This window comes from Rhinatrema bivittatum, chromosome 4 (genome assembly GCF_901001135.1).
Source record: "Rhinatrema bivittatum chromosome 4, aRhiBiv1.1, whole genome shotgun sequence".
In the NCBI taxonomy this organism is placed as follows: Eukaryota; Metazoa; Chordata; class Amphibia; order Gymnophiona; family Rhinatrematidae; genus Rhinatrema; species Rhinatrema bivittatum.
The window spans coordinates 25261393-25405571 of NC_042618.1; the positions used below are offsets into that span (position 1 = coordinate 25261393).

The following is a 144179-nucleotide window of genomic DNA, read 5'->3' on the forward strand; positions in this document are numbered from 1 at the left end:
ACAATCCTTCGAGGACTCGACCGTGGCCAATCCTACCTCCTGATACTCCTCGACATCTCCTCCGCATTTGACACCATCAACCACAAAACATTACTAAACAGATTCAAAGATATTGGACTATGCGACACCCCCATCAAGTGGTTCAAATCATACCTCACAGACAGAACATTTAAAATAAAAATAAATGCAACAGAATCCTCCCAGATATCACTTCCACACAGCATCCAGCAGGATCATCCCTCTCATCCACACTATTCAACCTATATCTCCTCCCCCTCTGCAAGTTCCTCTCCGAATCAGACCTCACATACTACGTCTATGCAAATGACCTACAAATCTTATTCCCCCTAAACAAAATTCCCTTGAAAACATATTAAAAACCTGGGACCAACTCCTGATGAAAATAACTCAGCTACTCTCACAACTGTTCCTCTCCCTCAACCAAAACAAGACTGAAATCCTATACATAACAAACAACCACACCCCACTCCTCCCCATCGACCCCACACCTAACTGCAAGGGGACCCAGCTCATACATGCTGTAAAAAACCTTGGAGTAACAATCGACAATGAACTAAACCTCAAACAATACATTTCCACAGTGATCAAAGACAGATTCTTTAAACTACAAATCCTGAAAAAGCTCAAACCCTTCCTCCACACCCAAGACTATCGAACCGTCATCCAAATGTTACTCCTCTCCAAGCTCGACTATTGCAACACTCTCTTCCTCGGCATCCCTGCTTCCACCCTCAGACCTCTGCAGGTACTACAAAACGCCGCCGCCAGATCCATCACAAACAACAAAAAAATGCGACCACATCACTCCCATCCTTAAAGACCTTCACTAGCTACCCACCATCTACAGAATCCAATACAAAACCCTAACCCTCATACATAAAAAAATGATCAACAATAAGATGGACTGGTTAAACACAGCACTCCTCTCCTACACCCCACAAAGAAGCCTCCGATCCACCGAATCTGGGCTCCTCGCCATCCCCCCTTCCAAAGCAGAACACCTTTCCTCAGTCAGAAAACCGGGAGGGAACTGGGATTCGGACCTATCATGTCGCTATGTATACTTACTAAAATTCCCCCCCTGTAAAGGAGTGAACTTCCTAAACCCTCTACCTAACCTCCCTCCCTTTTACCCTACCAGCTTCGACCCCTAAAGCCCCACTAACTACGCTAGAATTTTTTGTTCTTGGCACATTTTTCCTTTTCATCTTGAGATGCTTTCATGTGGTCCGAGTGTTAGAAATACGATGACAAGTTGCTCACCTGAGAAGAGGCTGTACATTAGCTTTCGATGTATTTAAGGGCAATATGTGCAATTTAAAATCTAAACCACTTCTTAGCTCAGCCATATTGCGAGCCTGGCAAAAGAAAATATTTGATTTTATTTGGCGGAAGCGACTCCCAAGGATATCACGATGGTTACTGTACCAACCCCGAGATTGAGGAGGCTTAGGAGTACCTAATTTAGAATGGTACTATGCAGCGGCTCAGCTTACAGTAATTCCCGACATGCATAGATGCACCACTGTTAAACAGTTATCCCTTGTTAACAATTTTCATTGTTATTAATGTTAAATGTATTTGACAAAGGTAACTTTTTTTCCTGCATCTCCTGTTTTAATATAAACCAGTATGATTTGTATATTATACAAGAATGTCGGTATATAAAAATTAAAAATAAATAAATAAATAAATAAATAACACATAGTAGGAGGTATGCCCTTGTGAGCCATGCCGTGACAACCTCGGGGCACATGGATTACCAGTGAAGACTTGCCCATCTCGCTAGAGACAACTATGAGTATCTGGTCTAAATGGAAAACATGCATGGTGGGAAACCAAGATTACTTCCATTCCACCCATCTCTTCTTTAACAAGCTTTTTAAGGCAGGGAATACTAACACCTCCTTTACGGCATGGCAAGGACGGGGTGTTGCTAGGGTTGAACATTTCTTGAAGGGAGGTTCCATTATGAGGTGGGATGAAATGCAAACTACTTACCAGTTACCTGATAGTGACTACCTGGCTGGCTACCACATACTGCATTTTTTTAGATCTTCGGTTATGGCCCCATCTATTAGTCCAGGGAAAACTCTATTTGAGCATCATTGTGAGGATATCGATAAGAAATGGGGCATGGTTTCTAAACTATATGCAATCTTACTTGATCTTGAGAAACAAACTTACCCCCATATCACAGCATGGGCAGTTGATGTGGGAAACTCCTTCACTTGGGAGATGTGGGATCAGATCTATGATGCAGCACGCAAATGCTCGATCTCCACATCCTTGCAAGAAAATTGCTATAAGATACTTACTAGATGGTATCTCACGTCTTATACCTTACACCGTAGATATACAACAGTTAGCAAACTATGCTGGAGGAATTGTGGGTATGTGGGAACTCAATTCAACATTTGGTGGAGTTGTGAGAAGATATATAGATTATGGGAGGTGATAATACAATGGGTGGAAGGGTTATTGGGATTGAACAAGTTACTGAATGCAAGTTTTGTATTGCTTAATGTTCCCAACCAGTCACTGAAGAAACAACAGAAACTGTTTTGTCAACAAGTCTTTATTGTAGCAAGGACAGAAATAGCAAGACACTAGAAATCGGCTAACAATCCAACACTTTAAACTGTACCGCAAAAAGTACACTTCTATTGTAGAATGGCAGCCATCTCAGCTGCTCTCTATGATGGGACGTCTAAATTTCATGATATATGGGACCCCTATTTACAATGGGAGAAAGCTACTCATGTTTAACTGTGCTGGATTCTCAACAATTCCACTACCCTTTTTCCATGAACAAATATTCTCTAAATGTTACTGGAATCTAACCCTTTGGAGCCTCATATCACAACCTTCATCATTATCATCATTTATTTATGACACACTTTTCCACCAAGAGTTTAAAGCGAGTTACAATTAGTTAAATAGTAATCAAGTACAATAAGATACAGATGTAAGAGAAAATGAAATAATATTGTTTGCTTGGTAGATTCACATACACACAGAGATGAGGATACAGTGTGTCTCAGTGGTAGGATGACAGACTATAACAGATTTGAGTTAATGATTTGCTTAGTAGCTTTGTTGATTCGAGTGTCTTGCTCAGGTTGAATGGGGCAATTCTGTCCAAAGAGGTACAAATGTCAAGGGTCTGAACAAAGTTTTTAAAGGTTTGGGCAAAGTGAATGCAGATGTTATTGGTTGCTGCCAATTACAACCACATTTTTAATAGTTTTCTGAAAGATAAGAAGTCAGAAACCAGTCTGATGAGGCAGAATATTCCAAAGGATGGAAGTAGAACCTGCAAGGGTTCTGTTCCTAGTGCTGGCAAGTTACATGGTTTTAAGGACTGGTGGTAAAAAAGCAAGCTTGTGTAGGGGGCAGGAGGGCTCACAGTGGGTAACGGCATTGCTGAGGTAGGATGAGGTAAGGTCTTGGATGTCTGTGTAAGTCAAAATTGAGATCTTGAATTTGGTGCAGTAGAACATTGGCAGCCAGTGTAAGCTTTTCAAGACTGAGGTGATGTGGTCAAATTTATGCACCTTCATTATCAGGTGGGCCGCAATATTCTGTATAAGCTGAAGTTGGTAGTTTAGGGTGGTGGGAAGACGTGCATAATGTGTGTTACATTAATTCAAACGAGAGATGATAGTTGTGCAAATAGCAGTTATGAAGGTGGCATTGTCCAGTAATGGTTGGAGGTAACGAAGATAGAAGAAAGCAGCTTTAGTTGCTGTGAGTGCCTGGGTTTTAATTGTCAGTTTGGAGTCTAGTATAAAGCCAAGACTCCATATTTGCAAGCTGAGAGTAAAAGTTGTTCTTCCAAGCATTACTTTTTGGGAATGGGAGCATCTCTATAAAATCAAGAGAGGACTAGAACAGGTTAAATGTGAATTTATTTACTCTTTCAGTAATAAAAGGTATAGAGGGCACTACATGAAGTTAGCAAGTAGCACATTTAAAACAAATTGGAGAAAATTCTTTTTCACTCAATGCACAATTAAGCTCTGGAATTCATTGCCAGAGGATGTGATTAAGAAAATTAGTGTAGCTGGGTTTAATAAAGGTTTGGACAAGTTCCTGGAGGAGAAGTCCATAAACTGTTATTAATCAGATTGACTTAGGGAATAGCAACTGCTTATTATTGGCATTAGCAGCATGGAATTTATTTACTGTTTGGGTATTTGCTAGGTACTTACATCATAGATTGGCCACTGTTGGAAACAGGATGCTGGGCTTGATGGACCCTCGGTCTGACCCAGTATGGCAACTATTTATGTTCTTATGTTCATTATGATATCCCTTTTTGTACCTGATGGGCTTGGGTAGTCCTCATAATTTATTGTTTGTGAGCTCATGGAGAGGAAGGGGGGATAGGAGGAAGGGAGACATGCTTTAAATTGAAAGTCAGGTTATCTGTATACTATTGTTATTACTATATACTGTTTGATGATCAATAAAAATCTTTAATTTAACAAAAAAAATCTAAACCACTATCTTTGCTTAAGAGAATTAAAAATAAATACTAATCAGTGACCTACAGCTGCTTTATACTTCAACTGATTGTTTATTTTTTTACATAATCTCCTTCTGCTTGGTGGAGATTATTGTCCTGCTTTGTAAAAAAAAAAATACCATCAGATACATCAGTGAAAGGAGAAAATTCCAAAGTGGTATAGTGAAATTGAAAGGTGAAAAGGATCAATGGGCAGAGACAGATGAAGAAATGGCAGAAATATTAAACAAATACCTCAGTTCGGTGCTCACTATAGAAGACCCTGGAGAAGGACCGACGCTAGTTAACAAGAAAGTGGAGGGGAGTGGAATGGATGAAACTCCAATTACGGGAGAGAATGTATGGGAATAGCTAGGAAAACTGAAAATAGACAAAGCCATGGGGCCTGATGAGGTTCAGCCCAGGATACTGAAAGAGCTCAGAGATGTGATGGCGGCTTCGCTGAGTGACCTGTTCAATAGATCTCTGGAAATGGGAGTGGTGCCGAGTGATTGGAAAAGAGCGGTGGTGGTTCCTCTTCACAAGAGTGGGAACAGAGAGGAAGCTGGAAACTACAGGCCGGTTAGCTTCACCTAGGTGGTGGGAAAAGTACTGGAGTCGCTGCTGAAGGAAAGAATAGTGAACTATCTACAAACAGAATTGCTGGACTAGAGGCAGCATGGTTTTACCAAGGAAAAGTCCTGTCAGATGAATCTAACTTTTTTGATTGGGTGACTAAGGAATTGGATCGTGGAAGAGCGCTAGATGTCATCTACTTGGATTTTAGCAAAGCTTTTGATACGATCCCGCACAGGAGGCTAGTGAATAAAACGAGAAGTTTGGGAATGAGTGCCAAGGTGGTGACCTGGAGAGCAAATTGGTTGAAGGACAGAAGACAATGTGTGATGGTAAATGGAACTTACTCGGAAGAGAGAGCGGTGATAGGCGGAGTGCCACAAGGATCGGTGTTGGGACCGGTCCTGTTCAATATCTTCAGGAGGGACCTAGCGGATGGGATAGAAGGTAAGGTTTGTCTATTTGTGGATGATATTAAGATCTGCAACAGAGTGGACACGTCGGAAGGAGTGGAGAGAATGAGACGGGATTTAAGGAAGCTGGAAGACTGGTCGAAGATATGGCAGCTGAGATTCAATGCCAAGAAGTGCAGAGTCATGCATATGGGGTGTGGAAATCCAAAAGAAATGTATTCGATGGGTGGTGAAGGGCTGATGTGCACGGAGCAGGAGAGAGACCTTGGGGTGATAGTGTCTAATGATCTGAAGTCGGCAAAACAATGTGACAAGGCGATAGCTAAAGTCAGAAGAATGCTGATCTGCATAGAGAGATAGGAATATTGAGTAAGAAAAGGGAAGTGATTATCCCCTTGTACAGGTCCTTGGTGAGGCCTCACCTGGAGTACTGTGCTCAGTTCTGGAGACTGTATCTCCGAAAGGACAGAGATAGGATGGAGGCGATCCAGAGAAGGGCTACCAAAAAGGTGGAGGATCTTCATCGAATGACTTATGAGGAGAGATTGAAGAATCTAAATATGTACACCCTGGAGGAAAGGAGGAGCAGGGAGGATATGATACAGACCTTCAGGTAATTGAAAGGTTTTAATGATCCAAAGTCAACGACAAACCTTTTCCGTTGCAAAAAAATCAGCAGAACCAGGGGTCACGATTTTAAACTCCAGGGAGGAAGACTCAGAACCAATGTCAGGAAGTATTTCTTCACGGAGACGCTGTTGGATGCCTGGAATGCCCTTCCGGAGGAAGTGGTGAAGACTAAAACTGTGAAGGATTTCAAAGGGGCATGGGATAAACACTGTGGATCCATAAAGTCTAGAGGATGTGAATGAAGAGAAGAGACATGGGGGTGGCTGCCGGAATGACGGCTACTACCTGGAGACAATACCTTTATTCAATAAACATACACATGGTTAATGCAATTCCAACATTGCTCTATGCTTCATCAGCAAGAGGAAATGTGGAAAATAGGAATTGCATTCACAAAAAAGCAGGGAGTAGCTTGCTTGTTACGGCAGTTACTACTCCAAACCAAATAATGCCTGATACTTCACTTTCACTGCATATCCAGCATAGCTCACTGCTTCAATGGCAGGGGGGAATGAAGTAAAGTGGAATTATATTCAGACAACCAACAAGGACTGAATTGCACAGGCTGGGTAAACAAATAAACATGGGAGTAGCTTGCTTATTGCGGCAGTTACTACCCCTAACCAATTAAGCTAGATACTTCACTTAGATGCAGCTCCAGCACTACTATCTACAGCAATGGCGGGGGTGGAAATGAAATAGAACCAAAAAGTTACTAAGGGCCAAGAGTATCAGATAAGTATGAGAAAAAAAAACAAGTGTGATGGGCCGTTTGGTCTTCTTCTGCCGTCATTTCTATGTTTCTATGTTATGAAATCCCAGAAAAATTGTTTTGGGTAACTGCCAGCCAGAGGAAGAAAAGACTTCAAATCTGTGAATATGTCAAATACAAATCATTTCGCAAAACTACCAAAACTGAGATGGAGGAAACAAGGGAGGGAGAATCTCTGATCTGCAGCTCACTTGATTCTGCTGCTCCCTTCTTTGTTGGGTTTGAAGGCACATCTTTTGCTTCGTGACATGATCTCTTTCTCCTGTATCTCAGAATTCATTCCTTTTTGCACACTTTGCTGTGCCATGATCAATATTTTGCAGCAAAATAGACCTCAAACAAACAACTTCTAACATCTAACTTTAGAGTGTTTTCTGAATACTGCCTTAGGTGATTCCGCTGAACCAGGAAGCAATTAACAAGAAATTTTAAATAAGGAAAATAAATGCGTAATGTGCTGTGTGAGGCTTGGTGAACCCTATGTGTGACCAAGTGCAACTAGAAACTCTCATATGAGTAAGCACTGAAAAAATATATGATCTAATTCAAGAAAGTTTATGTCCCAAGCTTTACGACAAAGCACATGCATTTGCATATGATGAGTGCTATGGCATTCACTCCGCGTTGGACGTGCATTAAATAGGCGCTAATCCCCCTATTGAATTAGGGAGTGGATTAGCGCCTATTTAACCCGTGTCCGAGTGCGGGTTATAGAGTGCGCTCAACTGAGTGCACTGTATTGCATCGGCTCCACTGTGTTAGTTAGTCTTAACACGCTTGTGTATCAGACTGCATTAATGTTAACATGGACTGATGTGATAGAAATGTTAATGAGCTGTGTCACAAGCAAATGCATGCAAAGCAACTCATAAATATTAAAATGGGGTTAACGTAAATCGTGTTAAGGAACATGATTTGCATTAAATCTCCAGTAATGCAAAAATGTATCTACACTTCTCAAAGATGTAGTTTTTGCATTAGAATCCTGGGGCTAAAGGAAAGTCTAATGCTGGCCACAATGTCCTCCCACCTCCTCTATGCACCCAAGTAGAAGCCCCATCATTTTCCTCACCCACCCCAGCAACCAAGGCAGATTCCCCCAGTGGGCTGCTCTTTGTGACCTATCCCATTACACATCAGCCCACGGCCAATGGGGATAGGAGGGAGTATTCCTCTCTGCTGCGCTGCTTGTACCAAAATCCAACATTGTGCCAGCTGACCTTTTGCAGGCTTTCCCTGCATCAGATGAAATCAAATGGTGCCATTTTGGATTATGGTAACAGTGGGGGCAACAGGAAAGACTCCGTCCTGCACCATCCAATCTGGGCTGACTTCAAATAAGGTAGGCCCAGGAGAGAGATCTGACGGAGCTGGGGGATGAGGCTGGGAGCTTGCCTTTGCTGCTGGGGGGTGTAGGATCTGCATCGGGGTACCAGGAAGGGCTAGAAAGGCTGATTTACTTTTTCAGGAGAGGTAAAAGGGAGATCACAACCTACATTGTTCTGTGTTATCACTATCGGGAATGCATCGAGCTATCTGTTCCAATACAGAGGGGTGTAATGCCCTTTAAGTGCATTGGGTGTTTGACATGAGTCTTGTGGAAGATACAGTCTGCCATAAAATCAGTTATTAATTCACTACTTAGTACATTGGCCCCTAAATTTGCACTTTAGAAGATTGGTCCCTAAGGGGGTCATTTTCAATAGCTTTCGCAAGCGAAAAGTCTCTTTTCGTGTGCGATAGGGTGATTGGAGCGGAGTCTGCCCCAGAAGAGGAGGAGTCAGGGCGGCACTGGGGCTGATGCTGCGGAGACATCGCTGGCAGCGAAAGGTAAGGACCCTTATCGCCGCCAGTTTCGCGCCGAATAACTACACCTTTTATGGTGTATTCGGTGCGAAAGCCGGCAGCCAGCGCACCGCAGTGATGCGATGGTTGCTGGCTTTCGCAGGCCTGCCCACCACTTGCCCCCCCCCCCCTAAATTTGATAGCTTGGGCCTTATATCAGTTGTAATAGCAGCCAGCTGTGGCCAAGTGTAGCCTCTTGGGATACAGGTGCAGATCATTTCATCTGAGTTGTTTTAGCACCTCAGTTTTGTTCATGCTTTCAGAACATGAGGTCTAAATTGTGAGAGTTTACAACAGCTCCAAAAGCCTGTACCTCTAATAATTCAGAGGAATGAGGACTCAAGAGGTATCTTTTTGCAGAGAGGTCAATAGGTTCCTGGCTACCTGGGCATCCATTCAGTGCTGAAAGTGCCCTATGATACCTTCTATGCAAACAAAATGCATGTAAATGGCTTTGCTATCTCTCTCATTAATGATTAGCAGCTATCATTTGTCAGCTTAAGAAAAGTCAAATATTTAAATAGTAGTTTTGAAACAAATGTAAACAGTAATCAGTAACTCATTTAACACAGTGGGCTAAAACAGCTGTGTCCTCAAATTAAATATTTTATATTTTATCACATTTTAATGGGTACAGTGAAAACTGATTTATTTTTAATTTTAGTTTCTTTTTTTGGGGGGTGCGTTTTAGATAAAGAGTATAAAAATGATGCAAAGAGCAGATAAATAAATCAAGCCACACTGAGATGGATTTAAATAACAATTTAAGGTCAAAGTCCACTAAGCATTAATTCCTTTAAAGTCCATGAATGTATTAAAGAAAATGGCAAAAATGAATACAGTTTTCAAATAACAACAAAAAAAAATGTCTTTCTACTGCAAGACATGTCTGGCTGCCTTCCAGAATTTGGGAATTTTCTCCATATGTTGCAAAAATATTTGTATTTTATTAATGATTTAGTCTTCTCCTAGCAGATCTGCAGTGTTCTGTGGAAGCTGTCAAGACTATACAAGAATCACTGGGGCAGTGAAATTATTTCTGAGCTTCTGAGCCACCAATGACATGTATCTGATGGTATCTGAGAATTTCACTGCTTGGTGGGGTCCAGTAGGAAGCATGATCTGGATTTAAGATATGAAAAAAAAAGGCATTATTATGGCTGAAATTAAGTACAAGCATATTACACACACACACGGAGCTGTCACAACTCACAGCTGATTTTTTTTAATGATACGACTGTGAATTTTTCAATTTTTCATTTTTAATTACACGTCAGAACAGATGGTGGCCTGAAGTGATGTTTCCATTGCACTAATTTATTCTGCTTAGCTTTCCGGATGACAGCTGAGTCGTTCCCTACACCAGAATTATTTCTGTACAGAAATAAAAAAAAAAAGACACCTCAGCACTGGCAGCGCTAACTGAGGCCAGAGAGATCTTATGATGTCGTTCTTCATAAGATTTTTCAGAAGGGGACAGATGATTAGCAAATGTCTGTAATTTCTTCATTTCTATTCCAAAAAAAAAGAATCTTCTCTGTAGCAGATTACCAGGGACCTTCATTTTTCAGTTTTTATTTTATTTTTTTCCCTGGAATATATCAGTGCTAAAGCACTGCTTATTATAATAAGAACAGAAATTATATTTACCTGAAAAAAAAAAGGAACATTATAGTTTTCCATAAAGATTGAATTTTTAAAAGCCCGGGGCGCACCAAAATCGAGAAATGCTCATGCATGCAGGGCCTACACGCGCCCGCTGTATTTTAAAAGCCGCCTACATTCGCCCGTATCTCCCGCTACACGCACATCTCACACAGTCAAAAAGGGGCATGGGCGTTCCAGGGCACAGCCAAGAGCTGTGCACGCCAATAATTGCGTGGTTGGGCACTCGCCCAGGTCTAGTGCCGTGTAACTTTAGTTTATTAAAGATGAGGTGTAATTGTAAAAAATAAAAAAAGCATTCCTGAGGGGTGGGGTGACCGGGGGGAGTGCAGGCTGTACACTGGGCCAACTGCTGAATGAACTGGTGAAACTGGGCTTGGTGTGGACACACACCATTTATAAAATTCCCTGACTTACATGGCCAAAACCCAATTTGCAAGGTTGAGCACACCTGCTTGCAAAATTAGGCGCATGCATCTGTGCGCCAAGGCTATTTTATAACGCATGCGCATATGTGTACGTATGTTATAAAATTGCCATGTCCTTGGGCGCGTGCCAACGCACAAGTGCGCCCCTTTGAAAGTTACTGTACCTGTGTGGTGAAGTACTGCCATTTTTTAAAAATGATATAAATGTGGACTGACATGGAAACATTTATTCAAATAATGTAGCTGGCAATATTTGGCAATTGTGGACATTTGTAGCTGCAAAATCAAATTTAAAAAAAAAAGTAATTGTGTATGAGATTTGTGAGGCAAATGATCAAGGTCAGGACATAGTGCTAAGAAAACTTTGGTTTATCTTAGCTACCCATTTGATGCTCCTTCATAAATTATAGGGGATATCAAGATATGAGTTGAAAGCAAACATGATTTTTTTGCATTTGAGTTCTTGTAATAAATCTCCCTCAGTTGGTTATCATGGAATTTCCATATGAGTGGCAGACGGGCTGCGTGTACAGCTACACAGAACCAATGCCCATAGTACTGGCACTCAGCACATTGCTGTGTTGTTGCCAGGTGCCTCTCTTGCTGCAGCTATTACAATGGCCTGCCTGCTCCCTGTGCCATGCCTCTCTCTTGGTTTTGTGCCTAGTGTTAGGATTTGTAGGTGTGTGGGTCCTGGGCCAAGGTGAGAGATGGTACCGCCCACAGGGAGGAGCCCTGTGAGCCTCACCGTTGGGAGGCAAGTTCTCAGCAGACGTCAGACACAGCTGTGGAGTAGAGTCTTTATTAGAGAGAGAGAGAAAGGCACTGCCCGAGGAGCGGGGAGTGTAGGAGAAAGTCACAGAGTCTGTGCGGTGGGGTACACCTAGAGGGGATACCTCAGTAGTGGAGATCCGGCAATGGTCCGCAGAGAAGGGAACACCGATGAGGTTCCTCTGTAGTGGCCTGCAGCACAGGGTACATCGAAGGGGTTCCTCACTTAGAGATGATACGGTAGATGTCATGCAACACGGGGTACACCAGTGAGGGTTTCCCACTAGAGAAGGTGGAGGTCCACAGTGCGAGGTACACCAACAAGGTTTCCCATTAGAGATGGTACGGTAGTGGCCCGCAGCGTGGGGTACACAGAAGAGGATTCCACGGTAGAGAATCCGTAGAGTCAAGGTACTCACAGTGACGAATGTTCCTGCAGAAGCCCCGGGGAACGGGGATAGGCAACAGTCCAAGGCAAGAAGGCCCTCCGAGGAGCAGATAGCCAGAGACGAGGAAGGGCCCCCGAGGAGCGGGTACCCAGAGCATCTCACACCAAAATGTGCAGGAACTGTCACGTAAACTGTCTGTAGTGAGCAAAGCAGATTCAGCAATGAGGGAACTCGTTGCCAATTCGTCAGTAGGCAGGGCCAGCCGGCTTCAGTATTGTGAAGACATCATCCGGAGGGGACGCCCCCGAGGTTCCCACCATGACGCGCACAAGTAATTCCAAAGGCAAGATTGGTTGGCAGTGCCCACGCCGTCCCGGGTACGGCAGGGCAGGCCGGCGGTAGCTGGCAGAGGCCGCCATTCTCCCCAACGGCGTCAATGCAGTAAAGAAAAAGGTGAGCATTAGTGGTCGCAGCCGTCTGCGACCGACGGGCGTAACACCTAGCTGATTTCTTTTACCACTCTTGGGTCCTAGCCTGGTTCTCCTGCTCTGTTTCTCTGTTGTTTATACTGGGGTGTTTTGTTCCCAAGAAGAAAAACTGTTAAAAAATAAAGAATTAAAAATTGAGAGTTTCTCCTTTTTCCTGATTATGTGCCTTGCTGTGTTAGTCTGCCACTGTTACTGTCCGGCCTGCTCCTGGTACTCTTATGATGCCTTAGAGAACTCCAGGCCACTATAGGTACTGTTTTGCCCCTTTTAATTGTCTTGGGACATTCTTGCCACTGTTGGTGCTGCTTTGCTATTCTTTTGATACTGTTGGTTCATACCAATATTGTTGGTGACCTTTGCTGGGGGGTTTTGATGCCACTCTGTTTTCCAAACCCTACTCCTGGGGGAATTCTGTGCAAAAAAAAATTTAAATTCTGTGCGTAAAAACTTAAATTCTGCAAAAGTCTGCAAACTTTATATTGGTCAAAATAATACATTTTACATGACAGTCTTAAGTAATTACATTTTAAATTAATAGAGAAAAAATGATTTACTTATAGATGCAGAATTGTAAATATTGGGGTAGATTTTCAAAGGGATACGTGCGTAACCCCCGAAAACCCACCCCTGCGCGCGTCGAGCCTATTTTGCATAGGCTCGACGCGCGCCTATTTTGCATAGGCGCGGGCAGGCGTAACTTTTGAAACAAAGGTAGAGAGGAGGGATTTAGTGAGGGCTGGGGGGTGGGTTAGATAGGGGAACGGAGGGGAAGGTGGGGGGGGGCCGAAAAAAAGTTCCCTCCAAGGCCATTCCGATTTCGGAGCGACCTTGGAGGGAACAGGGAAAGCCATTGGGGCTCCCCTCAGGGTACTGGAGTTTCAGAAATGAGTTCACAGTAGCAAGCGTCACCGATGGAGTGGAATTCAGCAGGAAGGAAGTCCTTGCTAACTCGTAGGAAGCTTAGGCTGGATGGCTTAAATACACTGGCAGGTGACGTCCTACAGAAAGGATGCCCCCAAGCTTCCCGCCATGACGTGTATTTGAGAGGGCCTGGCGCGCGCGCATGTGCCCCGATGCGAGATGGCGGATGAGATCGCCCACGCCGTCCCGGGGACGCTGAGGAAGGCGGCGTTTGAAGGCGGAGGCCTCCATTTGTCCAAGAATCGCTGGTGCAGGAAAAAAGGAGGTGAGCAACAAAGGTCACAGCCGTCTGCAACTGACAGGTGCAACATTCTGTTACACTCACACCAACTCAGCAAGATCTAATTTTACAACATCATCAGTTAAGTCAACCAACCAACTTCCCACCCACAATTATATTATACTAGGAAAATCATATGCACTTTAAAAAAACCTGTTCCTACTCTTACTCCACACAGAACACCAATTTCCACAGAATCAGCCACTGAAAAAAAGAGCCAGGTTTTTACCTTTTTATGATAGTCTTGAAACAAACTATTGGGCCTAATATCCATTGTGAGTGCTTTAATCAAAAAGACCCTAGCTCACATAAGAACTCACCCACTATTTTTAAACAATGGAACAAATAATGCACTTTGGCTGGATCTTAGCTATTGTCTTATTTATTTATTTATTTATTTTTAATTTTTATATACCGAAGTTCTTGTAGGGACTACAAATCACTCCGGTTTACATAAAACGAAGAACTGCTCAACAGAGAGCGGAGCTTTACATGGAACCGTAGAACATATGGAACAGTATAACTGGTTGACAATTTAACATAATACTAAATAAAGTGATAATAGTTTAACTGGAAATAAATAAAGAAATATAATATTTTATATATAAGAAGTATAACTATTTATTTATTTATCTTGGAGTATGCGAAGGCAGTTTGTTCTTGAGATAACCAGGACCATTTCCCCTTAAAGCCTGAAAAAACAAGAGAAGAATCTTAAATTGTATATGGGCCTTAATGGGTAGCCAGTGCTACTGCCTTTTTTTTTTTTTTTTGTAATCAGCTTTCCTGGTAAATACATCAATAGGGCACTAATATAACTTACTAAGGATCATAGGCATTGCTACAAATACACAGAAGGAGCAAGTTTTCTAAGTATTCATTTCTTGAGCGACTATAGCCATATAGTTTGACCAACTTCCCTCTCAAAGTCTCAAACTGTTGAAATCTGGCTGCAAAGATTTTATAATATGCACATATCACATACTAGCATTTTATAAAATACATGTATCTCTACTCCACAAAATATGTGTGTATATATCATTACGTGCAAATATAGGTAATGCATTGAAACCACTTATATCAATTAACATAAGAACATAAGAAATTGTCATGATGGATCAGACCAAGGGTCCATCAAGCAAGCCATCCTGTTTCCAACAGAGGCCAAACCAGGCAACAAGAACCTGGCAAGTAGCCAAACACTAAGAAGATCCCATGCTACTGATGCCAGTAATAGCAGAGGCCATTCCCTACATCAACTTGATTAATAGCAGTTAATGAAATTCTCCTTCAAAGAACCTATCAAAAACTTTTTAAAACCCAGCTACACTAACTGCACTAACCACATCCTCTGGCAACAAATTCCAGAGCTTAATTGTACATTGAGTGAAAAAGAATTTTCTCTGATTAGTCTTAAATGTGCTACTTGCTAACTTCATGAAGTATCTCCTACCTAGGCCTGTTGTTACCCGAAAGTGTAAATAACCGAGTCACATCTACTTGTTCAAGACCTGTCATGATTTTAAAGACCTCTATCATATCCCCCCCTCAGTCGTCTCTTCTCCAAGCTGAATAGCCCTAACCTCTTCAGCCTTTCCTCAAAGGGGAGCTGTTCCATCCCCTTTATCATTTTGGTCACCCTTCTCTGTACCTTCTCCATCGCAACTATATCGTTGAGATGCGGTGACCAGAATTGTACACAGTATTCAAGGTGCGGTCTCACCATAGAGCGATACAAGGCATTATGACATTTTCCGTTTTGTTAACCATTCCCTTCTTAATAATTCCTAACATTCTGTTTGCTTTTTTGACTGCTGCAGCACACTGAGCTGACGATTTCAAAGTATTATCCACTATGATGCCTAGATCTTTTTCCTGGGTGGTAGCTCCTAATATGGAACCTAACATTGTGTAACTATTGCAAGGGTTATTTTTCCTTATATTCAACATCTTGCACTTGTCCACATTAAATTTTATCTGCCATTTGGATGCCCAATCTTCCAGTCTCACAAGGTCCTCCTGTAATGTATCACAATCCGCTTGTGATTTAACTACTCTGAATAATTTTGTATCATCTGCAAATTTGATAACCTCACTCATATTCCTTCCCAGATCATTTATAAATATATTGAAAAGCACTGGTCCAAGTACAGATCCCTGAGGCACTCCACTGTTTACCCTTTTCCACTAAGAAAATTGACCATTTAATCCTACTGTCTGTTTCCTGTCTTTTAACCAGTTTGTAATCCACGAAAGGACATTGCCTCCTAACCCATGACTTTTTAGTTTTCTTAGAAGCCTCTCATGAGGGACTTTGTCAAATGCCTTCTGAAAATCCAAATACACTACATTTTCCGGTTCACCTTTATGCACATGTTTATTAACCTCTTCAAAAAAATGAAGATTTGTTAGGCAAGACTTCCCTTGAGTAAATCCATGTTGACTGTGTTTCATTAAACCATGTATTTTTTATATGCCTGTGATTTTGATTTTTAGAATAATTTCCACTATTTTTCCTGGCACTGAAGTCAGGCTCACTGGTCTATAGTTTCCCAGATTGCCCACTGAGCCCTTTTTAAATATTGGTATTACATTGGCCACCCTCCAGTCTTCAGGTACAATGGATGATTTTAATGATAGGTTACAAATTTTAACTAATAGATCTGAAATTTCATTTTTTAGTTCCTTCAGAACCCTAGGATGCATACCATCCAGTCCAGGAGATTTGCTACTCTTGTCTTTAGTGTGCCAATCTGGCCTACTACATCTTCCAGGTTCACAGTGATTTGGTTCAGTTCGTCTGACTCATCACCCCTAAAAACAATCTCCAGAACTGGTATCTCCCCAACATCCTCATTAGTAAACACAGAAGCAAAGTAGTAATTTAGTCTTTCTGCAATGGCCTTATCTTCCCTAAGAATCCCTTTATGTCCTCGGTCATCTAATGGTCCAACCGACTCCCTCACAGGTTTCTTGCTTTGGATATACTTTTAAAAGTTTTTATTATGAGTTTTTGCCTCTACAGCCAACTTCATTTCAAATTCTCTCTTCGCTTGTCTTATCAATGTTTTACACTTAACTTGACAATGCTTATGCTTTTTCCTATTTTCTTCAGATGGATCCTTCTTCCAATTTTTGAAGGATTTTTTTTTTTGGCTAAAATAGCCACTTTCACCTCACCTTTTAACCATGATGGTAATCTTTTTGCCTTCCTTCCACCTTTCTTAATGCATGGAATATGTTACATTTACCCAGTTAATACTGGGGTAATTGAAATATCCCGTTATTACTGCACTGCCAAATTGGTTAGCTTCCCTGATTTCTCTTAGCATTTCATCATCTGTCTGCTCATTTTGTCCAGATGGATGGTAGTATACTCCTATCACTATACTCTTACCCAACACACATGGGATTTCTACCCGTATAGATTCTACTGAGTATTTAGTCTCTTGTATGATCTTTATCCTGTTGGACTCTATACCAGGACTTCCCAAACTGTGGGTCAGGACCCCAAATGGGGGTCACAAAACATTAATTTGGTGTCACAACAGCCTCTAATGACAGCATATTTCAGGCAGCAGCACCATTAGTAGTGGAAGTCAGTGTGACGCTTATGAATCAGCATGTACTTACAGACTCTGCAGTGGTCCTGTCCTTACATGAGTTTCTGTGGTAACAAGAAACCTTGCATGAGGAGGGATCAGGGCTGCTGGCAGGGCCTGAGATCTTGCAGTGGTTCACAGGCTTCACACTGAATTAATGCTGCTGCGCTTGCAGATCCACCATCAAGCTTATGACCAGTAATGATGGGAGGGGAGGGCTGAGTGTGCATGGGCCAGTGAAGATTGCCACTGTTCCCTTCTTGCCCACTATTGAACCTACCTGAGAAAAAAAAAATTCCCTGTGGCCCAAAGGAAAATGTTGCTGCTGACCCTGGCCAGGGGGACGTTTGGAGGAGGGGCTGTTTGGAGGAAGGAATCGGATGCAGGAGGGAGAAGAATTGTCAGTCGAAGAAGAGAAAAGGTGAATGATAGAAAATTAACTGGGGGTTCAGCTAGGGGAAATGTGAGAGAAGAGTTGGAGGGGAGGATGGAGGATGGAGGATGAGACTGAACGGGAATGAGGAAGGGGGTGAGAGGGAAGGGATGACAGTCAGTTGGCAGATAAGGGCTTGGGGTGAGAGAGGGCCAGCTGGAGGGTGTAAGAAAGGATAAACTGAAAGGGCAGAGGTTAAGAGAGGAGCTCTGCTGGATGGGAGGAAGTTAAAAGAGGGGGTGCAGGTTGAGAGAGAGGATTGACTGGAAAGGATGGAGATTGAAAGAGGGAAACATCTGGAGTGTGGGGAGGGTGAGAGTGGAGTGATTGTTGGAGGGGATCATACCCCTGCTAATTTGTTTTGGTCATCCTCTGGGGTCATGTGAATTTTCAAATGCTAAAATGGGGTCATATCGGCTAAAGGTTTGGGAAACCCTGCTTTATACCCTCCTGGACATAAAGTGCCACACCGCCACCAAGTTGATCCTCCCTATCATTGCAATATAATTTGTACCCTGATATAGCACTGTCCCATTGGTTATCCTCCTTCCACCAATTCTCTGTGATGCCAATTATGTCAATCTCATCATTTGCTGCTGTACACTCTAACTCTCCCATCTTACTTCTTAGACTTCTGGCATTGGCATACAGACATTTCAAAGTGCATTTTTTGTTTGTATTAACAACGTGCTTTTCAGTTGTTAGGGATAATTTGGAAATCATTAGCTTCGGTGATTTTTTACATATAGACACATGGACTACATTTGCTTTTATTGGAACCTCTCTGTTGCGATGCCCTAACTCTCCTGTTTCATTAGTATCCTTCAAGGATACATTTCTCCGAACCATGCACTGCTGAGTGACTGTCGGCTTTCCCCCGTGTTCTAGTTTAAAAACTGCTCTATCTCCTTTTTGAAAGTTAGTGCCTGCAGCTTGGTTCCACACTGCTTAAGGTGGAGCCCATCCTTTCAGAAAGGTCTCCCCCTTCTCTAAAGGTTTCCCCAGTTCCTTACAAAACTGAATCCCTCTTCCCTGCACCATCGTCTCATTCACTGAATATTATGTACTTTTCCTACCTATTTTAAAAATATATGTGTGTATATTTTATGTGGAAATGTAAAGTAGGCCTTACTTGCATAAGTCCTGATTTACACTTGTAAGTTGGCCAGTTTTAAAACATATGTATATAAATGAAATTAACCAGTTTACCAATTAGTCCTCCTGTTCAACCAGTCTTTCTCCAGGCCATCAAGACCTTCCTGGGGCTTCAGCTTCAACGTTCCCCCAGTTTACCCAGACCTCCCACCCAGTCAGTGGTACACAATAAACACATTTAAATATCACTTATGCCATATAATTAGCAGGTGTAAAAATACACAAGTCGGCAAATATAGCAAATGTTGCTTACCTGTAACAGGTGTTCTCACAGGACAGCAGGATGTTAGTCCTCACATATGGGTGACATCATCAGGATGGAGCCCAATCACGGAACACTTTTGTCAAAGTTTCTAGAACTTTGACTGGCACCTACTGGGCATGCCCAGCACGGCACTAAACCTGCAGCCAGCAGGGGTCCCTCTTCAGTCTTGTTTAAAGTTACAGGAAGTGCCGAAAAATAAAATAAGAAAACGTAATGAGCCCAACACCGCGGGGTGGTGGGTGGGTTTCGTGAGGGCTAAAATCCTGCTGTCCTGTGAGAACACCTGTTACAGGTAAGCAACATTTGCTTTCTCACAGGACAAGCAGAAATGTAGTCTTCACATATGGGTGAGTACCGAGCTGAGGATGTCCGAGAAATGCACCAAATGTACCCAAGATGTGCAAAAGGCACAAGGCCTGGGGAGGAATTTGGTTGAGGGCATCCTGAACCCTAACGGGCAGGCAGAAGAGTATTAGTACGTCAAGTTGTAAAACGGTTGTGCAAGACAGATTGGCCGAAGATGGAATCTTGTCTTCAAGCCTTGTCTAAGCAATAATGGGCTATAAAGGTATGGAGAGACCTCCTGGTAGCAGCCCTGCAAATGTCAGGAAGCAGCACAGAGCGTAGGTGCGCTACTGAAGTCGCCATGGCCCTCACAGAGTGTGCTTTAACATGGTCTTGAAATGGAATGCCTGCTTGCTGATAGCAAAAGGATATGCAGTCCGCTAACCAGGAGGAGAGAGTCTGCTTATCCACAGGCTGCCCCAATTTGATGGAATGGAAAGAGACAAACAATTGAGTGCTTTTCCTGTGGGCAGCTGTATGGTCTAGATAGAAGGCTAGAGCCCGTTTGCTATCAAGGGTATGGCAGAGCCTGTTCTCCTGGATTGGAGTGGGGCCTGGGAAAGAAGGTAGGTAGTATAATGGATTGATTAATGTGAAACTCCGATACTACCTTAGGTAAGAACTTAGGGTGAGTGCAGAGTACTGTCCGGTCCTGCAGACATTTAGTGCAAGGCGGATACGGAACTAGGGCCTGTAACCCAGTAACTCTGCGAGCAGATGTGACTGCCAAAAGAAAAATCACTTTCCATGTGAGATAGCTAAGATCACAGGATTGGAGAGGCTCGAATGGTGGTTTCATGAGCCGACCCAAAACCAGAATGCGCTCCCAAGAAGGGGCCGGAGGGCATATTGGAGGCTCGAGGTGAAGCAAGCCTTTCAGAAAGCGGGTTACGAGGGGTTGTACTGGAATAGGAACATCCCTGACACCTTTATGGAAGGCGGCCACTGCACTGACATGCATTCTGATGAAGGAAGTTTTTAGACTTGATTCTGACAAGTGCCAGAGATAGTCTAGAAACTTCGTGGTGGAACAGGTAAAGGGATCAAGGGATTGAGAAGAACACCATGACTTAAACCTGTTCCATTTATATAGGTAAGACTTTCTCATGGAAGGTTTCCATGAAGCAATCAGGACACAGGAAACTGGCTCCGAAAGGTTAAGTGGCTGAAGAATTAACCTTTCAACATCCAGGCAGTCAGGGACAACACTTGAAAATTGGGGTGGCGTAGGCACCCGCCGTTCTGAGTGATCAGAAGCGGGTCCATTCCCAAGGGAATGTGCCTGCGAATGGAGAGATCCTGAAGTATTGGATACCACACTTGGCGAGGCCAGAGAGGTGCTATCAGGATCATGCATCCTTTGTCCTGAAGTAACTTCATTAGAGTCTTCGAGAAGGAGAACGCATCTCTTGGCTGTGAGTGTTGGCTGCAAGTGAGAAAGCAAAAGTTCTCTTCCTTGCGGTTTTGAGGTGACGCAAAGAGGTCTATGCGAGGATGACCGCAACGTTGGAATATTGCGTCCGCTACTGTGGGGTTGAGGGACCATTCGTGTGGATGGAAAGTGCGACTTAGGTTGTCCGCCAACACATTGTCCACTCCTGGCAAATAGGTGGCCCTGAGGTACATCAAGTGAGAGAGGGCCTCCGCCCATATCTGTGCAGCTTCCTGACACAGTAGGTAGGAGCTTGTCGCTCCCTGTTTGTTGATGTACTACATGGCCACCTGGTTGTCCGACTGAATCAGGATGACCTGATTGGAAAGGCGATCCTGAAATACCCTGAGAGCATATCTGATTGCTCGAAGCTCCAGGAAATTGATTTGCTGTTTGGCTTTCTCTGGAGACCAAGTTCCTTGTGTTTGCAAATCAGCCACATGGGCTCCCCAGCCGAGGTTGGAAGCATCACTGGTGAGAATTATTTGAGGGTCTGGAGCCTGGAAGGGCAGGCCTTGGAGGAAATTGATCTGATTTTTCCACCAGGCTAGAGACTGACGGAGTGAGTCAGTGATGTGGACAGTGGTTGATAGAGGTTGGACGGACTAAGTCCATTGTGACCTTAGAGTCCACTGCATGACTCATGTCCAAGCAGGCCATTGGGGTAACCTGTACCAGTAGGATGAGGAAGTGGCGTGCAGTCGTGTGGTGCTGAGACTGTAGCTGGTGTGCGAGGGAGATGAGAGTGAGAGCTCGCTGTCGGGGCAGAAATGCCTTTGACTGCAAGGTGTCCAAGTCTGCCCCTATGAATGATAAAGTTTGAGATAGGACTGAGCAGGATTTTGCGTAGTTGACGAGAAATCCTAGCGAAATCAGAGTGTGTAAAGTAAGACGTAGGGATGACAGAGCAGCTTGCTGAGTGGGAGCCCTGATCAACCAATCGTCTAGATAGGGGTAGACATGAACACCTTGAGTCCTGAGAAAGGCTGCTACTACTACGAGGCACTTGGTGAAGACTCGTGGTGCAGATGCCAGGCCGAATGGGAGCACTCGGTATTGATAGTGCTTGGGGCTTACTAGAAATCTCAGAAACCTGTGATGAGATGGATTTATCGCAATGTTCGTGTACGCATCTTGGATATCAAGAGAGCAGAGCCAGTCTCCTCTTTGCAGAAGAGGAAGGAGGGAACCCAAGGTTACCATCTTGAACTTTTCTCGTTGGAGGTACTTGTTGAGGGCACGTAGGTCCAGAATTGGACGAACGCCTCCCGGTTTTTGGGGGATTAGAAAGTACCGGGAATAGAATCCTAGGCCTTGTTGAGAATAAGGTACTGGTTCTATTGTTCTGGACTGGAGGAGGAGGGAGACCTCCTGCTCCAGGAGTAGTGAGTGGTCGGATGTTCTCCATGCCTGTAGAGGTGGGGAGTCTGGTGGGGAGAGAAAGTTCAGGCGATAACCTTGAGAGATTATGGTAAGGACCCACTGGTCTGAGGTGATTGTGTGCCACCTGTTGTTGAAATGGCACAATCGACCTCCCACTGGAATCTGAGGTAGTGGAAACTGGCTGCTGTTCTCTATGCAGGAGTCAAAAACCGGAAGCAGGGCCTGGCTGAGGAGCTGCTTGCGGCTTTTGTTTACGAGGTTAACGAGACTGGGCCTTTTGGAAAGGTCTCGTAGAATGAGTCCTAGACTGTGGTGGATAGGACTTCTTTGGGCGGAAGAATGACTTTTTAGTATCCTTCCTGAAAGGCTGTTTGGAGGAATACTCAGAGGGCATCAGAGAGAGCTGGCGAAGGGTTTCATGATGGTCCTTGAGTTCTGCCACTGTCCGCTGAATCTGTTCCCCAAACAGATTGTCTCCTATGCAGGGCAGATCAGATAATCTGTCTTGTACTTCAGGGCGTAGTCCGAAGACTTAAGCCAGGCCCATCCTCTTGCCGAAATAGCAGTTGCAGATATTCTGGAAGCGGAGTCAAAGATATCATAAGAAGATCTTATTTCATGCTTCCTTGCCTCAAAACCCTTGTGTACTGGGTTAGAAGTTGTTCCTGGAATTGCTGAGGCAGGGACTCTGCAAAGTCCTGTATCTGCTTGATTAAGACCCTGTTGTACTGGGTCATATACAGCTGGTAGGAGGCGATCCAAGAGATAAGCATCGATCCCTGGAAGACACGTCTGCCAATGGCATCCAGAAATTTCTGTTCCTTACCTGGGGGAAAGGAAGAGTGCGGTTTTGCTCTTTTTGCCCTTTTTTGGGCAGATTCTACAACCACAGATTGGTGATCCAGCTGAGGTTTCTGGAAACCTGGGGCTGACTGGACCAAATAAATGGAATCAGCTTTTCTGTTGACTGGAGCAACAGAACCAGGGTGTTCCCAGTTCTTTTTGAGGAGATCCAAAAGAACCTGGTGAATAGCGATGGAGGTTATTTCCTTGGGAGCATCCAGGAATTGTAACAGCTCCATCATTTGATGTCTGTCATCTTGCATGTAAGCTTAACTTGAAACCCCGTAGAGGGATCATTCCAACTGGTGCCTTGATGTGCTTGTGCACAAAATGAACATTTCCCACACAGAGTTTGGCCAGAAGTGTCAGGTGGTCTTAATTCTGGGTTTGACGCTCGGATAACTCGTTATCTGATGTTCTGACCCCTTGAGTAAACAAACATGGGTGTTCTATGGAATATTGAGTGAGGGCTGAGAACATTCCAATGTTTGAGTAAAATCTGCCTGATCAAAGGTGTAAGTTGTGAGTGCTGCAGTACACATGTGAGATCAGAAAGCATGGGTTTTTGTTTATATTGCAGTAATGATTCCCTGTCAGAAAAAGTGGCTCTTTTATATGCATGAGAGATAACGCGTCTTGGATATCCTCGTCCTTGAAATCTTGATGCTAGTGATGCTGCTTGATGATGAAATTCGGCCACATCTGAACACAGCCTACGAATGCGGAAGAATTGGCCTACCGGGAGACCTTCTTTAAAATGTGTCGGATGATGGCTGTCAAACCTTAAGAAATTGTTTCTGTCTGATTTAAGGTGTATTATTTTTCAGTTATTCTTTAGCGATATTCAGATTTCTGACGTCACGCAGACGTCACCATTTTTGACACGGAGGAATTCCCTTTAAATATGGCGCCGCTGTCAGCGTTCCCAGCGCCCGTTAAAGGTATTACAACTTTGTTACAGTTGAGTGCCGTCCCGTATATACACAGTGAGTATCTCCGGATTCGGAGCAACAAGCTCCTTCTTCACGGGCTTGTAACTGCCAGGGTATCCGGCAGCCAATGCTGCTCTATAGCGTGACCAAAGTGACTGTAAATCTGTGCAACAAAATCAAGTGGTGAAAAAATTCCCTTAGTTATTGAAAATCACTTAACAATTGGTAACATTGAGTGGAAATGGATACATACTTGCTACTTGGCACGGCAGCGAGAAGCTGCTCTTCAAAATGATGCGTGGGAGACTGCACTGCGATGCGCTTGAAGAAAACCCCCCCGTTATTCCTTGTTGAGGGAGTTTAAAGCGGTGGTAACATTGCCACTCATAGAGGCTGCAAAAGATTTGTGTGCGACAATATATGAGAAAAATCAGTGAATTAAAAAAGAATTTCCAAACCTGTTCATCCTTGTTTTGTCATTTAAACCAGAGGGTTCCAGAGTGTTGAGACGGTGTATCCAGGCATTTTCTTTGTAATTTAATAGACTGACTCTGTCTCCTCTTCACCATGTTTGTATGTGTTCAATGATTGCCCATTTAAAACCACTGAATGTGTGTCCATGATCTATACAATGTTTGACTGTTGGAGCCTTGAGATCTTGATTATTGATCCTACATTTGTGTTCAGTGAGGCGTATCCTAATCTTGCTTTTAGTTCTCCTGATGTACACCTTCGGGCAGGGACAATGGAGGGCATAAATAACAAAGTCAGTATTGCAGTCGCCGGGCCTATGCAAAATAGGCTTGGAGCGTGCAGGAGCGGGTTTTCGGGGTTACGCGCGTAACCCTTTTAAACTCCATCCCATATTGCGCGCCAATGTGAAAATACACACGTCTTTTCGACTTTTATAAAATACAAAATACGCAAGTAGAGGCTACTTATGTGCATATATACCTACATTATCTGAATATAATCTGCTTTGAAGTGCAGAATATAAATCAAAGAAATAAAAGATATGCTAATTTTTACACACATAAAAGTTTTGAAAATTCATCCCATAGAGAGAAAGGACCAAATGATCCTTTTCTATGGACAGCTGTATGTTTCTCTGTTTCATGCTAAATAGCTCATTGTTACCTTTCTTCACATTTCCTGTTTCTCCCTGCCTTTATACCTCCAATCTGTGCTAAATCCCTTGGCTGCTTACTCACTTTTCTGAAGAAGTCAATTGTCTTACACTATTCACTCTACCCCCTGTACTTCCTGTGATTGAAAACAGAACCAAAAAACAAGGCTTCAGCACAGTCTTCCATTTCCTGGTTCCCAACACTATCCATCATTGTCGTCTCTTGAGGTTCAGCCATTTTTATTTTTGTATTGCTTCACTATAAGATGACTCTGGATAATAGCACTAAGGTCATTATGATTTTATGTCCATGATTCTTCTACAAAACTTCATAGCTGTATCCACAGCTGGATATTTAGCAAGGGTATGGATGCTGTATTTTTTCATACCTGGAAAAAAAATTCAAGATTTGGCTGGCTATGTCCTGTGTAGAATTACTCATATGCATTTTTTTTAACATCTCAGAATTTTGCAGAATAGAGGCCTATATGATAAAAGAATAATACTTGGAAAAATACATTCTCTGTTTACTGGAGGTTAGTGATCAGCTTTTGCAACTGAAAAACCCTCAATTAGGGGCCCAGTCCTAGGAGACTAAACTGGAGGTATAAAATAAAACAGATTCCAAAGGTAGGAGCACATGATATGAAAGAGGGCCTGTGCACAACCTCTGGACATTTTCCTTTTCCAAAAGACCTCATAAATAGCAGACAGACAGCTATGTTACCTTTCCCTGTGGAATTTAGAAAGTCTTTTCATTTAAAAATAATATTTTTTTTTAATTTGAGCCCTCTGAGATCAAAATATTTCTGTGCACAGCTGTTATCTCCTGCCTCATTGTTTAAGTCAGCAGATAACTGGAAATTGATGTCCCCACTTTCTCCATGTGACATTGCATGCTAGGAACTTGTAATTGTAGAAAGTGGGGGTAAAATAAGCAACAGCTGGCTACCAGAACCAGACATACTATGAAAATGAGCTACAAGGCTGAGCCATAATGCACATATCATATGCTGCTTTACCTTCACCCGTGTAAATTGTCCCATCATTGGATAGTATCTGCCAGTGCCAGATTCCACTTTGATACATTGGCGTCACTGGGAGGTTTTATTTGATTGCCGAAGGGAGCTTAGCAGACATCTATAGCCTTTTCAGTTATACAAGGTCCCCTTCCTCATAGGCTACCATCTTCTCCTCCATGACTGGTTGGCTCAATGGTGTCTAGTCCTATCCAACCAAATCAAAGGCAATGCATTTTCTTAAAGAAAGCCAGCGCTTAACTAACAAAGTTTTAGCATTCTTCTTGCTATGGAAACTGAATCGCAAAGGGCCTGATCGAAAACCTGATGGATGGTGCATATCTCCTACATAGATGGGAGATGCAATCAGATTTGAGGTTTATTTCCACCATTGACATGGTTTGAAAACGAACCATAGTTTGCTGATTTTACTACTGAATCAGCTGGGTTCCAATAATCTTAACATTAATTTCTGCAAACTTCCACTGATTTCCATGGTATGTTTGTAATAATGTCCAAGTTATTCTTAAAAATACTCAATGTCACACTTCAGTGGAGAATTCTATAAACTGATTACTCTAAAAGGCAAAAAGCTCTTCCATAAATTCAAATACAGTTTTTCTGTAACTTGCATTCAAACTTTCCCATATCATACCCCAGGAATGTATATTATATAAGGCAACTTCCTCAATATTTGTTCCTCCCCAGCTCCATTTATATCATAGATTAAATAATAAATATTGTGACCATCATAGTAGGTGTCATCGAAAATGTTTTCCATATATAGAAATTTCCGCCTTATATTTAATCAAGGGTCAATACATCTTTTTTTAAATCTTTTTGCAGGTATACCCCAGGAATGCATAAAGGCATCCACTTTCAAGTACTGTAACTGCGGTAAAGATGAGTCTTTTCAAAGCTGTTTCCAGAGGCAACACCGTGTTTTACTCGCTGATATGGGGTCTTTGATAACTGCCCATCCTTTGTGCAGGTAAAGTTACATATGTAGGGCCACCACGCATTGCACGTTATAGGCGGTGAATGGAGACGTTCCTGGGGGCGGGCTGGGGGAGGAGCTTGCATGCACATTTAAACTTTTACATTGTTAAAATAATGTGCTTAACCTTCCCCCGGAAAAAAAGATCTGCACAAAGAGCAGGAGCAAAGTGGTGCCAGGAGCTTTTTTTCTTAGACCAGCGTTTTCCCAACCTTTTGGAGAGTGTGGACCCCTTTTCAACCTCCAAAAATTACACAGACCCCCACATGCGTCTCTCTCATTTTTACATGAAGTTAAATGCCACACGGAGAACTGTTTGATGCAATAACAATAATATGCGCTCCCGAATCATTTGTAATATAAAGCTGCAATCTTCTTCTCTTCAGTATGGAATGAGGCAGTGGGCTTGGGCAGCAAGAGACAGAGCAGAGCTTCGCGAGGTGAGGTCAGCACACTATATTTCTTAGCAGTTGCACTTAGTTTACTTTCCTTCTGGCAGACACCCCCCCTGTGATGGTCTCATGGACCGCAGGAGGGAAAGAGTCCCCATTTCAATAGCCTTTGAAAATTGATGCAAAGTGCGAGGGTAAAATGCAGTCACTGATTTTGCTCTTCTGGAGACCACCTGAAAATTGCCCAATTATTACATTTTACATACTGATTATCCTATACATATTGATTTACCTTGTTAAACACTACTAACATATTTAATTGATTTCAAGAAGATTTCTTAAAATAGGATCACAGTATCTGTACCATCACTGACTGCAGGTGTCTGTGTATCCCAGCCTCTTTGAGTGAGTCAATAGTTTTCAGTGTGACTATGTCAGCCTGAGTGAGTCAGTGGCTGTTAATGAGTGGGACTATGTGAATAGGAGTATGTGTATATGTATGTGTGTGTGTGTGTGTGTGTGGAGGGGGGTGGCTGTGTGTGTGTAAGTGTTTATTAGTGAACTCCATTATGTTAGTGAATCGGTGATCTTCAGTGAGTGTGTGTGTGTGTGTGTGTGAGCCTGTATGAATCAGTGGCTGTCAGTGTGTGGAGTGTACAGGAGTATATGTGTAGGCTGTGTGTGTGTGGGAGTATAAGTGTAGGTGTACTCCAGTCTGTTAGTGAGTCATTGATCTTCAGTGTGTGTGGGTGTGTATGTGCCAGCTGTGTGAATGACTCCATGGCTTTCGGGATGTGTGGGTGTTCTTGTTTGAACAAGTCATTGAAGGCATGCATGCCCATCTGTGCAAGTGAATTAGTGACTGCCGGTATGTATGTGTACAGCATACATACCGGCAATGATTTTCCTTGCAGCAGCCATGCAAAATCCTAACTTTAAATTGGTATATAATTCCCCGATCTGTCTGTTCCCCAAGAGTGCCAGTACCTGACTTTAAATCACAGAAACATACATAGAAACACAGAAATGATGGCAGAAAAGGACCAAATGGTTCATCCAATCTGCCCAGCAAGTGCAGGATATCCCCGTGTTTCTCTTAAGGATACTAACTGCCGCTCCATGCAGTTATCCCCAAGCCTTATGATAAAAATTTCAGCACCTAAGCCTCTAAAACACAGATGAATGTTTACAAACTGGATTTTAAACATTATGATGCTTGCTGAACCCAGTTCTGAAAAGTGGAATTAACTTTGAAGATGAAATTAGACTGATGATGTCCCATTAATACTTGGGGAAATATAAACCATGAGGTCTTAAGAATAAGTGTTTTCATCTGTTACCTAAATATATGTCATGAAATAATTGCCAAAATATATTGTTTGAAACTGAATAATAAAATGTATTTATGCATTCATGAATGTTCTATTTATGTATTTATTAATATTAATAATATTTATGTATTAATGTTCTATTTATATTCTTTTAGTTCACACTCCTGGAAAATCCAAGAGAAAAAAGGTCAAACAGATACCTATTTACTGTATCAGACTAGACACGGTCACTGCTTGTGAGTACAAGAATTCAGTATTATCCCTTCCTTGTGGGCGCCACAAGGAGCCCACAAGGAAGCTTCATAAAGAGCACGCACGATCTAACTGACTCTGCAGACAAGGTACTCCACTCTGTATCTGGCAGGTTAAAGTCTCCTACCAACAATGCCTCTCCCTTCATTCCCACCTTTTTGATATTTTGGCCAGATCGCTGTCTAGTGCCTCCACCTGGTTCAGAGGTCTGTAGACCACATTGTGTGGATGGAAGTGCCACCTCCCCTTTCTAAGATGGTCCATAGTGCCTTCTCCCTTCCCCATGCTCCCCGCATTTCAGTTCCTTTGATATTTTTTTCTTTTTTTTTTTACATAAAGAGCTACTCCTCCCCCCATATTACCATCTCTGTCCTTCCTAAACAGATTATGGTCCGGTATGGCTGTATGCCATTCATAAGACTCATTGGAGAAGGAAAGCTAAGAGGCCAATAGTCAAAATAAAGCTGAGCTCCTAAATTTAGGAACCTAAGGGGGTTATTTTCTAACCCTTTTCGCGTGCGATAGCTAGATCGGGGCAGAGTCGGGGGGGGGGGGGGGCCTCAGCACCGGAAGAGGAGGAGTCGGGGCCACGCCGGGGCGGACACTGCGGAAACTTCGCTGGCGGCGATAAGGTAAGGCCCCTTATCGCTGCCAGTAGCGCGCCCAATAGCACCACCTTTTACAATGGCGCTATTGGGTGCGAAAGCCGGCAGTGATAACACCGCGGTGGTGCGATCAATGCCGGCTTTCGCCCCCCCGTTACCGCCGAATTCAGAGAGCTGCGCTACATTAGAAAATCCAGGCCTAAGTTAGGTGCTGATTTTCAGTCAAACTTAGGAACTAACATTTTTGACTGAAAAGTCACCTAAAATTTGATCCCTAAAATTTAGTGTCCCTAAATTTAGGGCCCTAAGTTAGGATCCTAATACTGAAAATCAGTGTTAAGTGTCTTAACTTTTATACCCGCTCCAACTCTGCTCCTGTAGGCATGCAGTACACTTAGGCTCCTGAATTTAGGAGCCATGGGGCCAATATAAAAGAAGAAGCTGAGCTCTTATGTAACCCTTAGGCAAACAAAAAGTCAAGGCAAGGCAAACAAAAGGAAAAAAAAACTGAGCACCAACTGATGAGGAACCCAGCCTAATTAAGGAAAGAAAACAAAATCATATCAGTCTGTTGGAACACAAAAATAGAAAGGATAGGGAGGATGGAAGAAAACTCCTAAATCCAAAAGAAACAAAAAATCTCCATGGAGGTCTGAGCTCTTAAAAATAAACTAACATACAGGCCGATACAGTAAGGAGTGGTAGGAAGAGGTGCGTTAGTGCCGGGCGCACCCTCATTTGCCGCACGCACAGTCCGGCTCACCTACCGCTCGATACTGTATTTAATAGCTTGCAAATGCAAGCTGCGTCCAACACGCGTCCATGAAGCGCAATCCATTTTACTGTATAGGCGCTTATACAGCGCCTATACAGAATCCTGGGTGCGCTGGCGTGTGGGCCTGCGTGACGTCACAGCGTACGTTCATGCGCTTCGCTGGCTTGGGGGCCCGTCAATTTGGGCACTCAAGCCAGCGAAGCGCATGAATGAACGCCGTGACGTCACGCAGGCCCGTTCGTGCGCTTCGCTGGCTTGAGCGCCCCATGCACTACGAGCATCCATCTTCACCGGCGGGGGCCGCTTTCGCCGCCGGCTGCCCCCGGGAGGCAGGTTATCAAATTTGCGGATGATACAAAATTATTCAAAGTAGTTAAATCACAAGCAGATTTATTTATTTATTTATTTAGCATTTTTTTATATACCGAGGTAGAGCAGAGTAGCCTTCACTCCGGTTTACAATTATAACAACCTGATACATAAAACTATTGAAGACATTGAAGAAACAACAGCATTTAACAATCTGAGAACTGTCATGTCAAACATATGGACAAGGCAAGCTATCCCAGAGGATAGGCATATTGAAAATAAACCAGATAAGGTGTACCAAAGGAAAGGTACATTGAGTAGACAGAGATCAAGTATAATGATAAGATAGTCTTAGATATCTGTAGGAAACAGGATGATTAGACAGAGGGGGGGAATAAATGACAAAATATGGGAAGCTGTGGGATTAAGTTTTGAGATTGTTGAGCAGGCTGTCAGTATGAGATTGGCAGAGTAGCCAGGCTTTTAGTTCTTTCTTAAAAGATTTTGGGTTTTCTTGAGAGGTGAGGAACTGAGGTAAAGAGTTCCATAGTTTTGGGCCGATGATAGAAATGGCTCTGTTTCTGGTGGAAGAGAGTTTAGCAAAAGGGAGTGATGGAATCACTAGCTGTATTTTACTAGTTGATCTTGTTGTGCGTGGAGAATACTGGATATGAATGATGTCATCAAGTGCGGTGTAGTCTGCTTTGTATATTGCTTTCTGTAAAGTTGAGAGGATCTTAAATTCGATTCTTTGTTCAATTGTGAGCCATTGTAATTGCTTGAATACGGGTGTGATATGATCAAATTTTCTTTTACCCGTCAGAACTCTGGCAGCAGCATTCTGAAGAAGTTGTAAGGGTCTTAGGGATGATTTAGGTAAGCCAATTAGTAGAGAATTGCAATAGTCCAGACCAGAGAAGATTAGGGTTTGAAGGACGGTTTTGAAATCATGGGGGTGAAGCAGAGGTTTTAGGTGTTTGATTACATGTAATTTATGAAATCCTTCTTTTATTTTTGAAGAGATGTGAATTTTATAGTTTAGATCGCTATCAATCCAGAAGCCCAAGTCTTTAACGTTGTCTTTGAGTTGGATGGTGGTATTGTCGAATTGGAAAGGTGGGATAATTTTTGGTCTGGCATTATTTCTGGCGATTAGAATGCATTCGGTTTTGTTCATGTTTAAGCATAATTTGAGCTGGAGTAACATGTACATAATGTGATACATTACAGGAAGACCTTGCAAGACTGGAAGATTGGGCATCCAAATGGTAGATGAAATTTAAAGTGGACAAGTGCAAGGTGTTGCATATAGGGAAAAATAACCCTTGCTGTAGTTACACGATGTTAGGTTCCATATTAGGAGCTACCACCCAGGAAAAAGATCTAGGCATCATAGTAGATAATATTTTAAAATCGTCGGCTCAGTGTGCTGCATAAGTCAAAAAAGCAAACAGAATGTTAGGAATTATTAGGAAGGGAATGGTTAATAAAATGGAAAATGTCATAATGCCTCTATATTGCTCCATGGTGAGACCGCACCTAGAATACTGTGTACAATTCTGGTCGTCGCATCTCAAAAAAGATATAGTTGCGATGGAGAAGGTACAGAGAAGGGCAACCAAATTGTTAAAGGGAATGGAACAGCTCCCCTATGAGGAAAGGCTGAAGAGGTTAGGGCTGTTCAGCTTGGAGAAGAGACGGCTGAGGGGGGATATGATAGAGGTCTTTAAGATCATGAGAGGTCTTGAACGAGTAGATGTGAATCGGTTATTTACACTTTCGAATAATAGAAGGACTAGGGGGCATTCCATGAAGTTAGCAAGTAGCACATTTAAGACTAATCAGAGAAAATTCTTTTTCACTCAACGCACAATAAAGCTCTGGAATTTATTGCCAGAGGATGTGGTTAGTGCAGTTAGTGTAGCTGGGTTCAAAAAAGGTTTGGATAAGTTCTTGGAGGAGAAGTCAGAGGAGAAGTCCATTAACGGCTATTAATCAAATTTACTTAGGGAATAGCCACTGCTATTAATTGCATCAGTGGCATGGGATCTTCTTAGTGTTTGGGTAATTGCCAGGTTCTTGTGGCCTGGTTTGGCCTCTGTTGGAAACAGGATGCTGGGCTTGATGGACCCTTGGTCTGACCCAGCATGGCAATTTCTTATGTTCTTATGCCATGGTCCTCACTGAGTGTGCTTTCACTTGGCCCTCGAGCGGAAGACCTGCTTGCTGGTAGCAGAAAGCAATACAGTCTGCCAACTAATTGGAGAGGGTCTGCTTGCCCACCGCAACTCCAAGTCTATTTTTGTCAAAGTAGACAAAGAGTTGGGTGGCTGACTGTGGGCTGCGATGCGCTCTAAATAAAAGGCGAGAGCACACTTGCAGTCCAAGATATGCAGAGCCCACTCACCTGGATGAGAGTGTGGCCTCAGGAATAAAGTGGGCAACACGATGGACTGATTTAGATGGAAGTCAATCACCACCTTAGGCAGGAACTTAGGGTGGGTGCGTAGCATCTCCCTGTCGTGGAAGAACTTCGTGTAAGGCGGATAGGTCACTAGGGCCTGCAGCTCACTGACTCTGCGAGCAGAAGTAACTCCCATTAGGAAGATGACCTTCCAGGTGAGATACTTGAATTCACAAGAGCGCAGGGTCTCAAACGGAGGCCGCATGAGCCATGCCAGCACTATGTTGAGGTCCCAGGCCACAACAGGAGGATGCAATGGAGGCTTCAGTTGTAGTAAGCCTATCATGAAGCGCCCCACTAAGGGCTGCATCGAGATTGGAGTGTCGCCCATTCCATGGTGGTAGGTGCTGATGGCACTCAGATGTACCCGGATTGAGGTGGTCTGTAGCCCAGACTCCGAGAGGCGCCAGAGGTAGTCTAGAAGCCTAGGTGTGGGGCAAGTGAAAGGGTCAAGACCCTCCTCCGCACACCAGGACAAGAATCTTCTCTACTTTGCTTGGTAGGACTTCCGCGTGGAAGGCTTACGCGAAGCTACGAGGACTTGCGAGACATTGTCCAAAAGGTGAAGGAATTGTGCACTAGCTTTTCAACATCTAGGCCATGAAGGCCAATGACCGGAGGTTCGAGTGGCATAGCCTGCCCTGATCCTGCATGATGAGATTTTCGAGGTGCCCAGGCGAATGGGCTCCTGGAGAGACAGGTCGTGGAGAATCAGAAACCAGACCTGATGCGGCCAATGCAGAGCTATGAGGCTCATGGAGCCTCAATCCTGCTGTAGCTTCACGAGAGTCTTACCTATTAGCGAAATCGGAGGGTACGCACATAGGAGACCCGCACTCCAGGAGTGGGCGAAGGCATTCACTGCTGGTCCCTTGCAGGGAGCAGAAGCAGTCCACCTTGTGGTTCTGCGGGGACGTGAAGAGATCCACGTCCAGCTGATTCCACTGGCGGAAGATCCTTTCCAACACCAAGGGGTTGAGGGACCACTCGTGGGGGTGGAATGTCCGACTGAGGTGGTCTGCCACCACATTCTCAGAGCCTGCCAGGTAGATGGCTCGCAGGTGCATGAAATGTGACAGGGCCCAGGCCCAAATCTGCGCCGCCTCCTGGCAGAGGAGATAAGAACTGTGTCCCCCTGTTTGTTTACGTACCACATGGCCACTTGGTTGTCCGAATGGATCAAGACAACCTTGCTGGACAGGAAGTCCTGGAATGCGTAGAGTCATATCGTATCGCTCGGAGCTCCAGAAAGTTTATCTGGCATCTCGTCTTAGGCTGTGACCACACTCCTTGTGTATGGAGGCCATTGATATGGGCCCCCCAGCATCTGTGGTCATGATTATTTGAGCAGCAGGGAGTTGGAAAAGTAGACCCTTGCTGAGGTTGGATTCCTGCGCCCACCAGGAGAAGGAGAGTTGGAGAGGTTTGGTTATTCGGATGAGTTTGGAAAGTTCTTGAGAGGCTTGGTGCCACTGGGACCATAAGGTCCGTTGTGTGACCCTCATGGCCAGGCGAGCCATTGGGGTGACATGCACCGACGATGCCATGTGACCCAGTACCTTCAGGAGCAGGCGGGCTGAGGCTGTCTGCTGGGAACGGATGGACTTGGCCAGTCCAGGTAAGGTGGCAATGCGTTCCCTGGGAAGGAATACTTTGGCTACCATGGTGTCCAGATTTGCCCCGATGAAGCTGAGACATTGGGACAAAGTCAGCTGGGATTTCGGGTAGTTTACTAGGAACCCTAGCAATTGGAGGAGTCATAATGTCACGCTAGGGAGTGAAAGGCTCCCTCTCTTGAAGAACTCTTGATGAGCCATTCGTCCAGATATGGAAACACGTGCATGTCCTTGCGGTGCAAATGTGCTCCCACCACTGCCAGGCACTTTGTGAAGGCCCAGGGTGCTTAGGCCAGTCCAAAAGGGAAGAACCTTGTGCTAGAAGTGCCGGTGGCCTACCACGAATCGTAGATATTTGCAATTAGGTGGAAAAATGGAAATGTGCGAGTAGGCATCTTGAAGATCCAGAGGGCAGAGCCAGTCCCCCTTGATGTAGAAGCAGGAATAGGGTACCCAGGGATACCACTTTGAACCGCTCTCTGCGGAGGAAACTGTTTAAAGGTCCTGAGGTCAAGGATGGGACAGAGGCCGCCTGATTTCTTTGGAATGAGAAAATATCGGAAATAGAACCCCCGGCCTTGCTGGCTCTGGACCGTAGCAAGGCCGAGAGTTCTATTTTGAGGGTTGGTGCATGTTCCATGAGGCTCCATGCCAGAGAGGGTGAGAAGTCTGGAGGAACATTGAGAAGATTAGGCGGTAACCCCATTATACGATGGACAGTACCCATCGGTCGACGGTAATTGGGGACCAGTGGTTCACAAATAGGCAGAGACGACCCTCCACAGGCGGGTCGGATAGTGCGGGCGAAGGGGATAGGTTTCTGCTCTCTGTGTGCCAGTCAAAAGCCAGCTGCAGGGTTTGGCTGAGGGGCTGGCTGAGCCCTAATTGTCCTTTGTTAGCGAGGGTGGCCTCTCTGGGTGGACCAAGCTGGACGAGCACAGGAGGCTGGAGGATGGTATCTCCGTTGCCTGTAAAACTGCTTTCTAGAATCCCTACGTGGACCTCTACAGGCTGCCGAAGACGGTTCAGAGGTGGTAGTAGATAACTGATGCAGGGTTTCATGGTGGTCCTTGAGTTGGGCCACTGCATCCCGTATTTTGTCTCCAAACAGGTTTTCCCCTGTACAGGGGAGGTCGGCAAGTTTGTCTTGGACATCCAGATGAAGGTCGGAGGCTTCTAGCCAGGCCCAGCGTCTGGCACTAATACCTGCTGCTGAGACCCTTGACGCCGTCTCAAAGATGTCATAGGCCGCTCTCACCTCGTGTTTCCTGGCTTCCAGTCCTATTTGGAGGAAGGATTCTAGGCCCTCCTGAAATTGTTGTGGTAGGGTCTCAGTGTATTCCTGGACCTGTTTCCAGAGGTTCCGGTTGCATTGGGTCATGTACAACTGGTATGCTGCTATGCGAGCAATGAGCAAGAAACCCTGGAAAACTCTGTGATCCAGAGCATCTAAGGCTCTATGGTCCTTTCCTGGAGGGGCAGAGGAGTGAGGGCAGCTTCTTTTGACCTTTTTCTGGGCTGATTCGACTACCACCGATTGGTATGAGAACTGGCTCTTTTGAAAGCCTAGTGCCTGTTGTACTAAATAGGTGGAATCCGTTTTTCTATTGACTGGAGCCTCAGAACCCAGGTGTTCCCAGAGCTGGTGAAGGAAGTCCAGGAGAACCTCATGGACCGGGACTGCTATCACTTCCTTAGGAGCGTCCAGAAATTGGAGGACCTCCAACATTTTGTGGAGGGCATCCTCTTCGATCAGAAGCTGGAAAGGAATGGTCTCCGCCATCGCCCGGACAAAGCTTGCAAAGGATAAGTCCTCTGGAGGCGAGCACCATCTCTCATCTGTCAGGGAAGGCTCCAACAGGATGTCCTTGGAGGCCACCGAGGAATGCTCAGAGGAGGCGTCTTCCCATGGGTCGTAGGGGGCTTCCTCCTCACCAGGAAACTGCCTGGGCCGAGGAGGGAGGCCAAGACCCAGAGTATGGGGCGCAGGCATCGATGGATGATGAAGTGGAACTGACAGTGGTGGCGCCGGCATCAAGGGCATTGGGACCTGTGATGGAAGCCAGGGCAACAGTAGTCCCAATGGCCCGGGGATGAGATCTGGCATCAGCGGTATTGCCCATGGAGTTGGGCGAGGAGCTACATCTTCCTCCTCTGAGGAGCCCGGAATTGGGATCGAGACAGGGGGAACAACCGGTGGTCGACAAGGTTCCGGGGTGCCTACTGGCAAGGGTTGTGTCAGTAAGGCACTGAGCAACATGTCCAGCCTTTCCAGCAGAGGCGCCAACATGGAAGGCGCCTGTTCCGATGCCGGTATGGGGGCCAGTGTCTGTGGCTGCTGAAGACCCTGAAGGGCATTTAGCACTACCTGTTGAACCACACTGTCCAACTCCTCTCTGAATGCGGGTGCGGACAAGACTGACATTAGAGTAAGAGGCAGGCTGGGCGTCACTGGAGTGTCCACGGGGTTCTATGGAGGCTCGGTGCCCGGCACCAATATTGGTGGGGAATGCCCTGGGCTCCCGGGTCCAGAGGAGAAAGGGGCCTCCACCCCTGGGGGCCTCTTCGAAGGGGGTGCGACAATGCAGAGGTCTTTGAATGTCCCAATGTTGGTGAGGGTCCATCTCCTGCCCCCTGATCATCGCGGTGGGGGACTGAAGGCTAAGGTCCAGAGTCAGATTGATCCCCACGAATCGACGTACCTGGCATCAGGGTCGATGGAGCCGATTGCCTGGAACCAAACAAGTGCTCCATTTTGTCCAGGCGGGTGCGGCAGCCTTTGGGGGTCAACTGAGCACAACTGGGGCACCAACGGATGTTGAAGGAAGGCCCGAGACACGGGAAGCAGACGTCGTGTTGGTCCGTGATGGACATAGTCCGCAGACATTCAGGGCACGTCCTAAAACTGGTCGCCATTGAAAAAGGGGCGGCGTGCGGTCGGTGGCCATCAGCCACTGGGAGGTAGATGCTCGGGAACAGACCGCAAGAATGTGAAAAATCACTTACTGGAGGCCAGAGGAGCGATTCATAATGGGGGACCCTGATGGCGGGGAAAACTGATGAAAAAACGATAAATTGTTCCCTGAAGAAATAAATTCTCACAGAGCTCCACAAACCGCGAGGCAACAGCTCTGCGGAAAAAAGGAGACTGAAGGGGGACCCCGTGTGGCCACAGGGTTAGTGGCATGCTGGTCATACTCAGTGTGCCAGTCAAAGTTCTAGAAACTTTGACAAAGTGTTCCGTAAGAGGGCTCCATCTGATGATGTCACCCATCTATGAGGACTACGAGCTCTATGAGTTCCTGGGAGAATACCCCCTTCAGAGGAGGAGGACTGCTTTGCTTCCAAAATCTCGCTACTTCAGTCTGAGCTGCAATGCAGATCTGTTGAATCAGGATTTGAGAAACAAGTCCCACACACTTATCAGGACTATTTAATAGGACCACATCCGCCTGTAACTGAATATTTTCATTAATAATCTCAGAGATCAGAGCAGTCACGCTATACCAAAAAGATTGAATAATTTTACAGTCCCACCACATGTGAAAAAATGATCCTACTACATCACAACCTCTCCAAGAAATTCCACAGATATTTGGATATAATCTGTGCAATTTTTCAGGAATAAAATATCATTCATATAACATTTTAGAATTATTTTCCAAAATTAGGGATGATATCGAGGATTTGCTAAACCTGGTAAATATGGTATTCCACTCCTCTTCTAAAAGATCACCATCTAGATCTTTTCCCCAAGTTCGAACATGAGCAGGCTTTATTTATTTATTTATTTAACTTTTTTTCTATACCGGCATTCGTAGGACACATCATGTCGGTTTACAAGTAACTAGGAAAGGAAATTACAATGAACGGGGAAAGGGGGCTAGCAGGATAATATATAAAATATATATAATAATATATTATTATAGGATAATATATAAAAGCTTTATCTTTAAGTTTAGCATTCCATAGCATATATAATTTGGAAATTATTCCTTTCATTTTACCTGCTTTAGCACAAAATCCCTCAAAAAGGAATTTCCCTTAATACTTTGCAGAAAGTGATATAATTGCTGACATGAAATAAATTCAGATTGAGGGAGATTATATTTCAATTGTAAGACATTGAAAGGAACTAATCTGCCAGCCTCCCAAATATTTTCCATGAGAAAAATTCCACTATCTTTCCTTGCATTGAAGGATTGCAAAAGGATACAAGGGTGAAATGAAGTATTATGAAATAAGTGCGAAGAGTAGAAGTACTCTCTGGATCCCACGAATTTGTCTCTCCATACTTTCCATATATTCAGAGTATTGCAGGTGCTCGATGCCATAGTGGTGAAATCACACCAAAATCAGTGCGACTGCCAAAGAACAGCTGATAAGGGCATATTATTCATCCAAACTTGCTCCGTTAAAACACATTTACTATCATTCAAATTGTGCCACTCAATCGCTGACCTATGCTGAGCAGCAGTGTAATACCACATAAGGTTCGGTACACTAAGACCGCCATCAGCTTTAGATATCTAAAGGACACTTCTGCATAGCCTAGGACTCCTTTTCTATATGAAACCAAATAATTTCTTTTGCCAGGATTTTAACATACCATTTGGAATGGGGATTGGCAGGGTTTGGAACAAATAAAGCAATCTTGCTAATAAATTCATCTTCACAACTGCTAACCTCCCTAGCCAAGACAGGGATAGCAGTTTCCATTTTTCTAAGTTTTGCCAGATGTCCTTAAGCAGGAGAGGATAATTCAATGCAAATAAATCTTTCAATTAGTTATCTAATTAGATTCCAAGATATTTAATCTTACAGGATGCCTATTTGAACGGAATACCTCAAAAGTACACGATACATTAAAGATTTCGGACTTTTCCCAATTGATCTTAAAGCCTGACAAAGAAGCAATGGGATCACTAATTGTAAACATATTCAGCCAAATTTTCAATGGCCCACGCATGCAACTACTGGGGTTTACACATGTGGCTGGGCCCTGTGTACACTGAGGTAGATTTTAAAAGGTACGCGCGCTACCCAGCACGCACACATGTATGCCTGATTTTATAACATGCGTGCGCAGGCGCGCGCATGTTATAAAAATAGGGGTCAGCGCGCGCAAGGGGGGGCACAATTGTGCACCTTGCGGGCGCCGAGCCGCGCTGCCTTCCCCCGTTCCCTACCCCCCAACCCCACCTTCCCTTCCCTTACTTCCCCCGCCCTTTCCCCCCTACCTTTTTCTTGTTTCCAAACTTACTTCAGCCCTGGGACTGAAGTAAGTTGCGCGCGCCGGCCAAGTGCCACCACGCGATCCCCGGCACAGCAGCAAATGGCCGCTGTGCCAGTAGCCTCTGATCCCGCCCCCGCCCCTTTAGTAAAGCCCCGGGACTTAGACGCATCCCGGGGCTTTAAGCGCGTCGCTGAGCCATTATAAAATAGGCTCGGCGCGTGTAAAACCCCCCCCCCCCCCCCCCCCAAGCGCGTAAATACTCTGGATTTACGCACGTAGGGCTTTTAAAATCAGCCCCACTGCGCGCATTTTCGAAGGGGCCCAGCCATGCGGGTAACCTCTGGTACACACAGAAGTGACAGGCCATCAGAAAGGGGTGGGCCAGGACAGCGCTATTAGATGTTGTTCCGGGGAGGCGCACGCTGGAAGCCGGCCGCCACACATAAGTTACTTCAACTCGGAAGTTGAAGTAAGTTTTAAAACAAAAAAAACAACAACTAATAGTTGGGGGGGGTTAGAGGTCGGGGAGGAGAGGGGAAAAGGTAGGAAGGTTAGGTAGGGGTATAGGGCAGTTCCCTCCCAGTCCGCTCCTTTATTGAAGCAGACTGGGAGGGAACGAGGCCCTACTCGTATCGTTGCGTGCTGCTTTTTGAAATTCGGCCCCCTCCCCCCAGCTCGTGTGAGTCCTGACCCGCCCGCCCATGCTTGCGCAGATTTTTAAATCTGGCGCGCATGTGCACGCGGGAACTGTATTTTATAACATGCACGCCGACACATGCATCCGTGTGCATGCGCCGGGAACCGCTTGCACATGGATGCATGCACAGAGTTTTTCCAAATCTACCCTAATATCATCAGCAAAAAGTAAAAGCTTCAAAGTATTGCTATCTAACAGGAATGCAGAAATGAGATGATCACTTTGAAATTTAATGGCCATCGTTTCAAGAAAAATGGTGAACAATAATGGGGGATTAGTGGTCATCCTGGCGAGTACCTCTTTCTACTTGAAAAGTCAGAATAACCCCCATTAACTTTAATACAAGCCGTAGGCTGATCATAAAGGGGCAGATTTTTAAAAAGTACGCCCGCGCGTACTTTTGTTCGCGCGACCGGCGCAAACAAGAGTACACCGGGTCAGGACTCAAACGAGCTGGGGGAGGGGCGAATTTCAAAAAGCAGCACGCAGCAATGCGCGTGGGGCCTCCTAGTTCCCTCCCAGTCTGCTCTGAAATCGGAGGGAACTTTCCTTCCACCCCCCCGCACCTTCCTCTCCCTTCCCCTACCTAACCCACCCCTCCCGACCCTATCTAAACCCCCCCTCCCACCTTTGTTTGAAAAGTTACACCTGCCCAAGGCAGGCGTAACTCGTGCGAGCCATCACCCGACCCCGGGGGCTGGTCCGGAAGCCTCGGCCACGCCCCCCGGGCCGGCACCATGCCCCCCCAGAACGCCCCCGAACGTCGCGCCGCCCCCCGACACGCCCCCTAGCAAAGCCCCTGGACTTATGCGCGTCCCGGGGCTTGCGCGCGCCGCCGAGCCTATTCAACATAGGCTCAGTGCACGCAGGGGGAGCTTGCGGCAGGTTTTCGGGGGGTAGGTATGTACCCCTTTGAAAATCTGCCCCAAAATCCAAGTCCTGAAAACCCCACCAAAACCCATCTTCTTCATTGTGCAAAAGAGAAATGGCCAGTGCACTATAATCAAATGATTTTTCAACATCGATAGTGACAAAAATGGAGGCAATATTTTCTCTATGAGCCCACCACATAATATCCAGTATTTTACACATGTCGTCTGCAGCCATTCTCCCAGTTATAAAACCCACCTGATCTCGATATAAATTGGTCATTAATTTTATGGAGTCGATCAGCCAAAATTTTTAGGTCCAGATTTATTAAGGAGATGGGTCGTTAGGATCCACATGCAGTTGGGTCTCGTACCGGTTTAGATATAATAGTGATACCTGCCACATTGGAAGCTTTAAGTAGTGATACCCCATTTCTCAGAAAGTTGAACACCTTCTGCATTTGTGCTAGAAGAAGAGGTGCAAGTTGTTTGTAAAATTTAGCTGACAGCCCCTCAGGTCCTGGGAGCCTTAACAGCTTTAAGATTCTGAATGGTAAAAAGAATCTCAGGGCTAGAAATTTCCTTATCTAACCCATGTCTCAGGTAATGGGAGATCATGGAGATAGTCTCAATCATAGCTGAAGAAATAGAAGTTCCCACACTGTATAAATCTCCATAAAATTTGAGAAATCTATTTCTAATATTGGTCAGAATGTTACCTGCTTCATCCTTAATTTTTAGAATAGGGGCAGATTTTAAAACCTGCGCGCGGACGCAGATTTGTTCACGCAACCTGGCGCGAACAAATCTACGCCCGATTTTATAGCATGCACGCGGTGCCGCACACATGTTATAAAATCCAGGGTCAGTGCGTGCAAGGGGGTGCACAATTGTGCAACTTGCGTGCACCGAGCCGCGAACCGTTCCCCTCCCTTCTTCTATCTAACCCACCCCCCGGCCCTAACTAAATCCACCTGCCTACCTTTGTTTCAAAAGTTACGCCTGCCTTGGGCAGGCGTAACTTGTGCAAGCCTCTGGCACAGCCGCAGTGCCGGAAGACTCGGGAACGCCCCCGGCCCCGCCCCCACCCTGGACCGCCCATTTTTTAAAGCCCCGGGACATACGCGTGTCCCAGGGCTTGCGCACACCGCTGAGCCTATGCAAGATAGGCTTGGCGCACGCAGCACGCTTGGGCAGCTTTTTGGGGGTTACGCGCATACCTCTTTGAATATCTACCCCATATTATTTTGGAGAGTAATTGTCTTCAATTTGTTAGCCAGCAGCTTCCCTGCTTTTTATCCCCCTTCGAAATATTCCTGTTTGGAAAGTTCCAAATGGTGTGCAATATTGGATAACTCTAGCCTCTTAAGATTCTCCCGAGCACCAGAGAGTAAAGAAATTGTATTCCTAGAACCACCTAAAAGAAACTTCTTCTCTAAGGATTGAATTCTAGTCCATAAATTAATATAATATTTTTTTTTTGCCCTGGAAATAAAGAGACCTTGAACATAGGCCTTCAGACAGTCCCACACCACTACCGGGGATGAATCACCAGTATCATTTCTGACCAAGAATTCTTGGATATTATTTGCTAGATTTTTACAATCATTGTCCAATAACTAAGATTCATTCACTCACCAGAATTTTTCCCCCCTATCAATATTATAAAAAAAGAAAATCCACCCAAATTGGGGCATGATCTGACCATACAGTTTAGTGACCTTATTGAGAATGGATGTATCCACTAAAAAGTAATCGATTCGTGTGAATTAGAGTAAAACATATAGAGGTAGATCTTTAAAAAGTACGTGCGCGCGTACTTTTGTTCACGCAACCGGCGCGAACAAAAGTACGCCGGATTTTCTAAGATACGCGCGTAGCCGCGCGTATCTTAGAAAATCCGGGGTCGGCCCACGCAAGGCTGCGCAAAATCGGCAGCCTGCGCACCGAGCCGCACACAGCCTGCCCCCGTTCCCTCCGAGGCCGCTCCGAAATCGGAGCGGCCTCGGAGGGAACTTTCCTTCCGCGTCCCCCCACCTTCCCCTCCCTTCCCCTATCTACCCCACCCCCCAGCCCTACCTAAATCCCCCCCTACCTTTTGTTGTGCATGCGCGCGCCGCCCCGGCATCCCCCGGCACAGGCCGCAGTGCCAGGGGACTCGGGACTGCCCTCCCGGCCTGCCCCCAGACCCGCCCCGGATCGCCCCCTTACCCCCGGGCACGCCCCCTCCCGCACCTTTTATGAAGCACCGGGACTTACGCGCGTGACGGCGCAAGGCTTTTAAAATCTAGCCCATAGGATCTGGAGGTGGGAAAGCACAATCTCCAAACATCTCAAATGTCAATCCTCCATTAAATCTTTTAATTTTTCTCAGTGAAATTTTGCTACCAATGTGAAGCCCAGAGAAGTGTCCAAAGCAGGGAGTCTGGCTAAATTAAAATCCCTGCAACAATCATATTTCCATTGCAAGAAGTTAGCATAACCTGATGCAGTTTCTTAAGGAATATCTCTTGTTCTTTGTTGGGTGCCTATATATTAACAAGAGTATATGGAAAACAATTTACCAAGATTTGTAATATTAAATACCGACGCCTTGAATCTTTAATGCACAATTTGCAATCAAAAATAAAATCCCTGGATATCAAAATACTAACACCCATATATTTGGCTTCTTTACAACTATGAGTAAAAAAGCAACGTGGAAACTTAGTAGATTGAAACAGAAGCTCATATCTACTCTTCAAATGAGTTTCCTATAAAAATATTATATCTGCCTGGAGATTTTCCATTTCCCTAAAAAGCAAGTTTCGCTTGAATGGAGAGTTAAGCCCTTTTGCATTAATTGATATTATTCAAAAGGAAGTAATTTATGGTTGTATATAAAGAAAGATCAGTACAAGTATAATACAATAAGAAACACTTCAATGCTCTGAGTGAACAATGAAACTGCCACTAACCCATTATGCATGAGCCTGATCAAGGAATCATACACAAAGTTTATGAAAAAGATATATATGACATAAGCACGATCATATGCCTCGGACGTGTACAGCAATAGCGAATGCAAATGAAAAAGAGATAATACTCTATACAAAGGGCTAAACGAAACCCTTACCCACCCTCCCCCCCACAGAATTACCCCTCAAGGAACCAAAAAGATCTGCTAAAACCTCCTTGCAGATCTTTCACTCCATCTTTTTCAGAGGAAATGTGATCATCAAGACAATGGAATACTGTTCTCCACCTAAAAAAAACAAAAAAAAAAAAACTAAGAACAACATGAAGTAGACACAATAAGCATGAAATAGCAATTGGAGCTCGGAGCCACCCTATCGACAGATATATTATTGTGTTGGGCTAAGAGACCTCTGGCTCAGAGAAATGACAAAAAATCAGTCATGAATAATAAAAAGATCAATAAGCCAGAACTTTAAGTGAAGTCCTTCGAGGCTGAAGATCCTCCTGAGTCTGCTGTTATTTTTGCCCACACGTTGCCATTTTGGAAATGCTTCTCTCAAGTTAGAGACCTTAGCTGGCTTTGGCAAATGCAAGGGACCAACAAATCCACGATTCTTAAGAAGAATTGCTTCATCCACTATATGAATTTTAGAGGACACACCATCGCAGGAAAAAGTCAGACCAAAAGGGTGAAGCCATCTATATTTAGGGGTAGATTTTCAAAGGGTAACGCACGTAACTCCGAAAACCTGCCCATGCGCGCGCAAGCCCCGGGACGCGCCTATGTCCCGGGGCTTTGAAAAAAGGGTGGGAAGGGGGCGGTACCGAGGCCTCCGGCACAGCGGCTGGCGTAAAAAATAAAATAAGGCAGGGTGGGATTTAGGTAGGGCTGGGGGGTGGGAGGAGCGAAAGAAAAGTTCCCTCCAAGGCCGCTCCGATTTCGGAGCGGCCTTGGAGGGAACAGGGAAAGCCATCGGGGCTCCCCTAGGGCTCGTGCACACAAGGTGCACAAGTGTGCATCCTCTTGCGCGTGCTGACCCTGGATTTTGTAACATGCGCACGGCAGCGCGCAGTTATAAAATTGGGTGTAGATTTGTGCGCGCCGGGTAGCACACACAAGTGTATCCCGTGCCCGTAGGATTAAAAATCTGCCCCAGTATGTTTACTTTGCGCAAGAAAGCCGTAACTTCACGGTGTAGCAACAAGCAACGAATCCAATGGATTATAAGCGTTTGAGCAGGTATCTTATAGCACTTTGGTAACAAACATGTTGTTACTGGAATAAATGATTATAGTGTTAACGCACAAGTGTTATACCCTTGCTTCATTTATGAGGGTTCTCCGTTTGACATATAATTATTGGCATGTTTTGCATGTGGTTTTATATTTCTTGATATACACTTATACCGCATGGTAACCAGTTCCATTATTGCATTTTGAAGGAGGAGGCAGCATTGTCAACACATGAAGGCCTGAAGAAGGAGACAGTGTTGCATTGGCTTGCACAGGCTGGAAGATAGAGGAGGCAGTTGTGGCTGAACAGGTGGGAGGGATGAGGCTAGGCCTGGAGGCAGGAAGAGGGAGATTGCCGAGGCTGGGCCTGTGAAGGGGAGAGAAAGAGAGAAAAGCAAGAGTGAGTGTGTGGGTGTGAGACTGAGTATATCTAAGAGAGAGAGAGAGAAAGAGAAGAGAAAAATGCATTGGGGAGAAACTGGATGCATCTATCCTCCCCTCCTTTCATCCATGCCAATCTCAGGATGACCAGAAATTAAAAGTTTCCAAATACAACCATTTCGATCCAACCTATAATTTACTTGTAAGTTCAGACAATGTCATCTATAGCTCATTCTGCACTAACCTGACGAAGAGACATTAGCTCTCAATAGCTAGCCACAAATGCATTTAATCAAGTGAAAAGGTTATCACTTACAACTTGTTTACTGACTTTCATGCCTATGTATCCATATGGACTAACATGACTACCACACTACTAGTGTAGAAATGCAAGAAATTCTAAGTTCAACAGTGTGTGAAAAAGGAAAAATAAACTTTGTGTTTGCTAGTGTTGTACTGCTACCAAGTGGTCACTTTGATGTATTTCTGGCAAATGTTTGGAAGGCAGCATGAAATGATGCCGCTACATTCATTGACAATCACCTTCATGAATTATTTTTTTTTTTAGCAAACCTCTATCAACAGTAAGGATCTCAAATGTTTAGTTCTGCAAAGTTATTTTGTTTTTAATATAAAAATCCCAGGCATTCTACTTCAACTGCTGGATAATCCCCACACAACTATTTTCCAAGCAAATGATTAAACTACAGTGCAATGGAGTCTGTCTGAAGACTTTTTCTACTGAAAAAAATCTCAGGTTTGCTTTACAAAAGTCTCTGTCAATCATTAGCTACTATTGCATAATTATTCCTTCAGGGCAAGGACTTGTGCTTTCTATGCTTGTTTCTCCTTTCTTTGTTTTGTTCCCTTGCAAAGCTCAATTTCTTTCTGACTTTTTTCATGATTAGTTCTGTACACATTGATGGTGCTTTATTCATAAAAAAAAACAAAAAAAAACCTCTATAGTAGTCAACCACTACTGTATGGCAGCAAAGCACCATCCTATCATCTGACCGGAAAGCATCATTTGGAAATTTGTCACCGGGGAGGTTCCTGCCCCATTTGGACCCTTGCTATAGGATAAGATTGGTGGTGGGGGGGAGGGAAGATGTCTGTGGTCCATGCTGCTGACGGGCAAACGCATCCGGGCATGGGCTGGCTGAAACGGGAACACTCGGCTTAGAAACAAGAACACGCTTGACTTGGAAACGGGAACATACAGGGAGTTCAATGGCCCTTCCTCAAGAAACCTTCAGCCTTTTTATTAAGGATGGGAGGCAAATTAGTCTATGGGTGTGTACATGGATAATTTTCAGTTCATTTTGTTTCGGGGCTTGTGGTTGATATTTTTGTTTTCTCTTTGTGCATGCAATTTGTAAATTGTGTGTGTAAAATGCACATAGCATGTGCACAATTAATTTCGCACATACTAGGGTAGATTTTCAAAGGGTTACGCGCGTAACCCCCGAAAACCTACCCCTGCGCGCGCGCCGAGCTTATTTTGCATAGGCTCAGCAGTGCGCGCAAGCCCCGGGACGCGCGTATGTCCCGGGGCTTCGAAAAAGGGGCGGTCTGGGAGCGTTCCCAAGTCCTCCGGCACAGCAGCAGGCCGGCGCAGGCATAACTCCATCAAATAAGGTGGGGGGAGGGGGGGATCCATAAAAAGTTCTCTCCAAGGCCGCTCCGATTTCGGAGCGGCCTTGGAGGGAACGGGGAAAGCCATCGGGGCTCCCCTTGGGCTCGGTGTGCACCACCTTGCGCATGCCGACCCTGGATTTTATAACATGAGCGCGGCAGCGTGCGCATGTTTTAAAATCGGGTGTACATTTGTGCGTGCTGGGTAGCGCGCACAAATGTACCCCGCGCGCGTAAAATTTAAAATCGGCCCCACTGTTTGCATTTTACATGCACAATTTGTAAATTGCTCACACGAAACAGAAAATGAAATGAAACAAAAACCAAAACAAATGTCATTGGTATTATTTAATTTCATTTTGATGTGACACAAAATGAAAGTCTGTTTTGTTGTGTTTTTCATGTCATTTTAAAATAAACGCACATCCCTCAATTAGTGTGAGCAAATTTCTGTTCAAACAATTACTCTTATCCAGATATACTTAGGGGCAATTTTAGTTTGCATCTTTAAAAAAAAATTGTTTGGCTTTAACCATTTTATTATTGTCTTTAGTGCTGTATTAAATGCAGACATTTTTAAAAGCCATTGAAAGGCTGGACTTCATTTTTTTTTTTTTTTTTTACCTCTATGAAATTACAAATTGACCTCAGGTTGACCTTGACGTTAATCAGATAAAGGCCTGAATTAACTGAGAACAGCTAATCTCAGCGGAAAATAAAGTCCAGAGGTACAGCATGAGGAGGAGCCTACAGCCTAGGCAGAATGTGTAACTAGCCATGCTACATCGTTTCCCTCGCTGCAGTGTTTTTGTTGGTTTCTTCAAGGTAACAGCATGATTTCATTAAGAGCTTTCCCGTTTGTATGCCAGAGAATCATTTACTGGTTTTGTATTCATTTTCACAAACATTTTTCTATACAGCAGCACAAGGGTGCTGTTCAAGTCAGCAAAGATACCATTAGTTTCACTGATGCCTGAAATTTGAGCCTTTGCATGTATAAGCATCAAGAAGTTTAAGATTTTAAATTAGTATATAGGATAAATATGGTTATAAAAGCAGGGGATATGACAGCAGATAAGAACCAGAACGCCCATCTAGTCTACCCTATTTAATTCCTCCATTGCCATAGCCCCCCCAGTTGATTTCTGTCTGCCTTTTCAGTCCCTTCTAACAAGGGATCTTTCGTGTTTATCCCAGGATCTCTTTGATCCTGTTTGTTTTTGCCTCCATCATTTCTACTAGGAGACTGTTCCATGCTTGCATCCACCACCCTTTCTATGAAGAAATATTTATTACTATTCCACCCCCTTTGAACCTCACATTATGACCTCGTGTTCTAGAATTTCTTTTCCTCTGAAAAAGATTTGCTTCTTGTGCATTATTTATACCAACAGGATGACTAGTGACATGGTAAATATGGAAAGTACTGATCCATTCCTCGGTGATACCAGATTAGCTGATGATTAACAGCGCTAAGTTAAAATACAGGAACTTCTCTGTCTACCCTTTTTTTCTATGATAGTAGATAAAGGCTGACTTGGAGAGATGGAAGATCGCAGGGCTTTCGTTTTCATCCAAACTAATGTTTTCAGTGACCTCACACTCCTGGGAAACAACCCCATTCAAATCACTGACTCGCATATCATTCTGATCTGGGATACAATAGTATAAACTGGGCATGACTTGAGCTTTTCCAGCCTGTGGGATCGAACAGTGATCCTCCAAGGTCTGGAGACAAACGCAGTCTAACTCCGGCCTTTCTTAAAACACTATCTTTATTTGCAGCTTTAACATATACACATTAATAGACTGCTTTTATCCTTACAACAGTATACTCCAATTACCCACAGTTTAGTACCACTTCCCTCAGTACAGCTTAGTTTTGGACAGCAATATTTTACAGGAGTTACCTTCCTCCTGGAGACCTGGACCTGCTCTGACTATCCCCAGCTGGGTCGCAGCTCTTAAAAACATAAGAACATGCCATACTGGGTCAGACCAAGGGTCCATCAAGCCCAGCATCCTGTTTCCAACACTGGCGTCTCCAGAACGGCTATGGTGCTGCCTTCCACCGTTGTTCCTCCCAGGACCTACAAGGGTGCGCGCACGCGCAACCCACGTCTTTGTACTACCCTTGGCGCAAACCTCAAAGGCGTTCCCTCATGCTGACATCATGCCATCCAGGTATATTAACCTCATCAATTTGCTAGCTCTCCGAGTTAGCAAGGACTCAAATCCGTTACTGTCTACGCTACTCTGCCGCTTCCGTGCTGCCCACAGGAAGCCCTTCCTCTCTGCCCTTCGGGATATTACTAACTTGAGTACCCGCTCCTCGGGGGCCCTCTGTTTTCTTTCAAGTGCCTTACAGGGAACAGGTACTCGCTCGAGGGCCTGCTCTCCCTGCCTCGGTGCCTGTACCTCCAAATATACCTGGTGGAATCACTAACCTACAGCGAACATCCAGTGAGTACCTTAATCATCAGTCTATCTCTTCCACCACAGTCACTCCATGGGGAATACTTGCTGCGGAACATCCTACGCCATTCAGGAGAGAAGTGCTCCCTCTGCCGAGGTCCCTGAGACTGCAACCACCAACTGCCTCACTACTGCCATCGCTGGTGGCTTTCTACAAAGCTGTTTAATAAAAGAACTTGCTTCTGTGTGTGTATCTGAGTCTAGCCTAGTGCTGTGGTTCCTCACGGGGCTCCTCCCCGTGGGCGTGGTCATCCCCACAGCACCCAAGGATCCACCAAACATACATAACCACAACATTACTGTTGCTAGTAATAGCAGTGGCTATTTTCTAAGTTAACTTAATTAATAGCAGGTAATCGACTTCTTCTCCAAGAACTTATCCAATCCTTTTTTTAAACACAGCTATACTAACTGCACTAACCATATCCTCTGGCAACAAATTCCAGAGTTTAATTGTGCGTTCAGTGAAAAAGAACTTTCTCCTATTAGTTTTAAATGTGCCACATGCTAACTTCATGGAGTGCCCCCTAGTCTTTCTATTATCTGAAAGCGTAAATAACCAATTTACATCTATCCATTCTAGACCTCTCATGATTTTAAACACCTCTATCATATCCCCCCTCAGCCGCCTCTTCTCCAAGCTGAAAAGTCCTAACCGCTTTAGTCTTTCCTCATAGGGGAGCTATTCCATTCCCCTTATCATTTTGGTCGCCCTTCTTTGTACCTTCTCCATCGCAGCTAAATCTTTTTTGAGATGTGGTAACTAGAATTGTACACAGTATTCAAGATGCAGTCTCACAATGGAGCGATAGAGGCATTATGGCATTTTCCGTTTTATTCACCATTCCCTTTCTAATAATTCCCAACATTCTGTTTGCTTTTTTTGACTGCCGCAGCACACTGAACTGACGATTTCAATGTGTTATCCACTATGACGCCTAGATATCTTTCTTGGGTGGTAGCACCTAATATGGAACCTATAGCATGGGTTATTTTTCCCTATATGCATCACCTTGCACTTATCCACATTAAATTTCATCTGCCATTTTGATGCCCAATTTTCCAGTCTCAGAAGGTCTTCCTGCAATTTATCACAATCTGCTTGTGATTTAACTACTCTGAACAATTTTGTATCATCTGCAAATTTGATTACCTCACTCGTCGTATTTCTTTCCAGATCATTTATAAATATATTGAAAAGTAAGGGTCCCAATACAGATCCCTGAGGCATTCCACCACCCACTCCCTTCCACTGAGAAAATTGTCCATTTAATCCTACTCTCTGATTCCTGTCTTTTAGCCAGTTTGTACTCCTCGAAAGGACATCGCAACCTATCCCATAACTTTTTACTTTTCCTAGAAGCCTCTCATGAGGAACTTTGTCAAATGCCTTCTGAAAATCCAAGTACACTACATCTACCGGTTCACCTTTATCCACATGTTTATTAACTCCTTCAAAAAAGTGAAGCAGATTTGTGAGGCAAGACTTGCCTTGGGTAAAGCCATGCTGACGTTGTTCCATTAAACCATGTCTTTCTATATGTTCTGTGATTCTGATGTTTAGAACACTTTCCACTATTTTTCCTGGCACTGAAGTCAGGCTAACCGGTCTGTAGTTTCCCGGATTGCCCCTGGAGCCCTTTTTAAATATTGGGGTTACATTAGCTATCCTCCAGTCTTCAGGTACAATGGATGATTTTAATGATAGTTTACAAATTTTTACTAATAGGTCTGAAATTTCATTTTTTAGTTACTTCAGAACTCTGGGGTGTATACCATCCAGTCCAGGTGATTTACTATTCTTCAGTTTGTCAGTCAGGCCTACCACATCTTCTAGGTTCACCGTGATTTGGTTCAGTCCATCTGAATCATTACCCATGAAAACCTTCTCCAGTATGGGTACCTCCCCAACATCCTTTTCAGTAAATACCTCCCCTGCTGGGCCTCTCCTACAGAGCTCTCTCTCACAAGGGGAATTAAAGGGGACCAGGCACCTAGCACTGGTTTAAGGGAGAACATAGGGACACTGCCTCACATATCCCCCCCCCCCCCTTCAGTTTAGACCCATCATCCTGAGTGTATTCACTCCCCCTGGATCCCATCCAGGGGAATGACTCACATTCCCAGCCCCTCTTATCTGGCCACTACCAGTTAGGCTTGGGGTTAGGGTTCTAGGATTCTGCTCACTGCTTCCTCCCAGGGTAACCCTAGACCGCCCCTACCACCACCCAATGTACTGCCTGTGCCCCGAGTCTTTTATCCAAGTCTCTTGCTGCTCCGGGTTCAAATTTCAGCCCAGCAGAACTTCTTGGACTAACTGTGGTGCCTCCATTGGTGATTCCTCTGGTATCCCCTCAACACTCTCTGGCCAGTTGCTTGTTCCGGTAGCTGGATCCTCTGCAGTCTCACTTGCTAGGGTCTCCACAGCACTGCTTTCTGGCTTTACATGGTTCCTTCCTCTGGGTTTTCCTCTGAAGCCTTACTCACTGGGGCCTCCTCAGCACCACCCTCTGGGCTCTCCATGGCATCTCACTTGCCTTTTTAAGCCCTCTCTCTCTGAGCTTCTTATGGGAGTTGTCTCCAGACTCCCGTAGTGTTTGGGCACCCTATAGAATCTTCATCAGGACCTCCTATAGTGCTAACTTCCAACTTCTCAATACTGCCCCCTCCTGGGCAGCCTGTATTGCCCTCCCCACGGCTCTCTGTGAACCTTCTCTCAGGGTTCTTCACCACCCCCTTCTCTGGGCTTCTCATGGGAGCTGTTTCTAGATTCCCGGTAGTGTATGGGCACTCTACAGGATCTTGCGCAGGACCACCTGTATCACCAATCAAAAACTGTTGCCACAACTCAGTCAGCTTGCCAGACTCCTCTGCCAGCCACTGATCCTGTTCCTCCATGAGCTGTTGGTATTCCTTGTCTAGTCAGTTTAGGTATTCACTCCTTTGTCTGGACTGGACTCTTGGGAGTGGGTTCCCTCACTATTACCCTGGCTGGCCTTTCCAGCTGCCAAATCTCAAGTTTCAGCTCATCACTCTGCCCCAGCTCTTGGGGCTGGGGAACTCCCACTACACAGAAATACATACCATTCTTTCCTTCCAACCCTCTGGCTGTTTTGCTTCACTGGTTGCTGCAGTACCCTGACTGCTCCACTCCAGGTTTTCCTGTGGCTGCACACCTCAATTGCAGAGTAGTTTGCTTGCTTGAAAAGGGCCATACCCTGCTCAACACAGCCTTGCTGCACCAGTGTTCCTTCCTCTTTTCTTTTTCAAGGCAAAAAACGTTTTTAAAAAAAATCCTGCATAACCAGCATTAACTAAATCACTTTTAAATACCTATCTACCTCCCAGCAGAGCTTCTCTTTTTAGCCAGTTCAAACCTTCCATTTTCTGGCTAACCCTGAAAACAGGCCCACTCACAGTTTCCTATCTGAAACTTTTTACTTCAATGCAGCTTCTGGGCCACACCCTTTCACAAGTCACCATGCTCTGTGCACCCTTGCACTCTGTACTTTGTTTAGAATCACAGGTCATCTTCACAACTTTCTTTGGAGGCTGGGTTTTTCTCTGTACTAGGTTTAGAGAAAAAATCCTGTGCATGACACCATATGTGAGACAGAGCAGTGTTCCCCCAGGCCTGGAGGCATAAATGCAGTCCGACTCCAGCCTTTCTTAAAACACTTATCTTTATTTGCAGCTTTACCATATACACATTAGTAGACTGCCTTTACCCTCAGAACAGTATACTCCAATAACTCACAGTTTAATACAGCTTCCCTCAGTACTCACACAGATTCAGTACAGCTGTTTGGACAGCAATATTCTACAGGAACTACCTTCCTCCTGGAGATCTGGACCTGGTCTGACTATCACATCCTGGGTCCCAGCTCTTATTCCTCCCCTGCTGAGCCCCACCCACAGAGCTCTCTCTCACAAGGGGAATGAATTAAAGGGGACCAGGCACTGCCTCACACAGCCATATGTGATAAAATACTCACTTCCATTAGATTTCATGGGTCTAAGGTTTTGTGCCATGCCAAGGTATGCTGGCAATGGAGCCGAGGCAGACTGCAGGAAAATAACCCAGGGTTTTTTTTCAAAACTGGCCCATGGGGTATCAGCACATGCAACAACACACCAAATTGACTCTGAAACCTGGAAGAATAAAGCCCAAATATCTCCAAAATAAATTTCACATTTTTCATAAATAACTAAGAAATAGAACATACTCTAGACCAACAGTGAGTAAACAAAGCTGTAGACCCCAATTCCATCCATGCAAATCGGTTGGGGCTACCCCACAAGTCTGCTTAGCAGAATAACTCACCTTAGTCACACATGTAGAACAGACAGGCTCTCACCAAATACAAAATGAAGAGATAATAAAGTATAAATAGAAACATGCAGACAAAAACTGAACTTGAAACTACAAGTCAGACTTTATATGGAATGGGAAAACAAATATCATTCCTCACTAAATATCAAACAATAACATCAAGAAATATAAAGTATCAATCATAATAGTAAACCCGAACTCATAAAAAGAATAAATATTTCAAAACAGCTGATGAAAAGAACACCCAGTGATTACAAACATATAACATTGTTTTTTTAATTTCCCAAACATTGATCAAATATTTCAAAATAGCAGACACAGCAGACACCACCCAATAATTAACATTAAAGCTAAAATAAATCCCCTGTTCTCCATTTCTGGGAACTTTAGATTCCAGGCACCCTAAAATTGTCATGGATTAGTAAGGGATGGGAGATATGCACAACTTTCTTCTCTCAAACACACATGTTCATTCTCACACAAACTGCCTTATATTCTCTCTCACACACATGCTCATTAGATCACATGCTCTCTCTCACAGACATGCTCACTGTGTCACACTCATGCCCACTGGCTCAATTGCTCTCTTCTATACATGCTCACTGACTCATTCTTGCTCACTGGCTCAATTGCTCTCTTTTATGCTCACACACAGGCCCACTGGCTTAAATATTCCTCTTACTCAAACATGTGCTCATTGGCTCACTCGTTCTCTCTCGCTCACACACATGCTTTGGTAACCACAACAAGCCCGACTGTATTATGCAGTGCAACAATAGAAAAACAGAAACATAATCACTCCTCACAAAACATCAAGCAATAAAATCAAGAGATATAAGACATCATTCATAATATTAAAACCATGAAAAGAATGAATATATCAAAACAGCCGACAAGTATAGGGAGCCCAATATTCAAAGCGCGTTTAGCGCTACTTAGTCATATAAATAGGACTTATGTGGTTAAGCAGCGGCCGCTGAATATGGGTTTACATTTAGTGGGCAAAAGCACAAAGGGGGTGCGGAGTAGAGTACATTTAGCGGACCAGCAATAGGTGGAGCAACTTAGCTGCATAACTTATTTAACTAAGTAGCAATATTTTATCTAAGCCACATAAGTTTACCAGCTACGTTAGAGGTTATAAATGATACGGCTAAGTACAAATATATATGTGTATATTCAGCAACATAACTGTGCTATTGATTATACCATGTTATTTAGCTGGCCAAGTTAAATGTCCAACTTTCAATATTAGGCCCCTAATGATTTAAAAAGTCACATAAATTTGTTATAAAATATTTCAAAACAGCACACAAATGAAATAGCACCCCAAAATTTAAAATAATAAAAATGTAAATAATTTTAAAAAATTCCAGCTCTCCATCCCATTAATTAAATAAATACCTGGCATCTTTTGATTTCCCAGAGATTGATTTGGATTTGGGTGAAGGGGGCCACACAATCTTTATTCTCACTTTCTCTCCTCACACACAGTCACCCTCATATTCAGGCTCTCACCCACACATGCAGACTCTCTCTCTTTCTCATGGACACATGCAAGCTCTCTCTCATGGACACATATTCAGGCTCTCTCTCTTTCATATACACATATAGACGCTCTCTATTTCATACACACTTGCAGGCTCACTCTCATGCACACATTCAGGCTCTCTTTCATACACACTTGCAAGCTCACTCTCATGCACACATTCAGGCTCTCTCTCTTTCATATATACATGCAGGTGCTCTCTCTTTCATACACATATGCAGGCTCACTCTCATGCACACATTCAGGCTCTCTTTCATACACACTTGCAAGCTCACTCTCATGCACACATTCAGGCTCTCTCTCTTTCATATATACATGCAGGTGCTCTCTCTTTCATACACACTTGCAGGCTCACTCATGCACACATTCAGGCTCTCTCTCTTTAATATATACATGCAGGTGCTCTCTCTTTCATACACACTTGCAGGCTCACTCTCATGCACACATTCAGGCTCTCTCTCTTTCATATATACATGCAGGTCCTCTCTCTTTCATATACACTTGCAGGCTCACTCATGCACAAATTCAGGCTCTCTTTCATACACACTTGCAAGCTTACTCTCATGCACACATTCAGGCTCTCTCTCTTTCATATATACATGCAGGTGCTCTCTCTTTCATATATACATGCAGGTGCTCTCTCTTTCATACACACTTGCAGGCTTACTCTCATGCACATATACATGCAGGTGCTCTCTCTTTCATACACACTTGCAAGCTCACTCTCATGCACACATTCAGGCTCTCTCTCTTTCATACACACTTGCAAGCTCACTCTCATGCACACATTCAGGCTCTCTCTCTTTCATACACACTTGCAAGCTCACTCTCATGCACACATTCAGGCTCTCTCTCTTTCATATATACATGCAGGTGCTCTCTCTTTCATACACATATGCAGGCTCACTCTCATGCACACATTCAGACTCTCTTTCATACACACTTGCAAGCTCACTCATGCACACATTCAGGCTCTCTCTCTTTCATATATACATGCAGGTGCTCTCTCTTTCATACACACTTGCAGGCTCACTCATGCACACATTCAGGCTCTCTCTCTTTCATATATACATGCAGGTGCTCTCTCTTTCATACACACTTGCAGGCTCACTCTCATGCACACATTCAGGCTCTCTCTCTTTCATATATACATGCAGGTGCTCTCTCTTTCATACACATATGCAGGCGCTGTCTGTCATAGACACAAACACACCTCTCAGGCATCCTCCTGTCTTCTGGGCCTTGGCCGAGCCCACGCTGCTTATTTACTCCCGGAGGGGGAAGTGGGATGAAGCAGCCCTGCAACTGCCAGATGTGTCCTTCTGCCGAGCCTGTAGGCCTTTCTTCAGGCCGTGTCGGGTTGGGCTCCATTGTGGCCCTGCCTAGACCTCCCCTCAGGCTGCATTGGGTTCTGCTGCAATCCCTCAGCAGGAGCTGAGATAACCATGTGACCAGTGTAACCAGCCCACCGAGGGATGCCCGCTTCCCTGATAGGCCAATCCACCCCTGGGTTGGAGTGTAGACCAAGTGCTGGCCATTAAGAAAAATGTCAAGTTCTTGCTTCACTCTTACATTGTAGAGGTGAGATATACTTGAAACCTTTTTAGAACTGCTTGCCTGCAAATGCCATCAGCTAAAATAGCCTTTCCATGAGGGTAATTTTCAAAGCCATTTCTGCAGATAAAATAGTGCTTTGCCAAGGAAAATGGCCTTCAACACTTCCCACTTGATATGTGAGTAAAACCATATGGATAGGTCCTATATGCACCTCCTGGTACCTGCAATGTGAAGAGGTGGAATTGAAATGGGGTTTGGAATTCCATGCCTACTTTAGCACCCATTCTGCCCTGGGATCTAGGGATGCAGGTTCTCAGGCTAGCCAGGCATTGCTGGTCAGGGGAAGCCCTGACCCCCCCCCCCCCCTCAACCCCTTTCCCATCACCATCTGCTGAACAGCCGTTAGATCCTGAACCTGGCTCAGTGGCTGGAGCACCTGCGCCAGACCATGAGCCAGAGTTTCAGGAGGCATTCGGCCAGGGCAGGCAGATGATGGGGCAGGAGCTGAGAGGGGTCCACGCTGACCTCAGGAGTCTGGTTGCGGAGGTGGGAAGACTTGCCAAGACTTGAGTGCCTCACAGATTTTGAGCTTATCGGCATGTGGCCACCGCCAAAGCAAACAGACTCCTAGGCCTTCCTAGGTCCTTTTTTTTTTTTTTATAATGTATATAGTTTGATCCCTAGTTTGTACCACCCTTGTCACATATTTTTTTAAATGTTAAACATTATTTGCAACTTTGTACAAGAGGTCAATAATCAAAAGCCAATTAGACGGATAACTCACAAGTTATCCGTCTAAATGGCAAATGTGGCATATCCAGGGGCTGAGATATCCAGCTATCCTAGCCGAATATCTGATATTTGGCTAGGTTAGCTGGATAATTTGAAAAGATATCCAGGTAAGTAGCACTGTCAGTATTGAAAAAACAAACAAACACCACAAAATAAATCCAAGGGCCTGCAGCTCCCAATCGTATCTCAAAAATAGAATGTCTGGCCCAGCGCTCCTTAAAGCTCAAACATTACCAGACTGTCCCTCCCCCGCACCCTTTCCCTGTTTTCATTTAAAAATTAGCAAATGCAACCCCCTCCCAGACTTTGAAACCCTCCTGCAGTCTCAAACAAATAGTTTGTCCCCACTCCAGACCACCCCATTCTCTCCCTCCACCCCCGGTGGCAAAAAAATACATCCCTGCTAGAAGCGAGAGTCTCGCTCAGCTGCTCTTGGCCGCTCCAACCCTGCATCTGATAAGAACATAAGAACATGCCATACTGGGTCAGACCAAGGGTTCATCAAGCCCAGCATCCTGTTTCCAACAGTGGCCAATCCATCCCATAAGAACCTGGGAAGTACCCAACATTAAATAGATCCCATGCTACTAATGCTAGCAATAACAGTGGTATTCCCTAAGCCAACTTGATTAATAGCAGTTTAAGGACTTCTCCTCCAGGAACTTACCCAAACCCTCTCAAACCCAGCTACACCAACTGCTCCAATCACATCCTCCGGCAACAAACTCCAGAGCCCAAGATGGATAGGCAGCGCTGGAAGCGTAAACTATGCTCATATATATGGGCCTTTTAACACTAGCAACTCTTAAAATTTACCCCACTCTTTAGTTTTCCTTAGTAATTAACATGCCCATACTATTTAGCCAATACACTGAGTTTCCATGTACAATTATGACCATGCTATCAGAGACATTTTATTGCATCACTCATTAAGTAACACTTTTAACATGCACATTACATTTTTTTGTCAGCCCACACTAAACGTTTTTTTAACATAAGTTTTAATGTATATATCACAAAGTGTTACTTGCCTTTACTTACTGTTTATGGAAGGACACTGTTCCAAAAAAATGGAATATTGTAAAAGAAAAACAAAAAAAACCAAAACTGGTTAATTAATTTTTTTAATCATATTTTAGTTTTTGAAGGTCTGCTGTTAAATTTGAATAAATCCTGTGACTCTACCAGTTTCATTCATTTCTCATTTGCAGAATGCCTGAAGCATCTTTTTATGGTTTTTTTTATCATCCTCTAAATTTACAGTCAGGATAAAGATGCACCGAGTTGACGTACTACCAACCAATGCAAATAAACTAATAAAGTAACAGTGGCAGAAATTATTAGGCTTTGTTTTTTTTTATTTCCTAGTAATTATAATTCATTTTAAAACGTTAAAGTGGTCAACACTGCAATTCTCAGATGTTTTGGTGAACAGAAACGTTTTAGTTGGGTCCGGAATGATTGCCCAGTCCTGAGAGTTCCAACCAGCAAATGGTAGTAGGACATGCAGAGAGCTTTATCCTTTGTTCCCTGCTTTTACTGGGGGATTAGGTCCCTCAGTACAGGAGAGTCTCCCCCAGGCTCTTGCTCGTTTAAGACATCTGAATGTTAACTCTTTGCACTTTGTGTGGCATTCAAGGTTTCTTGGATTTTGGTTTCATTTATATAAATAAAAGCTACTCACCGTAACATCTGGAAGAGCTACACATTTCAGGGTTTTGTCATCTGACGTGATGTCTTGTAAACTTGTCATTTGAAATTAAATACCGTGACCAGATTGATTAGAGCAACTGTATGGGGAAAGGGAGAAGGGCTGGAGAAGCCTGTCAGCTCATTAAGAAAATATATAAGGGCTCACTTTTAATTACTCGCTTAGCAACAGATTATTTCTTATTACCTGCCAAACGGCATGAGCTTTTATTTTAACTCGGAGGTCAGCCTAAATCAAAAGAAATCAGATGAGTTCGAGGCTTGTCGTTTATTCGTATCCGACCCTTTGCTAAGAAAATCAGTTCAACAAAAATAGTAAGACCTTGTTCAATAAAGAGACCATTATTAAAAGGTAAAAAAGCTACATTTATTTACTTGGAGTTTTTGTTTTTGTTTTTTTTTGTAGACAGCCTCAAGCAATGTTCCAGAGGAAAGACCTCGATATTGTTTTCCTTATGAATTTCTTTTTTTTTTTTTAAAGGACAGCGTTAGAAACATGAGCATGTTCGCAGGTCTCGGAATACCACCAGGAATAAGGGTTTCCTGATTTTATGCATTAAGGATTAACAGCATTAAGTGCTACACCCTGACCTGTTTCCATTACGCTGCTGCCCAGGGGCAAACCTTACAAAAAGGAAGGATACAATGTGGCTGGTTTCTTTTAAATAAAAAAATGTAAGCAGCACAAGTCCTTGCTCGAAGTTCATTTAATGGCTCCGCTAAGGCGGGGCTGGTGTCCTCTCCCTCGAGTTTCACCGTTCTAAGGCTCTGGTGGCAGAGCAAGAGGAACTCGGGAAGGGATGAGAAATGGGGGGAAAGCAGCCAGGGGACTTCCAAATGAAGGCTCCCGGTGCCCTTTCTCAGTGGAGCTGCAAGCCCTAAAGGCGCGGAAGCTGCCGGATGGAAAAGGGACAAGCTCCACCTTCTGTCCCGGCTCTGGTTTCTGTGTAATTCTCCTAACGTTTAAAAGCACTGGAAGTTCATGCCACCCTGGTAATGCAATAAATGATGACAGATAAGGATGAGCTGCTCCGTCCAGCCCCCTCCAGTCTAGATCCTCCTCGCTGGTTTTCTTACCACTTCAGGTTAGATGATAAGAAATCCGCCAGCTTAAAGCAACACTGGCCCCACCTGACCTACCCCAACTCCCAGCACTGTTTCTACCACTGCCCCCCGTTATCTGTGCCAAGCATGTCCAAAATCCATTACAGTACTGGCCCCCACCACCTCCGTTGGTAGCTTATTTTAGGCATCTCCATCTCTTCCTTTTTTACAAAACCCAGCCCATCTTCCATGTCTTATTTATTTATTTTATCCATTCTTACATCCCGCTGTATCCAATGAAATTGTTCACTGCAGGTTGCACAACATTTTTATTTATTTATTTACTTACTTAACAACTCTTATATACCGCTCTCTCCATGAATTAATTGATCGTCGCAGATCACAGTCAACATACACAAAAAAAAAACCAAACATTTAAACATCCAAAAATAAAACATCACATAATCAGTTAACATATTCCTCATTAAAATAAAAGGCCTTAACCTGCTTTGTAAACAGTTTTATCTCATCAATTAATCCTATATCTCTAGGCAATGCGTTCCATGCAGGTATCTTTAACAAATTTGTCTCTATGCCAGCTAGATTGCAACAATTGGTAAATTCACAATAATATATAACAAGTCACAATGATTTATTATATCATAGCAAATAAAAACAATAAATCAAACAAAAAAGCAAAACAAGATCAGAAGGCTCAAATTAAAATATCATGGAAAGACTTGGTTTAAAAAGAAAGCACAGTTTTCCACATTTTTCTAAAAATCAGATAATGAGCTTCATCCCATAACTCACATGGTAAAAAGTTCCATAAAATAGGTCCCAGCATTTAGAAGGCCCTAGAATGCATCTCCTGCAATTTATACAGTACATTAAGCAAATTCTGTCCAGATGAATGTAAGGGACGTGAACCAATGTAAGATGTCAAATATACTAGCTAGATAATTGGGGATCTTCACTGTGAATGATTTTATGAAAAAGTGTGAAAATTTTAAATTGAATTCACTGATAAATAGGCAGCCAATGCAAATCCTTTAGTCTCAGAGTCATTCTGTCATTAATGCATGAGCCAGTGATAAGTCTGGTTGCTCCGCGCAAGAAGACACTTGATAACATTTTTGGCAGACCTAAATAAAATTCCAATAATCAAGAGAGCTAACTAAGCACTGACACTTGGGCAACAGTTTTAAAATCTGAATGGGATACAAATTACATAATACTTTAATCATCTAACCAAATTTTATAAAAGGCTGCTTTATCCATTGCTTTAATTTGTGGCTTTAAAGAAAATCTTGAACCAAGACAGACTCCTAAATCTCAAACATCAGTTTAGATAAGCAAATTGAGAGTACTGACTGCTAAATAGATCTGTTTCTCCAGGAGATCATCCCGATTGGAGGACAACAGTTTTGGGCATTGCACATTAGCCTATTTGAGGACATCCAGTGATTTAAAGCTTAGAGGCAATTATTAAGCCTGCTTGCCTGATTCCAACTGTGCCTGTGGAGAGAGTGTGTGTGTGGGGGGGGGGGGGGGCTTCCAAGCTACCAGAAAGATCTACGATAGTCAGTGGGCTGTCCATTTGGGTCTGGAAGTGAGCCTTAGTTCCAGCCAGACTCCTGGTCCCACCCCCTGCCATGATTCACCAAATCCCACCCACCCATCTCATCGTGAAGGGCTTGAAGAGAGTTTAAACTGCCACATAGAAAGTGCCTGCCTGATTCTGTCTAAGGAGCATGGGGGGCCTCTCAAGTCACCAGTATGACCTGCAATGGTCAGCAGAGTCATCCATTTGAGGCCAGAAATGTATCTGGTGAGTATCCAAAAGCATGCATTCTCCATGGCAGCTCCTAAATAGTGGAACTTGGCTCCTTTAGAGATCAGTTTGGAGTTGAATTAGATGGCCGTTAGAAAATAGATTAAAAAAAACCTGGTTATTTTTGGGTAGATAGTGGTTGGGCAGAGAATAGGGCTTGATGATATGAGGCTGGAGGCCTTGGTTTAGATGAGTGGTAAGATCTGTGGTTGGTTAGGGTATTTTTTATTAGTGTTAGTAAATGGCTGTTGAGAGGGGGTTAGAAATATTGGTGGGATGAGGTTGGTTAGGGTATTTTTTATTAGTGTTAGTAAATGGCTGTTGAGAGGGGGTTAGAAATATTGGTGGGATGAGGTTTTTTAGTGTGAGTAACTGGATAGTGGGAGGGAGGTTAAAAATATTTCTTATTAATATTCCTTTCTGAATTTTATTTTACTGAAGTTTTTATTTAATGTATGTTTGATTATATCATTGTACACTGCTATAGGCTTAGGCAGGTCTTGTAGTTGGCATGGATGGTCTATAAGTAATAAGTGAAATGAAAGTCTAGTCAGGGGACTGCTACCATCAGGTAGAAAAAGGGAATGGTATAAATATGTTAACAGATGCCCAAAGATGACAACGTTTTTCCAAGGGGTTGTAAATATATATATATTAAATAAAGCTTTACCCTGGGAGGGGGACACCGAATTTCAGCAAATTCCAGGTAGAGAACATTTACCTCCCATTCTCACCTGTTGCATTCTTTTTTTTTTTTTTAAACTATTTATTGAATTTCATATATACAAACCATCAAGAAACTCGTCTGCAGAATAGACAAAAAAAAAGAGAATAGAACAAAAATAGAGGGGGAAAAAAATAAAAATACAAGAAAAAAATCTGACAATACTCATCAGTGTCCAATATCTATAACTTTGTGGTTCTCGCTGATTCTGAGTGACCTTATTATAAATAAAAGAATCTAATTGAGAAGGGTCAGAATTAACATTTTGGTATCGGATACAAAATTCACATGTAAGTTTAAGCAGGAATGTACCACCTATTTTCAACGTCTTTTGTTTCTTTTCAAGAAAAATCTTCCTCCTAAGTTGGGTGTCTTTAACCATATCAGGGTAAGGAAAAGGTAGCTAATAAGGTAGCTCACTCCAGGTTTACCGCGAGACAACCCTCTAAACAACCCGGTGTGGTCCAAATCAGCAGAAACATGAGAAGCTACAGTTGTAGATGCAACCTTAGAAGCACAATAAAGACAGTAAGCTCTAAAAGGGTAATTTTCAAAGAAGTTATGCGCGGAAATGTAATATACTATCGTAGCAATTTTCAAAAGCCATCGGGGCGGATTGCAGGAAAATATCAGTCCAGGGGATTTCTTTCAAAACCGGCCCACAAGTTATTTGTCTGACTCCCTTGTGTATTTTCCCAGCAGCATGTGCTTCAACGGTTCCCAAAAGCACACCAAACTGACCCTTCATAGGTATATCATGTGACCTGGAGCCTGGAAGAACTGAGTCAAAATGTTTTTTCTAAATAACTAAGTAGTAGAACACACCCTAGACCAGAGGTGAGAAAATGGAGCTGCGTGCCCTCTTCCATCCATGCAATCGGTTACCATCTGCCCGCAAGTCTGGTTACATTTCTCATAATTATATCTTGGATTCCTGGTCTGGTATTAAAGTCTTTGGCCAACCAATCAGCTCTTGAACCAGTTGCCAAGTAATATGACAACCAAACTGTCAGCCAGTGTCAGACACATACATAGTCTCTCAGACACAAAGAAGCTCACACAGACAATCTTGCTCACAGTGAGCGGAGCTTATCCTGCTCACGGCAAAGATAAACAAAGGTTTGTCAGGTCGCAAGCAGCGCGCTGCTTGTGGCCCTGAGAAGCACACAGTCAGCAGCGCAAACGAGGTAGGAGTCGGAGCCGAGACCGGCAGGGGCAGCGCAACCGGGGAGCAGGTGGCACAGTGCGGGACAGACGCAAGGCAGAAGTCGCCTAGGATACCTACTTCCCTTGCACCGGCCCTGCGGGTATGTCAAAGAAAATGTGTGTATGGGTTTCTTTCTGTGTCAGGGAGAAAGAAACTCACACATACTCTCTCTCTCTGACACACACATTCTGTCACTGTACTGCTGCTATTCTTATTCTCACAAGGTGAGTACCCCCACTCACATGCTCCCCACATGATTATCTAAAATGTTTTTGCTTGTTGCCAGCCCTTCCCCAGCCTGCAGGTGCACTCACCCTCTCCCTTTCCCATTCCCATTCCACCCTCACTCCAGGAGACTCACTGTTTCCACAATCAGTTGACTCTTTCAGAAGGAAAGCTCAGCCTACAGAAGGCACTTCCTCTTGGCTCACCCCATCACCTTTTGTGACTGTAGCTTGCCTCCACTTCTCCATACCCCCCACCACCATTCCAGTGCATTCCCATTGACTGAGTGCTACAGAGTCTGCTGCTTTTATAGTTCCCCAAGCTCTGCACTGCCTACCTACTCTATTACAGCAGGCCCTAGAACACCAATACACCTGATATTAGAATAACAGAACAAGGCAAGCTGTTATAGATCCCTACAAAGAAATTACACACTAACAGAATACCTCACCTCAGTCACACATGCGGAGCACACAGCCCCTCACCAAATACAGAACAGACAAAGTTTAACTAGAAACAAAAGTTTAACTAGAAACAAAAACTGAATTGGAAACCATAACAAGATAGACTCTGTATGCATTGCAATGATGGAAAAACAGAAACATCACCATTCCAGGTTCTTATGGCCTGGATTGGCCACTGTTGGAAACAGGATGCTGGGCTTGATGGACCCTTGGTCTGACCCAGTATGGCATGTTCTTATGTTCTTATCAAACAATAAAATCAAGATATATTAACCATCAATTATAATAGTAACACTAAACTCATAAAAAGAATAAATATTTAAAAGTAGCTGATGAATAAAACATCAAATGATTAAAAATATATAACATTGTTTTTTTGTTTTAAATTTCCAATCAATAAAATATTTCAAAATAGCAAATGCATCAAATAACACCCAATAATTAAAACTAAGGCTAAAAAAAATCCCTTGCTCTTCATACCTGGGAACTTTAAATTCCAGTTACCCGCAGGTTGTCATGGATTAGTCAGGGATAGGAGGTATGCACAAATTTTCTCCTCTCTCTTATATATACACACTTTCTTTTTTTTTTTTTTTTTATTTATAATTTTCAGCATATGCTCATTATCACACAAACTCCCTTACATTTTCTATCACACACATGCTGACTGGCTCACAGTCTCTGTTATGCACACTGCCCGCGGGTCCCCCTGCAAGCAGACTCCACTCACCTCGCTTCTGCTGCTGCCCGACGCGGCCGGACACCGCCGAGGTCAGGCCTCCTCACGCGGCCAGAGCCGCGGACTTTGCCTTCTGTTGCGGCCCGGAGGCCGCCCTGGTGCTCTATCTTCACCACAGCTGGGGCCGTGGACTTCTTTTTCTCCTACGCGGCACGGAGCCGCCGCCGCCGTCCCCGTGATCTTCGCGGACGGAGGTCACAAGCCCCGGCTTGGATTGGCGGCTGGAGCCGCCCCTGGGGCCTCCTGCAGCGGCTGGTGCCGCTGCCGTCTTCAGGGCCTGCCTTCAGGCCCAGCCCTGCTCCTGCGTTGAGGACGTCGGTGCAGGACCACTGTCCACAGTCCTGCACAGCCAGCTTCCTGCTTCCTCTAGGCGCGTGTCTGCGTCTCTCTTCTATATTTAAAGGGCCCACGGCCGGATATGCCCTGGGCCCCACCTTTGTGACTATTTCCTGCTTAGCCCTATAAAAGGGCTGTTCCTGCATTTCCTTGTTGCCTTGCATCGGAGTGACTTCAGACTGGAGGCTCCTGCCTGCCAGAGCTTCATCAGGTCTTCTGTCTTCTTCGTGGAGCTCCTCGTCTCGTCTTGTCGTCTCGTCATGCCATGTCTTCATTGCCTGAGGTCCCCGTCCAGGTGTCCTGGTGTCTCATCTCCTGATGTCTCGCTTCCTGGTGTTCTACCCTTCCTTAGTGTTCCTTCTTGCTCTGGAGCCTTCTGTTCTGCCGGCCGTGGATCTCTGGGTGACGCAGCTTCGTCATGGGAGATGTCGGCAGTGGACTGGTGTCCTGTGCTCCTGAGCCGTCTTGTCCTGCCAGCCTTTGTGGTGCTTCAGGTGACATCTGGCTTCGTCATCGAAGTTCTGCCTAACCCTCGTCTGTGATGCCGTTGCATCAACCTTGGTGTCATGTCTTCGTGTCAAGGCCTCCGTCTGCCCTCATCCTCAGGCTGGCCTGCTGCTTCATGCCGAACCAAGCGGCAGGTCCGAAAGGGCTCGGAACGGTCGGAGGACCATTCTCCTACCAACATCATCATGTTGTTGGCGCTGGGAGCTTGCAGACCCGGCAGAGGGTAAGACCGTGTCTCTGCCATCCTTGGACATGTCGTCAACCCTCGGTTTGGTCCTGGATCCGTCTGGGGTTGGGCTGAGACCCAAGGGCACACTAAAACACCCCTTTCTCAAGAGAATGCAAGGCCTTTCGAGGCCGCCCTTCTCAACAGAATGCAAGGCCTTTCGAGGCCACCCTACACAACAGTCTCTGGCTCACACACATGATCACTGGTTTAAACAGTCCTCTTGCTCACACAAATGCTCATTGGCGTGCTCGTTATCGTTCACTCATATACATGTTAACTGGCTCACTCAGTCTTGCTTACACACTTCTTCTGGAAAACATAGTAAGCAATGAAGTCAAGAGATACATTATTCATAATATCAAAACCATACTAAAAAACAAAGGAATAAATATGTCAAGCAGGCAACAGCCATCGAACATCCAGTAATTAAAATATGTTTTTTGTAATATTTCCCAAACATCAAATATTTCAAACAACAGACATGAAATAACACCCCAAAATCTAAATTAATAAGATTAAAAATGTACAGCTCTCCATACTTGGGATCTTTTGATTTCCTGTCACCCATAGATTGTTGTGTATTGGGGGAGGTGTCCTCACAATCTTTACCTCTCTCTCCCTCCCCAGCACACACATATACTGTCACACACACAGGCTCTCTCTCTCACTCACATATATGCTGTCACATGCACAGGCTCTTTTACTCTCTCTCACACACACACAGACACATACAAGCACTCTCACTCTCATACATATGCCATCACAGGCTCTGTCGCATTTTCATACATGTGCAGGCTCTCTTGCACACATACACACACATATGCAGGCTCTCTCTCATAGACACACCTAGGCTTTCTCTCTCTCATATACACACTTACACATTTATAGTTTTCAGGCAGCACTGCTCTTCAATGCTGGAAGGGAGGTGGAAGAAGGCCACTGCTACCCGCGGGTCCTACAAGGTGGGGGGAAGGGGAGGGCCTCGGCTGCTGCCGCGCAGACCTCTCTTCAGGCCATGGCAGGATGGGCTCTGCCTCACGACTCCGCAGGTTTCTCTTTGGGACAGGAAAAACCAGGTGAACCGAGCGACCGCCCCACTGGGGGATGCCCGATTACCCATTAGGCCAATCCACCCCTGAAAGCCATCTACTCGAGTAAAGTGCACTTATATGAGTAAATTCTATGGACAATTCAATGGCATATACTGTAGCAATTTTCAAAAGCCCACTTTGCTTGAGTAAAACCCAGTTTTGCTAGAGTAAATGCTTTTTAAAATGAGACCATAAGTATTACAGGATCTCTTCCTTCGATACTCTTAAATCATCAAGATAATCCTTCCTTAATAATTTCACTGGAGACAACAGTGGACACTGAAAAAAACTTAAGAAACCTCAAATTACATTTCCTTAAAGAATTTCCAATTTACGAGCACATTGCACCCATGCTCTACGAGTTATATTGGTTTCCAATTCAGTGGTGTATATAATGCAAGATTTTGGTTTTGGTGCATCATTTGCTTCAACTTAATTCTTTTCCATGGGCAAACACTCTTCTTAAAAACCTACATTCCTTCTAGAAATTTGTGTTCACAGAATAGAGGCTTGCTGGAGGTACCCTCTCACAAACTGGCTGGGCTCCAAGAGTCGACTCTAGAGAGAGAACTTTCTCTATCACTGCGCCAGATCTTTAGAACTTGTTACCCATGAAGTTGTGGCTAGAGACAGATACAAAAAAAATTAAATCTGAATTGAAGACCTATTTGTTGAATTTAGCTTATACATGATCATTCTTGCTTTGTGTTTATACCCTCTCAACTGGTGTGCAATGTGTTGCTTTATGAATGTATTTTATCAGTATGTTTTTATTGTATTTTATTGGTATGTTGATACGATTATGTATGTTTTTATTGTAAATCGCCAAGGGCCATTGTGCATCTGGCAAGTCATAAATTTTAATAAACTGTAAAACCTATGGAATTAATTTTAATAACATTTTCACAACATTCTTGTAACTCAGAACATTTATCAGACACTTCTTTAATTAACTTATCCTGATCCTTGTACAACTGAGCATGCTCATCCACCTTCTGTATCAGACCATCAACAGTACCCATCATCAAATCAATTTTAGAAGAAAGAGATCTCTTTGAATCTGCAACTACTAACCAAAGAGTTGCAATTGCAGGTTTTTTAAGGGCTGATTGATGTTTACCTGCTGATGTAAGTCCCACATTGGACACTGAAGGCGCCCAATCTTGCCTGATATTGCCAAACACCTCAACAGCACTATCAGGCACAGTCTCCAAAATGGCAGAAGAAATAGCTTGTGGAGATAAAGGATTCTCAGGGGAAAGAGAGACTGAAGTCTCTAAAGGAGCAAAAGCAGTAGCTACAAGCCTAGAACTATCCTGGGAATTCCAAGTGGAGAAAAAGGTTTCCAGCATAGGTTGAGAGGTTGACATGGGTGCAGGCGGCACAGGTGAGAATACCCAAAATGAACCCTTGTGTTTCTTTCCCATCAAGATGCTGGAAGGAAATTAGCAAAGAAACAAACCTGCACTAAAGGGCATGTCCCTTTGGCACACGGCTTCAATGCACCGACGGCATCACACCACAGAAGCAGGTCTTTTTTAGTGCCAGGGCACCAGTTGATGGCACGATGCTAGGGCGTCTAGCAGAGGGACACTCATTGCTCCAATGGTAACTCCACGCTCCCCAATATGTGCCACAGGAGCAGGTCTTTTGTGGGGCTGGGTCACCAATTGAGAAAGAAATGTCAGGGTGTCTGGCAGAAAGACACTCACGCCTCTGATTGTAAGGCTGCTCTCTCCAATATGTGCCACAGAAGCAGGTCTTTGGTAGGGCTGGGTCACTAGTTGATGAAGCGATGTCAGAGCGTCTAGCAGAGAGACGCTCTCGGCTCCAACGGTTACTCCTCTCGTCCCTATATGTGCCACAGGAGCAGGTTTTTTGAAGGGTCAGATCACCAGTTGATGACGCGATATCAGGGCATCTAGCAGAGGGACGTTTACAGCTCCAATAGTAATTCTGCTCTCCCGAATATGCACCGCAGAGGCAGGGCTTTTGTACGGCTGGGTCATCAGTTGAGGATGCGATGTCAGAGCGTCTAGCAGAGGGAAACTCACGGCTCCAGTGATAACTCTGCTCTTCCAAATATGTGCCGCAAAAGCAGATCTTTTGTAGGGCTGGATCACCAGTTGACGACGCAATGTCAGGGCATCTATCAGAGGGACACTCACAGCTCCAATGGTAACTCTTCTCTCCCCCACTTGTTGCATTCTGTTGGATATAAAAGAAGAAAACCAGGCTAATACAGTGGCTCTGCTCCCAATTAATCAGAGCCATGCAATTAAAATCTTGTGAACTTGATACCCTACCACTAAGTTCTGCAACTATCCACATAGCCACCAACATTTGTCATCCTGTTGTCCAGAAACATCGAACCTCCCCATGTTCACTGATGTTTGGGTTTTAACCATGGTCACTCTGTGCTGGTAACCCCAGCATTTTTGGAAGCCCTATGCAGCTATACTACTGCGGTTAGGGTTAACCTGGTCTCACACTAACTGCTGCACTGTACTCTGCCAATTCTATAAATAAATCACTGGGCTGCAGGGCCAAGGGATAAAGCATTAACAGCTGGAGAGCAGACTCATGAGTGGAGAATTTAAAAAACAAAAAGTCATAGCTATTAGGCAAGATACACCCCATTCATTCAAACAGTATAAAAACATAAGAAATGAATGTATTACCACAAGAGAGAAAGCAAACTTACAAACGGGACCAAAAGAGTAAGAAACAGAACCAAGGAACAGGAGAACTGATATTTTTAGAACTCCCATTGGTAGTGTGTTTTTAATAGGCGTGAATGGTAATAACTGCATTTATTTATCCACCAGACTAATTTCTGAAAAAGTTTTTATTGCACTATTGACAGTTTGTTGGTGTTAGATTTAATTATTTATTAGTAATATTCCAGACCATACTTGCCAAGCAGGGATGTGCAGGGAATTTTTTTTTTGTTAGTTTTATTTGTTTTCAGATAATGTTTTTTCTTCCTTTTTTTCATTTCATGGGCTTTTCTTCCTTTTTTTCATTTTTATTCATAGTACACACTATTCAGGAATAGGTGCATTATTTTCCAAAACACATGAATCAAAAACTTTGGGGGGTTTTCAGGGGGTTTATGCATTTGTTTTGGAGTAAAATGAATCAAACAAAAATGCACAGTTTCGTTCAGATTCCCATTTGTTTTAAAATGTATGCACATCATGGGGACTGGGCTTGTCAAGGTTATATCCCAAGTGCTAGCCACAGAGCATGGCTGCTTGTAAGATATCACTCTATATGCAAGACAGTATTTTTCGCCTTTCTCTTTTGTATTCCACCCACAGATAGAAGAGCATGCAAGATCCCCTATTTGGGTTCGCATTCAGCACCCTTCCTCCATTCCTGTATTTAACCAGAAAGTTTTGAAATAATCTAAACAGCCACCAATAGTAGCATGGCTGTTGTCTAAATACCTGGTCTCCTAGGTCCCCTTTGGCCTTTCTTGATGGTATTCCGCCATCATTAACCTGACACATCAACATGGTCAATGTGAATAGCGCATAGCTTGCCAAACAGACCCGGCTACATGAGTGACTGCATTTCCACCAGGATTTAGAAACACAGAAACATGACAGCAGAAAAGGGCGGTATGGCCCAGTCTTCCCATCCGTCCAATTAATTTAGCATTATATTTCTCATCTCTTCCTTAGAGATCCCCCCTGTATTTATCCCAGGCTTTCTTGAATTCAGATTCTGTTTTTTTCTCCACCACTTCCACTGGGAAACTGTTCCACATATCCACCACCCTCTCTGTAAAGAAATATTTCCTAAGATTACTCCTGAATCCTCCCCCTTTCAACCTCATCTCAAGACCCCCTTATTCTAGAGCCTCATTTCCATTGAAAAAGGCAACCCTTTGAGATAACTGAATGTCTCTATCATATCTCCCCTATCTCACATTTGCTCTACAGCAGTGGTTCCCAAACCTGTCCTGGAAGAACTCAGCCATTCAAGTTTTCAGGATACTCACAATGAATATGCATGAGATAAATTTGCTTGCATTGCCTAGTCTACAGCATGCACATTTTATCTCATGCATATTCATTGTGGGTATCCTGAAAACCTGACTGACTGGGGGTCCCCGGGACAGGTTTGGGAATCTATACTCTAGGGTATACATGTTTAGATCTTTAAGTCTATCTTGTTATTACTATTCTTGCAACCTACCAGTCAGGCCCAGTTAGTAATGAACCCAGCTGTGGGATTGCCCATATTTTCTGCTAGGACTTCTAACATTTCATTGTACCCACTTTGCTACTCATTCCAGCAGCCCCCAAATCATTCTAGTAGGGCACTTAAAAGCGTGCACAAGGTCATACTTCAGCTATCTTTTCACTTTTTTTGCAACTAAGTATCTTCTGTGCTTATTCCATGCTTTCTTGAAGGCTGGTTACTGTTTTAGCCTCCACCACCTGCTGTGGGAGAGCATTCCCAGCATCCACTATCCTTTCTGTGAAAAAAAAACTCTTGATGTTACTCCTGAGTCTACCCCATTTGGAGCCTCATCTCATGACTCCTGTTCTAGAATTTTGTTTCCACTGAAAAAGGTTTACTTCTTGTGCACTATTAATACCTTTTAGGAATTTAAAAGTCTATATTAACTCCTCTCTCTTCTCTAGGGTATATACATAGTTAGATCCTTAAGTCTCATCTCATAGGCTTTTGGCTGCAGTTAGGTAGCCCTTGTCTGGACAGCCTTCACTCTAGGATTGTGCATTCATTTTATCCAAATGAGTAAAATGTGATAAATGAATTGATTTTTACATTCGTTTCATTGCAACTGAACCAGAACAGACTCATCCAAAAATGTTCAGATCTTTTTGGTTCAGCAAATAATTTGCACTTTTAGCAAACAGCATACACTATTTGCCTACAAATTTTAAAACCACACTGCTCTCCCCCACAGTCTCCCCACTACCCTCCCAATGGGGTATCTGTTGTAAAAAGCAGATGTTACGCCCGGTCGCAGACGGCTGCGACCACTCTTGCTTACCTCTCTCTTTACTTCCCTGACTCTGTGGGGTAGGCTGGCAGCTTCCGCCAGCTGCCGACAGCCTGTCTACCACTCCCAGGCCTCCCGGGGTGATACGGATGCCGCCGACCGCCATCTTGCCGTCGAAAATCCTTAGGGGTGCACGCGCACTGGCCAGTCTTAAAGCTGTCTTGGCGGGAACTTCAGGGGTGTCCCCTCCGGATGATGTCATCTCTCCAGAACATTTAAGGCTGCTGGCTCTACCTACCAACGACTTGGCAAAGAGAACCCTTCTTGTTAAATCCACCTTGCTCTCAGAGGACCTACGTTCCAGTTCCTGCTTCCAGGTATAGATGTCTTGGGTACCTGCTCCTCGGGGGCCCTTTCCTCGTCTTGGCTATCCACTCCTCGGAGGGCCTATCGCCTGGGACTTCTGCCTGCCCCATTCCCCGGGGCTTCCCTGGAACCATCACTACTTTTTACGTGAGTACCCCAGTCCACGGACTACTTCCTGTTCTACCGAGGATCCCTCTGGTGTACCCCGCTTCGCGGACCACTACCATCTCTACTGAGGACCTCACCTCACCGGTGTTCCCTGCTCTGCAGATCACTATCATCTCTACGGAGGACCTTCACCGTTAGTATCCCACTCCACGGGCCATTACCATCTCCATTAAGGACTTCATCAGCGTGCCCTACTCTGCGGACCGCTATCATCACTACTGAGGACTCTCTCCGGTGTACCCACTTCGCGAACCCTTACCATCTCTACCACGACCTCATCGGTGTACCCTGCTCTGCGGACCACTACAGACTCACCTGAGGACCTTTTTCGGTGTACCCCACTCCGCGGGCCACTACCATCTCTACTAAAGACATCATCTGTGTATCTCGCTCTGCGGATCATCATCTACTCTACAGAGGTATCCACTCAGGGTATTCTCCTATCCATGGACCCTGTGTCTCTCGGTCTGTGAGACCTCCTCGTTGGCACCCCCCACCCCCACCCCACTTCGCGGGTTGTGTCACTCTTTCTCTTTAATAAAGACTCTAGACTGATGCTGTGTCTGACGTCACTGAGACCTTGCCTCCCGACGGTGACGCTCACAGGGGTCCTCTCTGTGGGAGGTACCATCTCTCACCTCGGCCCAGGGCCCTCACACTACTAATCCTAACAGCAGAGAGGAGCAATTCCCAGTCATTCCTGCCCTGTTGATTAAAAATGGTGCTGGCCAGCCATGAGACGGGCACAAAGTTGCTTTACGGCTATAAAACATGACAGTCTCGGGGGTTGGCTGGCACCACTTTTTCAAAAGAACCAACAGGGCAGGAATCACCAAGGATCAGTCCTATCTTTTTCTTCATCAGACAGGGAAAAAGAAGGGAGACTATGGGGGAGGGGAACCACAAGGGAGTGGGAGGGGTTGTTTTGTTTTAATTTAATATTTATTTCAGGTCAGTAAATGAACAAAACCAAAACAAACATTAAACAAACTGAAATCCATAAAAAATCTGAAACCATAAAAATGAACTGAAATACATTTCCCCTCCTGCATAGTCTAATCCAGTCTCTCTCTACCATCGGGCACTTCAAGAAAACTACATCTTGTGAGAAAAAGACACAAAAAAATAGTAAAAATGAACTGAGATGTTAAAAGAGAAAATCAGCGATGTGAAGACCCGCCCCCCCCCCCCCGACGTCATGACGACCAGCCAGCGGCGACCCGATTAACGGCACGATTCCACCAGGCGTCGCGCAACGAAGGGGCGCGACAAAGGGGTTTTCCCCTTTGTGCTCCCCTTCGTGCTAACATTTGTGCTCCTTCTAATATAATTATATTTATGTTTATGTTAATAATTTAACTTTTATTAATGTTATTTAGCTTTTTGCTTTGTTTAAAATTATTTCATTATTGACGTTTAAATGTATTAGACTAAGGAATTTTACTTCCTGCTTATTCTGTTTCATTGTAAACCGGTTTGATATGCATTTTATGCAGGAAAATCGGTATAAAAAAAATAATAAATAAATAAATAAATATATTCTTCCAGAGATACAGACTCCAGAGCTGGACACAATACTCCAGGTGAGGTCTTAGAGACTTGTAAAATGGCATAATCATTTCTTTTTTTTTTTCTACTAGTTATGCTTCTCCTCTAGCTTTGGTCACAACCTTGTCATACTGTTTTGCTACCTTGAAATAACTGGATTATCACCACTCTCAAGGTCTATTTCCTGCTTGGTGGACATCAGTATATCACTCCTTCATGGTTTTGTACTTCAACGCCATGACTTCACATTTTTTAGTATTGAAACTTCGTTTGTTAGTCAACTACTCCTCAAGCTTTCATAGATCACTTCTCATAATGTTCACTCCCTCAGGTTTATCCACTCTGTTGCAGATGTTTAGTGTCATCCACAAAAAGACTAATTTTCCCTCCTAACCCCCCCGCCACAATGTTGCTCACAAAGATATTGAACAGAATTGGACCCTAGATCGATCCCTGGGGTATTCCATTCATCACCTTTTTTTCCTCAGAGTGATATTATATCAGGAGTTACCAAAATATGGCTCATGACTGCACTCAGCCCACCAAAGCTCATTTTAGTGGCCTGCCATATTTTTCCATCATGTGTGGGGTTTATTTTTTTTACAAGCATCAGCAGATAGACTTGTAGGATTTCCTAGGTCCTGCCAGCAAGAAAAAGAAAACCGCTCAGACCTGCCGATGAAGATCACCACAGGTGAGGGAGGCCAGGACCCACCAGCAGGAGAGGACACGCCAGGTAAGGAAGGGGGGAGGGGGAGTGAATAATGGGAGAAGAGAAAGTGATGTGATAGGAAGAGAGGGGAATGAGAGGGGAAGGGAATGAATGAAAAGGGTGACTGAAGGGAAAGGGAAAGGAAGGAATGTTTGAGGTAAGTGGGAAGGGAGGGAGGTGAGAAGGGTGAGTGGAATGAGCGGGAAAGTTGGAGTGGAGTTAGCGGGAAGAGAATGGAGGGGAGGGTTAGAAGGAAGAGAGTGAATGTGAGGTATGAGTGAGAACTGTATATAATCATATAATCACGTTATTCATTAACTTGCATGTTAATTTTATAACTGTTTTTTAACTGTTATTTTTTAACTGTTTTCTTATCTGTTTAGCAATTTAGACTAATTTGTAAATTTGATTAATCCGTTCAATGTAAACCGCTAAATGAAGCGACAGCTCCTGTTCTTTGTAAACCGGGGTGATATGTATATTATACAGGAACTTCCGGTATAGAAATACTATAAATAAATAAATAAATAAATAAATAAGGGAGAGGAAGGGAGTGAATAAAAGAAGGGGAAGTAACAGAGTGAAAGGAGAAGGGTTAGAAGGAAGGGAGTGAATTAGAGGGCTGAGGGAAGAGAGGGAAGGGAGTGAATTAGAAAGAAGGAAAAGAAGGGGGGGAATGAGAAGGGGTGACTGAAGTGAGAAAGGAAGGAATGCGGTGCACCACACACACCTACCCACTTACCTCAGGGGGCCGAAGCAGGGGAAGGGGAAAACAACCTGTAATTTCAGCCAATGAATGTAAACTTACATGTACTTACAGAAGCATAAATAAAGAAGAGAGTGTCTCACACATCCATCCAGGAGGTTCTAGGAAGCAGAGGGGTAAGGCTCTCCTTAACGGCACCATTGCCGCAGGAAAATGGAGAGGAAAAGTGCTTGCCAAATTATGAAAACTGGTCAGAGGGAGCCAGAAATTAACAAAAGAATGTTCACCGGCAGAGTCCGGCACCCGCCCAGAACCAATAAAGAGACAAGAAAGTAACAGGGAGATGTTTGTTAAATATGTAACAACTGTTTGTGCACATAATGATGAACCGAAGAGTTTTGGGGAAACAGCTATAGAGCCCTAGCTGTGCATTATGTTATGAGGACATACCAGAGGGAGATTAGGAAACTGTGGTTCTACTAAGAAACAAATTGTAAATAGCCAAGGATTAAAGATGCAAAATAAGAGAAGGGCAATGCATTATCACTAGATGGCACCACAGCAAACAGTTTCTAAACCCAGATCCTGGGCCAGGCCACACTGCAGAAATACGCATAAAAGTAAATCTGCAACATAAGAACATAAGAAAATGCCATACTGGGTCAGACCAAGGGTCCATCAAGCCCAGCATCCTGTTTCCAACAGTGGCCAATCCAGGTCATAAGAACCTGGCAAGTACCCAAAAACTAAGTCTATTCCATGTAACCATTGCTAATGGCAGTGGCTATTCTCTAAGTGAACTTAATAGCAGGTAATGGACTTCTCCTCCAAGAACTTATCCAATCCTTTTTTAAACACAGCTATACTAACTGCACGAACCACATTCTCTGGCAACTAATTCCAGAGTTTAATTGTGCGTTGAGTAAAAAATTGTGCGTTGAGTAAAAAATGTAATGTCCATTTTTAGATCACATCACAAGAGTTGAAACTAGTGCAGCAGTTCAAATGACTTGAATATTAGTCTATTAAGTTTGCTATACCCAAAAACAGTGATTTGTATCCCTTATGCAGATCAGCAGTGTTCTAAGGGCTTGACCATGTGCATTTATTCTTTCAGATCAGGGCATGCTTTTTCTAGGGACTTATTAAAAAAATTAATTCTGCCGGCTAGTCACTCGTAACTCTCCCTGTGAAAAACTTCCTGGCTGCATTCAGTCCCCAGATAAAGAGCTTTTTTGTCTTACCAACTCTGCATTAAGTGGGAAGGGATCACTGCAAGTGAAAGCAAATCTTCATGGGAGCAGGACTGTAAAAGAGGAAAAGTGGAATCTTGTACGGCCTGAAGAATGGAATAATCCATTTGTATTGTCAAAGGCTTGCTACTCAGTTCTCTTCATTAGGAGGCATGCAACAGCCTCCTGCTCTGTAATTACTAGGAATTATCCTAGCTAATAAAATCCGGTTTCCATTGGTTTGTCACAATCACATAAAAGGGCATCTGATGTCATAAAGTCTCTCACCAACCAATCAACATTTGAACTGGCTGCCAAGCAACCAGAAAACCACAGTGCCAGTCAGCAGCTCAAAAAGCCTCAGGTTTGTTTCTCTTTGAATTGGTGAAAGGAGTTTCCCACTCTGACAAGCACATATTGGACATGAGGAGGGAAGGTGGCTGAGGCTCCAGATTCAGCCCACAGGGTTGATCTAGTCCTAAGTTTGCCCCATTGCTTGCAGGGACTTGTAGTTCTGATGTTTCGATTGCATGGCGCTAAAAAAAAAAAAAAGGGAGACTATAAGTCCCTGCATGCAAAGGGATAAAATCAGGACTGGATCAACCCCATCAGGTGTATCTGGAGCCAGTTGGCGACCCTAGAGGGAGGAGACTAAGACTTGGAATTAGGAGGTGCAAAATTTTAAGGCTGTGGGAGGATGACTGAGGCTCACCTGCAGGGGGAGGGGAGGGGGGATGCTGGGGGAGGCACTGAGGGGATAATTGAGGCTTGGCAGGGAGGCACTGAGGAAAGAAGCGTGATTGGGTAGTGGGGAGAGAAAGGACAGGGGATTGAACACACACACAATATATATATATATATATATATATATATATATATATATATATATATATATAAAACCTTTGGAAATTGTGTGTACTCCGTGAAGCAAACCTTTCAAATCCTGAGAGGGTATAGACAGTGTGTGTACTACGGTGTGAAATGTTAAAACTCCCATCCTGTCATTTATCATGGGAATTCTTCCAGCTATGCATAAACGACCCTAACACTTTTTCTGTATGTAACAGAAAAAAAATCATCTTTTTTTTTAATATTTGCAGCTACCTTCATTAAATTCTCATGGGTCACAGATATTTAACATTTTTCCAGATAATCCTCAAACCTTTTCTGGATAAGCTTACTAATAAAATCTGTTTATACATAAAAGCTACTGTAGGCATGTGGATAATGACAATTGGTCAATTAAAAAAATCCCACAAGTATCTCCAAAAAATAAATCATATTTCACATCCAGTTTAAGCTATAGTTAAAATTGTATCATCTTAGGACCCCCGGACATAACACAAAGGTCTCTGTAAGTAAATACATGTTGTGGTTATGGCCGCGAGCGCCACGACCAGACCCTTACCTCCGTGCTCCTGGACCTATTCCCGCTTCTGGAGGCCTGGTTTGCATCCTGTTCGGCGGCGTCCCCACAGGGGCTGCGCCGCCGGGAAGCTTCCCCTGGATGCCCTGCTTCTAGGCACGCACACGTGCCACTTGGACGCTTTTCTAGGCCGTTTCCCGCCAGTGGTGACTCCACCCAGTTCCTGACGTCAGATGTTGCGGCCTTGATAAGCCGGCCGCGGACACTCAGTCTTTGCCTTGCAACGGATTTACCTCCTGGTTCCCTGTTGCGTCATGCTCCGGAGTGAGCTGCCTTGCTACTCGCTCCGTTCCTGCTTGCCTGCTACAGTACCTGCTTGGTTCCTGCTTGCCTGCTACAGTTTCTGCCTGGTTCCAGTACCCGAGTCCTGCTACAGTTTCTGCCTGGTTCCAGTACCCGAGTCCGGCTACAGTTCCTACCTGGTTCCAGTACCCGAGTCCGGCTACAGTTCCTGCCTGGTTCCAGTACCCGAGATCTGTTACAGTACTTGTCTACTGTTCTACTCTGGTTCCAGTCCTCAGTCCTGATCAACAACCCGCCTAAGTCCCAGCAGCTGGGCCCCCTCGAGCTCCTCCCAGGGGGGCTTCAGCTTCCAAGGGTGAAGCCACCTAAGTCCCAGCGGTTGGGCTCCTACGGGCTCCTCCCGGGGGAGTACCAGCTTCCAGGGTGAAGAGCACCTCTACATCCTGCCTGAACATCTGCCTCCCGGCCTGCCACATACTAGAGACATTGACCACCTTTCCCAGTCTCCTGCAGGTCGGCCCAAGGGTCCACTAAATTGAGACTCCATAACAATACAGGGTTTTTATTTACAGGGCACAGGCTGATTTACAATTAGTACTGAGTCCAACAGTCCATTACTTAACTGCTATTAATCAAGTTTACTTGGGGAATAACCACTGATATTAATTGCATCAGTAGCGTGGGATCTTCTTGGTGTTTGGGTAATTGCCAGGTTCTTGTGGCCTGGTTTGGCCTCTGTTGGAAACAGGATGCTGGGCTTGATGGACCCTTGGTCTGACCCAGCATGGCAGTTTCTTATGTTCTTATGAAGGTAGTCCAAGTCGATCTTGCTAGCTTGCTTTACCAGTATTCCAATTCAGAGTCCAGGTCCACCATGCAGCCCTCAGCCATTAAGTTCCCCGAACACTGAACCTTTCCCAGCCACCTCTTCTTAAGCCCAGTGAGGAACAATCCAGATCCTTGGGGAAAGGGCTGCGTCCCAGGCTAACACTGATCTGAGACTGCCTCAATTTAAGTCGCTCTGTGGCCCCGTCAGCAGGGCACCAGCCTTCAACCAGGCAGACCCAGACTGAAGTCCACCAATTGCCCTTTTTTTGTCCCGACGTCACTCCCCTCTCCAGGGGTAACCTCCTGGTAGACCCTTCCTGGGTCCCAGACCTCCTAGCTTTCAGTGTTTTTCTTAGACACCCCCTCCCCCCAAGTTTCCTCATCATAACCCAATCTAATATTCCCTGTAAAAAAAGTAAAGATATCAGGCAGGCATGACAGTCAAAACCTTCATTCAGTACAGCATTTAGCCTTGGAGTGCCAATGCTTTAAATGACCTTAGCATGCCTGCTGATCTACAAAGTCTGGGCAATTTTGAGTGGACACTGGAGAAACTGCATTCAGAGAAAATTAATTTCGGGTCCTCTGAGCCTAGTCTTGGGGGTATGACAGTTCTGCTGATCTAAAAGCATAATCCATGCTGGTCCTAGTGTGGGGGAAAGCAAATGTTGCTTACCTGTAACAGGTGTTCTCACAGGACAGCAGGATGTTAGTCCTCACATATGGGTGATGTCAGTGGACGGAGCCCTGTTACGGAAAACTTTTCTGTCAAAGTTTCTATAAAGCTTTGACTGACACTGGCACACTGAGTGCACTGAGCATGCTCAGCCTGCAATTATCCCTGTGACCACAGGTCTCTCCCCTCAGTCTCGTCTTATAGCAAAAAGCGCAAGTGAAACTAAAATAATAAAACGTATGTAGACCCAACTCCACGGGGTGGCGAATGGGTTTCGTGAGGACTAACATCCTGCTGTCCTGTGAGAACACCTGTTACAGGTAAGCAACACTTGCTTTCTCACAGGACAAGCAGGATGGTAGTCCTCACATATGGGTGAGTACTGAGCTGAGGATGCCCGAGAGTGCACCAAATGCACCCAAAGACGAGCAAAAGGCGCAACGACGGGGGTGGAATTTGGTAAGGAGGGCATCCTGAAACCCTTAACAGGTTGGTGGAAGGATGTTGGGTAGTTATACTGAAAAGAATAGGAGTAGACAGACTGGCCAAACATGGAGCATGCCGGCTAGTCGTATCTAAGCAATAATGGGCTGCGAAGGTATGGAGAGAGCTCCAGGTCGCAGCCTTACAAATATGTACAAGCGGCACCGGCCGAAGGTGAGCTATTGAGGCTGGTACGGCCCTAACAGAGTGTGGTGTGGTTACACATGGTGTTGTAGTGAAATGCCTGCTTGTTGGTGGGAAAGACAGTCAATTAGGAGGAAAAGGTCTGTTTGCCCACTGGAACTCGCAGCTTGGCTTTTGCCACAGAAGGAAAGAGTTAGGTGGAATTCCTATGGAGTGTAGTGCGGTCTAGATAGAATGCAAGTGCAAATAGGCAAAATTGTCAGCCCTGTAATTTCCAAACTGGACATGGCAGTGATACCTGCATATCCTAGTTGAGTGAGACAGGAATGCAAGTGCACTTTTACAGTCCAAGGAGTGGAAAACCCTCTCGTCCTGGTGAGAGAGAGGTATTGGGAAAAAGTGGGCAGAGTATATTCTGAGTAAGGTGAGATGCTGCGTCTACCTTAAGAAGGATATGAAGTTGAATACGTAAGACCACGCGGTCACGGAGGAACGCAGGGTCGGGTGAGTATGTAACAAGGTGTGGAACTCACTGACCATGTTAGCAGAAGTGATGACTACGAGGGAAAGAATTTCCCATGCCAGACTGTTAAGTGAGAGGAATGGAAAAGCTCGAATGGGAAACGTATGAGTCTTGTAAGCACTAAATATAGGCCCCATTCCGTAAACAGTAAAAATAGAGGCGGCTTAATTGGTGGATAACCCATGGTGAGCTGACTCAGAAGGGGTTGAACCGTTAATCGGGTATCCCCACTCCCAAGTGGTACACCAATTGGAATGGAGGTGTACCCATGTGGAGGATGTCTGGGGAGCAGAATCCGAGGGAGTAAGAGAAAGAGTGGTGTAGAAAAAAGGGGGTAATATCCTTTTGTATGCGCCATGTGTGGAAGGTTTTTGTGACGCTACCAGTACCTGAGAACATCAGTGAGTCTATGATATGAGACTGACCTGTGAGAAGGCGAATTGGTTACTGGTGTGATAGACTGAGAAGTATGGGAAAGCATACTGGTCTTGGCCAGGACGTGGGTCTGAGAAACAGTGAACCCCGTCCCGGTGCAGCATAATAAGAGTGCAGGCTATGAGAGGCATCGAAAGAGACACATATAAGAGGCCTTTGTTGCAGCAAAGGCATTCATGGGAACACATTGGAGACATGTGTAGGGAGTAGAATCTGTCCACCGTATGGTTTGATTCAGACGCAGAGGGCAAGAGGACGGTTGACCTCAGCGCTAGAAGATTTTTCTCGCTACACATGTAGTCCGAGACCATCCAAGAAGATGGAAACCTATATGGAGAAGGTCTGCTAGTGCGTTCAGTAAGTCTGTTAGATAAGTGGCCCGGGGATGCATGGAGTGAGCAAGGTCCAAGGGTAGAGCTGCGCAGCTTCCTAGCAGAGCAGCTAAGAGGTTGTGTGTGCTTGTGTGTTGGTAATACCACATTGTCACTATGCTGTCTGTCTATATGCACAAAGGTTTGTTGCAGAGGCAGTATTGTAAGGCATAAAGGCATAACTCATGACTCGAAGCTCCAGGAAGTTGATTGGAAGCTCTGCATGGAGCGGAATAGACGTATACTGGGTTGAGAAGATGTTAGTTCGAACTCTGCAACCCTGAGTAAATGTGAACATGAGCAGAACCAGCCTAAGTTTTGGTTCTAGATCTGCAATATGGATCAGGAATGATAGCGGTTGAACAGCTTAGATCCACTGATAATTGAAATTTCACTGAATCTTACTCATAGCAAATCTGTACCAAGGATGAGTAAAGTGCATGGTGAAAAAATCCCGTGGCCCAGCAATGAAAGAATTGAGGGGCTGAGGTTATGTTGTATGCGCGCAGAGACATATAGGAATTTGTCAGAATGTCTGCGCGGTTGTTGGACAGGAAGTTCTTTGTGACTGTGGTGTCCAGAAGTCAAAGAAGGAAAGTAAAACTCTTCTTTGTGTGTGTGTGTGTTTGGTGGGGGGGGAGGCATTGTTTTTTTTATTGTACTTTCCTCTGTTAGAGAGATTTTGTTTTGTGGGCAGCACTCTAAAATGGAAATTAGGGTTTTCTTTGACTGCTTGTTTTCTTTGGGGGATAGAGGAGTGGAGTTCACCAGTTGCTGGGAGCAAAGAGCAGTGAGGCTGCAACCCTCTGCACAAGCAGAGTGCCATGCCACGTTCCTTGAACTTCTTTCTATCCCGCTCCCTGGGATCTCTCCTGGAACCATCCACTGTGAGTACTTTACTGCTATGAACTTCAACTATACCAAGCCTCCTTGTGGGATCCTCTTCGGTGTACCCCGTGCCTCGGGTCACTACCGCATCATCCCCAGTAGGAGCCACTCCGGTATACCCTGCGCTGCAGGCCATTACCGCACCATCGCTACAGGATCTTCTTCGGGGTTCCTGCACTTCAGACTATCATCTCCTTACCACTACTGAGACACTTCTTTGGCGTACCCCGCTCTGCGGGCCACTACCGGATCTTCACATCGGAGGTATCATCTCTGGGATATACCCCTCTGCTCTGAACTGTACTTAATGCATCTCCCGCTCCGCGGGCTGTGCCTTTCTTCTTTCTTAATAAAGACTCTATTCCACAGCTGTGTCTGACACCGCTGAGACCGCGCCTACTGACAGTGAGGCTCACAGGGCTCCTCCCTGTGGGCAGAGTCACTTCTCACCTCGGCCCAGGGTTCACAAATTTACAAGTTATAACAGAATGCAAAGGTTTTTATTTACAAGACATACATAGATTTACAATTAGTATTGAACTCACTTCAACAGTCCATTACTCACTGTGAATGTTTAATACAGGTCTGATCTTGCTAGGTTGCTTTATCAGCGTTCCAGTTCAGAGTCCAGCTCCATGGTCCACCATACAGCCCTAAGCCATTAACTTGCCTGAACACAGGGCCTTTCCCAGCAACCCCTTCTTAAGTCCACCGAGGACCAGTAGGATCCTGGGGGCAGAGCCATGTCCTGGGTTAACTCTAGTCTAAGGCTGCCTCAACTTAAGTTACTCTGTTGCCTTATCAACAAGGCACTAGCCTTTGACTGGGTACATCCAGGTTTAAGGGCTGCCAAAGGCCTTTTTTGCCCCGACAAATTACTTTTTTTCTTTCTTTCTTTTGCTGGTCTATTCTGAATGCTTGTGCCCATAAAAACAAACAACATTTCACTGTCTGCAGCCATTGAACAATGGCAGCAGTTTCTGCTTCTTGGAGGTTCAGGAGCATACATGGAATAGCTGTCATGAGGCAGGGAAAAGGGAGGGGAGATGTACAGCAGCCTGCAGCCCATACTGTTAAGTCTGTCTGAGGGCGCCGCAAATGAAGTTTATTCAGTCTCGAATAATACAAGAAAAATGTGTACCAAGGATGAGTAAGCTGGGGGATACTCAGGAACCACAGTTACCAAGCAGTAATCCTAAAAATACCTAAATTTACTTTTTCTACAGCTGCAGCTTGCCAAGTAATGATTTCATTCCTGGACTTTCTGCCTCTGGAAAGAAGCAGTTCCAGTAATGAAGCAGAAGAGGCAGAAAATTAGTGTAGTGCGCCTGGTCACTGCCATGTCATTCTCAGCTGGACGCCTTTTGTATGAATGGTATTCCAGGGAACTATGGAAAAACCTTGGCACTGCTTTATTCCATTGCATCTCCCCCTCTTGCCACAGGTCAGGTAATGGCATAAAAGAGGCGAAAATAAAAAAAAAAATAAAACCATGGAACATGCACTCAAAATCAAACATGCAAAATAGCGTCCCCCTTACCATTTCACTCGTTACAGAAATGACGCAGGCCACGCAGAGACATCAGAGGAAAAGACCTCAGCACTTAACTTCCAGGGTATGAGAACCTAACAGCGGATCCTTCTCTCAATCATAGGTCAAAAACTTGCATTTTCAATTTAAATTTCAGTGATCGTGCTCTTAGTGAAACTCTGAAAAGTTGTTTTTTTCCTTATTTTTAACAGCACTGCTGACAAATACAGAAGACTCAGTGAAGGAACTGGTGGTTTTTGTGACAGGACTGATGAACAGTGAAGGAACTGTGGTTTTTATGAAAGGACTGATGAACAGTGAAGGAACTGGTGCTTTTTGTGGAAGGACTGATGAACAGTGAAGGAACTGGTGGATATTCTGAAAGGACTGATGAACAGTAAAGGAACTGGTGGATTTTCTGAAAGGACTGATGAACAGTGAAGGAACTGGTGTTTTTTGTGGAAGGACTGATGATTGCATGCAAAGGCATCCATCAGGTGCTTGGATGTGATCATGTCAGCTTAATCCTAGATGCAATGCTAAAGCATTCGGCTTCTAATTATGGCTTCATTGGTGTCAAGAACTGGCAGGCTGGAGTCAGGAAGCACGTCCACAGAGGCGGTACAGGACTGTGGGTCAAGAATGAAGCTAGTCTTCTACTTAACCAACTCCCTCCCCTTCAGGTTGAGCCCTTGGGTTCAGGGGGCCTGCAGGATTTGTCTTCAGTGTGGTAAGGCAAGGCAGGCTGGACAAGGCAGGGCTGGATACAGAGTACAGGCTGGGGGGCTTGGAGACAGAGCACAGGCGAGGACAGGACTAGTCAGAGACTGGACAAGGTCAAGACTGAACAAGAACAGGACTAAACATAAACCAATAAGGGGACAAAAAATGTAATTGCACACGTTGGTTTAGGTATGTCCAGTGGGGTTTAATCAGCGGGGTGACTTGCTCTCACACCCGCCGGGATTACCTCACCAATTTTATTGTGTTAAGAATACATTTTTAATGAATCATTCTTTAAAATATAGCTTTACTATTTTTATGTTGAGTTTTTTCTTATTTTACAACATTCATCCCGATCAATATCAGGAGAGAATTCCTTAGAAAATGTAAAATCTCTTCTTATAATACCAAAGGTTTTTCAACGTTCATCCCATTCAGTATCAAGAGAGAGTTCCTTAGAAAGTGTAAAGTCCTGTCTTATAATACGGAAATGAATATCGCAGGTTTTAAACTTGAAAAATACTTCATGACCTATCTCTCGTTTATTAAAGAAGCAGTTTGTCTGAAAACTCTCTCAAGCCCCTGAAACAGGCAGGTATTTGCCGAAACGCTGGAAGTGTCCAGAATTATGTGCGGTTTGAACGAAGTGTGAGTAAACTGCTTGAATACTTTTAAAAGTCATGATTTATCCTCACTACTTCTTTAATAAACGAGAGATAGGTCATTAAGTATCATTAGTGTGACCAGAAAGAAAGGTGTAACCAGAAGTGTGGTGTGACCAGAGAGAAAGTAACTGGCAGAGCTGTGATTAAGGCTCACTGAGGACCCCTGGTGGAGGGAAGGTTCCATAGTCGGTGGAACCCTGGCACAGGGAGACTGAATAGCAGGCGAAACCGTGACAACAGGGAAACCTGCAACTAGTTATGCAAATTTCTAAAGCTTAATTTCCAGATTTAGATGTTAAGCAAAAGAAAACGTGGCTGCAAATAAGTTTGAAATAGCACATCTTGGGGGTTTTTTTTTTTCAAAGCATTTTATTTCCTATAATTTAAGGAAAGAAAAAAAAATTCCATACAAAAAAGTATTCATACAAATTCTTCTGCAAAAAGTGATATGTGACTCTTGCCGGATTCTTAAACTAGCACGTAGGAAAAAGTTTCTCTTGCAAAATACTTTCTGTGCAATGTTTGTTTCATCTACTGAAGTTGCAGAAAATAAGATCCTTAAATAAAAAGATGCATTATTCCAAAATTGAGAAATCCACTCACGTGCAGGGATGTTGGACTCTCTCCTCCACCCCATAATTTTGGCCAAAACTTAAATCTGATCCTTGGCTATATAAAAAAAAATTGACAGCATTTCTGAACGGCAAATACAGGAAACCCCTTACAATACATTTTGCAGATAACCTGATTTTAAGTTTTTAAACAGCTAATTAGCTATGCATCTGGGAGGGAGAAGGAGTGTAGTGCACTCTGAGGCTTATTTGCTAACGTTTTGTGTCAGTTTGCTGTGCAGTTTTTGCACCCAAAAGAAACTGGAAAAAACTTTAAAAAAAAAAAAAAAGAATGCCTTAGTATGGAGAACAATCTGCACCAATGAAACTTTAAGAAATCCTGATTCCTTCTAGGATCTCTGCTATAAATATGATCTGTCGGCTCTTGTTTCAAATGGTAATATGATAACACTACTGCTATAACTATGGCAAATTTAGATTTTATGATGTGGTTTTCAGCACTTTAATGCATGAATAAATGTCATGTTTTCCGTCCAATTCATCACACAAGCTGCTGCAATAATTAGGAGGAATAAGAAAGCCGAATAATCTCTCAATATTCTTAAACTGGCAATAAGAGTTAAAAAGAGGAAGTAGGACTTTCTTTCATTAATCATCCTGGTCTCATTTTTCTGTGAACATCACCAGAGAGTCCCCTTCAGATATTATGATTCATTTAATACCAGGAAGCAATAAGATTTACCATATTTAAATTCTATCAAGGGGAAAAGAGATTGTCCAAATAGCAGTGTTACTGCTTTCCAAAACAGTCTTAAGAAAATAATCTACTGTTCTACCGAACCATCTGACTCCACATGGAGAGCAAGAGTTCTGACCACTTGGTATAATATGCTTCTCCATTCATGAAGATAAAGTGTAACTTCCATGACTGAGTAAATCAATCATCTTTCATACTTATAGTATCACCCTGTCCTTGGGTAGTTTGTTTTATTTACTTATTGTTCAAATTTTAGACTGCATTCCAACAAAATCTCAAAGTGGTGTATATAACATAAAACAGAAAAATACAAAGTAAAAAAAAAATCTAAAACAAAATAAATAACATTATATTAAATGCTATAAGATTTTTGCTCAAAATAAAGACATCTAGAGGTCAATATTTAGCCATGGAGCGGCTAGTTAAGTTAGTCGGATATGGCTAAGAGGCTAACTTAACAGGGATATTCAGTGGTGCAGCCATGCTGCTGAATATCCCCAGCAATCTTAAAGTTAGCCGGTTATGCCAAAATAGCTAACTTTAGGACAGCCCTATGTGCTGACCAGAGATAGCCAGAACGGTAAAGAGGCTAACTCCAAATATACATTACTTATGTGGCTAACTCTGGCCCAGCCCGAAAAGTCTCCTGCCCACTTCTGACATATGAACCTAAATTCTAGGTGCACATCTCAACGTACACCTAGAAATCAGGCATATATGGGGCTGAATATCTCCAGTTAGCCATTTAGACCTTGTTGCGACCATGGCTGCCCGACGTCTCCACTATGTCCAACAGGTAGCCTGTTGGAGGTTTGGCTGCCTCGGCATCATCTTGCCATTCCCCTCCGGCGTCCCCAGACTGGCTGGATGCTGCACGCCGCCATGTTTCCCAGCAGCCTAAGGGTGCACGCGCGGCCCCGACTCAAGTACCAGCAATGGCGCGAAACTCAGGGGCGTCCCCCTGAGGTGACGTCATCCACTCCGGATATTTAAGGTCTCAGAAATCGCTAGCAAATCGACTTAGCAAGGAAGTTACTAAGGACCTGGTCTAGGTTACTCTCCTTGCTACTCTGCCTCCTCAGACTTACCAGGGGTACCTGCTCCTCGTGGGCCTCGCTTTCTCTTGCTTTTCAGATCGCAGTCTGGAACTGGCACTCGCTCCTCGAGGGGCCTCGTTCTCGGACTTGCTACTGAATACCACTTCTGCCTGGAAGTCTTCGCTGCCTACAACACCCGTGAGTTACCATTGCTCTCTCAGAGCATTCCCTGGAACCAGGTACTCGCTCCTTGAGGGCCTACTTCATTCCAGCTCCTGGGCTGCTTCTAAGAGACTATTGTGTGAGTGTTACCATCAAGGTTCTGTTCCTGAACTCTGCATACTCTGCCTACTCACTATATTCAGTTTCTCTACAGCTCAGTTATCCAGGATCGCTGTTCCAGTACCTGAGGGACTACAGCCCAGCGGGCACTTCCAGCTCACTACTGCCACCTCTGGTGGTTCCATATACTGTTTAATAAAAGAACTAGTGTGTGTCTGTCTCCATACTCTGAGCCTGACCGGTGGTCCCTCTCGGGATCATCCCCCAGGAGCGTGGTCATCTGCCACCGGCCCTAGGATCCACCTACAACTACCTCAAACACCAACAGATTACTAACTCCACGGATCCGGCACAACTTAATGCCTTGCAGGCCATACCGGGCCTGGCCCAGCACATTGTGGAGCAGTAAGGCGCCTTGGAGAAACTTACTTCAGCGTTTCAGCAGCTACACACACAGAAGGTTCAAGGTACAGCTTCCAACCAAGAAGGTCAGTTACAGGAGGTAACTTTAAAAATTGCTGTACCACTGACGGCTCCAATCCGCTTTTCCAGTGAAAATCAGAAGGCCCGGGGCTTCTTAAACCAGTGCTGCATGCACTTTGCCTTACAGCCATCGTTATTTCCTACGGCTCTTTCCAAGACAACCTACATCCTTTCATACCTGGATGGTAGGGCCTTGTCTTGGGCATCTACCTTGTGGGAGCACAAGGACTCCATTTTGCAGGACATAGAAGGATTTATGGACTTGTTTAAATCTGTCTTCAATGACCCTGCTCGAACTGTAGCCGGTTCTGCTTTGGTGGAATTGAAGCAAGGCAGCAGATCATTGGCTGAATTTGCCATCGAGTTCAAAACTCTTGCGGCAGAACTTCGCTGGGACCACAAATGTCTCAAGACACTCTTTTGCAGAGGCCTGGATACCCGCTTAAAGGACGAGCTGGCTGCTCGCGAAACACCTGACTCGCTGTACGAATTAGTAGCCTTGGCTACTCTGATTGATCACCGACTCCGGGATAAAGTGAAGGAACTCCGGCCTAAGATGTTACCTGGGTTGAAACAGGCTAGTTCTATATCCGCACCTCGGATGGTTCCAGTAATTCTTGCTGCTGATAAATAGGAACCGATGCAACTTGGTCATGGACATTTAACTTCCAAAGAAAGAAAACTTCGGAAAAAGCGCGGTCTTTGCATGTAGTGTAGTCAGCCCGGCCATAATGTCTCTACATGCTCCATTTGTCCGGAAAACGGACGGGCCTAAGTTCTGCAGGAGGACTGTTATTAGGCCATACCGCGCCCACTCCTCCGCTTTCTCTTCCATTCTCTTTGACTTACTGACTGGTCACGGTTCAGACTCCTGCCCAGGTGGACTCAGGGGCAGAAGGCAATTTCATTCTCAGACATCTAGTGGAAGACGTAAGGAGTCCTCTCATCAAGCTGAAAGATCCACTACTGTGTCATCATTTGAAGTGAGCTATGGACGTTCCTCAACACTGCCACTTCCACTGAAGCTCAGTGATGTCCCAGCAGCTCAATCCATTGCTGCTAACATACTTATACTCAGCGAATTTTCTTCCAAACCTCAAGTTCCACCTGTCTTCAATGCAGAAAACGACTTCGAATTCAAAGTCGAAGAGGTCCTGGATGTTCGTAAAAGAGGCACTACTTTTGAATACCTTCTAAAGTGGGAAGGTTTCAGCCCTGAAGAAAACTCTTGGGAGCCTCAGACCAATATTCTGGACAAAGAGATGCTTCGTCAGTTCCACCTCGCGCATCCTTTAAAACCCAAGCCTGATACCCGAAGAGGAAATCGCCCTTTGAGGGGGTACTGTTGCGACCATGGCTGCCCGACGTCTCCACTACGCCCACCTTACCTCTTTGGCGACTCCCTCTTTGCCTGTAGGAAGTTTGGCTGCCGCGGCATCATCTTGCCGTTCCCCTCTGGCGTCCCCGAACCGGCTGGATGCTGCACGCCGCCATGTTTCCTAGCAGCCTAAGGGCGCGGCCCCGACTCAAGTACCAGCAATGGCGCGAACCTCAGGGGCGTCCCCCTGAGGTAACGTCATCCACTCCGGATATTTAAGGTCTCAGAAATCGCTAACGAATCGAGTTAGCAAGGAAGTTACTAAGGACTTGATCTAGGTTACTCTCCTAGCTACTCTACCTGCTCGGATTTACCAGGGGTACCCGCTCCTTGGGGGCCTCGCTTTCTCTTGCTTTTCAGATCGCAGTCTGGAATCGGTACTCGTTCCTCGAGGGCCCTCGTTCCCAGACTTGCTACTGAATACCACTTCTGCCTGGAAGTCTTCGCTGCCTACAACAGCCGTGAGTTACCATCGCTCTCTCAGAGCGTGCTCTGGAACCAGGTACTCGCTCCTCGAGGGCCTACTTCATTCCAGCTCCTGAGCTGCTTCTAAGAGACTATTGTGTGAGTGTTACCATCAAGGTTCTGTTCCTGAACTCTGTCTACTCACTGTATTCAGTTTCTCTACAGCTCAGTTATCCAGGATCGCTGTTCCAGTATCTGAGGGACTACAGCCCAGCCGGGCACTTCCAGCTCACTACTGCCACCTCTGGTGGTTCCATATACTGTTTAATAAAAGAACTAGTGTGCGTCTGTCTCCATCCTCTGAGCCTAACCGGTGGTCCCTCTCGGGATCATCCCCCGGGGGTGTGGTCATCTGCCACCGGCCCAAGGATCCACCTACAACTACCTCAAACACCAACAGACCTCCTACATATTTCTCTGACTCCAAGAACAACTGCATGGTAGCTGATTTTATCACTTAGGGGACTATTTACTAAAGGTTTTCTTCCATTCCATTCTTCTTAGTGTTTGGGTACTTGCCAGGTTCTTGTAGCCTGGTTTGGCCACTGTTGAAAACAGAATATTGGGCTTGATGGACCCTTGGTCTGACACAGTTAGAGCTGTAGATTTACTTAATGTCCCCCTTCCAGTTATTATTTCAAATTTGATCATGTCATGTCACTATTGTCAAGTGGCCCCATCACCGTTACCTCTCTCACCAAATCCTGCATTCCACTAAGACAGGGATCAGGAACCTTTTTGGCTGAGAGAGCCATAAACGCCACATATTTTAAAATGTAATTCCATGAGAGCCATACAATATGTTTAAAACTAAATACAAGTAAATGTGTGCATTTTATGTAAGATCACACTTTTAAAGTACAATAAGTCTCTGAAAATATTACACCAGGCCTTAAGACACCAATACATCTCCTATTAGGAAAACGGACCAAGTCAGGCTGCTATAGAGTCCTACACAGAAACTACACGCCAGCAGAAAACCTCACCTGAATCACGTGCTGTCCCTCACCTAACATAGAATAAAGAGACCAAAACGCATAACAAGAAGCATGCAGAAAAAACTGAATTGGAAACTGCAACAAGCCAGAGTCTCTATATACAGTGTAACAAAGGAAAAAAGAAACATCACCCATCCTTATAAAACAAATCAAGAAATATAAAATCATCAGCAGTAAAACTGTACTAACAAAAAGAACATATTTCGAAACAGCTGATGAGTGGAATATCCAATATTTAAAAACTCATATAAAACATTTCCAGATACCAACAAAATATTTCAAAATAGCAGACACAAAGACCCAGTAATGAAAAATAATAAGGATACAAAAATTGTTTTGCTCTGCATAACTGGGAACGTTTGATATCCAGGTGTCCTGAGATTGTTCTGAATTAGCAGGAGGCGGGGTGGTTTGCTTTGATCGTTCTCTCTCAGTCACATACCAGCGCTCTCTCTCACACTGGCTCTCAATGACACACCTATACACACATGCTCTCAGTACTCACATATACACGTTTTTTCTCTCTCACTTATATAGGCTCTTAATTACACATTTACACACATGCTGTCTATCTTTTCACGCTTACACACACACACAGGCTTTCAATCACATAAATACATGCTGTCTTTTTCTCTCACACACAGACTCTCATTCACATGCTTACAAACATGTTCTCTCTTTCTCTCATTTACACACAGGCTCTCAATCACATACTCCCTCACCTAAATCAGCTCTCAATCACACACAGACACACATGATCTCTCTCTTACTTATACACACAGCCTCTTAATCATACATACACATGATTTCTCTCACACACAAAGGATCTCAATCATACACACATACTCTTTCACACAAACAGGTTTTCAATCACAAACTTACACATACAGGTTCCCAATGGTAAACTTACATTCATGCTCTCTCTCTCACAGGCAGGCTCTCAATCACAGACATACTCTCTTTCACATATACAGGCTCGCAATCATTCACATACATGCAATCTCTCACTCACACACACAGGATCTCAAACACACATGCTTGCTCGCTCATTCACTCTCTCTCCCCCACCCCCACCCCAGGAACTCGAGGCAGCAGCAGCCTCCTCCCAACGCTAACCTCCTTCATTTTCAGCCCTCGCGGAGGCGGAGTCCCATCGGCCGCGGTTGAAGCTCTTCATTTTCCTCCGAGCCGCGCTGCAGTCTTCTTTTCGTCGGACCGACGCAGACCACACTAGCGAGGCCTCTTCTTGCTGCGCAGGCACCCGATGCTCTCCACTTCCTCTTCCGGGCCGCGGGGGGGGGGGGGGGGTGCGGGAAGAAGAGACCACACTAGCATGGTCTCTTCTTCCCGTGCACACACCCGATGCTCACCACTTCCTCTTCCGGGCCGCGGGGGGGGCGGGAAGATGAGAGAACGCCGGTGCCGCTGACTCCAGCTATTCTGCCACGTTCCGCCCGGGCGGAGGAGGACCGGGGAGCAGCTGGGTCAGCGGGGAATTGGAAAGTGTGGCGACACTTGTCTGCGAGCCAGATGCAGCCCTCAAAAGAGCCATATCTGGCTCGCGAGCCATGGGTTCCCAACCCCTGCACTAAGAATTAAATCTAAAATAGCTCCCTCTCTTGTTGGTTCCTGAACCAATTGCTCCTTGAAGCAGTCGTTTATTCCATCCAGGAACTTATGTTCTTATGTTCCACACATTTGTGTGGTAGGGATATTTTAAATGATACACTGGTACTTGCATGTATGGTATAAAATTTAGAGTAATTTTCTCACATGCCCAATATGTGCATTTATGAGCGAACGTGTGCTCCTTTTAAAATGTACTTCTTAATGCAGGAGCCAAATGGGAGCATATCCTTAGCACTCTTTCCTCTAGAACTCCAGCAGGAGTTGGAAAGATCTTTGTCGGGATATCAAGGGACAACTGCAATTGCAAATATGAATTAAAGAATAATGCATCCAGGTTACTGACAATTTCAGCCCTTTCTCGGTTTTTAAGTGACTTGTGTAATTTTTGGCCGGCCACTGGATGTGCCCATGACTGCCGCACTCACCCACAGGATGCTGACATGATGTTCTAGGTTCAGCAGCGGGAAACTCAGAAGTCGGCTCTCAATGATGACATCATGCAACTGGGTATTTATACTTCAGCCATGCAACAAATCGACACTTCAGCAACAGGTCTTCCTGCTCCCAGCAGTGCGTGTTGCTCATCGTGTTCCTGTTGTCTTAGTTCCAGGCTTGCTCCAGCCTGCCTTGCCTCTTCCAGCCTGCCTGATCTCCAGGTATTGATCTGTGAATTCATATTGAAAGCGTGGGTTAAAAAAATAATTAATGATGGGTATTTTAAATTGAACATTCTTAAAAGATTGAAGCCTCTTTTATTTCCAAAAGATGTTAGAACAGTTTTACAAGCTCTTGTTTTATCAAAATTGGATTATTGTAATTCAATGTTCTTAGGCCTCCCAGCAAATATTACAAGACTATTACAGAACTCCGCGGCCAGACTTTTAACCAGAACTAGAAGATCTGATCATATTTCACCAATATTAAAGGACCTTCATTGGTTGCCCGTTAAATACAGAGCTCAACATAAAGTTCTATCACTAATCCATAAAACTCTTTACAATGAAAAGATTGAATGGTTAACCTCAGCATTACATTTTCATATTCCATCAAGAATCACAAGATCAGCAGGTACAGGGTTGCTGCCCATACCATCTCTTAAAATTGCTCATTTAAATAATGTAAGAGAAAGGGCTATTTCCATTGCAGGGCCCCAACTGTGGAACTTTCTACCACAAGAATTAAGGATGGATTCAGATATTAAATTTTTAAAAAGGGTATTAAAACTTGGCTATTTGAACAAGCCTTCCAAGATTTTAAATAAATGATTTTATACCCCTTTTAATATTTATATTTAGTTATCGTATTACTGTTCTTACTGTTCTGCATCTTTAACTGTTTAAATTTTTATTGTTAATTATTTTACTATTTTCACTCGGGCGGATTTTAAAAGCCCTGCTCGCGTAAATCCGCCCGGATTTATGAGAGCAGGGCCTTGCGCGCCAGCGCGCCTATTTTCCATAGGCCGCTGGCGCGCGCAGAGCCCCGGGATGAGTGTAGGTCCCGGGGTTTTTCGAAGGCGGCATGTCGGGGGGCGGGACCGGATGACGTGGTGTTTCAGGGGCGGGACCGGGGGCGCGGCGCTGGCCCGGGGGCATGGTCCAGGCCTCCGGACCTGCCCCGGGTCAGAAGACGGCGCGCCAGCAGTCCGCTGGCGCGCGTAGATTTACGTCTGCTTCTCGCAGGCGTAAATCTAGGAACAAAGATAAGGGGGGGTTTAGATAGGGCCGGGGGGGTGGGTTAGGTAGGGGAAGGTGAGGGGAGGGCGAAAGGAAGTTCCCTCCGAGGCTGCTCCGATTTCGGAGCGGCCTCGGAGGGAACGGAGGCAGGCTGCGCCGCTCGGCGTGCACAGGCTGTCCAAAATCGGCAGCCTTGCGCGCGCCAATCCAGGATTTTAGAGGATACACGCGGCTATGCGCGTATCTTATAAAATCCAGCGTACTTTTGTTTGCGCAGCAGGCGCAAACAAAAGTACGCGATCGCGCTTTTTAAAAAAATCTACCCCACTGTTTTTATTAGTTTATTATGAAACTTTGTATTTATTTCTTTTCATTTTAATTTTGGAAATGCAAATATTTTTAAATGAATATTTGTTAACAAATGTAAACTGATGTGATATGTTGTCATATTTAATCCAACCCCCAGGCTCTCCCTAACCTAGAGAGAAACATATTGGTCCCCATATTTAATCCAATCCCCAGTTTCTCCCAGCTCCTATTTCTTACCACCAGATTTTGTAATAACCTAAACAGCTACCAAAACTAGGCTGATGTCTGAAAGCCAAGGTATCCATCTTTGGAAAACAAAAAATTCAGACAAAGCTTCCCTTTTAATGCTACATACAGAGCATTTGTAGGTGGCTATTGTTCAACCGGTGTAAAGTCTGCAGTCATGCATATACTTTTGCTTTGAAAATTATCAAAGCAAACGTATATGGCAAAAGTATCTGGCAAAATCAGTCTCCCACAATGATATCTGCCATTTGGTGCGCACAGTTTTTCCAAGAGGATTTAGGAACATACATTTTCAAATGAAAAAGCATACATGCAAGTCCCAACCCAGCCCAAACTCCACTAGGTGTGTACAAGTGTGCACACACAGAGTGCATGTATGTAATTTTATGCGCTTATCGGATCCACAAATTTCTAAAAAGACATTTCTGCAGGTAAAACACTACTTTATCTGGAGAAGGGCTTTTGAAAATTGCCCCATCTGTGATTTTGATCTGGAAAAGAAATCCCAACGTGAAAGTCTTTCTGTGCTAATCTCTTGACAGTTACTGGAAGTCCTGAGAGCTTGACTTGAATTACTGATTCTGGCCTGAAGGGTTTCATTTGCTGTATTTGATTAGCAGTGGGTCTGGCATGCCAGACGTTCCTCTTTGGACTTTCATGAGTAAGAAATACATCTGAGCTTCACAGAGTCGCATGCTATGTGCTTCCTAGTCCCGTTGGTTAAATTAGGAAAGCGATTGGCGTATGGTGTTGGTAAACAAAAATACTGTCAATCTGAGCTCCTTGCTGTAAAAAAGTTTGCAGGCCGGCACTACTGATGGCTCTTAAAAGACCAGAATTTTATTTTATTTATTTAACTTCTTTTACTATACCGACACTCAAGACCAGGTCTTATCGTACCGGTTTACATTAGAACAAGGGGAAAACCAATTAACGTATAAGTGGAAAAGAGAAGTTACATTAAAACAGGGAGAGTAAAAACATGGATGTTGGAAGATAGGACAGAATTAAGTAATTGAACAATAAGTTAACAAAATTACAAACTATAAATTAACATAAAACAATAAATTAATAATACAGAAACATGGATTATAATCAGCGGAAATATACATGGAAATATATATATATATGGAATATATACAGCTGGAATATACATGGTATGTCAAATGGGAGGAGTGGCGGGGGTGAGGGAAAAGGGTGGGTTGAGGTTGCGAGTGGAAAAGGGAAAAAGGTTGGGAGTGCGGGGAGTGAGAAGGGTGGTTGGAGGGTGAGAGAGAGTTGGTTAATATGGAATCCTTCAACGATAGGCTTGTGTGAACAGCCAGGTTTTAAGTTTTTTTCTGAAGGTTAAATGGCATTGTTCCTGGCGTAAGTCTTGAGGAAGCGAATTCCAATGTAGGGGACCTGCTGTTGAAAATGAGAATTACTTTGGATTATGCAAAAAGTCAAGAACGTATATAAAATCTCCAGGCCTCTAAAAGAAACAGTATAGCTTGATAAGGCCCTTGGCCACAACAGCCAATGAACATGGATATTTTTGTAAGAATTGTCTCATTCTCCTCTCATTTTCCATTAGATACTCCACGATCACAGCAGGACACTAACAGGCACGCATTTCTGAGGATCAAAGCACTGCTTTGGTGCTTGAAACCTGATGGTTTTCTTACTTATCCAAAGTACCTAAGCTCCTGCTGCAAAGTGTCTGCGTGAGCGATTTGTTCAAGGGGTTAAAACTGAAACTTTCTTTGGCTGGTGCCAAGATTTTCCAGTGCTGAGCATGTGACCTCTGATGGAAGTGTTTCCATTTTGTGTGTTATGATAGGTTAATGCTTTTGTGTTTTCTGATTTCCATAAGACGGCAGAAGATAATAAAAAATGTTTTGGAAAGCTCCTGCTGTTTAAACATCACAGCTCCTATTTTTACAGGCAAGCATAAGTGGGCAGGGATCAGGCCAGAGCCTGAACAGCAGTCATTTCTGCCACGGTTTATGGGTTTCGTGGCTACCTCCTCCTACATTACACCCAGTCTTTCGCTGTTCCTGCTTTCGAACTTGCATAGTGATATTTACTAAATATCCTGAGCTATGCTGGAAATATATGCAAATAGCTTTGACCAGAAGTACAACCTCATGGGCTTGCAATGCCCTACCCGCCAGAGAACAACTTCAGAGTATTTTCTCCGTGTTAGATCAAAGCTCGAAGGGATCATACAATCTTCATAGATGGAGTTCCAAAACTTAATCCCTATGAAAAGGTGAAGCCTCTTGATGTTCTTTGGATTGGATGAATCCTGGTTTGAAATGAGCCCGCCACTCTTTTAGAATTGAATGGAAAGTAGTGGCAGTAAACAGATGCAGCGGGGGGGGGGGGGGGGGGGGGACGGGACGACAGACTGGCTCTCTTTTCTGAATTTTGCAAAATACTGGCAAAAAGTAGTGCATTTTGCATGGTCTCAGAAATCCTGGCTTGGCCTAGAAAACATTCTCTCTCCTAAAAATGAGCCACTTTGGGGATGATTTACAGCTTTGGAGGTAGATTGTCACTGATGTGTGCCACAAAGGCGCTAAAACTAGCAACGAAGGTATTTAACGAGAAAAGGAATTATTATTTTCTGTAGTGGTACTGAGGCACTATTTAAAAAGAACTTGGTCTGATGCCAATGCTATTTATAGCACTAGTATTGCATAATCTAGTTAGAGAGGAACATATGACTACAAGACTTGCCATGCTGGGTCAGACCAAGGGTCCATCAAGCCCAGCATCCTGTCTCCAACAGTGGCCAAGCCAGGTCACAAGAACCTGGCAGGATCCCAAGGGGTAGATTCCATGCTCTTTATCCTAGAGATAAGCAGTGGATTTCTGCAACTCCTCCTTAATGGTTTATGGACTTTTCCTCCAGGAACTTGTCCAAAACTTTCTTAAACAAAGCTACACTAACAGCTTTCACAAAGATGTCCATATGTATGGTCACTCTCATACTTAGAAAAAGAATGTATTCAGCAGCACAGGGAGCAGACAAGTTATCCAGCTAAAGTTATCTGGACAGCTTGTCTGTGGTATTCAGCACAGCGCTGCCAATTAGGCACTCTACTGAATATAGCTGGACAAAGTCCTAGTTTAAAGAGATACGGTTATCTAACTTTAGGGCTACTCTCCAGCAGGACCAGGCTAAGCTGGATATCTTATCTGGTTAAAGCTGAATATTGGTTAGCTGGATAACTTATCCAGCTAACTTAACTCTGACCAGGAATGCCACCAGACTGCCTCCAAATTATTTGCATAAGTTTTTATCATTGCTAACTGCTTAGCGGGAGACAGGCAGAGCTCAGGAATTTTAAATTGAATTTAGCCGGACAAACCATTTTTACGTTGGCACAACTTAGCCCAAATGAGCCTCTGCTTTTCAGCAGCAGTACACGTGGAGAACAAAAAAGTGAATTTAGGGCCCATTTTTGTGCATAAATAACATTATACAGCCTGCCTCTTTGATCTGCTTTGAATTTAATATTAAAACAAAGGTTCATCTGTAGGGCACATTTATTTGCAACCTCTAAATATTAGTTGTGCTACCCTGATTTGTAAATTCGATTCCAGTTTTTGTGCCAAGCTTACGTAAGTGTGCACAAGTTAACACAAATTTGCGCAAATGTGTACAAGCTCGCAAAAGTACTCCTACATATGCACCTGCACACAGGCGCGTACATGCATATGCACACACCTACACCCAGGCACAGGTAGACACAAATTCAGGCAGACTCATATTCACACACATACAGAGCCACAGGCCCCACCACACACAGGCTAAGGCACAAACACACACATACCCAGGCTGTTATAGACCAGACTAACAGAGGAACACCGTGCACTTTTTGCTAGTATTTATGGGATATTCAAATGTATTTAGCCTTATAAATAGGACTTCTCCAGTTAAGTAGCAACCGTTGAATATCCAGGCTATGTTCAGTGGCCAACATTTAGCCAGATAAGTATTCATCCATTTAAGTGGATAGCCGGATATCTTGGGGGCAGGCAATGGGCGAATCAAGGCAGGGCAACTTATCCAGTTAACCACATTCAGCCTTATCCAGTTAAGTTAACCAAATAAGTCAGATCACTATAACTTATCCAGTTAACTAGCACTTATCTGGTTATATTCAGCAGTATAGTCATGCTGTTGAATATCCATGCTATATATAATGTATAATTAATATCCAGATAACTGGATATCTTTGAATATTGGGCCCTATATATTTTATTTGGATTGAACACTAAAAAGCACACCACCAGACTCTAGTTGCAACAGGCAGAGAGAGGTCTACAGAAATGGCTTGGAAACATAAGATATTTTTCTCGTGATATGAGGCTATTTCCATAATATGGAAATGTATTTCTTTATTTAGATTTTGCTAATTTTTTTTAGTTGCCCAATCCGTTAAATTTCATCCAAAACCATGGATTTTATCAATGTACCTACATTGTATGGAAATGGATCTTCATTAATTTTGCATGTTTGAACTCCTTTGAAAATTACCGCCTTAGTATTTTGTTCATGTTTGGAGGGGCAGATGGGCAAATATCCATGGAGCAAACAGGCAGTTCTGTGTATATTGGTATGCTGTGTACCCTCAGAAACAAAAAATAAATTCATTATTTGTTTGGAACATATTTGCTATTTCTGGTCTCTGACTCTCTATTCTTGTTTTTCTTTTCAATTCAATTTTTATTGAACCATCAATAACAAGAATAATATGGACCAATAGCATACCCCTGAAACAATCATCAAAGTCATACGAAGATTCATAATTTTCAATAAAAACCTAACAATAACATTACCCAACCCCAGATCCTCCTCCAAAGCTTAATGATACTGCCATAACGCTATAGTGTGCTGTTGGTCCATATTGTTCTTGTGACTGATGAAAGGCATGGTAGACCAGAAAAGTACCATTTTGGGTACTGGTTCATGAAAATGATTCAGGCCCATGTAAGCAGGATCCAGCTCCATTGAGATCCCAATGCATTGCATAATTTACATGTTCCCTCAATCAAAATGGTACAAAGATTAACAATCAGGGACCGGGCTTTTTCAACAGCAGGCCCCACCATTTGGAATACACTACCCCCAGACCTCCGACAGGAAACCTGCCTCATAAATTTTAAAAAGAAACTGAAGACTTGGCTTTTCGGTAGAGCCTTTCCTGTCTCCTAGACTATATTCTACTAAGATATTATTCAATCAGCTGTGCTTCAATAACTAACAGAATGTCATATAATCATGTTATAATGCTAGAGTTATTCTCCTGAGGTTGGCTTCAAGCCCCTTCTCTCTGTTATATCTCTACTTTGATTATCTGTCTCTTCATTTCCAATTCCAAGTTACTCACCCTTGTTATAATGTAACTTTTTACCTTCTGCTCCCAATCTGTCTCCTCTTTTGAGGTTTGACTAGTTATTGTTAATGTACTATCGTTCTATGTAAACCGAGTTGATTTGATCTGTATCAAGAAAATCGGTATATAAAATCCCTAAATAAATAAATAAATAAATAGTTTTTACCCAGAAAACAGCATGGTAGGCAATCAAACAACGCTGTGAGGATAACAACAAAGAGTAGATGCCCAAGAGTCCTTTTCAAAATTTTAATTGGTGGAGACGTATAAGATAAATTAAAATTGCCCGACTCGCGCCGAGTTTCGCCACATACCAGTGGCTGCCTCAGGGGCTTAAATGAGAGCATACTGAGTGACTATTAAATAATTCCAACAACAACCGCATAGAAACTTATCTTAAATGAATAGCGCTTAAGCCTCTCCCGGTTCCATTCTCTGATGGCGCCGCATACGTGTTTCTACGCATCAGCGTGTGCTGTGGAGACACGTATGTGGCGCCATCAGAGAATGGAACCGGGAGAGGCTTAAGCGCTACTTTATTCATTTAAGATACGTTTTTATGCGGCTGCTGTTGGAATTATTTAATAGTCACTCAGTGTGCTCTCATTTAAGCCCCTGAGGCAGCCACTGGTATGTGGCGAAACTCGGCGCGAGTCTGGCAATTTTAATTTATCTTATACATCTCCACCAATTAAAGTTTTGAAAAAGACTCTTGGGCATCTACTCTTTGTTACATAGTTTGTGGGCTGGAGAAAGAGGTGTTATGTTTTAGGCACTGCCTATGTATCAATAGGTGCTAAAGCGTGTTATGCTACTGCCCGGCTTCTATTAAATTTTAAGAAGTTTGGTTTCAAGGAATGAAACCAAATGCTCTAATTTTTTTTTTTTAATATTTTTCATTGTGCAATTAATATATAGAGGAATTTTATCCCATGTGAGTTTCTGCTTCATTTTGAAGTGCATGACAGTCTTTTATTGGCACCTGTGGGTCAAACCTTTGAGAGTTAAAGAATGTGACCTACTGTAAAGTATTATTAGTAGGAACAGGGAATATATGAGCATCTCGTCCCTTGCCTGAAGCTTAAAACTATGGCTAAAAAGGGCAGAGCCTTGTCTTTACATACTCTAGTCAGAAAACAGACAACTTTAGCAAGGTAATGAAAAGAAAAATAAAATAGGCCAAAGGTTGCTATTCCTGAGAAGGTTCCATTTTTAATGTATTAGCCATTAAAGTAAGATAGCAAATGTTGCTTACCTGTAACAGGTGTTCTCACAGGACAGCAGGATGTTAGACCTCACATATGGGTGACATCACAGGATGGAGCCCAATCACGGAAAACTTTTGTCAAAGTTTCTAGAACTTTGACTGGTCCCTACTGGGCATGCCCAGCATGGCACTAACCCTGCAGCCAGCAGGGGTCCCCCCTCAGTCTTGTTAAAAAGCTACAGGTAGTACCGAAAAGAAAATAAGAAAATGTTATGAGCCCAACACCGTGGGGCGGCGGGCAGGTTTCGTGAGGTCTAACATCCTGCTGTCCTGTGAGAACACCTGTTACAGGTAAGCAACATTTGCTTTCTCACAGGACAAGCAGGATGGTAGTCCTCACATATGGGTGAGTACCGAGCTGAGGATGTCCGAGTATGCACCAAATGTACCCAGGCATGCAAGGCATTAGGCTGGGATGAAATTTAGGCGAGGGCATCCTGAACCCCACCGGGCACGCGGAAGGGTGTTGGTACGTCACGTTGTAAATAGGTTGCGCAAGACAGACTGGCTGAAGATGGAATCTTGTCTTCTAGCTTTGTCCAAGCAATAGTGGGCTGAAAAGGTATGGAGAGAACTCCAGATGGCAGCCCTGCAAATGTCAGGAAGCGGCACCGAGCGCAGGTGTGCTCCTGAAGTCGCCATGGCCCTCACAGAGTGTGTTTTAACACGGTCTTGAAGTGGAATGCCTGCTTGCTGATAGCAAAAGGATATGCAGTCCGCCAACCAGGAGGAGAGAGTCTGTTTACCCACAGGCTGCCCCAATTTGAGAGGATGGAAAGAGACAAACAGTTGAGTGCTTTTCCTGTGGGCAGCTGTACGGTCTAGGTAGAATGCTAGAGCCCTTTTGCAGTCAAGAGTATGCAGCGCCTGCTCTCCTGGATTGGAATGGTGCCTGGGAAAAAAGGTAGGTAGTATAAAGGATTGATTGAGATGAAACTCTGAAACTACCTTAGGTAAGAATTTAGGGTGAGTGCGGAGTACTGCCCGGTCCTGCAGAAGTTTAGTGTAAGGCGGATAGGTAACTAGAGCCTGCAATTCACTAACTCTGCGAGTGGAAGTGATTGCCAAAAGGAAAATCACTTTCCATGTGAGATATCGAAGGTCACAGGATTGAAGAGGTTCGAATGGTGGTTTCATGAGCCGAACCAAAACTAGGTTGAGGTCCCAAGAAGAGGACGGAGGACGCAGAGGAGGCTTGAGGTGAAGCAAGCTCTTCAAAAACGTGTTACAAGGGGTTGTACTGATAGGGAACATCCCCGACATCTTTATGGAAGGCAGCTACCGCACTGACATGCATCCTGATGGAGGAAGTTTTTAGACCTGACTCTGACAAGTGCCAGAGATAGTCCAGAAACTTCATGATTGGACATGTAAAGGGTCAAGGGATTGAGAAGAGCACCATGATGTGAACCTGGTCCATTTGTAAGAATAAGATTTTCTCGTGGAAGGCTTCTGTGAAGCAATCAGGACACGGGAAACTGGTTCAGAAAGGTTAAGTGGCTGAAGGATTAACTTTACAACATCCATGCTGTCAGGGATAAGGCTTGAAAATTGGGGTGGCGTAGGCACCCGTCGATTTGAGTGATTAGAAGTGGGTCCTTTCCCAAGGGAATGTGCCTGCGAATGGAGAGATCCTGAAGTATTGGAAACCACACTTGGCGCGGCCAGTGGACTGCTATCAGGATCATGGTTCCCTTGTCCTGACATAACTTCACGAGAGTCTTCAAGAGAAGTGGAAGTGGAGGGAATGCATATAGAAGACCGGTTGCCCATGAGAGGGAGAACGCGTCTCTTGGCTGATAGTGTTGGCTGCAAGTGAGAGAACAGAAGATGTCTACTTTGCGATTTTGAGGTGACGCAAAGAGGTCTATTTGAGGATAACCCCATTGTTGGAAGATCGAGTTCGCTACTGAGGGGTTGAGAGACCACTCATGCGGCTGAAAGGTGCGACTCAGCTTGTCTGCCAACACATTGTCCACTCCCGGCAAGTAGGTGGCCCTGAGGTACATCGAGTGGGAGAGGGCCTCTGCCCATATCTGCGCAGCTTCCTGACACAGAAGGTAGAAGCCCGTCCCTCCCTGTTTGTTGATGTACCACATGGCTACCTGGTTGTCAGTCTGGATCAGGATGACTTGACTGGAGAGACGATCCTGAAAAGTACCAGGAATAGAACCCTAGGCCGTGCTGAGAGTAGGGACTGGTTCTATTGCCTTGGACTGTTCCAGAAGGATGGAGTGATCGGATGTTCTCCACGTCGGTAGAGGTGGGGAGTCCGGTGGAATGGAGAGAAAGTTCAGATGATAACCCTGAGCAATTATCGCTAGGACCCACTGGTCTGAGGTGATTGAGTGCCACTTGTTGTTGAAATAGCACAATCGGGGGAGTCTAAGATGGCCGCCGTGTGAAAGGCAGCGAAGGACGCTCGCTCCGTTTTTCTTGGAAAATTTGCTTAAACAATGCCACACTCAAAGAGGAAAGCCAAGCTCCAGGAGGCGACAGCTACATCTTCATCGCCGACCCCAGAAGCTGGCCAGCCACGGATCGAGACCTTTTTCGCTGCCGAGGCAGCAGGAAAAACGCCGATGGAAGCAGCCGCTGCAAGTCTTGATTTTGGGCGGATGTCAGACTCGCTGGCTGAAGAGGTCACCCTGAGTCCCGGCGCTCTGATAACCCCCCCTCCCCGGTTCCGTCCGAAGCTGTGCTTGCGGGGGTAAGTAGACCTAATTTATAATTATTTCCTGGAACTTTTGAAATTGGAAAAACTATGCAGGGTAACTTACCCCAAGCCAGCAAAGACGATGAGGAAAATGCTATCAGGGAGATTGTGAGTGGGGAAACTACAGGGGGGGGAGAAAACACCCAGAGGCCTCTAATGGGAACATACACCTCTGCTGAAATGCCGAAGACAATAACGCTGGAGTCGTTGTGGCATGCGATTAAGGGCCTGGAAAAGGCAGTCATTGATTTGACAAATATTACCTTACAATCTAATAACAAGATATTGAAAATGGAGAAAAATCTAATGGATCATACTAACACTCTGCAAGAAATGGATCAATGTATGGGGAAAATGGAAATGGAAAAGGCTCAATTTGAGATTATGAGAGTCGAGAACATAAGTATGAAGAAACTAGAAAATTTGGAAAATCAAACTAAATATTTAAACCTTCGGGTTTTGAACTTCCCATACATAAAAGAAATATCTGCGTATGATATGCTCAAGGAATACATGACAAAGATATTGAAGATTCCCACTGAGGGATTACCTGTGCTCTCAAAAGTATATTATATACCGAGTACTATATTTACTAGAAGTGAATATTGAAAATTAATAAATATTAAATTTAAAAAAAAAAAAAAAAAATGAAATAGCACAATCGACCTCCCACTGGTATTTGGGGCAATGGAAGCTGGCTGCTGCTCTCTATGCAGGAGTCAAAAACTGGAAACAGGGCCCGGCTGAGGAGCTGCTTGTGGTTTTTGTTTTCATGTCTGACGAGACTGGGCTTTTTGAAACGGTCTCATAGAACGGGTTCTAGTTGGTGGCAGGTACGACTTCTTCGGGTGGAAGAATGACTTCTTAGAGTCCTTCTGGAAGGGCTGTTTTGAAGAGTACTCAGAAGGCATCAGAGAGAACTGTCTTAGGGTCTCATGATGGTCCTTGAGTTCTGCCACTGTTCATTGAATCTGCTCGCCAAACAGATTATCTCCTACACAAAGCAGGTCGGATAATCTGTCTTGTACTTCAGGGTGAAGGTCGGAAGACTTAAGCCAGGCCCATCGTCTTGCCGAGATAGCAGCTGCAGTTTCCCTGGTAGCAGTGTCAAAGATATCGTAAGATGATCTGATCTCATGCTTCCCTGCCTCAAAACCCTCGTTTACTAGGGTTTGGAGTTGCTGTTGAAATTGCTGAGGCAGGGAGACTGTTAAGTCTTGTATCTGCTTAAATAAGACCCTATTATACTGGGTCAAATAGAGCTGATAAGAGGCAATTCTGGATATGAGCATTGATCTCTGGAAGACACTGTGACCAATGGCATCTAGAAATTTCTGTTCCTTGCCTGGGGGAAAGGAAGCATGAGGATTTGATCTCCTTGCTCTTTTCTGGGCAGATTCGACAACCACAGATTGGTGATCCAATTGAGGTTTGCGAAAGCCTGGAGCTGACTGAACGAGATAGGTGGTGTCAGCTTTCCTGTGGACTGGAGCAACAGAGCCAGGATGTTCCCAGTTCTTTTTGAGGAGATCCAGAAGAACCTGGTGGATAGGGATGGAGGTTATTTCCTTGGGAGCATCCAGGAATTGTAACAGCTCCATCATTTGATGCCTATCATCTTGTTCAGTCTGCAATTGGAAGGGAACCAATTCAGACATCTCCTTCACAAAATTTATAAAGGAAAGGTCCTCTGGAGGAGAATGCTTTCTGCTTTCAGTAGGTGAAGGTGCTGAAGGCAAATCATCAGTGTCTGGTGAAGAATCATCAGTCCAGGTGTCGTAGGGATCAGCACCTGCTCCTCTAAGGACTAGAGGAGAACGGGGCGGTGGGATCCCTGAAGGTCCTGGTCGAGGCTCTGAAGGACTCAAAGGAAGAACTGGACGCACCGATGAAGGCATTGAAGGAACCAACGCAGGCATCGATGGATGGCTCAGTGGTGCCAATGGACACGTCGGCACCGACGGGTGGATCGGTGGCACCGGACGTATCGGCATCGATGGCTGAGGCATCGGCAGAACTCCCGATGGAGGGATGTGGAACAGTGTTTCTCCTCCCGATGACAAAGCAAGCGGGGAGGGCACCGGAGCCATCAGTGACCCAAGGTCCATCAGTGGAAAAGCGGCCATGAGCACTTCCATCCTCGAAAGCAGCGATGCCAATGCTGCTGGAATTGGGTCAGTGGTTAGTTCCGCAATCGGTACTGGTGTCAGTGCTGGAGGAACTTGGAGTCGATCCATTGCCTTGTCGATGGCTTCCTGAACCATCCGGTCCAGTTCTTCTCGGAGACCTGGAGCAAGCAGCCCCGGCACCGGAACAGAAGGAGGCAGAGGCATAACCGGAGGGACCACCGTTAAAGGCGGAGTCGCAGCTCCATACCCTGTCGGGTGAGGTTGCCTCGGTGACCCGGTCGCCGAAAGGTTTGGTGCCTTTTCTGGATGGGGTTTCTTCGACGGAGGCTCGAACGATGGCGAGGTCGATGATTTCTCTCCCTCGATGGTGCGAGACTTTCGATGCCAGTGGCGATGTTTATCTCTACGATCCCCTCGATTCTGAGGGGGAGTAGAGGGTGTCAAAGGCTGAGAAGTCATCGATGCCGGACAGTCACCGGCCGGTCGATGCTGGCGCGAAGTTGATGGTGCCGGTTCTGACGACGTCGATGCAATAGACGGCATCGGGGTTTGAGCACAGAAGAGAAGTTCCATCTTCTCCATTCTAGCCTTGCGACCTTTTGTTGTCATAAGGGCACATTTGGTGCAGGTTAGGACATCATGCTCACATCCGAGACACATTACACAGACTTTGTGAGGGTCTGTGATGGATATGGTGCGATTACAGTCCGGGCACCGGCGGAACCTTGACGCCATGGCCATGAAAAAATTGAACCGTGGTATAGTCGACAGCCAGTAGGCCGCGAGGGCCAAACTCGACAGTAATCGACGGAAAATGGGTAAAAAACTTACCGGAGTACCGCGGCTTGAAAAAGTTGAAGGAGGGATCCCTGTGGAGTAAATTAAATTTTAGTAATTCCGTGAGGAAAATTCCTGTCAGGAATCTCTGCAGAGCTCCTTAACCGCGTGGCTACTGCTGCACGGAAAAAAGAAGACTGAGGGGGGACCCCTGCTGGCTGCAGGGTTAGTGCCATGCTGGGCATGCCCAGTAGGGGCCAGTCAAAGTTCTAGAAACTGACAAAAGTGTTCCGTGATTGGGCTCCATCCTGTGATTTCACCATATGTGAGGACTACCATCCTGCTTGTCCTGTGAGAAATTGTATTTCAGTATTTAAAGTTGTACGTGGTGCAGAGGTCAGGGTGAGGATGTTTTCAGCGGTAGCTCCTAGGCATTGGAACAAATTACCAGCAGATACAAGTCATGAGAAGAAGTATTTAATGTTTAGAAAGAATCTGAAGACATGGCCATGGCCATTTCCAGGACAATGAGATGATCACTTAGGTGCAAGGTACAAAAGGATTGGGCAAAGGCTGACAGTTGAAGTGGATTTATTTGTGTTATTTTTATGTGTGATGGCGATGGTGTTGATGTAAACACACAGTTTTATTATTTTTACACGTTATATACCATTCAGAATAGATTTTTAATCAAGGGAGAATTATAAGAAAGGTTTTAAACAAAACAAATAACCATGGAAGCTGTCAATTCATACCAATAGAATAAATGCAGTTTTTTGCAATTTATTAAATCAACCAAATGACAAAATGTAATAGCAGTAAATAAACCTTTCAGCTGTGCTCCTGGTAAATGTAAGAATTCTGTGCCTGACTTAAGACCAGCAAGGTTAGTGAGGGGGAAGGCTGGATCCAGGCAAGCCATGCCTCTGTACACGGTGGATTTGTCCCTCATGTCGGAGTTTAGTTGCAGAGATTTCTAATTAGCAACTGAGACAAGAAATTTCCTGCTCATGCCTGATGGTAGGCGGACAATTTTACAGACTTATGAAAGCATCCAAGGAAGCCTTTTTTAATTGCTTCATTAAACATCTGTAAATATTTATTCTCACAGTATCCCCTGTGCAAATCTCCTTCTCAGCAGCTGTCTGCTTTCATTTGAATCTTTACATTATGTAAAAGTAAATTGCAGGTTTACATGAAAATTGCAGCACTATTTTATGATTATAGGTTTTGCGATTGTCTGCAGGCACTTGTCCGAGGCCCTGAAACTTACGGTTTCTCTTTTTGGTCACCAATCTTTCACTTCATTTCAAACTGATTAGCTGAACGTCATCCAGTCAGGTGAAGTCAGCTTTATTTTTTACTCGTCTTTCCTTACAAGCTCAAAGCAAGGTACAGAGTAAAAAGCTTTAACAATACAATAAATAAATGTAAGGATCTTGGAAGTCCCCTGCTAGTTTTTACTGCTTTTCTGTGCACTTGCCCGGCGCCGGCAGAAATTAACGCCTACCTTTGGGTAGGCACTAATTTCTTAAAGTAAAATGTGCGGCTTGGCACATTTTACTTACTGTATCGCGCGGGAATACCTAATAGGGCCATCAACATAGATTCAGAATGGGGAAAAACCTTAGTAAATCAAGCCCAAGTTAGTACCAGGTCATAAATAGAACCATTGGAGGGTCTTGGGGGTGGGAGGCACTACTGTCACTCAGGGTGGGGTTAGCAGAGGGGATTTCCTGAGGCAGTAGACCCAGTTACCAAACCTATGGATCGTAGCCAATGTGGCGAGCATGCCATGCTATAAATACAGTTCCTGTGGACCCAGTAAAGCTTCATTCACATATGATGCTCCCTCGTTTATGTACAGGTAAGTACAATGTGATGAGGAACATCTTAGCATGCACATTAAGGCCTTAATACCTGGCATGCTATATTTAGCTTATATAGCAGGCCCTTAAAGTGCATGCTAAACTTTATTGCATAGATCCCATATTGTATTTGGATGATGCATGCACAAATCACTTCCAGCAAATAGCTTTTGAGTGCTTAAGGCACTAACTTGACATTCAGAAAATAAAGAGCCCCCTCCCCCCCCCCCAACACACTGATCTCAATGTATATGTTCCCTCTCTGTGTTTCCTTATCTGTAGACTTCTTTCTCTATTTATCCCTTTATATCTATCAGGCCCATACAGTAAACTGCGTGGGAGAGCCGGCACTCCGAGGCGAGCACCCGCTCTCCCAACGCGCCCCCAGATACCTCTCCTGGGCGCACGATTCAGTATTTAAATTAGGGCCCGCGCTAATAAGGAGGCGCTAGGGACACTAGCCAGTCCCTAGCGCCTCATTGGCGGAAGCGGCGGCTGTCAACGGGTCTGACAGCTGACGTTTAATTTTACTGGCGTCTGTTGTCGAACCCGCTGACAGCCACGGGTTTGGAACACAGATGCTGGCAAAATTGAGCGTCCATTTTCCAACGGGCGGGCCGCGGGCAGCATTTTTTTCTTTTAATTAGTGCCTCAGTGGCCCGGCCTATTACTTTGAAGTCAGCTTGTAAAAAGCAAGGATGTACATTTTCATGTTGAGGCGCAGTGCAATGCTATTTTGCCCTGCAGCCAGGGTCTTCTTTTGTAAAGGTGTCCTTGGTCCCAGGGCTTCCCAAACCTGGCCTGGTGGCTCCACAGTCAGTTGGGTTTTCATTGAATGAAAATGCAGGAGAGAAACGTGCTTCATATGGGGGAGACGCAGTAGATGCAAATTCTTCTGCATGTTCATTGTGGAGATCCCGAAAACCCGACTGGCTGTGGGATTCACCAGGACAGGTTTGGGAACCCCTGCTCCTATCTGCACACATTTTTAACTCCCCGGGGCAGAATTTTGTAGCTATTTGTGATTCCTGGAATCAAAAGCAACATTACCGCTATTGTGGTAATCATTAATTTAAAACAAAAAAACAGAAGAGATTTTTCTTTCCAGATGAAAAGTTAAATTGTGACTGAAGCTTCATATTGTCGAGTTGGCATTTTGGGAAGCAGAATAAGGAGTTACTGTAAACGTTTCTACCTGGAAGAGTAAGGTTTGTTCACCAGTGCTCTAATTTCCAGTTTTCAGCTTGCTAAATGTTAAACCTGCTTTCCATTTCATTTTTCCATAGTTTTTGTGCTCATCTGTTCAAACATTTGACAGAAGAAATACCGTGAAGTGGGCTCAGAAGGAATACTTAAGTCTAGTCAGCTGATGAGGAAAAGTTACATAAATGAACTAAAATACTTAGCATCAGTAGTTTCCATTTAATCAATCTCCGTTTAATAACTTCCTGCCTTGAACTTTCTGTGATCTAATCTGCAGAACCTTACCACTGAGAATGCTCATTACAAACTAGAAGAACCGATTATTTTTGATAAGCCTCACAGGGACAAATTCAGGGGCTCTGAGGAGACATTAAAAAAAGAGTTGGAATTAGTATTAGGGGGCAATGTACTAATGGGAGATAAACTTCACGAGGGCAGGGTTCATGGGCTAAATCGGCTACTGAGAAACACTGCTCAACAATTTGGCCCACCTTTGCAAAATTTACAACTTTCACATAGAGTAAAAGTTGTTCACATGTACTTTTGTGAGTGAAGTTGTAGTTGGATTCATTATTTTTTGAGTTGCTGTGACACAAAATCATGCAAGACAGCTCATTAAATATAAGTGCAGATAAAAAAAAGTATGTACAAAATTGGCTTTGCAGGCTGGATTAAGCAAAAAAAAACAAACAAACCCCAAAACAAACAAAAAAAACCCCTTTACTTCAATGAGGCTTATAATAAAGGGAATACTAGTCCTCTCTCATTTAATACCCTCTCGATCCCCCTGAATTTTGCCCCCAATTTAAGCATCAGTGGTTTTTTTTTGTTTTGTACAGCGCTGCACATGTCGAGTAGCATTATAGAAGAGTTAAGTTGTAGTAATAATAGTAGTAATAGCTTCTTCTGAATTGCAATAAGCATCCTCAGTAATAAAGCTAAATAGGTTTGAACACCAAACATATTAGACAGGAAGTTATTATACAAGAATGAGCTGCAGTTTATTTCATTTACAAAAACCTTTGTAGCAAAATGTTGCATGCAGTTTTTCTATCAGCCTCATTTGCATGTGAAATTGCTAATACTGTGTGTAAAGGCGTGCAGCTTTGTATATAAACCTCTTTAGTGATGTGTACAATTCTGGTCGCCGCATCTCAAAAAAAATATAGTTGCGATGGAGAAAATACAGAGAAGGGCGACCAAAATGATAAAGGGGTTGGAACAGTTCCCCTTTGAGGAAAGACTAAAGAGGTTAGGACTGTTCAGCTTGGAGAAGAGACGGCTGCAGGGGAATATGATAGAGGTGTTTAAGATCATGAGAAGTCTAGAACAGGTAAATGTGAATCAGTTATTTACTCTTTCGGATAGTAGGACTAGGGGGCACTCCATGAAGGTAGCAAGTGGCACATTTAAAACTAATCAGAGAAAACTCTTTTTCACTCAATGCACAATTAAGCTCTGGAATTTGTTGCCAGAGGATGTGGTTAGTGCAGTTAGTGTATCTAGGTTTAAGAAGGCTTTGGTTAAGTTCTTGGAGGAGAAGTCCATTAACTGCTATTAATCAAGTTGTCTTAGAGAATAGCCTCTTTTACTGGCATCGGTAGCACAGGATCTACTTTGCAATTCGGTACTTGCTAGGTACTTGTGGCCTGGTTTGGCCTCTGTTGGAAACATGACGCTAGGCTTGATGGACCCTTGGTCTGACCCACTATAACAATTTCTTATGTTCTTAGTTTGAACAAATAAACACTCAAGCATCATCCTGGATTCTAATCATTGTACTAAAGCCAACTATTTCAGATAGCACTAAATCACAAAATAATTTGGTGATTTTTACCCTGCCTTTCTAAAGGCAGCTTACAGCATCATTGGCATTCAGCTCATCTACAACCCAGTAGCATTAAGGTGATCTTGTATCTGTCTGTCCTTCAGCAGGGAGCATTTAAAAAAACACTTTAAACCAGGGCACAATACATCAGATTCCTGCGCCACAGAGCCTACAAGCAACCTGTGAACCTGAGGCAATGAGGGATACAGTGACTTCTTCAGCATCACAGGGTGGAAGCAAGACTGGAACTCAGCTCTTTAGGAGCCCAGTCACTTGTCATCACCAGTACACCGCTCCTCCTCATGACAGCAGCAGGACACTATGTTTCCCTTGACAGGCTGGAAAACCTTCATGCCCCCTGAGCCAGATCTCCTGTCTGATTTGGAAGTCAGTAGTTTCAAATAAATAAGTAGATTTATGAAGTCACTGTTTTTTTCTAACAGGAAAGGCAGTCCCTCAGGTCTCAGCATGCCTTAAGAAGAAAGTTATAAAAAACAAAACAAAACACATCACACAACTCAAAATTGTTTCCAAATCATACTATGATCTTGGATTACTTACAAGGTTAGGAGCCCACTGTGGGTGGGAGCAGTTCCAGGTACAATAAAACTAACATAGGTGAATGCTGAGGTGACAAATCAGTGTTTATTGTGCTTAATACTCAGAACTGCACAAAATCAAAGCATCCTGTTAGAAAATCCAGCTCAGCCTATAACCCTTACAGCAAAAGAACTCTCTATCCACTTTAGATTGGAGAGTCCGTCTAGCATCATTAAAGCTACTGCACTGCCACTATTTCTTACTATTAGTGTTATTGCCAATTTTATGAGTCCTCTGTGTCCAAAAAATAATATAAAGCACAACCGAGCATGAGATCACTGAATGTTACACTGAATTGTAAAGATCTGCAGGACCCTAATGTCTGATTCGGTGAGGACTGATTGATTTATTTTACTGCATCTTGCAAAATTCCATGTTCAGCTAGCCAGCAATTTCCCCTTGGTCTCTCTTTCCAGTTTCTGGCTTCTCCCAGTGCCCTATTAAAATTACTTTTGTTCTCTTTAATGACTTATGTTTGGATTGAACTGGTAAAAGGTGCTGGAAAGTCAGCAATCTGAACTGCTTGTGCCATATGGTTTATACTGGTAGTCTTAAATGAGGAGACAGCTTTGACATACTCTTTCTATATTGTTACTCTATGATGCACATCTTTTTCTATATTCAGCACTTTCTTTTCTAAGTAGATATTTTCAGCTTTCCTTTCTTTCATTCATTTTTTACTGGGGAGGTAGGGCAACGTTTTATTTATTTAACTCATGCCTTTTCATTGGTAGCTCAAGGCGAGTTATAGCTAAGTACTGTCCCTTTCCCCAGAGGGCTCACACTCTGTTCATTCACCAATGTGGGGATAACGAGAGATATTTCCAATATAGTATCTTGCATTATTTCGGGCCTGGCACTGTATGTATTCAAATGAGCTCATTAGCTTGCAAATATATGCCAATGAGCTAATTGCTGAAAAATTTGCAAGCTGTGATATTTGATTTGAAATTAGCTACAACTTAGGAGTTGTTGCTCCCTGAGGCAAAACAAAACTGATCCTGCTGAGTTTAGCACATACACACTATTTTTGTGATGGTCACATGTTATTTAGCACTCAGGCAGATAGCATATAGATCCTAAACATCTTTCTGTCCACATTAATACCCTGTGTACATTACTGAAGATAAATTTTAGCACATACATTTCAGTGTGCATTTTTAGCACACACTTTGATACCTATGCTTCTATATCTTCAATGGTGGAAGTAATCCGCTTTATTTCATAGTGCAGTTACATTGCATGTGGCAGCTAAATGTCAGTGGCCAGCTATTAGATATTTGTATATCCTATAAGTAACAGAATTTCTCATCTGCCAATCAAAAGACTTAGCTAAGAAATAAACACGTTTAGAGCTGAAATTAGTGCAGAAATAGCTCCCTTTGAAAAATAAAGTTAATAGAAATACTCACACTTGTTGCTTTCTATTTACACCTAATTCTTCAGTATGTAGCCATAGTTATATAATTACATAACTGATTAGGCCAATGGAAGAACAGAGGGCCACAATCAACCTGAAAGCTCTTTCTAGGAGACAATCCAGTGGAAGGTGACAAAAAAAAAAATGAAAACTGTATATCTGGAGCCAATTCTTTTTTTTTTAAATAACTATGTTTCATACAAGATACTTCCATCAAACTTAGCCTTACTGATTATCATCCATTAAATTGATCCAGACACTACCAGTTTCTGCAACGTTCTACCACTTATGTTAAACTTCTATCATCTTCTTCTTCTACTCCCAGTTAGAATCATCCCTGTTTTATTGTAACTTCTTTTTCTGTGCACTTGTTATAATTTGTAATGTATACTCTCAGGTTATAGTTATGTACGTTATAACGTATTGCTCACCGCTTGTTATATGTAAACCGACATGATACGACCATCCGTGAATGCCGGTATAGAAAAACCCAAATAAAATAAAAAATAAATAAAGATGGACAGATCAGCAAAAGCAATATTACAGTTCACAAGGGCTGATGTGCACAAAGCAAAAAACGCAAAATTCTGTTCAGGGAGACAACATATTGGGAAATCAGCACTATAAATGGCATTTCTCCAGTTTCAATTGCCATCACATTTATAGCTGAAGAGTAGATTTTCGCAATTCTCAGTACACAACCTAAATGCTATCATATCCCTCTAGCATACGTTGTCTGCTCTAACAATGCAATCTCTGCCACCAGGTTATACCAGAATTCAGCCAAGGAGACACTTTCCACAGGTAACATTGAGAAATTACTTGTTTGATAATTTCCTTTTCCTTAAACCAGACAGATGAATTCAGGACCAGTGGGTTATGCACCTCTATCAGCAGATGGAGATAGAGCAAAGTGACATCACAGTATATATACTCTTGCAGTGACATCTGCCTGCCAGTATTCTCTTCATTTCAGCACTTAAACAGGAAACACTGAGCTCCGAAAAAGAATATATTAACACTAGTCTAGGGACTGGATTAACACTTACCAGTAACCCCTGGAACACGTAGCCAAACAGGACGACCATAGCACAATCATTTGGCAGCCAAGGACAGCAAGCTGAATTCATCTGTCTGGTTTAATGAAAAGGAAATTATTAAGTAAGTAGTAATTTCTCATTTCCTAGCACCCAGACAGAATACTTCAGGACCAGTGGGATGTATCCAAGCTACTTCCAAATAGGGCAGGAGGCCGTCCATGGTCCTGTCAAAACCACAATTGCAAAGGCTGGTCCTCCCGGGCCTGCACATCCAGATGATAATACCTAGAAAAAGTATATAACAAGAACCACATCGCAGCTCAGCAAATGTCGACAGTAGACAATAATCTAACTTCGACCCATGACACTGCCTGTGCCCTAGTGGAATGAGCCCTAACCTGTGTGTGTGAGTGAGAGCCTGTATATGTGAAAGAGTATGTCTGTGATTGAGAGCCTGCCTTTGAGAGAGAGAGCATGAATGTAGGTTTACAATTGGGAACCTATATGTGTAAGTTTGTGATTGAAAACCTGTTTGTGTGAAAGAGTATGTATGTATGATTGAGATCCTTTGTGTGTGAGAGAGATCATGTGTATGTATGATTAAGAGCCTGTGTGTATAAGTAAGGGAGAGAGCATGTGTGTCTGTGTGTGAGTGAGAGCTGGTTTAGGTGAGAGAGCATGTCAGTATGTGATTGAGAGCCTGTGTGAAAGTGAGAGAATGAGAGAGAGCATGTTTGTAAGCATGTGAATGAGAGTCTGTGTGTGAGAGAAAAAGACAGCATGTATGTGTGTGATTGAAAGCCTGTGTGTGTGTAAGCGTGAAAAGATAGTCAGCATGTGTGTAAGTGTGTAATTAAGAGCCTATATAAGTGAGAGAAAAAGCATGTGTATATGTGAGTGACTGAGAGCATGTGTGTATAGGTGTGTAATTGAGAGCCAGTGTGAGAGAGCGCACTGGTATGTGACAGAGGGGAGAAAGTTCCAAGCAAACCACCCCTCCTCCTGCTAATTCAAAACAATCTCAGGACAGCTGGATATCAAACGTTTCCAGGTATGCACAGCAAAAACATTTTTGTATCCTTATTTTTCATTACTGGGTCTTTGTGTCTGCTATTTTGAAATATTTTATTGGTATCTAGAAATTTTTGATATGAGTTTTTAATTATTGGATATTCCACTCATCAGCTGTTTCGAAATAATCTGTTCTTTTTGTTAGTATGGTTTTACTGCTACTGATTTTATATTTCTTGATTTGTTTTATAAGGATGGGTGATGTTTCTCTTTTTCCTTTATTACACTGTACACAGAGACTCTGGCTTGTTGCAGTTTCTAATTCAGTTTTGTCTGCATGCTTCTAGTTATGATTTATGGTCTCTTTATTCTTTATTAGGTGAGGGTCAGCACATGTGACTCAGGTGAGGTTTTCTGCTGGCGTGTAGTTTCTGTGTAGGGCTCTATAGCAGCCTGACTTGGTCCGTTTTCCTAATAGGAGATGTATTGGTGTCTTAAGGCCTGGTGTAATATTTTCTTAAGTAAGGTGGTTACTGTTAAGTGCTGGAAATTGGTGCTGTTTTGGTGTGGGATGTTTACTATTTATGCAATTTCTGTTCAGACAGAATATGTATCTTTTCCTTGTGTCATTTTAAACAATAAAAATAATTACCGGACCTTTACTTTTTATTTCCGCCGTGAATTGTAATGAGCAGTGTGTGTCACACATGTGAGTGTGGCCTGTCTGGTGTGTCACGATGGGAAAAAGGTTGAGAACCACTGGACTAAAGAAATGGAGAACTTTCTTGCTCGTAGTAAGATGGCAATCACCACAGTAGATTATCCACATTTCACAAGTGAGCCCTTTCAAGGGCCATATTATAAGACAAAACAGAGTCAGATCTTCATGAAGTACAGGTCCCTGCTGCAACTGATTCCTATGCGCCAGAAAGAGGAGGGGGGAGTCTACCTGAAGCTGTTGCAGATCCGCATACCATGGTCTCCCGGGCCAATCTAATGCTACCAAAAGCACCATCCCTCTGTAATCCTTGACCCTCTGAACTATTCTGCCCAACATGGGCCACTGTCCTCGGGCCAGTCTTGCACGAGAGTATTGATACCCAAGGACTTCGGATCTCTTCTGTGACTGAAGGAACTTCCACATTGCGAGAAGTCTCCAGCAGGTCTAGAAACAGAAGGCTCCAGTGATCCACTATCAGCTGAAACACGTCATCCGATAATACCCATTCTCCTGGATCCAGACTCTCCTTGCTGAGAAAGTTTGCTCTTACATTGTCTTTTCCTGCAATGTGCAAGGCCGAGATCTTCTGAAGATGCACTTCCGCCCATTCCATAAGTTGGTCTATCTCCTGCGACACCTGCTGGCTCTTGTTTCCTCCCTGCCAATTGATGTAAGCCACTGTCGTTGCATTGTCCAACATTACCCGGACTGCTCGACTCTGCAACCTGCCACTGAACTGCAAACATACCAACTGGACCGCCTGGGCTTCAAGCCAATTGATGTTCCAGAGAGACTCTACTGCATTCCAGCACCCTTGCGCTGTTAGTTCCTGACAGTGAGCTCCTCAACGCTGGAGACAAGCAGCCCGGCGATTTCAGGGAAAAACTCTGAGATGATCAGCTTGCAACCACTACTGGAGGTGAGAGCAGACTTCCATCGGCAGGTGGAGCTGAATCAAATATTTCCTGAGACTGTGGTCTCCAATGAGAAAGCAGAACGCGCTGAAGATGATGCATATGTGCTCTTGCCCACGGGACCACTTCCAGGGTTGCTGCCTCAAACCGAGTACCTGTATAGGACCACACTGTCGAGCGTATAAGTGTTCATCAAGAGACGCACCTGCACCAACAACTTCTGAATACTAGCTTCCAGCAGGAAAACCTTGCCCTGGTTCATGTCAAACCGAACACCCAGATACTCCGACTGAGATGGCTGAAGACTGCTCTTGGCTAGGTTCATCACCCAAACCAAGCTCCTGCGACAGGGAGATCACATTACGGGTCACCAGGTGGCTCTCTTCCAGAGACCTGGCCCGAATCAGACAGTCGTCCAAATAGGATGGCATCCTGGTACACCCATTTCTCAACTCTGCCACCGCCACCACCATAACCTTGGTAAAATTTCTGGGAGTGGTGGCCAGACCAAAAAGCAGTGCCTGAAACCGATAATGGCATCCAAACACTGCGAAACGTAAAAAACGTTGGTGCTCCAATTGGATGGGAATACGGAAGTATGCCTCAGACAGATCCAGGGAGGTCAGAAATTCCCCTGACTGCACTTCATTATCACCAAGCATGATATTTCCAAGCAAAAATGAGTCACCTATAAATGCTGACTCCTTTGTGATCCAGGACGGGACAAAGGGAGCCCTCCTTCTTGGGCACAATGAAATAAATGGAATATCAACCCATATTTTCTTGAGACATGGGCACTGAACTACAGCCCTCAGACTAAGAAGCCTTTGCAATGTACACTCCACTGTGGGAAGTGGCAGGGAGACACAATGAATACGTCCCAAAGAACACTGCGAAACTCCAGTGCATAACCCTCTCATATCACCTCCAGGACCCATTGATCCAATATGATTTCGACCCACCTCTGAAAAAAGAAAGGTTCCCCCCCCCCCCATCTCCTGGTTCCTGGGAGTAGGTTAGCAAACCTTCATTGGGAGGCTCGGAAGGTTACACTAACCCAGCCCACGCCTCACCTGGACTGTCTGGAATGAAAGGATTGAGACCTTCCGAAACGTCGAGTCCTCTGAAAGGTCACTCCTCTATAGAATCAAAAACGCTTGGAACCCCTGGTACAACCCCTCATGCCAAAGGGGTGTGGCACCTACTTCGTATCCTCCGGCAAATGAGAAACTGGGGATTCACCTCATTTACTGGCCAGTTTCTCCAACTTGCTCCCAAGCAAGAGTGAGCCTTTAAAGCGCAATGTCATAAGATTAGCTTTGGAGGTCGCATCGGCCGACCAGTTTTTCAGTCATAACTGATGCCTGGATGCTATTACCGAAGCCACCCCTCTGATTGAGATGTGGACCAAATCGCATCTCTCATCTGCTAAAAAGGTAGTGGCTGGCTCCTTAACTGCCCTGGAATTCACTCCAGTCTCAACCTCCTGAGAGAGAAGTAAATAAGAGCGAGTCCAGTTATGGAGGCCATTCAAGAATTGATTGATCTTGAGTGGCATCCTAGAGGCAAATTTCAAAGGAGTTTGGGCTTTGGAAGACCTGTACCCCCTGGATCCAGTGGTGAGAGCGCGTTTGCATTTTCTGAAAGAGGATCGCTTATCTGTGCCATCTCTAAGTGAAAGACTATCCCTGTGGAGGGAGGCATGGCCTTGAAGGAAGTGCATGATAGGAGGATTGAGACCATCCTTAAGCAAGTATTTGAAGCATTGCAATGATCTTGCGGAATATAAGTATTTTTAAATAAATATCTGTGGCAGTCATTTGGGGCCATGTGAAAAAATTTTTCTAACCCATTTCTAGCACGTAATGTACCAGCCATTCTCATCCCCTAAAAATATCCCTTCTCGGCTGATACAGTGAGGAGGAAATTTTAAAAGGAGTTCCACACGTAAATGTAACATACTATCATAGCAATTTTAAAAAGCCATTTACGTGCATAAAGCAACTTACTCATGAATATCCTATGGACAATTCAATGGCTTATAATGTAGCAATTTTCAAAAGCCCACTTACATGGGTAAAGTTGATTTACACATGTAAAACCAAATTTTAAGCATGTAAATGCTTTTTAAAATCATGCCCATAAAGGTGAATTTTAAGAGCCTGGCATGCACAACTAAGACTGTATTTTAAAAAGTTTCCAGATATGCATGTAAATGCCATGGTGCGCACATCTAAAAAAATTCCAAACAGGGGCAGAGTGTGCTCGTGGTCTGGTAGGGAGTGGGCATTTCAGGGCCCGCAGCATAATCCCTTCCCACATGACTTTACTTCTGGTATGGATGACAAGTAAGTCATAAAATAAAAGGATCAAGCCATTTCTGAGGGGTTTAAAGAGTCGGGGTAACTGAGGGAAGTGAGGGCTATCAACCAGGGAGGGTTAGAGGACCTAGATGTTAACTGGCAAACTAGTGGATGAACTGGTAAACTAGGAATGGCATGGGTGCGTGCCCCTTTTAAAATCCCTCAACTTATGTAGTAGAAGCAGGATGTGTGTGCCCATAGCTAGGCTACTTTATAATATGCATGCAAACATGTGCAAGTTGTAAAATAGCTGCATCCCTGGGCATGGGCCAACACGTGTGCAAATGTGTGCCAGTTTGAAAGTTACCATCCCTTTGTGTATAGGTCAGATCTCATATTCTGGTTTTAAATTCATGAAAGTCTTAAATGTTGATCCTTTAAGTGTTTTATATGCCGTCATTCCATGTGAGAATCACTAGTTCATAACGGTCTACAGCAGAGCTTTCCAAACTTTTCATGTTGGTGACACACTTTTTAGACAAACATAATTTCACGACACGGTAATTCAGTCTACTAGTAAACCAGAGGTTAAAGGTTAAACGAACGAAACATATTTCGACAATTTATGTATGTTTCCTTAAATCTAACTAGATAAATGAAGCTTGACCGACGTGCCCGCAAATGCGCAGTAGAGAGCAGCTCTACTGCGCATGTGCGGGCGAGCACGTCAGTCTTAGGCAGCGTCAAAAAAAACCAAAAAACATGGCGGCAGCGGTGGTAGCAGCGGTAGCGGGCGGTAGCGGCCGGTAGCGGCAGCGGTGGTGGGCGGTGGCGGTAGCGGGCGGCGGCGGTAGCGGCAGCGGGCGGCGGTAGCGGGCAGCAGCGGAGGCGGTAGCGGCGGGCGGCAGTGGCGGCGGTAGCGGGCGGCGGCGGTAGCGGCAGCGGCCAGTAGCGAGGGAGGGAGGAGAGAGAGAGAGGGAGGGAGGGACGGACTAAGTGGGAGGGACGAAGAGAGAGAGTGGAAGGGAGTGACTGAGTGAGAGGGAGGGATTGAGTGAGGGGGAGGGAGTGAGGGGGAGGGACTGAGTGAGGGGGAGTGAGCGGGACTGAGGGAGAGGGAGGGAGTGAGTGGGACTGAGGGAGAGGGAGGGAGGGAGTGGGACTGAGGGAGAGTGAGTGGGACTGAGTGAGAGGGAGAGAGGGGGAGGGAGTGAGTGAGACTGAGTGGGAGGGAGGGACTGAGTGAGAGGAGAGGGAGGCTGGGGAGGAGTGGGTGAGTGGGTGGGAGGGAGGTAGGGGAGAGAGAATGAGGGAGGTAGGGGAGAGAGAATGAGGGGGAGGTGAGAGACAGAGGGATGTAGCCCGTTTTAACGGGCTTAACGGCTTGTATATACATAAATAAAATGTTTCACGACACAACCTATCTCATGAAAACCTTAAATTTATATTAAAAATATATATTCCAAGATTCATGTTATTGTTATAATTTATGAGAAACAATAATAAAACAAATTGTCTGTCCCCCACACACTCATCTCTCTCCTCCCCCCAGCACATGTCTGTACCCCACACACTCATATCTCTCCCCCTCAAGCACATGTCTGACCCCCACACACTCATTTCTCTTCCCCCAGCACATGTCTGGCCCCCACACACTCATATCTCTCCCCCTCAAGCACATGTCTGTCCCCCCAGCATGTTTGCCCCCCACTCACTCATCTCTCTCCCCCCAGCACATGTCTGGCCCCCACACTCATGTACCTCGTCTTTTTGATTGTTGCCAGTTAAGTGCTTCACTCCCTTCCATGATCACCAGACACTGCTGCTTGCAGTCAGTACTCCTCATGGCCAGGCCTCATCGGCAGCAGCAGCAGCCAATGCAAGGATGGCTGGGCTTGTTCCACCCACCAAGCCCCCCAAAAAAACGCGATTGACAGTAAAAATCACCCAATAATAAGCAACCCATAAACTGAAAAAAAAAAGTGAATCTCTAGGAAAAAAAAAGCCCAAACTCGCATCAGAGTTGACCGGGCTTGCGCAACACACCTGCACACTGCAGGCGACACACTAACGTGTCCCGACACACAGTTTGGAAAGCTCTGGTCTACAGGTTTAACACTCATAAATAAATGATGAAATACAGAGGTAGATATACCATACAGGTAGTAAACTAGGTAAACAGAGACTAAGGGTGCGTTTCAAAGAGATACATTAAAAGGGGTTACGATACGAGCAGGGGGTATAGTTCAGGACATAGTTTGGTTATCTGACTCATGGCGAACTGGGGTTTCTGTCAGACAGTAGGCATTTTTGAATAGCCAAGTTTTCATAATGCATATTTGGCCTAAGAATTTTAATCCTGCTTTTTACAATTGATGTAAACCAGGCAAGAATGTGGCCTGAGATTGTTGCAAATTAGGAACGAGAGAAGAAATTGGAGAAAGTTTTCCCACCAAGACCCCAACTCCTTTGCACATAAGCCACCATACCCTCAAAGTATGCAAAATTGTGGTTGTGCCTGATGGATAAACTAGAACCGCTGCAAGTCTATGTCCTCTCACCTGAGGACCTTCCAAATCACACTACTCATTTCCTCATCCATTTCCAACACCTGTGCAAGGCAAGCAAACAAGTCTTGCTGCCAAATAGTAATTATAAAGATCAGAAAGTTCTAGGCCCCCTGCAATCTCTTGGCAACTGTAGCTTAGTGCATTTGATATGTACCATTTTGTTCCAAATGAATGAGGAGATTTGCCCTCTTAACGAGGTGAACACATTATTAGGCATATTGCAAGGAATGTGTTGAAATAAATATAAAAGTTTTGGCAGTACCACCATCTTTATCAAATTCATCCCCCCCCCCCCTCCCGAGCAGGTATATTAACAAGCAACCTCTATCTGGATTGATTTAAACATTTTTTATATTTTTTTGGGACTGGAGGGTAGTTTTATCTTCTACAAATCAGAGATATTTGCTGAAACATTAATCCCCAAGTGCTATTGCCAGGTCAGGCTTCAAATTATGACATCCTAGGACTTTACAGTTAGGTCACAGTTGCAAGATTTGTGACTTTAACATAGCTTATTTGCTATAATCCTCTAACAGTTTAATCAGTACAGGAGTGGACTTATTAACATCTGTAAGAAGGAGTAGCAAATAGTCTGCATATACTGCTATTCTGTGGAGAGGTCTTGAAACTTAAATCCATTAATCTCCTGGGATTTGCCTATGTGGGCTAGGGGTTCCAAGGCGAGGTTAATTAAGAGAGACGAGAGAGTATGTCCCTGCCTGGTGCCCTGACAAACAGGAAAAAAGATAGACTGCTTTCCATTAGTCATGAATAAGGCTCTCAAGTTTCTATATAGGGCCCTGATCCAGAAATCAAATTTGTCAGACAAACTGTATTTTAGGACCTCAAATAGGAAATCCCAGGATATCCAGTCGAATGCTTTTTCTTCATCTACAGACAATCAGACTGGGTATCCATCTCTGCTTAGCCAGGTGGATTATGTTAAACAGTCTCCAAGTGCTGTTAACTGAAAACATTTAACAAATCCTGTTTGGTCTTTATCAGTTAAAAAAGGGACAATCCCCTCCATCCTAAATGGAAGTACCTTTGCTAAAATCTTAACATCAGAATTAATTAATAAAATGGCTCAGCTAGTTGTATCCTTGGCTTTTTTTTTTATGAATCAAGATGATTATTGCATCTTTTGGTATCCCTGATTTCATATAATTAAATAATTTGCATAGTAGAGGGACAAATTCACTAAAATATTAATAAAAATTCTACATGGATACCCATCTGCAGCCAAGTCTTAAGTATAGTGAAAAAGAAAAATCCTCTACCCACTCCAAACATGATGGTCAACACAGGTCCCTGGATCACCATTCTTATCTAGAGTCTAACAAAATCAGCATACCCACCATCTTTTTTTTCCTTCAACTCTTCTCCAATGTCCATTTGAAGTTACATAGTAATATAATCGTTGACTTTCTCCATTAAGGATGCTCCATCATTCTCCACAATTTGAAGAATATTTTCCATTGAAGGTAATTATATTTTGTCCTTAATTTTATAGGATGCCTCGTTTTGTTTGTAGCTCCTGGGATAAAATGATCACTCCCCTCCTCACAAAAAGATACCCTTATGGGGGCCTATTGAGTGAGCTGTACTGTGGAATCATCTCTTACCTTAATTCTCTTTTTTTAAGAAAAACAGACACAGTTTGGGTGATATCTCGGAAGGTGTAGGTCATTCCTTTTAACTTAATACCTTTCTTTGTTTTCTAACCAATATTTGCATATCCATTATTGAAGATGAGGGCCACAACTGAATCCCAACCAAGGCTTGATGTAGCGGAAGGACATTTCTGTTCCTTGCATGACACCATAGGCCCAGCTTTGGCCTCTTTTATTGACTTTGTTCACTCTCCCAGTTTATTCTCAGCTGACATAGGAGGTCTCTTTCCTGCCTGGTTTTAGCCAAATTATATTGCATTGGTCTGCCCTTTTGCCCCAGCTGCAATATCCTTCACTTGTCCACTTTGAGGTCCAAATTCAAAAGGGTTTATTCGGCTAAGTTTGGGACTCAGCCAGACAAATCCTGTGTTTTAAATATCCCACCCTACTGAACAGCTAAGTTTTAGCCAGGAAAGTTCTTACCCAGCTAACAGGTCATTACAGTAAAGTGCGGTCGCGGTTACCCTGCTCCTAACCCGCTTTCTACCCACTTTTCAGCCGCGTTAGTCCAACCCGCGATACACTGTCCCCTTTAACCTACTCTTACCGTGTCCTTAAATCACCGGGTAACCCCTTCCGCCCGCAGCATGTATATTACATAAAAACGATCGAATTAGCTATTCCCTCCCATACAGTAAAGCGCGCCTTATTGCTTTTTTACCCTGCCGTTCTGCCACGCGTTTAACCTGCTAACTTACCGCCTACCCTTACCATTGCGTTAGAGGCAGGGGTAAGGGTAGGCGGCAAACTTTCCCCCAGCCCCCACTCACCTGTCCTGGCCACGTCCATGGGTGCTGGTCTCCGGGGCAGCCCCAGTCCTCTCCCCTCCTCCCGAAGCAACGAAAGCGGAAAAAAGCGAAAAAGCGAAAAAAAAAAAAGTTGCAAGAGAGGGGAGAGAGGACGGGCAATCCTACGCTCGGGATTGCCCGTCCTCTCCCCTCCTCCCGAAGCAAGCAACGAAAGCGAAAAAAAAAAAAGTAGCAAGAGAGAGGGGAGAGAGGACAGGCAATCCTACGCTCGGGATTGCCAATCCTCTCTCCCCTCCTCCCAGAGCAAGGCGCGAAAAGCAGCTTTGCTTCGGGAGGAGGGGAGAGAGGACTGGCAGTGTAAAGCAACGAAGTGACTTACTTTTTTTGCAGCCCCCCTCCGGAGACGGACATCGGCGAAGACGACCGTGGCTCCCCTACCTCCAGCTGCCCGCGAAGATGGACGCCTGCATGAGCGAAAGCGGCCCCTGTGCGTGCAATTGGGCCGCTCAAGGCGTGACATCACGACGTTTGGCGTCATGGCATGTGACGTCACGCGTTGAGCGGCCCAATTGCACGCACAAGGGCCACTTTCGCCCATGCGATGCGTCCATCTTCGCGGGCAGCTGGAGGCAGGGGAGCCGCGGTCGTCTTCGCAGATGTCCGTCTCCGGAGGGGGGCTGCAAAAAAAGTAAGTCACTTCGTTGCTTTACACTGCCAGTCCTCTCTCCCCTCCTCCCGAAGCAAAGCTGCTTTTCGCGCCTTGCTCTGGGAGGAGGGGAGAGAGGATTGGCAATCCCGAGCGTAGGATTGCCCGTCCTCTCTCCCGCTACTTTTTTTTTTTTCGCTTTCGTTGCTTGCTTCGGGAGGAGGGGAGAGTTCTGGCAATCCCGAGCGTCGGAGAACCGTCCACTTCCTGGTACCTGTCATTTCAAATGACAGATACCAGCGTGTCCGTGAAGCGTTAGGCCAGCGCACCCAGGATACTGTATAGCGCTCTATACAGAGAAATGGGTTGCGCGGGCCTAACGCTTCACGGACGCTTCTTAGACGCAGCTTGCATTTGCAAGCTATTTACATACAGTATCGAGCGGTAGGTGAGCTGGACTGTGCGTGCGGCAACTGCGGGTGCGCCTGGCACTAACGCAGCTCTTCCTACCGCTCCTTACTGTATCGGCCTGTAAGCCAGATAAAAAAAAAAAAAAGAGGCAAAGCGCAGCAGCATCCCAGAAGTGTGTTTTAAATTTACTCAGCTAACACCGGTTGGAGGAACCTTAGGTCTAAAAGTAGCTAGGTAACCTGGTTAAATATTAAAAAGTTACTGCAGGAGGACCCGACCCAACAGCTACCCCCTCCCCCCCACAGGATCCCCCTTACTTTCTGGCAAAAAGATAAAGAAAAAATATGAAATGTCAGGATTTCCTCACCTCCCACCCAGCTCTGATGTTAAGGTAAAAGCTTCTACTCCAGTCCTCCCCCCTTCCAGACCTGCGCCTCACCTCCAAATATTTAAATAAAAGCAGAATTGGCTCTGGGTACACCTCCTGGCCCCAAACTCCCCAAAACCCCATATTCAGTAAGCTGGTGAACTGCAAGATTACCCAGATAACTTTAAGGGGCAACTTTAATCAAGTGTACTCAGCAAGAGACTTGTCCAGGTGCATATTTGGCTAAAGTTATCCAGAGGCAATGTACGTTTCTCTGTAAAATCAATGTGTTGCCAGATATTTACTGTTGTCCGCAAAAATGGCAATAGTTCTCCTACAAGTCGTTGTTGAAAGATATTAAAAACAGCATCAATTCAAGCTCCTTATTCCAAAGGAGTACACATCGGTGATGATAAACCGTTGATAGCCCCCGCTTTCAGTCAGTTCTTTTACTTGCGTGCAAATAGTATCTCTAAGTCTTGCCTTTAGACATTCTTTTCTGCTACTTTTCTGTGTGGGTTTTTATTTTTCTTTTTTAGTTTCTTGTCTATAACAGTACACAAGGCTAAATGCACCAAGCAATTTGCCAGACAAAAATATTGCAAAAATCCTGATCGCATCTATTCTACTGCAGTCCTGCTCAAGCTTTCTCTCTTGCAGGAGTCCCCAGTACCTGAAGGTGAATTCTACAGAAGGTGAATTAAGAACTTTGCAGTAATGCAGGATTATTCCTCTTGGAAAATTCCAGTTAATAGCCATAACGAAAAATAGATTTTTATATAGAAATAAAATTGTCTATCACTTCCACAGAAATTAAGGCCAAAACTGTGTGGTTCAGTTGATTGGTGTAAATGTATTTTTCAGGAAACTTTTTTTTTTTTTTAAGGGGAGGGAGAGAGGAAATAAACCAAAACTTTCCATCCAAATTTTCTTTGGACAGTAAGTATGTTTTTATAAGCGTGACAGAGCTATGCAAGAAAAGGATCAAAGTAATAATACTCTGTAGAAAAGGAGGGTGGGAACACATTATCTACTAATCATATAACACATGCGTTTGCTTTTTTTTTCTTTTCCCCCAAAATGCTAATAGAGATTCATGGTTTGGCTGTGACATCCAAGAACATTTTGAATGCTTTTAGTAGCAAAACAATTAATAAATCATTTAAAAGCAAAAAGATATCCTATTAGCCCTGCTTAATTACATGAATTGCTATAGAATCCTGGTGGCATTTCATGTAATTTACAGCCTAATTCAATCAGCTTTTTTCCCCATAGACACAGAATGAAAGCAAAGCCTTAAAGGTGAATTTTAAAAGTCCGATGCATGCATTAATTAGGGGATGCACAAATATGCTGGGCTTGGACGCCTGAGCCGATTTTGAAAGCCGACTGGTTATGCGCATAAATGCCAGAGCGCATGCATCTTGGAACTTTTCAAAAAGGGATAGAGTGGGCGTTTCAGGGCATGAACCTGAGAAGTGAGCGTAACTACTTACATGATCCGGTGCTCGCCAAGGCCCCCTGCCTTGTAGCTTTACTTCTGCTATGGATGCCATTTAAGTGATAAAATAAAGATAGACAGATCTGCGGGGTTTTAAGGGTTGGGGATAACTGGGGGGAGCGAAGGCAATTAAACTATGGGGGGTTTGAGGACCTCTCTCTTAACTGGGCGAACTGGGGATGAACTGGTACAATTGGAAATGGCGTCAGCACGCACCGTTTTTAAAATCCAGATTTACGCAGTAGAAGCAGCATTTATGCACACTTGTGTGCCCACTTAAAATTTGTGCGTGCAGCCACGGCCCTGGGTGCGAGTCGATGAAATCACACACGTGCCCACGCGCCAGTTTGAAAGCTACTATCCCTGTGAATCGGGCCCTTAATGTATCTAGAATTATTAAAATACTGGATTTCTTTTGCACTGATGGAGTTGCCCCAACAGCTTGGATTTGGGATATTATTTTTCATTCAGACTTTTCCATTACTTCTCGGCCAATGCAGTTCCCTTAGAACAGACTGTAGCGCTGGGTCATTTTTTTTTTTTTTTTTAATCCTGTTGCTGCTTTAAAATCTCTTTGATTAGGTACATTCACTGAGCTTGTATTTTCCGAGAAGCCTAATTTATCATCGGAGCCTTTTGGCCCTCTGATGCACTATTTCCTTTTGTCTGGTTCTCCAAATTCCACATCTCCTCTTCACTATCTTTTCTTGCTGAAGATAACGCGAAACATGGGCAATCCTTCCAAGGGTTTAATGATACTCATACAGGAAACAAAAAGCATTGTCAAGTTTGGGAAGAAGTAAATGGGAATCTAACATGACTGATGAAGGAAACAGACAGATGAACGCATGGACAGAGTGAAAAGGCAAGGCAGAGGCATGGAAACAGAATAAAATATTATGGGGGAAAATGAGATATTACTATAAAATATTTTAACTACTGAATACTGGCTAGACTTTGTTTTTACTTTACTTATTTTCACTGTAGATAAAACTATATATCATTATATATTCAAGGACAGCAAGCATATTTTGTATTATCATTGTTAGCACTGTGTTGCACTTATGAGAAGTTTCCCCACCAGCAATCCACACTTGAAGCTTGGAATTCAGTAGTTGGCCGATGAGTTTTCAGAACTGGCTCGGGTGCGGTGGTCTCCTCTTGCCTTATAATTAAACCCCTCCCCCCACCCGACATTTCTTGTCATATTTGTAAGAGACAACCTTATTCAGCTTGCCAGCACGCGATCCTCCGACACAGTGGCAAATGGCCATTGTGCCGGAGGCCTCTGGCCCTGCCCCCTCCCCTTTTTCGAAGCCCCGGGACTTAGACGCGTCCCGGGGCTTTACGCGCGGCGCTGGGCCTTTCTAAAATAGGCCCAGCGCGCATAACTCTATTTATGCGCATAGGGCTTTGAAAATCTGCCCCTTGGGGTAGATTTTATAAGGTGCGCACGCATGTTATAAAATTGGGGGTCGGCGCACGCGAAGGGGCCGCGCTGCCTTCCCCCATTCCCTTCCAGGCCGCTCCAAAAATCGGAGCGGCCTGTGAGGGGACTTCCCTTCCCCCTAGCCTGACCTTCCCAACCCTTCCTCTAACCTTCCCCCCCCCCAGCCTTCCTCTAACCCCCCCTGACCTTTGTCTTACCTTTTGCACCTGCCTCAGATGTGTCGGAGGCCTCTGGTCCCGCCCCCACCCCTTTAGTAAAGCTCCGGGACTTACACGCATCCCGGGGCTTTTGAAAATTTGGACCTTAGGGAATAGCTACTATTTACCACCGGCATTGATAGCGTGGGATTTATTTATTGTCTGGTACTTGTACCTGGATTGGCCCCTGTGGAAACAGAATGCTGGACTTGATTGGCCCTTGGGCAGCCCATTATGATAATTTATGTTCTAAAGGACCTTACCCAGATGGTAATTTTTCCACCATGTGCACAACAGATGTTCTGTCGAGAAGGTCGATCCAAAAGTCCACCCCAAGGCAAATAAAATACATGAGGTTCCCACAATCCGCAGCATCTGACTCTGCATGAAGGGCGGGGGGAAACGGGACTTCCACCATTTTCCAGTTGACCGCTGCCCATCAATAAGCACTATTACTTGTTGTAGGTGACTGCTGTAGCCCCAAATGCTCAACCCAGCAGGCCGTACAAAAAGCAAAGATACAAGCAACAGCAAAACCACAGAAGATCTCCACCACAGCTGTCCTGCCTGGGATCACTAAACTGCCACACTGATCTTCTCAAAAATAAAGTTCTTTTCTCCAAACCGAGGTAAACACCAGAAAGTCCTGGCACTGTGTCACCATTTTCCTCTGTCCTCACTAGCCTGGGACTTCCAAAGAGAGCGCACGCGCGAGCGAGAGAGAGTGTGAGAGAGAACGCGTGAGTTCCCCGTGCCCTCTCCCCAAGCAGTGTTCAGGAGTCTCACCAGGCTTCCTACAAATTAAAGTCTCTTTACACTCAAAAATAACCCAGAATACAGATCCTACCCACCAGGGAGTGGATAAGCAGGGCAGATCTCCCGACTTGTCTCACAGACTCCTAGTAGGGCTTTCTGGGGTCCTACAGAGCAGGCCCCAAAATCCAAAATAGAAAAAAAAGCTAACACCGCCAATAATTTCAAAACACAAGTCACACAGTAGAGCTGTTTATAAAACCTCACAAAGGGGATGGCCATTCCAGCACCCTGAAAGAGGGGCTGTACAGAATGGTGCCTCTCCTCCCTCACTAACCTATACTATCTATCTTAACCAGGAATTTCCCAGGGCTTTAAATTGATTTTTGTACATTGTTCACAATAATACAATGAAATGCATGCTAAACTAATAAAAACCTAACTGAAACTTACCAACAATCACTATTTGTCTATTATGAACCCTAAAAAGTCATTCACGTATGCAACTTTTAAGAATTTTGTAGCCGATGCAATCCGTGCGGAAAACGGGCTTTCCTTACACGTGTCCAGCACGTCTCCTGTGCCTGAGATTAAATATTTAAATGAGGGGGTTACACTGCCAAGGAGGCGCTAGGGACAGATGTGTGCCCCTAGCACCTCCTTGGCAGTGTAGCCAGGAGAGGTGGCTGTCAGGGGGGTTAGGAAAAGAACGCTCAATTTTACGAGCACCCATTTTCCTAACCTGTGCACAGCCATGGGTTAGGAAAATGGATGCTCATTGAGCGTCCCTTTTCCTAACCGTCAGCACACTTAAAAAAAAAATGGTTTTTTTTAAACCTTTTGGTTCCTCCGACTTAACACTGCCACAATATTAAGTTGAAGGATGTATAAAAGAAATATTTTCTGCTTTTCTGTACACTTTTTTGGGCTGCTCAGAAAATAACTCCTGCTCTGGGTAAGCGTTAAATTTCTGAGCATAAAAATGCACAGGTCTGGCGCACATTTTTTTTTTTTTTGGATCTGGGTAGAATAGCTAATAGCCTCATCTAACATGCATTTGCATGTGATGAGTGCTATTAGTTTCGTGGTGGGTTGGGCACGCGTTTTGGACGCGTTAATCTCCTTATAGAATAAATGCAGATATTCAACCAGTCTCGTGCTGCTAAAGAAAAAACAAAACAAAAAAAATAGCTATTTCAGAGATTTACTACTGTATGCAATTTTTTGCATCTGTAAGTCTCAGGAGAGAAGCACTGGTACTGCTATTTGAGAAATACAAAGACAATTTTGCAACTTAATTGCATGAATTGTTATAATGCAAGGAACCAAAACCAGAATCTGTTTATTTGGAATCACTCTGCATGGTGATCTTTAATAGCAGATTTTGGGCATGTATGTACTGTATAATAATAACAGCAACTAAGTAAATGGGGGAAACACTGTAGGCATGTTCTCAACTGGTAAATTGCAGTGTTTATAGGATACAGTCAGTTCTGGGAAATCTTTGCATGGTATCCAAGTGCTGCGTGTCTGAAAGCATAAAGAGCTTATCAGTTATGCAGAATGCATACACTGTAGCACTGGCTTTTTGTTTAGCCAAAGACTGTTTTTATCCAAATACAGATGGTGACAAGGATGGAGTTCATAAATTGATTTAGATTAGCCAGGTCTGACTGCAAATAAACATAGAAAAAAAAGCAATTATGACATGCTCCAGGAAGAAATAAGCAAAGTCAGTCTTGGTTATAAATACCTCTTACAAGGATTCAAAAAGGAAGGAGAACAGAAAACCAGAAATAAAATGTGACTACAAAAATTGACCAGACATAATGGGTCAGTCGGCTATGAGCCTTTTTAAGAATGCTTTTCTGAGAGGAAAAAAACAACCACCTTATGTCAAGGCCCCATCCGTCTGTGACCCTCCTTCTATGTTCGCATGTATAAGGCCTGTGAGAGGTTGGCAACAAATATTGGATGCACTGAACAAGCCTAGCAGACGACGTATCATTGCATTCAAAGAGCAACGGCACACTAGTAGCAGGCCAGGAGAAAGAGGCAGCACAGCCAGGAGCAGGTAAATGCAAATTCTGCTTCCAGGTTGCCAGAGGGAAATGGGAGTATTTGGAGTGGAGGGCTGGGGAAGTCAGGGATATGGGGGGCTGCCACAGGAATGCAGGCTATACTTTCCCTTGGGAACAGGGGGGAGATAGTAACCACAGTCTACCGGAAAAAAATGCAGATGCCTCTCTGTGAAGACCCTCTGGAACCTTTACAAGGTGTTAGTCGCAGAACCAGATTACTTTAAGATGGAACTGGAAACCAGATCAGCAAATAGGGCACGGCCCATCTTGGACTCAGAACTGACCTATAGACTAAGGACCATAAATAAGAACTCTCTGTGTTTGACATGGAGACTCAGAAATTTCACTGACATCTTTCTGGAGACACCTGGGAAATCTATGGGTGCCTGTCCCTCTCCTCCCCTTCCTTGCAGGCTGCCTAGCAAGGGGAAGAAACAGGAGGGGAGGGACTGGATGAGGGAGTAGAGTGGTTCTTATCTGACAGTGCCTTCCCTAGGGTCTCTATTTTCCAGGCGCAGTAGTGTTGTGCCCTCTAAAACATCGTCGCAACTGTAGCAGTTGAAGGCGTCATGATCTAGGCCCAGGCAGCGATAGCAGACTGAAGGTGTATATCTGTAATGGACATCCAGTGCCCACAAATATGGGCCTTAAATCCAATGACTGCAGTTTCCTTAGCTTTGGGCTTTTCCATTCTCTTTTTTTACGTAGAACTGAAAAGTTCTTTTGAGGGGTTGCTGAGACAGTGGCATAAACAAAAAGCAATAGAGGCAGAATCAGGCTAAAGAATCAGCCCAAACAAAATCTTAGAGAGAAAGACTGGGAACACGTTGGTGCGATAGCTTAGATGAAGACTGAGGAGCTTACAAAACCGCTTTTGTGTGTGAGGGAACTGTTACGCCTGGTCGCAGATGGCTGCGACCACTATTGCTCACCTCCTTCTTTGCTTCCTCGACTCCATGGGGTAGATTGGCAGTCTCCGCTAGCCACCGACAACCTGCCTACCGCTCCCAGGCCTCCCGGATCAGCACGGACGCCGCTGACCGCCATCGGGTCCCTCTAGGCGCTTGCACGCACACAGGCCAGTCTTATCCACGTCATGGCGGGAACCTCGGGGGCTTCCCCTTCAGATGACATCAATCCTTTCAGATATTTAAACCAGCTAGCCCTGCCTAAAGACGATTTGGCAAAGAGTCTCATCCTTGCTAACTCCGCCTCGTTTCCTGAGGACCCTGCATTCCAGTTCCTGTTCCGACATGGACGTCTCAGGTACCCGCTCCTTGGGGGCCTCTCTCTCGTCCTGGCTATCCGCTCCATGGAGGGCCTGACACCTGGAACTCTGCTCTCTCTTGAGTATTCTGCCCTGCGGATCACTTTCTACGCTACCAAGTGCCTCTCTGGTGTTCCCCGTGCTGCGGGCCATTACCATCTCTACAGAGGACTCCTTCAGGAGGTATCCACTCTATGGACCCCTACCACTATCGAGGACCTCACAGGCGCACCCCGCCTTGTGGACCGCTACCAGCTTTACCGAGGACCCTCACTGGTGTACCCCGCTCCGCGGGCCATTGCCACCTCCACCAAGGGCCTCGACTGTGCACTTCGCTCTGCGGACCGCCGTCATCTCTACAGAGGACCCCACCAGCATACCCTGGTCTGCAGGTTATCATCATCTCTACAGAGGACACTATTGGTGTACCCTGCCCCGCAGGCCACTACCATCTCTACAGGAGACCTCTTCGGTGTACCCGCTCCACGGACCTCTACCAACACTATGGAGGTATTCCCTCGGGGCACTTCCTATTCCATCGACCCTGTGTCTCTGGGTCTGTGTGACCTCCTCTCTGGCACCCCCCACTCCATGGGTAGTGCTTCTATCTCTTTAATAAAGACTCTATATTGCTTCCGTGTCTATCCCCAGCCTCCCAACAGTGAGGCTCACTGGGCTCCTCCCCATGGGCGGTACCACCTCTCACTTCGGCCCAGGGTTCACTTACTAACTGATATTTACAGAATCCTAACAGGAACTCGCGCATCCTAAGTAAAATTGAGCTCTGAGTCCATGTCGATGCTGCTGGATTACATCACCCATGTGCTATGGTCGATTTATGCCTGCTTATTGCTGCAGAAAGTACAGTCTAGTGAAGAAGACAGGAGAAGTACTGGGACTGAAATGTTTATGAGCTTCTACCTGCCAGACTCTCTCTATTCCCTCTAAGCTACATGCAAACCTACCTCAATCAGCTGCTCATCTACCCCATATTGCTTCACTGCAGCAGTTTCATGGTTTGAACTGTGTGGGGTCACCGGTTCTGACACTACTCGGGAATGACTGGTTAAAACCACAAAACTCATTTTGAAACTCTCTCTTGTGATGTCAAATTGCGGCATTTGCTTGATTTATAGCCTCCCAGATTTTATAAATTTATACCCAGCTATCCTGATTTCCTCATGAATATATTTTTAATATATTTATAAATGACCTGGAAACTGGAACAAGTGAGTTGATCAAATTTCCGATGACACAAAATTATTCAGAGTTGTCAAATCACAAGAAGATTGTGAGAAATTGCAAGAGGACATTGCAAAACTGGGAGACTGGGCATACAAATGAAATTTATTGTAGACAAGTGCAAAGTGATGCACTTAGGGAAGAGAAACCCAAATTATAGCTACAAAATGCAAGGCTCCACATTAAGAGTCACCACTCAAGTAAAGGATCTAGATGTCATCGTTGAAAATACTTGAAATCTTCTGCTCAGTGTGCAGCAGCAGCCGCCAAGAAAGCAAATAGAATGCTAGGGATTATTAGGAAAGGAATGGAGAATAAAACAGAAAATATATTGCTCCATGGTGAGACCTCATCTTGAGTATTGTGTGCAGTTCCGGTCACCACATCTCAAGAAAGATATAGCAGAATTTAAAAATGTACAGAGAAGGACAACCAAGATGATAAAGGGGATGGAACAATTCCTCTATGAAGAAAGGCTAAAGAGGTTAGGACTCTTCAGCTTGGAGAAGAGACGGCTGACGGGAGATATGACAGAGGTCTATAAAATAATGAATCCAATGGAACAGGTGAACGTTAATCAGTTGTTTACTCTTTCGAAAAGTATAAAGACCAGGGGACACACAATGAAGTTACTGGGTATTACATTTAAAACTAAATAAGAGAAAATATTTTTTTTGTATTCAACGAAGAATTAAGCTCTGGAATTCGTTGCCAGAGGATGTGATGCAAGCTATTAGTGTAGCTGCGTTTAAAAAAGGTTTGGTCAAGTTCCTAGAGGAAAAGTCCATTAACAATTAAGGGAAAGTTGCAGAAATCCACTGCTTATTATTGGGATCAGCAGCTTGGAATCTATCTACACCTTGAGATCCTGCCAGGTACTTGTAAACTAGCTTGGCCACTATTGGAAACAGGATACTGGGCTTGATGGACCCTTGGTCTGACCCAGTATGGCAAGCCTTATGTTCTTATATTAAAGCTAAACAAAAGCAATTTATTGTCTTGGGTGATTTTAATTTACATGTAGATGTTTCACCATGGTCTGATTCTTGTGATTTTTTTGAAATCAAATGTTTGTTCTTGGTTGGTCTCAGACTGTTAATCAACTGACTCATAAGCATCGTCACACCCTTGACTTGGTTTTCTTGAAAGATAATTGGTTCTCTAAATAACTTTGTAGAACCTTCTTGCTCCCAAGTTCCTTGATCTGACCATTTTTTAATTTCTTTTAAGTTGAAGATCAAAATGTCTGCAAAATTGACCTCCTCAAAGTCTAAGATTTTTTTTTCAAGAGAAAAGATTGATCGAGATCAATTATGTTCCTCTTGGCTTCCTATGATTAGTAACAAATTGCCTTGCAATGTTGACTCTGCGGTCTCTGGAAGACCTCTTTGTCCTCTTCCTTGGATGTTATTGTTCCAATGAAGGATAGGGTAGTAATTCGTAGATCTTGTGTGTTTTGGTTTAGCAAGGATTTGATTGTTTTAAAGCAAAATATGAGGTGATGTGAAAGAACATCACCTCATATTTTGATGTGATGTGAAAGAAACAACCATTCTCCCCCGACTAACCCACCCTCCATCCCCTCCCTGTCCCAACCCTCAATGGCCACAATTGACCTCACCTCTTCCAAAGAAATTATAGGCCTCCTTCGAAAACTTAAGCCAGCCTCTCACCCCAACGACACCATTCCCACCAAAGCTCTAATAGCCATCCCCAACAGCATAGCCAGCACCATAGCAGATATCATCAACTGCTCCATCACCCATGGAACAGTCCCAGATCCCCTCAAACACGCTGTTGTCAAACCCCTTCTCAAGAAACCCTCCCTAGATCCGAAAGACCCCTCCAACTTCCGCCCCATCTCCAACCTCCCTTTCATCTCCAAACTTATGGAAAAGGTGGTCAATTCACAACTTATGGACTACCTAGAAAACCATGACATCCTCCATGTTTCCCAATTTGGATTCAGGAAACACTTTAATACTGAATCCTTACTGCTCTCCCTTACTGACTATCTTCTCAGAGGACTAGGACAAGGCCACAGCTACCTCCTCGCCCTTCTCGATATTTCAGCGGCCTTTGACACCATCAGCCACCACCACCTCCTGACACGGCTAGAAAGCATCGGCATCTCAGGAATAGCCCTAGCCTGGTTCAAATCCTATCTCTCTAACAGAAAGTTCTCTGTTAAAATCGGAAACAACCTATCAGCCTCATACCCCCTTCAACAAGGAGTTCCGCAAGGCTCATCCCTGTCATACACCCTCTTCAATATTTACCTCACCCCCCTCTGCCACCTCCTCTCTGACCTCAAACTCAAATTCTACCTCTATGCTGATGATGTTCAGATCATTCCCATTCACAACTCTATATCCGACGCCCTGGAGCACTGGGAAAAGTGCCTTGCAGCTATCAACACCCTTCTCACCAACCTCCAGCTTGCACTCAACACAAACAAAACAGAACTCCTCCACATATCCTCGCATCCCCCTGACCTCCCGCCTAATGACCCTAAACTTAACCTCCTCACAGCGCTACCTTCCGTTAGGGACCTCGGTATCCTCCTTGATCCCAATCTTAGTATGAAACCTCACATCAACTCTATCCTCAAATCTGGCTTCTTCAAGCTTAATGTTCTAAAGAAACTCAGACCCCTGCTCTACACCCATGACCTCTGCACAGTGATTCAAGCTACCCTCACCTCCAAAATAGATTACTGTAATGCCCTCCTTTTAGGGCTCCCACTGTCCTCGATAAAACCCCTCCAACTTCTGCAAAATGCTACTGCAAGACTCATTACTAACACACGCAAACACGACCATATTACCCCCATCCTCAAGGACCTACATTGGCTCCCCATCCTGTCCCGTATACACTACAAAACCCTGACCATAATACACAAGTCCATCCACACCCACAACGCCAACTGGCTCGACCTCCCCTTCACTGCCCCCCTGTCCACCCGAGCCACCAGATCTACCAACAATGGCACCCTACATGTCCAATCCCTGAAAATGGCTCATCTCTCCTCCACCCGCGACCGTGCCATCTCCATTGCCGGCCCGGCCCTCTGGAATTCTCTACCTGTCCACATGCGCCTTGAACCTTGTGCAATTAAATTCAAAAAGAAACTAAAAACCCTCCTGGTCAACCATGTCTACACAGAATAGTTCTTGCACTTCCCCTCCGTAATCCCCCCCCCCCCCCATTCAAGGTGACCGCCCTCTCCTTATTCTAAGGAGACATTCATTGTAAATTGTTTTCTCCAGTTATGACCTTGTTTTCTCTATCCTTCCTACTGCCTCTTGGTTTACCCCCACCCAGTTTCTTTCTCCTTGTTGAAATGTATTTTCCAAGCTTTCAGTTATTATGTGAACCGGTATGATGTCCCCACTAATACCGGTATATAAAAGTTTCTAAATAAATAAATAAAAATAAACATGGCATAAGAATTAGATCATAATTTAGATTTGTACAGGTCTGCTCTCAATCTTCCATCGGTCAAAACAAAAAAAGATTTTTTCCCAAAATGTATAAATTCTGCCCCTTCAAGACCAAAGAAATTATTTCACATCTTTAGATCTTTGGTCGATCCCATTAAAAAAAAGATGACTCTGGCCTTACCTCTGATTGTTGTGAATTTATTGCCTCTTTTTCATGATAAGTTTCAATCTCTGACTTCTCAGTTTAAGCTGTTTGTTGGAAAATGTTCCACATTCAACAGAGTCAAAATGGAATTCTTTTGATGAGGACTCTGTTAATGAAGTAACTAGGATTGTGTCTAATATGCAGGTATACTTTTGTTCTTTAAGTGCTTACTCTAATGCAAACTAAGGTTTAAAGAGATGATTTAGGACCTTTTCTTGCCACCTTTGTTAATTTATCACTTAAGGATAGTAAATTACCTCAAGTTCTGAAAACCGCTGCTGTACGTCCTTTGTTTAAAAAAAATAAAAAAAAATTAATCTTGGCCTCTCTGATTTTAGTCTCAAACCTGTCTTAGAAAATGTTGTATTGTACCATCTTAAGGAATAAGTAGATGAGCAAAATCTTTTAGATATTTTTCAGTTTGGTTTTAGAGACGGTCATGGTACTGAATGCCTGCTTTTATCTATTTGCGATGATTTTAGGCATGGTTTTGACAACAGAACTAGATTTTTTTATTTTATTAGATATTTCTGCAGTTTTTGATACCTTAAGACCATGGTTTTCTTTTAGAATGTCTGAAACAAGTTGGCATCTCTAGGGTTGCGTTTTATTGGTTTCATTCATTTCTTTCAGATTGTTCTCAACAAGTAGTAATCAAAGGGTCCAAATTATCTTTATTTTGTGTTAAAATAGAAGTACCACAAGGCTCAGCCTTATCCACCTTGTGTCAACTTTTAGCTAATTTAGATGTTGGTTATCAGCTTTACGCTGACATAAGTTTTTCATCTCGGTTAGTTCAGTGGATGAGGCCGTAATGCAGATTACCCATTGCTTAAGCTCTATTAAGAAATGGTTATTTGACAATAAATTCAAATTGAATGTGAATAAAACCAAGATTCTTTTTCTCTCAAAATGAGCTAATGACTCCTCCAGTTTTTATAAATGTCGATGGACATCTGTCAAGTGTGGAATTTAGTAGTTTGTAAACTTGGGTTACTGAAAGCTCTTAAGTCTTACTTGAATGAAGGTGATGTGTACAGTTGTGCATGCCTTAGTAGCCTCTTCAACTAATTACTACAATTCTTTGAATATTGGCTTGCCGCAGGCATCGTTAAAAGCACTCTAGCTTATTCAAAATGCCGCTGCACGTTTAATCATTGATTGTAGCACTTACGAGCATATTACCCCATCCTGAAATGCTTGCACTGGCTTCCTATTATTTGGCATGTGAAATTTAAGGTTATTCTGCTTGTATTTAAGTGTGTGCATGGGCTTGCTCTACCACATTTTAATTTCATTCTTAAAATGTATCAGCCTGTAAGGAACCTCCGTTCTGCTTCTCAGTTTCTCTTGGAATCCCTTCTGTACACCAAGTCAGACTTTGTGAATCCAGAGAGAGAATATTTTGTGTCTGGACCTTTTCCCTTGGAACAAATTACTTCAGGAGCTTAAAACTGAGAACTTTTGTAAAAGCAACTGTACGTTCCAACCTTATAATTACACCCAACTTATGGAATACCGATACTAACTTGAAAGTCTCCATGCGCAACCAATTTGCCACACCAGTGTTATTTTATGAACTGCACCATGGTTACACCTATTTTTATTACATGCCTATATTTTATGTTATATGTTTATACCCTATTTTACAATATAAACATAAACTCTCAAGTGTATGTTCTACTAACTTTATTATAAGAACCGTACCCCTTACACTTATTTCACACCATACCATTCGTATCATATAAACTAACCCTTCTTCACAATTTAACCACATTAATGATTTTGTACAGGTAAACATGTTAACCAAATGAAAAAAATTGTAAACCGTTGTGATGGCAAAAACTCTATAAATAATTAAAATTTAGGGAGTTAAAGTCTTACCTTTTTTAAGCAGGCTTTTGATACTTAGTTGACCTCTTGCATTTGGTTTCTCTTTTATATTTTTAATGGTGATATTTGTAACATATTGGTTTTTCTTGTTTGGAACTATGAATATAGTGATTTATGATGCAGTTTATACCTTCTAGCCTGAAGGGACATTCATGCTCTTGTGTGTAAGTTTTATATTGACCAGAGATTTGTTTGTTTTTTTCCTATTGCTTGTTTTTATGCTATTTGTTTTATATTTTAAGCTGTTTTATTGTTCTGTTTTACATATCCACAGCTCTATCCACAGCGGGCCCTGCAGAATGGAACTCTTTACCTCCAGAACTCAGGCAAGAACAATGCCCGATCACTTTCAAAAAGAGACTCAAAACTTGGTTATTCGAGCAAGCATTTAATTAATGCCAACTAATTACTCTGACCTTACTTTACCATTCTTCAGACTCTCCACTAGATTACCGATCAGATTATATAGTAGATTAACACTCCAATTCTACATTCCTTCATCACAAATAAATGACCCATAGTCCGTATATTATATTAACCTATTTCACACCCAGAGCTATAGCCAAACTTTCAAAAGAATCGCAGTATTATTATTATGTTATACGTTATGGCTTTATTACCCTGTTCACTCTTATCCTAGTTTATTCCCCTGTTTTAATGTAATCGCATTCTTACATGCTTTTTGTTATAATGTAAACCGAAATGATATGTAACTTTGCTACATGAATTGCGGTATATAAAAATGTTAAATAAATATTTATATGTATGTGATGTTATCTTATGTATGCTTTATTGTAATCCGCCTAATATTTTAGAAAGGGAGAATATAAATTTATAAAAAAAATAAATAAAAACTGCTGCAGTGACACTGTAGGGTAGACGAGCAGCTGATCCAAGCAAGAAGTCTGCATGAAGTTTAGAGGGGGGACATTGCTGATAACAGCATTGTTCTCTACTGCACAGGGAACCCTTTAATTCTGGATCCAGCTCTGATCCTTGGGCTGGCCAGGGTTGTATAGGCGGGGTCTACAGCTCATAAGCAGAGAGGGTGCCTGGCTCTTGCACCATAGTGATGCCTTCTGGCTTCCTACCTTTCACAGAAGGCACGGGGGGGGGGGGGGGGGGGGGGGGGAACCTTGCATGGAGTGGAAGTTACTACTCTAAAAATAGATAGATAAATAAGCTTGCTGGGCAGACTAGATAGATCATTGGGTCTTTTTCTGCAGTCATTTACTATGTTATTGATAATGCAC

At 44.1% G+C, this 144179-nt stretch overlaps 1 long non-coding RNA gene across 1 annotated transcript; it reads right to left on the reverse strand.

Moving 5' to 3' along the window:
- Positions 1-9580: 9580 nt before the first annotated feature.
- Positions 9581-78706, reverse strand: LOC115089685. Its single transcript, XR_003856202.1, has 3 exons — positions 78536-78706; positions 69931-71018; positions 9581-9889 (listed from the first exon to the last, which is right to left on the reverse strand). It is a non-coding gene; the product is annotated as an uncharacterized LOC115089685 (long non-coding RNA).
- Positions 78707-144179: the final 65473 nt, after the last annotated feature.